The 140,903-nt window shown below is 52.3% G+C and overlaps 1 protein-coding gene across 6 annotated transcripts; it reads left to right on the plus strand.

The window, feature by feature from the left end:
- Positions 1 to 24,536: 24,536 nt before the first annotated feature.
- Positions 24,537 to 109,887, plus strand: Bcl11b (BCL11 transcription factor B). 6 transcript variants are annotated; one of them, XM_076847970.1, is made up of 4 exons: positions 24,537 to 24,594; positions 37,838 to 38,203; positions 62,326 to 62,538; positions 107,840 to 109,887. In XM_076847970.1, exons 1-4 carry the CDS (start codon positions 24,537 to 24,539, stop codon positions 109,885 to 109,887), a joined length of 2,685 nt encoding a protein of 894 aa, XP_076704085.1. The 6 variants fall into 6 exon arrangements, with proteins under 6 accessions (XP_076704085.1, XP_076704087.1, XP_076704086.1 ...); XM_076847972.1 differs by having other exon boundaries at positions 62,326 to 62,526; XM_076847971.1 differs by having other exon boundaries at positions 37,841 to 38,203.
- The last annotated feature ends 31,016 nt before the right edge of the window (positions 109,888 to 140,903 follow it).

The raw sequence follows: 140,903 nt of genomic DNA on the forward strand, positions 1-140,903 counted from the left end.
CTATTATATATCAGTGAAATTCATGGTTACTATCTTTTATTTGCACCATATTTAACCACTGAGCCACATTCTAGCCCTTTTTATTTTTATTTGGACCCAGGGCTTCGCCAAGTTGCTGAAGCTGGCCTGGGAACTTGTGATCCTCCTGCCCCAGCCCTCTGAGTTGCTGGGCTTACAGGAGCGGCACTACTTTTCAGATTGGCTCACAGGATCACAGGAGTTGAAAAGCACCAGGATGGCACTCTGCAAGCTGGAGAGCCAGAGGAGATGGACGCTCAGAACTAAGGACACCTGTGGCATGGCCTTCAGCTGGAGGCTGCAGTCCCAAGAACCTCTGAGGGCCGCTGGTACCAGTCTCAGAGTCCCAAGACCAGAGAACCTGGATGCTGGTGTTCAAGTAAAACAACAAGAGGTAACTTACCCGACTCAAGGAAGAAGAAGAGGGGAGGGTCTTTCTGTTCCATCAGGGTCCCCAGACACATGGAGGGCAGGTCCCTCTCACTCCACATGGCGGTTTCTGGGAACACCCTCCCTGGCACCTGAATACGTCGTTTACCAGTTTTGTAGGCATCCCTGGATGCACTCAAGCTGCCCCCCAACATCAACACTGCCCCTGTGTGGCTCACCTTTACATGGTCCACCTTTCTTCCTTGTTTTGCTTTGAAACTATCCGTGACTTTGTATTCAAAGAGTATTTCTTTCGGATAACACTTAGCTGGGCTTTGCATTTTAATCTTGTCTGATAATCTGGTTTTTTATTTTAGTGTGTAATCTATGTATATTTAACCTGATTATCAATTTGTTATCATTTAGGTCTATCCTTTTGCTGTTCTCTCTACATTTTCTCTTTTTAAAATTATTTTTCTGGGGGCTGGGTTTGTGGCTCAGTGGTAGAGCGCTCACCTAGCACGTGTGAGGCCCTGGGTTCGATCCTCAGCACTACACAAAAGATAATGTTATTATGTCCATTTACAACTAAAAATACTTTTTAAAAATTATTTTTCTATTTCCCTTGTGTTTTCGTCTTAATCACGTTTTGTTGTTTTATGTAAATTCCTCCATTGGCTTGACAGCTTTATCAGCACTGTTTTTAATGGTATTCTAGAAATTACAATATGTATCTTCATCACAGTCTACTTAGAGTTTATACTGAAACACTTCAGATAAAAAGTAGGAAATTTGCAACAATGTTTTTATTTATATGTAACCTCCATATTGATTATGAACCCATAGTACAGTGTTAGAGTCCGTAAACAAGTCTGGATGGCGCCTGGCAAAATGCCAGAGGGAGTGGTTTGTAAAGTAACAAAAGCGAGCCATTAGTGTGGAGATTCCTGATTGGTTGACTGCTGTATCTAGTTTATGCTAATTAAGATAAGCTGTGCAAAATGTATAAATACCTCTGTTATCCCACAATAAACGGGTTCCATTCCTGCTGTATCAATCCACACAAGTAGTTCGTCGCCCCCCGGCAGTACAGTGTGGTTAGTTTTGCTTTAAATAATCATACCCCTTTGCAAAACACTAAGAAAAATATATCCACAATATCCACACATGAGCCGATTCTTAGGCACTTTATTTTTTCCCTATAGATGCAAATTACTAGCTGGTGTCATTCCCTTCAGCCAGCTCTTTAGAATTTCCTGCATTGTAGGACTGAGTATCTCTCTCTTTTCTCACTATTTTGCTTTCATTGTTGAGGACTGTTCTTGCTGGGTATGGGATTCTTGGTTGGCAGTTTGTTCTTTTGAATGTGCTCAATACATTCTGGTCCTCACTGCTATGCCCAGAAGTCGCTGTTCCTTTTACTCCATATCCTGCTCTGTTCTTCTCCACTTTCAAGGATCTCTCCCCATCTCGCTTTCAGCCTTCTGACAACCAGGTGCCGGTGTCTCACTTTCTTTGTGTTTATCCCACTTGGATGTTTTCAGCTTCTTGCTCTGGAACTTAAATTTTTTCATCAAGGTGGAAACTTTTCTCCTGATGTTCTTCAGCCCTTTTCCGTCTGCTCTTGTTCTTGAACTCCAGTTCATCTGTTTGGCTCCTTGATACTTTCCCACACATCTCTGATGTTCAATTTCCTGCAACCTTTTTTCTTTCTGCTTTGGATTGGAGAGTTTCTATTCATTTATTTTCAAAGCCACTGAAGATTTATTTATCTTCAACTTCCTTCAGCCATCTCCAAATTGTTTTTAAACACATCTAGTAAATTTTCCATTTTAAATGAAAAATGAGAAGTTATATACTTTTCAGCAATTGGGTATTCCTTTAGCTTTTGAAAAAATTTCATTTGCTCTGTTGGGGTTTCCTATTTGTTCACTCATTAAGACTACATTTTCATTTAATCTTTTAAAATACTGCATTTCTTTTTATTTCTTTTCAATATTTATGGCAGCTGCTTTGAGCTCTTTGCTAATCCAATATCTGTGCCACTTGGTGAGGAGCTATGTGTAGCTCTTTACCTTGACTGTGTATTAAGTTTTTCTATTTATTTACATGTCTAGTATTTGTTTGAAAACTAGGAAGTGTGAACAATGTGTTGTAGTGATCCTAGATACCGTTATGTTTTCCTAAGTTTTCTGGGGGGTTGGGAGGAAATCTAGGAGACAGTTAATTTTCCAGGACTTAATCTTTAAATACCATCTTTCCCAAGCTGAATATCTCCAGCTTCCAGCTGCTATATTTTTAGCTTGATTCTCTGGGTCTCCCCTGCAATGCAGAGTTAGGGGGACAGGCAGGGATATGGACAGTTTGTACCCACCTTTTGGAATCCACACGTGCTGTGACTTTTTTGTTCCTGTAGTTTCTGTCTTAAATTTCTAGCTGCTCTGTCAATCTTAGGCTCTGACCTCTGGCACCAGTAGGATCTAGTTCTCGGCTGCCGGAGGTGTGCAAGTTGGGGAATGCCCTTAAGAAAAAAATCCGGCAAACTTAGAGTTCCCTCCCATGGCATTCTGTCTTTCAAGGGTGGAACCTCCTCTGGTTTCTGCCTGCTTTTCCACCAGGCTTCCTGGATTCTTTCCGATGTGTGTGCAAATCAGCAACTGGTCAGGAATTTATGAAGAGTTTACGCTCAGATTTTTTTTCTTCCATGTGGGACTTCTTCAGTTCTACCCAGAGTTGCCCCCTCGCTTCCAGGAACACACGCTCCCTCAGGTCCAGCTACTCTGCCCACCTAGAGTGACCTCTTCACGTCTGTGGGAGTGAGGCTTTCCTTCATGGAACTTGTGAGACTGAGAGATCATCTTCTGTCAAGAAAAAAGCCATAATATTGCCATTGTTTTTAATCGCAATGGTCACCTTATGACAAAAGACTCCTTTGGTTTCTATCTCCTTTTGATGGCTGGACAATGCCTTTGAATAATTTTTCCTCTCAAAAATTCTGACCAGATTTTATAATTGCCATCTTTGAGAGCATTTGCATGATCAACTCTGCCATGACGACAAGCCAGACATCGAAATGGCATCATTTCTAAAACTCCATTTTCAGTATTCTGTTGTAAAAAATAAAATGACATTTTTATATTGATTGACTCTCTGGTAATCTTGTTAACGTCACTTACTAATTCTAACACTTTGAGGATTGTTTTGTAGTTTTTTTTACACCTGCCATTCTGTTGTCTGAGAACATGACAGCTAGATGAAATCACTAGATTCAGTCTTTTCCAATTCTGATACCTTTTATTTATTTATTTTTCTTTATTGCCCTGTTTAGGATTTCCAGAACAATGTGGGTATATAAATGGTGGCAGTGGGAACGCTTCTCTTCTTTTCCATATCCCAGGCAGAGCAAAAGGGAGATCGTCACGGCAGGGTTTTTAATAGATACTCTTTACAAGAGTATGAAAAGTCATTTCCATGCTGTTTGCTTCAAAAAATTTTTTTAATTAGGAAGAATGTTGAATTTTATCAAATGTTTTTCTGTATCTGTTGAGATAGTAATTTGCTTTTTCTGCATTTTCTGAGAATGTTGGGAATTAAATTGGTTGTTTTCAAATATTAAAAGAGACTTGTATTCATGAAATTAACCAAATGTGTTCAGAGATCTCGCTTTCTTTTAATAATCACTAGATTCAGTTTGATGATATTTTGCTTAGGATTTTAGCACCTATATTTGTGAGGCAAATTGACCTGCAATTTTACAGTTTAGTAATGTCTTTATCAGAATTTTGACATCCATCAAGGTTGTGCTGGCTTTCTGAAATTAATAAAAAAGTACATCCTCTTTTTTTATTCTCTCAGTTTGTTTAATATTGGCATTGCTTTTTAAAAAGTGTTTGAAAAATTCACTAGGGATACTGTCTGTGCCTGGATATTTCTTTATAATAAGATTTAAAATTACAAAATAATTAAAAATTTGTTTTAATTATATGCTGGTTGGATTTTCTATATCATCTTATGTCCATTTTAGAAAGTACTTTTCTAGGACCTTGAATGTACCTTCTAAATGTTTGAGTATTTTGGAAAATAATTCTTCATTATGTGCTTGTTGGGTCGGTAGTGATGTCCACATTTTACATCTGACATTAGCCATTTCTTTCTCTCTCTGTCTTTTGGTCTCAATTGGTTTTTCTGAAGTTTATCAGTTGGATCATCCTTTTCCAAGGAATAGTTTTTTACCTGTGCCAATTTTCTCTACTCTGTGTTTTCTGCTCACTTCACTTATTTTTGTCCTCTACTGTATTTCCTATTTTTGTCTTTGTGTCCACTTTGTCCCCGCCCCCCACCAACTTAACATGGGTGCTTACCTCATCAAGTTTCAGTCAGTCTTTTTTTGTAATATCTGCTTTTAAGGCTATGAATTTCCCTCTAATCATAACTTTAGCTCTACATCATATCTTTATGTGTAGTATGTTAAGTGTCAAGTCATCCAACGTATTTTCTAATTTCTACTTTTGTTTACTCTCTGACCAATTGGTTATATTGAAGTGTTTGGGCTCATTTCCAAACATTTGGGGATTTTGTTTGGTTTTCTTTTTGTTGTTGATTTCTGACTTAATTCCACCATAGTCCCAGACACATGAGAGAAAAATGTGATACTCATCTTTCTGTGTTTGGCTAATTTTATGTAACATGAAAACCTACAGTTCCATCCATCTTCCTGAAAATGACATGATTTCATTCTTCTTCATGGCCGAATAAAATCATAGATATATTATTTTATCTGTTCATCTGTCAGTAGGCACTAAGGCTGACTCCACGTCATGGCTATGAAGAAACATGGTTATGTAGGTGTCTCTTGGAAGCTGACCTCATTCCTTCAGTTATATACTTAGGAATGGCATAGTTGGATTAGTCAGTAGATTTTTTTTTTTTAGTTTTTTTTTGTTGTTGTTGTTGTTTGTTTTTGAGGAATCTCCTTACTGTTTTCCATCAGGGATACACTATTTTATACTGTGTTCCTTTTTCTCCACATCCTTACCAGCATTTGTAAATTTTTTTGTTTGTTTTCATAGTAACTATTCTGACTCAGGTGAGATGGAATCTCAATGAAGTTTTGATTTGCATTTCTTCCCTGATGACTACAGATGATGAACATTTTTAAATATATTTTTGGGCCGTTTATACTTCTTTTGAGAAGTATCTGTTCAGACCATTTACTTATTTATTGATTGAATTATGTGTTCTCTTGAGTTACTGGAACTTTTTTGAGTTCTTTATATATTGGGGATATTAATCTGTCAGATGAATTGCTGACAAAGATTTTCTCCCTTTTGCAGATTGTCTCTTCATGCTGTTGGTGGTTTCCTGTGCCGTGCAGAAGATTTTAAATATGATACAATCCCATATGTCAATTCTTGCTATTATTTCCTGAGCTCTTGGGGTTCCACTCAGGAAACGGTTGCCTGTGCCAATATCTTGAAGTGCTTCCCCTAGATTTTCCTCTAGTCGTTTTAAATCTTCAGGTCTTAGATCCACTTAGAGTTGATTTCTGGGTGGGGTGGGGATAGCAGTCTAGTTTCAATCTTCTGCAAGTGGTTTTCCAGTCTTCCCAGCACCGTTTGTTCAAGAGGCCGTCTTGTCTCTGTTGCATGTTTTTGGCATCTTTTTGAGAATTCGATGACTGTGGATGCGTGGGTTTACTTCTGGATCTTCTATTCTGCTCCATTGGTTCAGGTGTCCATTTTTATTCCAATACCACATCGTCTTCTTCTTCTTCTTGCTTTTTAAAATGTATCTTTTAGTTGTAGATGGACCTTTATTTTATGTATTTATATGCGGAGCTGAGGATCGAACCCAGGGCCTCACATGTACCAGGCAAGCTCTCCACCACTGAGCCCCAGCCCCAGCCCCCACCTTGTCCTCTTAACTGTGGCTCTGTAGCATATTTTGAAGTCAGGTATTGTGACATCTCCAGCATACTGCTGTTGATCAGTCACTTTGGCTCTTTGGGGGAACAGACATTTTCTATATACTTCAATCTACTTGGACCCCTTTGACTCTTCCCGAGTTCTTTCCATACTTGTGTTATAAATGAGATATTCTTATCATTTCCATTGCCCTGCAGTCTTGTTTAGGGGGAGAAGCACTGAAGGTCTTGTGAGATCATAATGGGAGGCTTGATCACAGTTCTGGGGTTTTGACCAGACTGGGTTCTGTTGGTGCCGGTGGTTCCTCCTGGAGGTGGGGACTGAGGAGGACGTGTTTCTGGTATTCTCCTGGGGCCATTCTCACATCAGTCTCTCCCCTCTTGAGGGGTGTGAATAGACTCATCAGAATCAGAATTGGGTTGGGGTAAGAGCACAACCATGCAATTCCCAGTGACAGGCTGCAAGAAGCTCTAGGGATCTCCTCACTGAGGTTTATCTTCACACATTGACTGTGAGGCTCCAGGCACTGCCCTTCACCTTGGAGATGTCTTTGACTGGAGAGGGCCTGAAAGATCAGGCCCTCAGCTCAACGTTCAATTTTTCCTCCGCTAATTCACTCATTTATTCAAAAAATAAATATTGAGCACAACTGTGCAGATCATTAATTGAACAAATATTGTTAAAATTCTGTGGCAATATCTGCTCCATTGATGGGGACAGGGCAGTGAACAATAGACATGACCTTCTGCTGCTTTGGAGCTTACATTCTGATGGGTGAAGACAGACAATTATCAAAAGACTTACGATGTGCTGTACTGATTCGGCAGTAACTGCTACAGAGAAAGACAGAGCAAAGGAGGGCAGCCAGGGAGGGCGTGGCCATTTTACTCTTTGAGGGGTTCCTTTCTGGACATAATTCCAGAGTAGTTACAGAAAAGTTGCAAGAATGATCAAAATTGCTTTGGTTATTCTGAACTTTTTTTCTAGTTCTGTGAAAATTGTCATTGGTATCTTGATGGAGATTGCATTGAATCTGCAGATCGCTTTTGGCAAAACTGCCCTTTTGACGACATTAATCCTGCCTGTTCAGGAATAGGGGAGCTCTTTCCATCTTCTAGTATCTTCTTCAGTTTCTTTCTTCAGTGTTGTATAATTTTCATTATGTAATTACAACTTCAAAGAGATGAAAGTCCTCTTCGGTTTAGTTTATTTCTAGGTATTTAATATTTTTTTTTTTTGAGGCTATTGTGAATGGAACTGTTTTCCTGATTTCTCTTTAGGTGATTCATTATTGGTGTATATAAAACCTGCTGATTTTTTTCCTGACACTTTGGTATAGGTAATAATTCTCAGGAACACCTCAAATAGTAATAGTGCACGACATTTACTTTCTTCTTCTCTTTCCTGTGCAAACTATTTAAGAGAAAGATGCCTCTTCATCCTTAAATATTTCACTGTGTATAACTTCTTAATTTCTTTTATGTAACCACACTGCAGTGGTGAAAAAAATCAGGAAATTAACACTGGTGCAAAACTATTGTTTAAAATATAGTCCTTATTTAGATTTCACCAACTGGGCCTATAATGTCCTTTGTACTCCAAGAAGGGCCAGGTCATCTGTTGTGCCCACTGGCCCTGCCTCTTCAGGTTCTGTCTCATGACCCCGACAACGCTTAGAGCCCTGTCCAGTTATTGGACAGAATGGGTTTGTTGCTAGCTCCTCATATTCAGGCTGGGCACTCTTAGCAAAGTACTTCAGAAGTGCATCCACACTAGGGTACTGTATCAGAGCATGGGCTGGTAATGCTAGCTTTGATTACTTGGTTAGGTTGCCATCTGCCATGTTTCTCCTTATTCCTTTGAGTAGACGATGGTATTTATAAGCCAAGATCTTCTCTATACATGAGCCCATTGCTACCAGGGTCTCGGTAGACAAATGAAATTTCACATAGACATGTGTATACATAAACGTGACCCGTCTGTCCGCGAGGTCACACGGGCCTGCCTGTTGTCTGACGCACAAACGTGACCCAAGTTTTTTCTTCCATCTCACAGATGAGCAATGTTTATGGTTCCTCTTCATCTCTCAACCTCAAGTTCAGTGGCAGCGATGGACCCCTAGGGAGTTACCACCCAGTGGGTGCTGTGCTGGTCTGCTCTGGCCCCAGAGTGGGCTGCATTGAGACCTGCCACTGGAGGCCTTCTTTCCCCATCCAGAACCTAAGGGAATGCCAATCCCCGGATTCCTCCAACTCTGTGCGCACCGTGGAGTAACATCCGTCCTCACCCACTTGACCATGAGCATCTTCAGAAGCAGATCCCAAGTCCCTGGCAGCAGTGTTGCTGACAGTGTGGAGGGTTCTGGGCTCCCCCCTCTCAGCATCAGGTGGAAATGTACGGTGCACAGGGCACAGCAGGGCAGCTGAGACTCATCAGCATGGCCCTGAGTGTGCCGTGGCAGGAGAGGCCTCCTGCCTGGGATCCCCACACCCATCCGTGGGTGCCCACGTGCAATTGTACGTACTCTTCGCTTCCTGGACACCCACTTCCCCAGGTAAGTCTCTGTGTTCTTGAGGAATGTGTGGCCTCCCTTTAGGGTGGGGGCTGGCTTCTCAGCTGTGGAGCAGGCACTTGGGAACGTAAGTGGCTATGAAGAGGGATGACTGGGGGTGGAGGGCACGGAGAGCCTGTGTGTCCCCTCCCCAGCACATTCTATGCGGAAGCCCAAGCCCCAGTATGATGGTATTAGGGCGGGATTAGGCTAGGGGTGGAGCCCTCGTGAACGGATTAGTGCCTTTATCAGAAGAGAGATGATCTCCCTCCACCATGGAGGTCACAGCCAGAAAGCAGGCGAGCACCCGCCACTGGATCTGCCTGCACCTTGATCTCGGGACAGAAATGGCTGTTTAATATCTGTCCTTTAAACCTCCTAGTTCTTGGAATTCTGTTAGCAGCTTGGACTGAGACCGAAGGAGGGAAGCCCCCGAACGCTCTGCTTCCCTTCTCTGATGATTAAACTGCCCCCTACCTGCATTTTCCCATCACCCTGTGGCATTCGGGTGACTGGGATTCACGAGCCTTTTCCAAGCCTGCGTCAGGCTGACAGGAGACTAAGTTGTGTGGCTTCCCAGCCACGTGTTTCTCTTTTGTTTCTCTTTTGGAGATTGATAAGGGGTCAGCAAAGGGGTCAGGGAAGGGAGCCCGCAACTGTCATGGCCCTGGAGGTCAGGGGCACGAGGTCCCCCACAGTTCAGGCCCTGGCCCTGGGCCTGCACCCCTCCAGCCTCCCCCTGGCCCAGGCTCCCTCCTGAGGTAGGTGGACTGCATTATTTCTTGGTTCTTTCCAGATTAAAAATTCTATGTTCTAAATCCATCCATCAAACACTATTTTGAGGGCTTTGAGGAGAGACCTGGGTGTTTTTACTTTCTCTCACACACCTACCTCACACCTTCCAAAGTTCTCAAGGCTCTCTTGACTGGCACGTCAAGTGGACACCCTCCGGACTTGGCAGGGTGTGTTACTTGTGAGCCTCTCTCCAAGGGGCTAACTGGTCACTTCTGAATCCTGCAAGTTCATTTGCTCCTGACAGCAGACGGCTGGAGAAGGAGGCGTTCTCCTAGGCCAAGATCTCTCTGTGGCCCGAAGGCTTCAGACTTCTTCCACAGGAAGGGGCAAGCGCAGTGCTGGTGGATAAAGAAGTCACACCTTTGATAAACATCAGAGGATGGAAAGAAAAAACCCCAGTCAGCTCAGAGTAAGAATCCTCAGTGCAGGGGCTGGGGATGTGGCTCAAGCCGTAGCGCGCTCGCCTGGCATGGGTGCGGCCCGGGTTCGATCCTCAGCACCACATACAAACAAAGATGTTGTGTCCGCCAAAAACTAAAAAATAAATATTAAAAAACCTCTCTCTCTCTCCCTCCCTCCCTCTCTCTCTCTTTTAAAAAAAAAAGAATCCTCAGTGCAGTCAGGTGACACATCGGGTCCTGTTGTCTGACGCTGAGCCACGGTCCTCTCCCCAGCTGAAGGCTCCTTGGCCCATTCCATCAATGCCCGTTAACTGAGCACACCACGTCTACGTGACAGTGGACAAGCAAGCCCTCCAACACTCAGAGAATGGATACATTTCCCAGCTTCCCTTGCGGTTTGGCTGGGCCATGTGACTAGTGCTAGCCAATAGTCTGTCAGTTCTAGAGCTGGGCGTCACTTCTGGGATGAGACTGTGACTCTCCTGTCTCCTTCCCCTGCTGTGGTGGCCCTGCAAGCCATCAGAGGTGGCTAGCAGAGCAGAAGGACTGCCAATAAGCCTAAGGAAGAAACCTGACCAGTTCGGGCCCTGCCTCTGCTGGAGGGCAGGGGCGTGCCTTGGGTTCCCTCCTGTTTGATAGGTGCCAGTGTCTAAGTGACAGGGCTGGAGTGCTGGAAAAGCAGATGTCTGGTGTCCAGTCTGTGCCCGGCACATGCAGGGGCACAGTCCCTGTCAGCTCTCGTCTGTGAGCCCAGCACCATGACCTGGCTCACAGTCTGTCCGCGAGGTCACACGGGCCTGCCATGTGTGTGCTGGTCAGACTTGCAGAAGGCTGGGCCTGGGCGTGAACCCAGAGCTGCTCCAGAGTGTGAACCCTGCGTTGGCCTCCCCCTCGCTGCACACAGGAGCAAGGTGCAGCCCGCCTCGGCCAGCCGCCTGCGCCCGGGCTTCCTGAAGAGTTTGCACGGGGCTTCTTTCTGGTGTCCCACAAGCAGGAGTGGGATTGGGGTCACGTGTTTGCCTGAATGACTTCTGGAGTGGAGGGGGAGAGGGAAGAGGGCGTCTTCACCCTGATACATCCAAGTGTTTCTCAGTGAAAACGAAAGAGAGGCACCTTTTACCCCGATCCACTTTCCTTCGCCCCTCCTGGCCCTTTCCCACTGCTGTGAAGAGGAGCTAGTTGTTCTCTGCCTTTTGCTTTTTGTCTTTGTTTATGAAGCACAACCACACGCCAGGCCAACACCTCTCTGTAGGTTACAGTCTTATTTTAGGGCCCCCTTCTGCAGAGGCTGAATCTGTGGTTACCAGGGGGTGTGATTTGAGGCCACTATGAATGTCCTTCAGCCCCCAAATATTTCCTCCACGTAAGTATTACTTGAAACCAAATCCTGCCATTATAGCTGGAGCTTGAACTAGGTGCAAAGGGCTGAGCAGTGACAAGAGGCTGCTTGTCGTGGGATGCAGGAGTGGGACATCAGGATGAACCCGCCACAGCCCCCCGCCCCACCCCAGGAAGTCTTCAGTGCAGCCATTATTGCTCTTTTTCAGTTGACAAAGAGCGTCAGCAGTTCCTGTCAAGGTTCTCTTTGCGAATACAAAAAGTGGAAGAAACTCTCCACAGTGTTTGGTGGCTTTCTAGGAAAGTCCTGTGGCCTCTAAGCCCCAGGGGCAGGGGCAGTGTCTGTCCTTCAGCTCAGCTTTGCTGTGTGTCACCCCATGTCCAGCATGCAGTGGGAGCCTGCAATAGTCTTCCAGGGCTGCAATGACAAACTACTGCCACCTGGGTGACAACAGATGTTTATTGTCTGACAGTCCTGGAGGCCAGAGGCCTGGATCAGAGACAGAAGTAAAGAAGCTCCTGCCTCCAGGGAGCGCGGGCCGCAGAGGAGAAGGCTGCGGGTGGGATACTTTGAAACTCCAGAGCAGTGAATGTAGACCTAGAACTCAAAAGAGCAAGATTTAAAAAAACCTGCCTTGAATTTTTGACTTTTATTTTATCCAAGTCTGGACTCCGTGTCTTACTTGTCTCATGGCTCCTGGGAGAATCTGAGCAGGGCCGGACTCTGCACTATCAGGCCGTGTTCTAGGAGACGAGAGCTCCCGACAGCTCAGGGTGGAAGCAGAGGTGTCTCAAGGCTGGCTGTGAAGTTTCCAGGAGGTTCCAGGGGAACATCCTCTGCAGGAAGAATGCAAGCCATCCTGTAGCCTTCCTTGTTCCAGAAGGCTCCGTGGTGAATACATAATTAAGCCCTCTGTAATCACCAGTTTGAATCTGCCTAGGACACTAGGGCTCCCACCCCCTAATTTACCTTATAAATTTATTCTGCTAAAAAAGTCGAAAATGTCAGTCTTCTGCGAAAGCTGCATAAATGAATTATCTCCCCGGATGACAGAAGGTGGGAAGGAGGAGGCAGCTTCCAGAGGACATTCTTCATTGTGAGTGTCTGCAAGTACCCCACACTTAGCTCGTACCCAGCAGAGAGCCCGAGACGGCTTTCCCTGAAGGTGGAGAGCTTGGGAGCCATCAGGTTCTGTTTAGCGTCCCCAGCATGGAAAGGAGGGGCGGCTTTTAAAACCAGCTTGTCTGAGCTTTTTCAGAGAGTTGTGGAGACTTTTGCAGCCTTAGGTGATGGAAACCCCCAAACAGAGAGAAGGAAGGAAACACTGAGGCAGTTGATTAAACAGGGTCCCCTCCAGCCACTGTCCCCACCCCCCACACAGCTCTCCTTGGACTCTCCCATAGCACTCGGCTTCAGAGTGGGCTCCTTGCTCCCCAGATTCCTCTACAAAGAATAGTTTAACAAAACTATTTATGAAAATGTATGACAAATCTGTAATGTCACATTAGGAGGTTTGGGAAATAAAATGCTTTTTAAAAGAACCCCTCTGATCCTGTAACCCTAACACAACAGCAGCCCTCATCTCTGAATGCCTTCTAGTCCTTCGTCCCCTCGTAGGTAGTCTGTTCCCCAACTCCCAGCAATCAGCCAAGTGGCTCATCTGTTACAAATTTTAATTTCTGATTTTTCGGGCAGATTATAAAACCCCCGAGTGTGGACTACAGGAAATTTGGGGGCCAAGAGAAGAAAAGGAGCAGTGAGGATTCCCTCTATTCCCCGTCTCTGAGCTCACACCTGCTGATGTGTGCGAGGTCCTTCTTCCCAGTCCTCCCCTCATGGGCATGGCATTTCTAGTTTGCAGATATATTAGGTCTTTGCATGAGACCTAGCTGGCTCCATCAGTGCATAGTAGGGCACACTCCTACTATGTGCCTGTCCTGAGCAGAGGAGATAAGTCAGGGCCCGAGCAGTCTGCTTTGAGAAGCTCAGAGCCCAGTGACAAATACCCCTCCTTCTGTCAAACTAAGATGTTGCCCCCTCTGGGTATTCCCAAAGGTTATCCTGGTCCCTTGCACCACGTGATTCCCACTATGGTGATCCTAAGAGGGCACCTTTGGGGAGGTGATTGATAATGGGGACTCCATCCTCATGAACGGATTAGCGCCTTATAAAAGAGCTGGAGATCTTTTGGCCCCTCTTTCTTCCGCCATGGGAGAACAGTGTCCGTCGCCTCTGAAGGACTCACCAACAAGGCACCATCTTGCAAGCAGACACTGAACCTGCCAGCCTTGATCTTGGGCTTCCCAGCCTCCAGGACTGTGAGGAGTTACGTTCTTTTCTTTATAAATTACTTAGTTTGGGCAGTTTTAGTTGAGTTTGTTCACAAAGAATGGGGGAGGTGAATTTCTCCTTCTGGGAAAAAGGGTCTGTCATGGGCTGAATGTGAATTTCCTTTTGAACCAAGTGTAGGCCTCCATAATAATATCTACAACTTATTAAATGCCCCCATGTGCCAGGCCCTATGCCAGGGGCTTTCTGATGGACTATCTGAGGCCTGGGACCTGGGATAGGAGGACTCAGGATGCCTAGAAGGCAAACAGTCTGCCTGAGGGCTCCCAGCCTGGCACAGGCGTGGAGGGACTTGAACCCAGTGCCTCTAGGAGGTGCACATCAGGCTGTTGGTGCCCAGCCCCACCTCTCTCACAAGGTCGCAGGAAGGGCAAGCTCAAAGTAAGGAGACAAAGGCATTTGTAGGCTTTGAAACTTTTTGTTGATATTGTCTGTTTCAAAATTTGACCAGCAGAAGTTTCTGTCTAACCCTACTCCCTCCTGCTGTACCTTGAGCCCATTTCTTCTGCCGCACGTCTTTTTATCTTTCCTCCGCCACCCCTTCCCTCTCTGCCACAGTTATTTGCTTTCATAGCCATGGTTCATGTCTTCTTCCATTTTACTGCTTCCGCCCAAAACTCTTCTACTGAGCTGGCTTTCTCTGCTCAACCCAGACCTTGTTCTTCTTTGTCATTTTCTCTTCCTTCCTCCACGTCCTGATCCAGAATTGACCTTTGGCTTTGCCCTTCTAGTTCTGCATCTCGTCAAGTCTCCAGCTGCTGGCTCCTGGCTGGCAGGACAGCTGGAATCGGACCTGGTGAACAGTGTGCCGGTTATTCACAAAGTCAGACCTGGTGGTGATTCTGCTCTGCCTCGAAGAGATTGGCCATGGGCTCCCTGAATAATGGGGAATGAAAGCCTTTCTCGTCCCAGGATTAGGTAAGATAAACTGCCTAACAATGTAATTATTATTGTTGTTACAATTATTTTTGGTGCTGGGGATTGAACCCAGGGCCTTGTGCATGCAAAGCAAGCACTCTAACAGCCCCTAACAATGTAATTTGACCCAGCAGGCCTTGGAGGTCTTGGAAGAATTCTGAACTCTGTGATCAGGACCTCTGCCCACACTCCTTCCTCCCATGGCATCTGGGACACACATCTATCCATGAGTGAGCACCGTTAGGGGGCTGAGTTACAACTGCTACAAACAACTATGTCACTGGCTTTTTGCTTTACCTTGCTGGAGTGATGTGTCAAGTTCAGGTTTGTCTGAACTAGAAACCTGGATACTAACCACTACACAAAATTGCCACTCTGGGCCCTGGCACCCTGTGGTGTGCTTGGCATGAAACAGGCTTCCCATCAACATGTGTTCAAGGAACAAATCACAGCGATGCCTATAACTACGAGAGCACTGTGGGGCGGAGACCAGGTGGTTTACCAAGGCCCCCTGCTTACCAAAGTCAGCCCCGCAGGTGTGCTGAGCCCCAGGGAAGAGGGAGCCCACCCGGCCAGAGATGTGATGTCCTTTCTCCACGCTGCTTGGCACCTGAGCCCTTTCCCCAGAGCTGGAGCCTGCAGGTCTGTGCCCCCGAAGCACGCAGGGGGCCAGGTTTTACAGGGCAGGGAGCAACTCTAGCTCCAGGCATTAGGCAGCCCTCAGGGGTGGTGGGGAGGGGGCTGACCACTGGCCTGACCATCTCTCCTGGCAGACAGGTTTGGGGGGTGGACGTCTCATCCAGGCCCGGCTCCCATTTTTCATTTAGTGGAAAGACTTGATGGACGCAGTGTCGGTGGCGGAGGCTAATTGCACAGAGCCGGGAGCTAATGCAGCCGCTGTAATTCCTGTCACCTTCTAACAACTCAGTAGGAGCTTCCGATGAATAACACGCGGCGTTCAGGGGCTGTGTACATCAGTCGCATGTGTCACTGGCAGAGGTCGGGCAGGGCCCTGGTGCGGCGGGGGAATGCAGTGCCGCCTTGCCAAGTCCTTAATTAAAGGAGGAAATATGTCAGAAGCTACATGACCAGTGTCCAGCCTACAGAGCATTCACAGTGGCAGTGAAAGTTGCAGTTAAAGACTTTGATGGGAATCGACAGCACAGGAGAGTCCCCTCATCTCAGGAGGAGAAAGAACGTGCTTTTCCCGAGGCCTCTGGGGTGAGACCACCATCTGGAGAGGGGCTCCAGCCTGCTCGGTGGTCTTCCTGCAGCCCCCTGGCAGTCCAGGGGCTGGCCAGTGTTTGCCCCTGACTTGGGAACCGTAACCCTCAGAGATCAGGAGGAGCCCGAGAATCAGACAACTCAATAAAGTCACATGAAACATCCGACGGCTTTCATACTTTTTCACTTTCTTTAACTCAATTTATTTTTCATTTTGTGGACAGAGATTTAGTCCGGGTATTAGTTTATGATTTTTACTGAAGGAATTACTCAACACACACACATATAAAAAGGAAATATTATTTTTATCATTTATTTTGTGCCATGTATACCATAGGAGGAAAAAAACGGAGTGAAATCACTTCAGTACCGCTGTGTTTTTCATTACAAAGTTATTACATATAGAAATTACTCCAAATTATCTGAAATGAATGGAAATTATGAGGTTTAAATTCCCCAGGTTACTACAGGCACAGCTCTGGAAATTTATTTTGTCATCTTGCTGAACATAATTGCTACAACAAAATTTCTTCCATTTTACAACTGCGGCATAACTTATTTATACCGGTGTAGCTGTAATTTTACATCAATAAGTTGCATGGGAAGGAATACACAGGTGGTAATTGAAAACAATAATTTGTACCGAGGTCCAGGTGGAACGGTTGGCTCAGAAAAAGGCTCCAGTTCCTGTCGGAACAGCGTTGTGTGTCACTGTGGCCTTTTCTCATCCCCTTAGCCAGCACCGGTAGAACCATCCAAACACCTTCCATCACGGCCCGTGGCTGCCATGGGGACAGCCACGTTTGTCCTCCTTTGCACCGTGGCCCATGCATTCTGATATGGAAACTGAGGACACAGGACTCTGGGGGCGCAGGGGAGGCCCGTGCTGCTTCTGCACCAGCTCCTGCCTTTTTCTTCTTCTCTTGCTTTCCAACTTGCCTCTGGGTTGGGTGCATTTAGGTACCCGGAGCTAATTAAGGTGTTTGATAGATTTCAATTGGAGTATGAGTTCTTGCCAGAAACATCAACGATTCGATTCCCCAAGCACAAAGCAGAGTGTTCAATCCACTAATGCTTTATACATTACTGTGTTCCTTCCCAGCCGGAATGTGTGGTCTGGGTACAATACCGAACCGGTCCCCAAACAGGCGTCCTCACTCTTCAGTTCTCTAATTGTCCCTGTTAAGCAGATACAAATAATGAAACTGCAGATGCCTGTGCTAAATCCCAGCAGCTGAGGAATCCATCGTTTGCATCTGGAGGTCCAAATACAGATTTTTAACAATTGACCATAAATCTGCCCTACTTAGAATCCAGATCATCGGGGTGGTCTGGACACAGGTCAGAGATGGGTTCTTTGCTCCTGTTCAGGGCTCCATTTCATTATGCTTGTGGGAAAGAGCAAGAGAGAGGGAGGCAGAGGGGCTTTGTGGCAAGTTCAAATGGTGAATGTTATTGCCACATCCATATTTTAGAAGCCATTGTTGTTTCAAAGATCCCAAAGGCTTAAAATCACAGTGAAATCATTTTTTTTTTAAAGACCCGGATTAAACTAATATCAGAATGCGCAGCAATCCAGCCTCTCGGTTTTCCCTGGGTGGCATTAATTATCTTTTGTTGTAGCAAATTGTCTGCCTTGTAAATTGAGCCGAAAGAGCATCTTCAAGCCGATGCATGTTTTAATATGTACATAATGGAACAACTTTTAAACTTCCACGTTCTATAGAAATATTATTCCATCTTCAATAATGCGTCCTCAGTTAAAACTGTGGCGTGGAGCATCATCGGTTCGCAGCCTTGGCCCTTCTCTATTAAACAGAAGGGAAGCCACTTCCATGTTTTCTAGGAGACAAGCTACCTTTGTTGAATTCACTCGAAAGCATACGTGGCTGTTTCTAAAACTACAAAACAACAGCTGAGCACTCCCAGAGCCCTTTTGCTTTTCTAGCTCTGGAAGACATATCTGAAACAAGGTGTTGGCTGGTTTTTATTTTTATTTTTTGGTAAGCGCCCCCTTGCAGCACCCTCATTAGCTGCGCCTTTCCGAGAGATGCTAGCCTGACTCATGCTTCTCTCTCCTCTGTTCTTCCAGAAGCCAGTGCTTCCCCCTCACTTCCTAGTGCATCACAGCACAGATAGGAGTTTTCAGAGCTGGGCTTGGGGTGGGGGAAGAGCTCTCCACTGAGTCAGACTTGTCTACAACTCCAGCTTAGCATTTACTGAAACTTCCTCTTTCTCAAACTGCTTAAGGATACAAACTAATTAATCCTCGAAGCCTCATAAAACCCTTGTTAGGAAGGTGATCATTATTGCCCCTCCCCATTTCCTATCACCAGACACCTCATTGTCGTTCCAGTTCCTAGCGACAGCGGCTGACAGCCAGAGTTGGAACTGAAAATTCCCTTCTGAATCCCAGTGCTTTCCCCAGATGAACCTTTTAAACTCCCTTTCTCTTCCTTGTCTATGCTCTAAATAAGGCAGGTTGATGGTCACCAGACCACTGAATTCAAACTCGTGTGTGTGTGTGTGTGTGTGTGTGTGTGTGTGTGTGTATGTGTGTGTGTGTGTGTGTGTGTGTTCCAAAAAGAGCTTTCCCCATCCAGCAAAATGGTCCCCTTTGCACTTTCAGTGAGACAATTTGAAGACACAATGACATGAGGGAATGCAGCAGAGAGACCCTTTTGTACACTACATGCCACATCCACACACCTACACCACAGCCACTCAGATCTCTGTATATGTGAGGGGTAAGGGTGGGATTTGGTGGAGTCTGATCATATACATGAACAATATTTCTCCCAAGTCGACCAACTGGGTGATGCCAGTCCCTACCAAATTTGAATTGATGACTCAACTAGAGAATTAAAATTAGCAAGGCAAGAAAATTCCAAATGAGGTGAGAAAGCTGTAGAAATAGTTCCAGATCCCCTAGTACCGAGCCATTCAATATCATTTCTGATGACAGGGACAGAGCTAGGAACATTCAATGTGGGTGTGAATCTTTTTCATATACGAGGAGCTGGGTAAGTATTTTTTAAGGAAAATAATACATGAATCAGGAGCAGTGAATTTGATTTAACCTCTTGCAGTCTGCAGAGATGGAGAAAGCAGGCAATGGTGCTCCTTGGTTTCCTAGAGCCTGTTCACCCTTCAGGGAGCTAAACAACAGTCAGAAATCTGCTAGTGTTTCAAGACCTGGTATTACTTGTAGAAAAAAAATAAGAGGCAAACCACTCATGTTTTAACTAAAATGATGCTCTTTAATACAGCACATAGAAAGAATCAACCAAACAGTGGTTGAACGGTAAGTTTTGTGGTCCTGCCCCTGCTATCAGGTGACAATACAAAACACCCCTCTCCCAATCCAGCAAAACCTTAATTGAGTGCTTGTGGCATCTAGACATTTGCTGTAATTTTCAGAAATGACATAAAATAATTCTAGAAGAGATGCCAGAGAGCTCAAAAGGCCTCTCTTGCCTCTTTATGCTTTTGGATTTGATAGCTCCTAAATATTCTAGAATCATAAGAAGAGAGATAAGGACCATATTAGGGACCTTATTGATATTCAGATAAATTTGATTTGCTTAGAACCTCCACTGTCATTTGCTTGTAAGTTAGAATAAGTGGATCCACTGATCAGATCAGCACATCACATTTATCCTCATCTTCACAGTCAAGAGTTTAGAGATCCGGAGGAAGAGAAACCAGGAGAGATGGTTTGCTTCTGAATTTGTCACATTCCTGTGAAAATGAAAAGGTTTGTCTTCTCTTTGCACAGATTTTTTTTTTTTTTTTTTAAGCACCCAAATGAAGCCTAAACTAATTTGGTAAGGTGCCCTTCTTGGGTCTTAATGTTGCTACAAAGTTTTCTGACTACATTTAAGAGGGAGGATCTTTGTTAAAAAGAAAACAACAAAAACAAATGAAATGTCAGTTTTCTTTCTGCAGAGATAGGAGGAGTTTCCATTTCTACTGACACTTCTTATCTTGATTCTTTCCAAATTTTTGTAAAGACATAAGATAAAATATAACAGCTCCCAAGGCAAAGATAACATTGTAGAAGCTCTAACAGGGCCCAACCTGCCGCTAAGTGTTGAGAATCATTCAAAGAATTTTAAACAAAAAGCTTGATTTGGGGATCATGGGTCTTCTCAATCTGCCCTCGCTGTATGACTTGTGACAGGCAGCACACCCAGGGCATGGCAACGGCCATACAAGTTAATAAAATTGTGCTATAATTTGGTGAAATGATTTTCGATTTCTGAACTATTCCTCTATAAAGAAACTATTCCCTTATCCCTTTTGAAGGGGCTGAGACCACGGAGGATTATCTGCTGGAATGCACTGGAAAGCTCGGGTGGGGAAAAAGCAGGGAAATATTTGTGAGTTCAAAAAGCTTTCTGACATCTGGTGTGTGTGTGAGTGTGAGTGTGTGTGTGTGTGTGTGTGTGTGTAAAGATGATGTAGAAAATGTGGCATTTATTTCCATCTGATTCCCGTCTGTGAGAAGTCTCAGCTTTGGGCAGAGCACAGTAGGCCTACAGCAGGTGCTGTAGAATTAGTCCGAAGTTTCTTATTAGTTCAGAGCTGGGCTTGGGGTGAGGGAAGAGCTCTCCACTGAGTCAGACTTGTCTACAACTCCAGTTTAGTATTTACCCTGTTTCCTTAATTTTTTAAGGTTAGTGACCTGCACCCTTTTGCGGGGTCTAGTTGGGGCTTACTCTAACAAAGTCTCTGCAAATTAGGGGTGGGGGCTGCAGCGACCTCAGAAGGGTACCGGGTGCCCCCTCACCGGCCTGGGGTCTCGAGGAAGGGGTGGGGCCTGCGCTGCGGGCCCCGCGCGGCCACCCCCTCCCTCCCCGCCCGCCGCCTGCTGTCTGGGCATCAGGAGCGGGAAACATTAGCGTGGGCCAGCTGCCTGAGCCGGGCGGGGTCGAGGGAGAGGTCAAGGTCGGCCGAGAGGCGGCTATTGATCCGGCTTGGAACGCGAGACAGGGAGCGCCGCAAGACTAAAGGGGGAGCTGTGAGACCAGACATTAACAGCTTTCAGCGCTAATGATGCCCGTGCCAGACGGGCAGAGGGAAAAAGAGGAGACTGGAGTGGCGGCGGGGATCGCTGGCTGCCTGCGCCGGGCCGCCTCCCGGGAGAGGAGGAGCAGGAGGAAGAGGAGCAGGAGGAGGAGGAGGAGGGGAAAGTGAAGGCGGAGGGCGAAGGGGCCAGCGCAGGGCTGGGCAGGGCAGGCTCTCCCCGGCTGCCGCGAGGTGGAGCGCGCCGGCGGGTGGCGGCGTGTCCGGCCCTGCGCCTGCCCGCCCGCGCGTCCCTCTTCCCGCCGTCGGGGCAGAGCCGGGCCAATGAGGAAGTGCTCTTTGGGTCAGTCCCGGCCCGCGCCGCCCCCTGCCCGCCACTTCCTGCCGGGGGTGGGGCAGGTGTGCCCCCTCCCCAGTCCCCGCAGCGCGACCGCGCGCGAGTTGGCAGCTGCAGCGGGGACCCCTGAGCTCTCTTGCGCAGCCGGGTGAGGGGCCCTCTTTCCTGAGAGGGCCTTCCCGCAGCTACTGGCCGGGTCCCCTTTCCTTGTAATCAACCGCCGGAGGGTGAGGGTCATGTGTTGGGATTTCGCGCCTGGGGCCGCAGGCGGCGCAGGGCAGCTGGCACGCCGCGGCATTTGGAGTCCAGACCTGTCCCCGTTGCGGTGTGGGTCTTGGGCAAAGTGCTAAACCTCTCTGGGCTTCACATCTCTACTTCTCAGAAAAAGAGGGCTAATTGATCTCTTAAATCCAAGAGCCTGGGCGAATCGAGATGACCACTTTATGAATTTCTTAAGAAGTTTATTAAAGGTGGGTGTGGGCATTAAAAAAATGTGGCCACTTCATTGAAAAGATTTTCTTGGTGGGGCGGGATGGGAAGAGAGGGATGCACTTCTAGACTTTGGACCACGTGGAGGTGTGTGCGGCGGCGGGGGATGGTGGTGGTGGTGTGGTGGGGCAGCTGCGTGCATCCTGCTGGGCCGCGGGAGGAGAGGCAAACCCGCCCCTACCCTGCGTCACCACCCGCTCGGCCTCAGCCTCGTGTCCGCCGACCCTGCAGCCCACAGTCCGCAGAACTGCAAGCCACGACACATTTTATTGTTATTATTTTTGGGGAGGTGGGACGGGAAGAGAGCTTTTTCTGTCCAGACTCACTCGGTGCTGTGCGCTAAGTTGTTGCGGTGGCCCCACCCAAAGCCTTAATGAAGAACAAAAAGCCCAGGTGCCCCCAGAGGAAAAGGCCCCAGGGAGGCGGCGAGCCTGGAGGCATCGCGGCCTTGCCGCAGCTGGGTGGAGGCACCGGGTGGGGTGGGTGCCGCGGTGCTCACCCGCGAAGCCCTGCTGGAGCCAGGCCCCAACCCGCCCAGGCCGCCTACTGGCGAGACCAGAGAAACCCTGAGAAGGTAGAGGGGTCCAGACCTTTGGCACACCCAGCCCCGCAGGCCAGGTCTTCAAATAGGATAAGGTGGCAGCGACGTGGGGAAGGGCGACGGGAGGGGCCGGTGTCCGCGGGGACTGCGGCCTGGCCTTGTCTGAGGGCCACGGACAGGCCCCCACAACTCCTCTCGTCCCCGCCGGCTGGAGGTCAAACGGCTGACAAGGCAGCTGTGTCCTTCCCATTCTGACAGGCGATTTCAAGTCCTATCCTGGGCCGAGGAGCAGGGGGGAGGGGGGGTGACTTCCAGGTTGCAGTGATGGTCAGAGGGGGGGAAGGAGGAAGCTGGGGGGCCTCGTGGAATCACCGGTCTGCAGATATGTGGCCACACCCATTCCAGGGTCAGCAAGTCCAGATACCTCTCCCACGTGGAGCCCCCCCCCCCCTTACCCCCATGCTTCTTGCAGACCCTGGCATTAGGGGTGGGGCGGGTTTGACCTCTAGGAGTTAATGAGGTTAGGGAGGGCAAAGATTTGGGTGAAAACCCCTTCTGCAATGGGACTCAAAAAAAGGTCTCAGATACCTGTACCTACACACCCCACGTGCTTTTGACCGTGGCCTCTTAGTATTCTTTATTTCATCCACTTTATTTTGCCAGTCTGTACACCAGGATTTATATGGAGAGACTTTTTGGAAGTTTATCCTGATCCCCCAATAAAACAAAAGTAAAAGCAACCAAGCTACTTTTCCAGGGAAGCGAAGCGATTGATTACATCTCCTAATTCTCAGGTGGACCCCAGCCTTTTCCCACAGTCCCCCTCCCCCAAGTCCGAAAGAGGTCTTGGGTGGGTGAGGACTCTCATTGATTCAATTTACTAAACTCACACAGCACCCCGCCCCCCTTCTCAGGGGGTCCTGCTCCCGGGAGGGGAAGTGGGTTGAGGAAGATTTTTCTTTTATATAAAAATATGCTGGCCACCACGCAACTCCCCTTCCCCCAGCTCTTGAGCAGCGGGTGCTCCGGGATAAGACCAGCGCACAAAAACGCGGTTTGCACGTGTGGCCGGCTTGGGCTGCGGGTGTGCGCACGGGCGAGTGTGTATGTGTATGTGTGTGCGCGCGCGTGTGTCTCTGTGTGCTTTCTTGTTCTCTTACAGGGTACAATGTTAAAAAGCCACCGCTAGTCGCCCCCAGTGCTCCGACTCTCTGGGTCTTTTTGTCTCTAGTGCAGATTAAACGTCACGTCCGCACTTGAACTTGAATTTTATCCCATTGTACAGAGGCAGCCCCAGCCATAGAGAGACCGAGAGCTCCCAGAGAACCCGGACTCCGCCATCTTCACGTTGCAATCTATAGCTCCCAGTCCGCGCCCGCACCGACCCAGGCGCACTGGGCGAGCCGCCCCTCAGCCCCGCTCCCCCTGGGCCCGCGGCGCCGGGGGAGCGCTGGGGAGCGCTCGCGGGGACTCGGCAGCCCCTCCGGCCGGCGCCAGCCTGCCAGGTGAACTGGGAAGCAGCCGCTCTTGGAGTCCCCCCAGAGCCTCGGAAGGGTCAATCTCCGAGAAAAAAAACAGGCAGCCCGCAGAAAACCCAGAAACAACCGAACCGCGGCAGTTTTACATTGCTTTGGGTTTTTTGAGGGGGCGGGGTAAGGGGGTACGAGACAAGTCCCCAAGTTTTCTTTGCTTTTTCTTTTTCTTCTTCTTCTTTTTTTTTTATTTGTTTGCATTTTTTTTTCTTTCTCCCCTTCTGGTGGAAGTGCGCGTTCCACCTACCAGACCCTGAAAGAAAGTGTCAGGAGCCGGTGCAAAATCCGGTTTAAGTTCAAGAAGACATTTAGAAGTCCAAGAGGCCAAGCAGTTTGAAGAAGTGTAATAGATATTTTTTACTTCGAAAGAATATATATTTTACAGAGACCAGCCGGTCCGCGGCAAGCTACAGTTCTTTTTTTTTTTTACCTCTTTTTCTCATTTTAGATCGAGAGGTCTTTCTTGTTTTATTATTTTCTTTTTCTTTTTGCAAACAAAACAAAAAACATCATAGAAGAAAGAGCAAAATAAAGAAGAAGAGGAGAAAGAGAGGGCAAAGAGGAAGGGAAAAAAAAAAAAAAACCAACCCGGGCAGAGGAGGAGGCGCGGCGGCGCGGCGGCAGCGGCGGCGGCGGCGGCGGCGGCGGCGGCGGCTCAGACCCCCTCCCCGGCCCCCATCAGTGCAGCTCTCCGGGCGATGCCAGAATAGATGCCGGGGCAATGTCCCGCCGCAAACAGGGCAACCCGCAGCACTTGTCCCAGAGGGAGCTCATCACCCGTAAGTGTCTGCGGCGTGCGCGAGAGGGGCCGAAGAATGGGGCTCTGGGCGCCCGGAGCGGGGGACACCGAGCCCGGCGCAGCCAGGCCCGGCCGGGCGCCGGGGCCGCTCGCTGGCTGGCGGAGCAAGTGGTATCTTCCCGCAGCACGGTGGGGGGCGGGGGGCCAAAGGAAAGTTTCTTTGCAGCCGGGGAAGCCGGGGCGCTGCGCAGCCACACGCGCCTCGGGGTCGGGGGCCTGCGGAGCCGGCTCCGGGCCGGGGAGGGGGCGCGCAGGCTGGAGGAGGTGTGTGTGTGCTCGCCGAGCCCGGCTGGACGCTAGCCCCTCCGAGCGGCGTGTGTGGCGGCGGCGGCGCTGGTGGCGGGGTTTGGAGAGGAGGGGGAGGGGGCTGGGGGAGCGGAGGGGGAGGGGGGAGCCGGGAAGTGGGGAAAAGTTGGCGAGCGCGTGGGTCCGCGCTGACGGCGCGGGCGGAGGAGACTGGGGTGCGCTCCGGCCTGGGGGAACCGCTGAGCGAGGGGTGGCCGCCGGCTACCGGTTCTCGGTCGCTGAGCCCAGGCCGGCAGGGCGCCGGCCACGCCGGTCCTAGGATTCCGTAGTCGCCTTTCCCTCCCCTCCGCTGGCTATTTGCAAAAGAATCCAGCTGCGCGGCTGTTTGCCTGGCACCAGCGCCCCCCTCCCCATTTCCCCACCTCCGTCTCCTGGGACGATCTTGCCCGATTTCCCCCACTCCAAAAGGGGAAAAAAATGGTGGTGGGGGTGGGAATTGGGGTTGGTGAAAAATCCCCGCCACGGTGAAAAAAAAAAAAAAAAAAGGTTGTCAGGAGTGGGAAGAGAGGGATGCGCCTGTAAAATAGTAAAATTAAAAAAAAATTAAAAAGGAAGAAGAAAAAAAAGAGGCCTATCAATCTCTTATCCATCTATCTCAGTATCTTTCATCTTCCCTATCTAAATAAACAAGGCAGGTCGCAGCGGAAATCCACCGAATGAAATCGTGTGGATTTCAAGCAAGTGGCGGGGCGTGCAGAGTCAGGCAGCGGGTCAGACACGCAGCAGTTTCCAACGCTCCAGCTGGGTTTATTTAGAAAAGAAAAATCGCGAGCGCGAGCGGCCCAGGTACGGTGTTTCAAGGGGAGCCCTCCCGGGTTCCCGCTCTGATGCACAGGGAAGGTCCGCTCGCATCACTCCCAGCCCGCCGCAGCCCGCCGGGGACTCTTCCTCACCGCGCGCGAACATTTCCCCGCCGTTCCTTTCTGTAGCGGTTCCTGGGTCGCCGTTGCTTTTTTATTTATTTTTTTATTGCAATGGAAATAAAACATCCTCTGGGTGTCATCGAGACCGGAGACGAGTTGTATTCCTGCAGTCCTCCGCTCACCTCGCCAGGCTGGGGCCGGGCTCCGGCTCAGAGCTGGAGAGGGCTGCGCTCTCAGCCGCCGCCGAGGACTGGCTGCCGGGCGGCCGAGAGCCGAATATTTATGTTATATTTTAAAAAATTTAAATAAATAAATAAATATATAAAGGGGTTCTCCCCTCCCCTGAAAACCCAGCATAGGAGCCATCTGCTCGGAGCGATTGCTGTTGCCATCTCTCCTTTGTTACAGCAGATACATTAGTAAGAATTTGTGGATTTATTATTATTATTTTGGGGGGAGGAATAGATATTAATGTGAGCTTCTAGGGAGAGGAATGCCTTTTTGGAGGGAGGGAAGAGGACTTCTCTTATTTTTCGCTATTGTAACATCAAAGAAGAGTCGCTGGTTGCATTTAAAACAAAATGTTTTGCAACCAGATTTGAGCGTGGTTTGATCAAGGTCCTTTTCGCCAGTTGACATTTCGTTCCTTCACGAAGCCGCAGCAGCAATTGCTTATGCTTATTCTACACTCCCCCCCTTTAGATGGGGTGGTTGTTAAAACGTCTATACTTGCAGACGCCTAATTTCTCCAGGAGGCAATTTGCCCCACGGAGCCTCTGTATAATTGCAAGGGTTGTTTTTTGAGGAGGGGGAGTAGGGGGGGGTGGGGAAGGGGGAGATGTTGGGGGTGCATTGCCGAGCTGGCAGCCGAGACAGGAACCAGGAGCCTTTGCAGTTGTGTGTGAGGGGAAAGAGGCAGGTAGGTTTGCCTGCTTTTGCTCTCCACTCTCCTGGCATTCCTGGGACATCAGGAGAAAACCCTGGGCAGGAGGACTGGTGGCAGCTGGGCATGGGGGCGAGGGGTGCCTGGTGCAACATCCTTCCATCTGGGGAAAGCCACTGATGATACTGGAGCTGGGGCAGCGAGGGAAAGAGAAGCAAAGAAGGGTGGTGGGGAGAAAGAGGGGACGGAGATGAGGGCGTGAAGCAATCTGCCTGCCTTCCAGGGGCACAGGGAATCCTGGTTTGTGCAGGGGTTTAAGCAGGGAGAGTGGTCCAACCAGTTCTCAGACAAGGCTACTTATTATCCAAAAGCAGCTGGCTTTTCTGCCTGTCCTGTGTCACCCGGGAGGTGGGAGCTAGCAGGGGAAGGCAAGAATCAGAGGCAGTTGAGGCTGCCTGGCCTGGGGATTTGCCTTTCTCCAGACTGTAGAGGAGCCCTAGACTTCGGGTGCTCTGGAGCTCAGGCTAGCAAAGCAGGTGCCCTCGCAAATCCCACCTGGTGTCACATTTGAGATTTTTAAATATGAAAGAAACCACCTAAAACGTAGCCTGATCAGTTGGGCGGCAGCCTGCAGGCCTGTGGGGCAGCAGCCTTAGGTTCTTTAGGGATGATGCAACTTGGGCTAACTGATGGCCTGGAAAACCAGAAGAGCACACAAATAGCATCCGTGTTCTTGGTCAGGGGTAAGGAGAGGGGCTCCATAATGAGTTAGTTCAGTTTACAGACAGGGCTGGTGGGGAGAAGAGCAAGGTAGGAGAGAGTGAGGGAGACAGCTGGAAATGAAAACCTGGGCTTCTGGTTTGTTTCAAATGTTTGACCTAGATGAATATAGCTTTTAAAACTGGAGGACAGTCACAGCCATTAATAAAAACAAACACAAAACAACACAGTAACAATAGTGAAAGAGGACGCAAGGGGGACGCAGAGCAGCTGACCAGGCAGCGAGAAGGACCCAGAGCCGGCCGTGCTAGACAGGGCCAGGGTGAAGGGAAATGTACTCAAATCCTTGGAGGGGCTGGAGGCTGTCTGAAGAAACTGAATAAACCAAGATGTCCATGATAAATTATGTGACCTCAATTAAGGTGAATTTTCAGCAACCCACCAACAGGTTTCCTCGGAAGATCAATAATTTTCGGTATGAATTCATGATTTTGCAAAACAAACAGAGACCCAGGATTTGACAGGGAAGTTAGGCTAACTGTTTTAATTCCACGGTCGCCTTTTAAATTAGCTTTTGCTCTAACTGTATGTTTTGAAGGTGGCTGTGCTTACAATTACCCTAACTCCCTAGAGGATGGTGTATCTACAATGGTCCACTTATCTTTCGAAACTGGGCCTCTGATAAATTTCATAAGACATGGGCCCTCCTTTTCTTCTGTTGTTATTATTTTTTTCTTTTTTGGTAGTTGGGTGGGATCAGTGAAGTTTGTCTCCCTTCTGCACAGAAGGGAACCCCTTATCATTAGAAGTGTGATATGTCAGCTGCTTCGATTCCACGGGAGAATAAGAACGTGCTCATGCAAGGTGTTATGCCAGGCTGGTTTTATTCATTTGTAATTCACACCTGAGAGAAAACAGTCGTGAGCATATTTTAACAACTCCTAATATTTTTAAAGGGTATTTTTTTCCTACCTGAAGATTTTGTACTTAGGCATATTTCTTTTTTTGGGGGGGTGGGCAGGGAGTGTTGTTATGTGCCTCAGCCTTGATGTTGGTGGTTTTGCTTGGCCTTCAGAATATTTTCTACCCGAAAAGAAAAGATTTCTCCAGTTCTAGGGCAAACACGGTTGTGTCTAGAAGCGGGCCTTAGAAGCATCCAAGGGGGCTGGGATCAGAGGGTAGGGTGAGATGCACTGGTGACCACTGTGTAGATCCAGGGGGTTTTCCCTGATCGAACAGGGGGCCAATTTTGGGTGCATTTGACAGTAATTAGAATGATGTCTCAGGGGAAATGAAGCATGTAAACAGTCCGATTGCGGATCCCGGTTTCCGACTGAGGAGTGAGCATACCAGTTTCCAGGGCCTTATCAGCGGGGAACTCCTGGCTCTGTCTTACAGGCCACACGGCTTGTACCATGCCTTCCCTTCGCCCTGTGCATCTCCTATCCCGATTGCTTTGCATTCTCTGTTGTTTGTTGTGATAAAATACTTTCCAAAATAAACTTTCAGTGGAATTGGCTTTTGGTTCATGGCAAGCCTGAAATACTGAGCTTTGCCTGGCGCCGCTCGGCAGCTAGGGGGAGCTCGGTGCCTGTGTCATGGCTGGTGGCGCCCCTGCTACAATGGCTAGGAATGGGCTTCCATCAGCAGCCGGCAGTTTACGTTGCTGCAAAATGTCTTAAGTGTGAAGTTGTAATATTGATTTTCCTGTAGAGATTTGTGCAGGACAAAATGAGAATATAAGTTTGAGAAATCTATTTTCAAGCCATCGCCATTGATTTACAAGCCTTTCCTTGGCAGATGGAGGTATTTTCTTTTTCTTCTTTTCTTTCTTTCTTGCATTTTTTTTTTTAACAATTAAAATTATTAGTTTTGGATGAGTGTGTTTTCCTGATTTATCTGTGGTCTTGACATTCTGAAAATGACACTCTGTTGTTAAGGCATTTATGATCCAGCTGGGGGTTCGGGAAGAGGGTTTATCATTTTGGGTAAGGCGCACCGTCTCTCTCTGGGTTGCATGTTACAGATCTGGGGACACAGAGAATCGCTGCATTGGGGAGTTTTGTACCTAAAACAGTTTGATGAATGGAAATCCTTTTAGCTCAGAGTTTATAACACTTGAGTTCTCAATTCCACTTATTAGGTGCTCCCCCTGTACTGGAGGAAATAGCACTATTCCCCATAGATATCAGATGCCAACTCAAATAATGTGCTAAACTTTGTTTAGAAGGAGCATGTGCTTGCCAGGGCCCCTGATGGAGACCTTTCACCCCAGGCAATGCCCTTCATGGATGGCATGTAATGAGACCGTCCCCCGCTACAACATGTCATTTAGTGCTGGGGAAGATGCATGCTTTGGTCACGGGATTTTTAGGTCTATGCCGTCTTCTTTACCAAGCTGGACAAATCTGCAGACAGCACAGTCAGCCTGAATCTGATGCTCGAATTCAGTACGTGAGCAGAAGAGGTTGCCCTGTGACAGGAAAGAGTGCTTTATTCTAACCTGAAAGAGAGATAAATTAGGTCAGACAAAAGCCGAGTGCTGTCATCGGCTGGAGAAAGAGGGCCAGCCATTTATCTGATGATTTCTCTACTTCAGTTAATGTTTGAATGGAGCCGGTTGTAAGCATATAGCGACAGCAAGCTCTCTGGACAACTTAGGGAGGAAGAGCCACCGTCACCTCCGGAAGGCTCCGGCCCAGCGGTGGCCTCTGGCCTGCAGAAGACTGTTCAGAAAATTCAGTTTAGAAATCCCCAGTCCTTTGCCTTGGAACCTGGGGAGCTCGCAGGCTGTGGCTGAGCCCTGACCACAGGCACATAAGACAATAAGGAGGGATGGGTCAGGGTCTTGTCCTTTGAGGACTCTCTCCACTCATCTCCAGGGGCTGAAAGGAAGACCCTCTGGCTGCCTGATTGGGCCTCACCTTAAGCTGAAACACTCTAAGGACGTTGGCTTCTGGTGTCACATCTGGGGAGGACAAGGGGAAAATAAATGCTCTCAGGGGACCATGCTCTGCACGGCACGGCACGGCCAAGTTACTGATACTGGCCGAGGGACCCTCTCTGAAGACAGAGCTAGTTGTAGGTACAGTCATGTACATTTTAATGGGACAGAGGTATGGAAGAATGTGTGGGGAGGTACTGACCCAGGGATGAACATCAGTGTCTTCCAGCTGCCGACTGGCTTTGTCACTTTGCAGTTCGGTTTATTTACTCACATGATCCAACCTGGGATCTTGTGTGTTCGGTCTTTTCCCTGCTCCCTGATCCCACAAATCTGCCTTCTGGCCCCAGGGAGCCGAACGTTGGTGATATCGTTCACATTTTTTTCTCCTTGTTCCTCGGGAACAACCGTTTGTTCACCGCCTGCCTCCCTTGAGCAGTAGGTTTTCCCAGGATGTGTATGCAAAGCCCGAGAGCAGGCTATTTGGAGACGCGAGAAAGCCCAGGGACACACTTCTTGTGTCTGTCTTCTTCATGAGCTGGTGGAGGGGGTGAGCAGAGTGGCCTTGCTCTTACTGGTAAAAGTGACACTAGATTGGAGTTTGATAAATAGTGCTAGATTCATGGGGACCTGGGTCCGGCATTTTGACATAGGCAAGTGTTCTGTGTCATTGCTGAAATTCAAGAAATTCATTGTTTTTTTTTTTTTTTTTTTTTTTTCTCTGTGGCAGCTGATAATTTGCCTGGGTGTTGAATTAGCCAGCCCGAGCTATTTTACTGTAATGAAATCCCAGACCACACAAAATTAAGTAACTTCAAAGTAAAAAGAGGGGAAAAAAAAATCCTCTGTTTTTCCATAACTTTTTTATGACCCCCTTCCACTGAACTGCTGAAATACAAATCCATTTGTGAAACATTCTAATGAGTCTTGTAACATGCAAGGCTGACTCAAAAAAGTCCAATGCCAATGTTATTGTGATTAACATGTGCCGCAAATGGATGCACTGTTTAGAATTTTTTTAGAAATGGGGTCATGTTGAAATTTCTACCTTGGAGACGAGATGTTGGAAGCAGCTCTTGCCCTCGTGATGTTGCTGCCGGCCTCTGAGAATCTGGATTCTTCCAGTCCAAGCCTCGTGGTCCAGGGGCCCTTATGGAAGTCCTTTTTACTGCTGGCACCTTTGAAAAAGCATGATGTTAAATAAAACAAATCTCTTCATTTGGCCGCAAAGAATGCTTTTGTGTCACATCCTCATGAGCCCCATTGTGCTCTGAGATTTAAGGAATTTGCAGTTTTGTAGAAGAATGTGTTAAGAAGGTGTTCTGTAGTGGGAAATTGTTTTTTTCTACCCTCCTTTAAGGAAGTGTTTTGCTCAAAACATGGGACACTTCATTCTTTGGTGTTGAGGATTTAATATTTCATTTGTAGCCTTTTAGTAAGGATCTGTGCATATTTGGGATGTGGCTTCCTTATTTGTTTGTTCCTTTTTTTTTTCTGATTTAGAGTTGATGAGACCCAGATTCCTGAGCTCAGTTTTTGGGGTTCTGGACAAGTAAGTGCAGTGGGGAGGGGAGGAGGCTGGACTAAGCCTGTGGAACACCCCTGGGTATTTTGTAAGAACTGTTCTTCATCTGTCCAAAACTAGGCCGGTGTTTCCCAGGACTGTCTGTGTGTGCATGTGTGTGCATGGGTTCTCCCTTGCACCACTTAATGTTCCACTCAAGTTTATTGACAATGTGAGTGAGGTTCTTTTTCCCTGTAGCCAGAACCTCTTCACTGATCAGGAGTTCCTTGTTTCCTGGACTGGGGGCTTGGCCCACACCTTTCCCCACTGGCCATGTGAGCAGGAGCCTGGTCATCCTTCCAGAGGGGGAACCTGACCCAAGTTGGTGACCATGTTTTGCACTGGTTGCCTGCTGTGTATCTTCTTCCCAGATGTCATAATGGTGAAAATTTTACTTCAAGGCCTGTGCTGTGGTTGGCTTAGAGTGAACGGGGTGGTGGCCTTGGTGTGCAGCTGTCCCTCCATGGATGTGGTCATTGGAGGGTCTGGGAAGGTGCAGGGCTTTGACACCCAGAACAGGTTGGACTCTGCAGTTCACTGAGCATGGTCAGGGTGCAGAGGGCTCCTCCACATAATGCTTCCTGCTTCAGACCCTGCCTGGCTGTGCCCCCTGGCTGCTCCCATCCTCCCTTCCTCATGTCCTAACCCTGCGCGGCCCTGTGTGGACATCCTTCCCAGCACATCTCGCTCTGCCTCCATCTCTGCCTCTGCCAGGCTTCATCATCCCCTCAGCTGGGAGAACTTCATGAAATCTCTTGTCCTGCCTTTTGAGCATCATCTGGTCATAGATTATTTTCTACACCAAAAATTGATTCCTGCTCTCTCCCATCCACCCACTTCTTGCCCCTCCCCATGGTTGTTATTTTCCCTTGGATCCAATAAATTAAAAATTGATGGCAGCTCAGAAAGTGTTGTGCTCTGTCGCGTGCGCGCCTTGGTGGCGTTTCAGTGTCGCCTGGAGTCTCAGTCCCTCCCTGAACGTTCACAGCGAAGAGAATAAAAAGATCCCTTTGCAGATTACTGGTAAGCAAGGGCTTGCTAGCAGAGGCTGCGACTTCGTAGGAAGCAGGTGCAAAGTCTCCTCGGTGCAGAGCTCGGGCGACGGATGCTCAACATCTCTTGTAAACACGAGTACACATCACGATGGCGGCTGTGACGTTGGCAGCACACGGGTTTAAGAGCCTGGTGCATCTCTCCTCATGCCCCCCCTCCCACCCCCCATCACCAAAACAATAATTCTGCCTGGATTTCTTCTGTACTGTGGGTTAGCCATTAGAGATTTGGATTTGAATTGACACAAAGTGAAGGGGAACAGGAGCCTATGTGCTGTATATGTAGCAGGGCACCTGTGTGTGTGTGTGTGTGTGTGTGTGTGTGTGTGGTGTGCCCACATGTATGGAGCGGTGCACATGCCCTGTACTCTGGGGACAGCAGGTGACCGACCTCTTGGCTGGAATTCCCCGTAGGGCAGGTACAGGGGTGGTGGTTAGAGATGGACCCGGTCGGGCGGGGCCCCAGGAGCCCAGCATGTGGGGAAAGAACTCGCCAGGTGAGGCCTTGCTGAGCCCTCACTGGGCCCCTGTTAACCTTGTCTCTCCGCTTCTGCCTTCTGCCCCAAATTCCTTCCCAGCAGAGCTGCGACATGGGGAAGTTTGTCTTGGGATCAAGTGCTCCCCCTCCACTTAACAACGATGCCCATTATTATTTGTGAAGCTTGATTTCATTGCTTCTAAACGCGTTTACCAGCTGGGAGGAGGCCTAGCCTTGTAAATAAAATGTGGTTTTGTTGTAAAAGAAAACTCTGTGTGTGTGTGTGTGTGTGTGTGTGTGTGTGCGCGCACACACACACACACATGCATGTGCCTGAGGAAATATATATTTGTTCATACACTTTAGGGCTGAACATTTCAGAAGCCTCCTCAGCCCTCTGATTTCTGACATTTGAGCCAGTTGCCTGCTGTATCCATTCATTTTTCCTCTTAAGGAGTCAAACATGGTTGCCGTCGCTGGCTGATAGTATACAGGGAGCAGAGATATTTTGCAGGGCCGCCTGATACTGGGGAAGTTTCATGAAAGCACCTCTCACCATATCTTTTGCCCTATTTTTTTTAAGGCCCAGCTTTGCTGGATGTGGCTGTAGGAGGACTGGTTTGTGGGGTTTGGGGATTTGAAGGGCTGCTTGTATTCGTCTCTTGTCTTTCCTGGGGCTTTCTCCTCTCTGGTGGCAGTTTGGACCTCCTAGGCGGTGCAGAGTTGGGGTTATGTATAAATCAGGTGTCCATAGGGCAGAGGAGGGGGCTCCTGAGGACGGGGCACCTTCTCACCTGCCTCTTCTCGGGACTTGGCTGAGTGGTTCTTTCTCCTTTTCTTTCTTTCATTGTCGGTACAGTTCTAAGAAGGAACACACGCACCCTGCACCACACACACACACACACACGCACGCACACTCACACACACCCAACAGGCCCAGCCCGGTATCCGCCTGCCAGCGGAAGTGAAACCACAGTCTTTGGGGTGTCGTTGCAGGCCCTGAGCTGCCTTGGCCCACCTGCTTTGACCCAGAAGTAGAGTGGTTTGGGGTTCAGGGGACTCTGCTGCCTGATGCTGAGGGCAACCTTCCTCCAGGTGTCACATGGAGCAGGTCAGAGCTCAGTGCTCTGCAGCCTGGGGGTGGGGAGAGGAATCCCCAGTCTGTGGAGTTGACAGGGTGGACATGCTGAATTCTTGGGAGTTTTATTTTTCAAGGCTGGAAGTTGGAGGGGAAGGAGGGAGGGGTTTTTTTTTGTTTTTTTTTTTTTTGTTTTTTTTGGCCTCATTTCTTTCCCTCCCAACTCCCTCAGAGGCAGTGAGTTGGGTCCAGGTCTGGGTATGGAGACCCAAGTTCAGAGCTGAGCCTGGAGCCCTGGCTAGTCTTGGGCTACCTGAGGGAGGCTGGCAGGGCCTGGCTCCCCAGGCTGGTTGGCTGTGAAGGACTTGACACTGAAATCGGGTCTGTGGCACGGTCAATGACACTAGAGACCTTCAGACTCAATTACTGGGGCTCACAGGGCTTGCTTCACCAGGATAGTGAAAGACAGGGACCACCAGAACACGGAGGGAGCACCAGATGTTACAGAGAGAGAGAGAGAGAGAGAGAGAGAGAGAGAGAGAGAGAGAGAGAAGGAGGGCTGGTACAGAGTCTTGGCCAAGGAGGCCTGGAGACTGAGGGATGCTGGTGGCCAGGCCTGTGTGACCTTTGCTAATTTCAAAATCTATCTGTGTTTCTGTTGAATTAGGAAATGCATCTGTAGCTTAACACTTCCTAGCAGAGAGGAGGTCTCTCGGCTGGCTAGAACGTCTACCCAGGAGGGTGCACATGGCTGTAAATGTTCAGGAAAAAAACAATAAAAAAGTCAGCTGAAGAGTCAATTAGAAGACAGAAAGAGCTCCTGGCGCTTAGCATGGGCGACCAAGTCGGGAATGTGGAGGCCACGTTGTTTTTATCAGTGCTGTGCGGGAGGCAGCGTGCCAGGCTGCTCAGGGGTGGCGTTTAGAAGGGAACCAGGTACCTACCTTGCCCCTGTTCCGTTTGAATTCTCAATTTCATTTTGTCCTTTTTTTTTTCTTTTTTTTCTCTTTTCAGCTCATTTCCTTTGTGCTTCTCTCTCTCTCTTTCTCTCTCTCTCTCTCTTTTTTAACAAAACAATATTTTGACATCCTCCTCCCATTTATTAGCGCTCCTTCTCTAGAAATGGCGCACAATACATCCTTATATTTCTAAAGAACTGTTTTCACAGCCCTCTCCTTTGGCTCTGAAATTATGTATATGTAATTGGTAATTAAAGGTGCGAGCTTTTCAATATAAACAGTATTGCTCAATGTTAGATCATTAAAGGGGAAAGAGGCACCGAATAATTACCTTTTACGTCCTGACAAACCGTTCACAGGCTTCTAGGCTCTCCCTCCAACCACTGTTCAGCGGGAAGCTTGTGATTACATTTGAACCATAGCAAAGCATCTTTTCATAAAATAAATTGGTAAATTAATTATGTAGCATTGTCTCCAAACTCCTTTTTAAGTAAACTCCGATTTCTTTTTAAAGTGTAATTAATGGTCTGCGGGACCGGCTTTGTGAGGACTGTTTCTTTACCTTGTCGGATCTTTTTGTTCGAGGTCTGCAGACGGCAGATGTAGGATTTCCTCATCTGCGGGGTGTTTTTGTGCTGCCACTTTTCTGACGCATTTCTACATTTAATTCATCAAGGGCCCTGTCTGCCCTGCTGTAACCACAGGCAGGATCTCCAGTCGCGATTTCCCTTCTCAGCGATACCTGTTCCTCTCCCTGTCCACGCACAGTTCGGACGTGACTGTCTACGTCACCAGCCCCAGCTTCTGTGCTGAGTTTTCCCCACGGGCTCTCTGGGGCCCTGAGCAAAAGTCTGCGTTCAGAAAGCACAGAGCAGTGATTTCTATGTCGGATGGAAGATGCCACAGAATTTTTTCCTTAAATTATCTGTTCTTTGGCTCTGTCCTTTTGGTAACTTCACTGCCACGGAATGCGTTTCCCTCCCTCCCAGTCCTTCTCCCGGTCCTTCTGTGGTTCTCATTATCCTTCCCTAAATACCATGCGACTGGAGATCTACCTGCCTCCTTGGCCTTAGACCCCGGGCTTCTCTGAAGGTCCTGCCACTTGCCCCGCCTACAACCCCACTGACCTCTGCTCTCAGAACATTCCAGGCCGAGTCTGCTCAGGCCTCAGACTCTGAACCCTGCTGTCACCCACTTCCCCTTATTGAGGGCACTTTTGGCTGTGGACTTCTGCAGTTTCCCCTTGAGAGGGTGCTGAGTTTTGAGGCATCCATTAGCTTCAGAATATTCAGGTACCGTGCTCCTTCCCAGCATCGTCCCTGCGAAAACAACCACCAGAGGAAATATACTGGTGGCTAAAGAAATATGAAAACATTCAGCCCATCGAACACGTGCTTAGGTATTTGCCAAGAAATGCTTTTGGAGTCTGAAGAATTTTTTTTTCTTTTTCTTTTCTATTTCTGAGCATGAAACTAAAACCAACCAACAAAAAGGGGCAGAGAAGAAGGGATGGGCGCGGAGGAGCGCTGAGGGGTGCTGGGGAGCAGGCCAGCCTGCTCCCCTGCGCTGACCGCCTGGCCCCTGCGCCCACCGCCTGGCCCCTGCGCCCTTCTGCAGCAATTCTGTCTCCCTTCTGTGGTTTTTGGAACCTGACACTCACTTGTCGCTTTCTGAGCGTGTGGGCTTCTTTCTCTCACAAGGACCGGCCCTCCACGCCCTTCTGGGTTTCTGTTTCCTAGTTTGGTGGGAGGCCAGGGTTCAGGTAGAGGAATGCGAGGAGGATGGGTATGAATGGGAGAACAGGAACATGAATGGAAGCGTCCCAGGGAAGGGAGGGCTGGCAGGTCTGCCCAAGCAGAGGGACCGGGCTCTGGCTCCCTGCTTCCCAGCCCTGGCTGCCTAACCCGTCACCTGGGGAGCCTCACACAATGCTCATGTTGAGTCCCACTGTGACGGAGCCGGGGTGCGGCTGCCTGGGCATCAGGATATTTCGAAGCTCCCCAGGTGATGCTGAGATACGTGAGGCTTGAGAGACGTCTCCAGTTGGTACTGTTCACCGCCAGGACGGGTGTGACGTGCGTGTGTACATGTGTGTTCAGATGCTGTGTTGGGGAAAAACTGGCAGAAAACACGCCAGGAAGGAGTAAAACCAGCACCACCAATGTGGTACCCTCTGGGAGTTCGGGTGTCTCTCCCGGGGCCTCAGAGTGCCTGGTGGGGGGCTGGCCATCTCTGGTCCTGGGGAGGGCACCGTGAGCCCCAGCAGCCAGCAGCAGAGGGTGTCTGCTTCTTGGAGGGGAAGGTGGGGAAGGAGCGCCGGGTGCCTGTGATCGCCTAAGCCCATCTCTGTCTTCTCTGCCCCTCCCCTGTCTCCAGCAGAGGCTGACCACGTGGAGGCCGCCATCCTCGAGGAAGATGAGGGTCTGGAGATAGAGGAGCCGAGCGGCCTGGGGCTGATGGTGGGTGGCCCCGACCCTGACCTGCTCACCTGTGGCCAGTGTCAGATGAACTTCCCCCTGGGGGACATCCTGGTTTTTATAGAGCACAAGAAGAAGCAGTGTGGCGGTAGCCTGGGTGCCTGCTACGACAAAGGCCTGGACAAGGGCAGCCCGCCTCCCTCGCGTTCCGAGCTCAGGAAGGTGTCGGAGCCGGTAGAGATCGGGATCCAGGTCACGCCCGATGAAGATGACCACTTGCTCTCGCCCACGAAAGGCATCTGCCCCAAGCAGGAGAACATTGCAGGTATGGAACGTGGCATTCACCTGGCTGCTGCTGAGGCCGCCTCCCGGGTCCCACGCCCTTGGTCTGAGAGTGCTGGTGCTGCGGGAGGTCTGGGGGCTTCCAGGATGGCCTCTGGGGCGCCCCCTTTCCAAGGGCCCACCATCTGGGTGACCCTCTGGAGGAGATAGGCCTGAGGCTCAGGGATGCCCTTTGGCCTGGTAGGGCGCTTTGCTTTCGGCGAGGGGACTCAATGGTGGGGCCTAATCCAGAGGTGGCCAGGAACACAGAGTGGAGATCTGGAAGTCTGCGTGGTGCACTGTCTGCTGGTGATCTTGGCTCAGTCCCTGGCTTTGGGGCCGGACAGTCTGGGGTTGGAGTCTGTTCTTTACAACTGGGATCCATCAGTCTGCCCTGCCGTGAAGTGGGCTAGGGGACCCTAGTCTCTGAGGACTCTTGTGAGGACTGAGGAGACGGTGAGCGTGGCCGTGACTGGTAGGCCTCCCTGAGTGGGGGCACAGGTCTCCCCCATCTCTAAGGCTGCTTCTCACGTTGCCTGACCCCAAGGGTAGGTCTGGGGGAAGGGAGCACTGTGTCCCTTCAGGAGGTTGGACATGCCACCTGGCTAACCTGCACAGCGTGTCTAACCACCTTCAGAACAGGTGTGGGGTTTTGCCTGCATCCCCCAGCAAGGTTCCTTTGCAGTGAGTCCTACCTCCTGGCCACATCATGGCATGCTGGTCCCCTGTGGGAGCCACTGCTGTGCGTGCAAACCAGACTGTTCATACTTCTGAGCCCGGGAGGTCTGAGGGAGACGGGGGTCCCTGGCCTGGCCCTGTTCCCTGAGACTGCAGCCTGTCCTGGAGTGCGACAGGAATCAGAGCTCAGGCAGAGAGCAGTTGGAATCCTGCTGATTGACCTGGGGCTGATCACCTCATGAGCCTAAGTTTCCCCATTTGTCAATAAGGCACCATGTCCCCTGCAGTCCTGGGATGAGGGTTTAATGCACGGGGAGTCCCCAAGTCCTTTGCCAGTGCAGCTTTTCTCCTAGGGGTCCCCTCCGGCTCTGCAGCATGCCAGTAGGTGGCCTGCTGGGAAACTGTGTGGCTGGACCCCACCGTATGGGTCCTGGAGGCTGAACAGGGCCCTGGAGGGACTGGAGGTGATAGAGGTGGGTGTGGCAGGGACCTCCTGTGACCCAGGAGGGGTAATTCAGCAAGCCCATCTCTAGCACATGGCAGCTTTGTGACTTGGGGCCTCACTCTGCCCACCTGCACAGTGGTGTCCGTGAAGTCGTTGGAGGTTCCTGCGGCCCGTGCTGGGCAGTGGGTGCCTTTTGGTGGGTGCCCAGCTTGAGATCATATCCTCCTTCCCAGAAGCAAGGGGTGATGCTGCATGGTTGGGACCCAGCCATCAGGAGAGAGGGGTGCCTGGTCCTGTGACTGTGTGCCTGTCACTCAAGGGACAGTTTCCAGCAGTGGATGAACACCTGCTGTCACTGTACACAGATTTTTCAGGGGTGGCCTCTGGTGAGGTTCCCATTTATTCCTCAATGCACAGACCCACAGCTTTTACCCCAAACACCTGAATTCTCATGTCACATTGAGGGTGTTTCCAAGGAGAGTCTTTGGGTCCCCATGGCGAGTTTAAGAAAGTGACTCAACATGATTTTATACCAGGAAAGGCTGATCTCCAAGGCTGCTTTGTCCTTACCCTCGGTCCCTCTTACACCCTGGGTTTTTTTTTTTTTTTTTCCTTTTCCCCTTTTTGGGTAGTAATACTGTAGCAGGCTCCAGTATTTTTATTTTATGTGTGACGAAAGATGTTCTTGGCCTTTCTGTTCGGCAACAGGACGAATGGATTTCTTCATTTTAGAAGAAATGTGTAAAATAATCCCTCAGAAATCTAAAGAGATATGTTTGTTCAAAGCATTTAAAATGTTATTTTAATCAAAGACACACCACAGTCTACACGCTGTGTCAGCGGCGGACGACCATTCCATTTTAACAGCCTATCACGGGCTCCTTTCTAGTTCCCGTTCTTCCCATTTCCCTCCCTACTTTGGTACCAACTTTTCTTTTCGTTCCTTTTTTTTTTTTTTTTTATTTAATAAGAAAGGAAAGATTAAAGAATAAAACTTCAGTGGCTCAAATGTATAAAGTAATTTAATATGGTGGGAGCATTAATTATTTTAGCTTAATTGAATTCTGAGGACTGCAGTCGTTGCAGTTTTTGAAGACAAGCCCTGTTTATTATTTCTCTGTGTAGATTAACAGTAAAGGAAACACAGATAACTTTCAGTTATTTATTGTAAAATAAATGTGTCAATTCATGTGTAAAGCAAGCTGCTCAAAGATAATTGAGTCTTTATATTTTAAGAGGGGAACTAGGAATCATGGGTGCTTCTCTGCCCGGGCTTCCGGAAACCCGCACAGCTGCTGCCCAGGCCCTTGGCACGGCTGGCCTCGCCGGCCCCTCGACTCCTGCCTTCAGGCCACGGCTCCAAGGTCCTTCAGCTGCTTCATGGGCTGCTGTTGTCCCTATGGCCTCGTTGGCCCTGGCCAGTCGCTGGCCAGCGTTGGGACCCTGCCTCTGGCTTTGGTTGCTGGTGTGGCTGAGCCCAAGGCGAGGTGGTCATGAGGGTCCCCCTGTGCTGATCCCATGCCTCTGCTTTCCCCGCCAGGACCCAGGCTTTTCTCTTAGCAGGTGCTTCTAGAAGTGGGGACCCCAGAGATGGATGGGAGGGCTGGCCTAAGTAAGTGGGGTTCCCTCCTGTTCTTCAGTCCCCCGGGTGAGGACTACTGTGGGAACGGGGTCGGTCATCGCATGGGGGTGTGGGCCCTGTATCAGCCTTCTGTCCTTTCCTTCCTTCCTTCTCTCATGATAAATAGGAAGGTGAGGGGAGGCGTTTTGTGGAGCTTCATCTTCCGCGGGACATGCATCCATTCATTCTCTGAGCACCTGTGACCCTTTCCTGTCCTGGGCATCTAGGCTGAGAGGAGAGCCCCTGGGGGAGGGAGAGGATGTCTCTGTGGGGACCGTGGCCCAGTGTGAGCTGGTTGCAGTCCTGTCCTTGACTCGCGTGATGTTGGTCCAAGGCCAGACCTCCAGCATCTGCTGTGGGCAGAGGGGCTTCCTGGCTGTGTGTCTCCAGGCCCACCTCGGGGCGGGTGGGCTCTGACTTTGGCCTGGAGGTGTGCTAACAGCTGCCCACATGTAAGTCGTGGGTGTCCTGAGGTCCCTTCCTATGGCCTCTCCCTGCCCCTGTTGAGGTTCTGCTGGAGCACAGGGTCCATGTGTGGAGGGCAGACGGGAGCTCCCTGGACCCTGGGAGGGGAGACAGAGAGGTTCTAGGTGTGGCAAAGAGCAGAAATCACTGAGCAGTTATCCTGGAGGGTGCTTTGAGGAGGACTGGGGAGAAGGGGACCTGGTATTTGGGGTTTGAATGCCTTGTGCAGCTTGGGAAAGAACGCAGCCCAAGCAGGAGTGTCCCCTGCTCCCGCCAGTCTGCGGCATGTGACTCGACCTCTTAGCCTCAGTTTCCTTGTCTGTGAAGGTACTTAATGATGTTTGGGTGTTTTTGTTTTTTTTTTTTTTGGTGTATGTGTGTTGGGGGTACTGGGGGTTGAAGCCAGGGGTGCTCTACCAATGAGCCACATTCCCAGACCTATTTTTTAAATTATTATTTTGAGGCAGGGTCTCCCTAAGTTGCCCAGGCAGGCTTTGCATTTGTAATTCTCCTGTCTCAGCCTCTCAAGTTGCTGGGGTCACAGTTGTGAGCCGCCACACCCGGTGACGGTTGGGTATGTCTGACGTGTCTGTGCCTGGTACACGTGGACGAAGCCATGTGCACACATGAGCTGCTTCTTGGTGCTTTGCTGTTCCCAGCTCTGACATACTTTGGGGCGTTGGAGTAACCTGCGGAGGTCTCTTTGGAATGGAGCTCCCCGTTGAGAGTTGGGGAAAAAGTCCTTTGGGTCTGAGGATTTCACCATCACAAACGCTGTCAGAGCGAATCGACTGCGGTTCTTGTCTGCTCTCTGTCTTTTGTCACATTATGTCACACAGTGACAGCTCTATGCTGGACTCACCCTGGGGAGGGGCTGGGGCCTGGGCGTCTCCTGGGTTGAGCCCTAGTGTCCTTACCTGCTGGCTGTCCAGGTGAGATGCCTCACTTTTCGGGCCTGTCTCCACACCTACTTTGCAGTGGTAAACCGAGGGCGAGATGGGGCTGGGAAACACCCCACCAGCCTGCAGGGGAGCCAAAGGCAGCTACCAAGACGCTTCTAGAAAGCCGAGCTGAGGAAAGTGTGGACCCCACTTGGCAGCATTCAGGGGGCTTGCTTTTCTCAGTCAAAACGTTTGCATACCGACCTGGGATTTCTAAGCGGTTTCTTCCAGACACTTCCTTAGCATCGCCATTAATAGCACTGGAGTGAGGGGCCTGGTCACTGGTCATTCTGGTTTCCAGGGTATCACCCCTGCCTTAGCCAAGAGAAACTGCAGCGGGGAGGGTACTGGCCGTCACTCATCAGTTTGCTTTCCCCCGTCCCCATAAACCCAGAGCGTAAGTTTTCTGGAGAAGTGCAAAGATAGGCAGCAAGTAACCGGAGGTAGCACATCTCCTGGGCTGGGAGGTGGCAGGCACTCCCTGCTGGGATGTCCTTGCCAGCTTTGTGTCCTCTTCTGGAACCTGGGAGTGGCCAGGGAGGAGCTTGGGGGGTTGTTACAGCAGGCAAGGTACAGAAGGGACTTCAGTTTGGGGCCCAGTGACCAAGACGTATTGGAGAGAAGGGCTTCTGATGAGTCTCAGGATTTACATGCTGCTCTGGGAATATTTGCTTCAGACTTTAAAAAAATAAATAAAATAAATGCGAAAAATTATTAGCTTGGCCAGTGGAAGAAACTAAATAACTTGCTTGTGCTGGAAACTGGAGATAAACCCCACTCACAGGTTGTCTTGAGAAACTTGCATTTGATCTATTTGGAGTTGTTATTTTCCTTCCAAATTAAGATTAGTTAAATCCATGTGCGTTGTGGCATGGATTATCTCTTTTTATTATTGAATCATGACAGCTAATTATTAGTTCTGTCTGCACCGAGGAACGGTGCGCTGTCTGTTGAGGGACATGGCCCTGGGCGCAGGCTGGGGGCTGGGTGCAGGTGCTGGCAGGTTGACCACGCCGCTCAGGCAGGCAGGGGTGATTGGAGGAGCCAGGGGTTCTACTTGGTACTCCTCGCTGTGCTACGTGTGTTTCCTGAGTTATCTCACTGAATTTTCTAACCTTGAAATAGATATTTCTAGCCCTATGTGGAATTTGGGCTTTGAGAGGTTAAGGGACTTGCCCAAAGCCACAGAGCAAAGGGGAGTCAGACCTGGGCTGGCCTGGCTTCCTTGGGTGACTGGAGACAGGAGGCTTTTAGGGGGAGGAGTTTTGCCTGCCTCGTTGGCAGAGCCAGTGGTGACAGGCACTACTCCAGGACCCCATGTGGGGTGGCCCTTGCAGCCCGTCACAGACATGGCCTTGGTGGATACAGCCGAGAGTCCGCAGGTCCCTGGAAACCTTGCCTGAGTCTGAGGCACCGGCATCTCCTTTCCTGTTTGGTGAGGTTTTGGAGAGGCAGGTGGCAGCACAAAAAGCAATAAAATATTAATTCCCACGGGCCTGGGCTGGGTTTTTTTTTTTCATACATGTTTTAGTCTATAGTCATTGTCACACAGCACCCCCCACCCCATAAATACAAACTGCTTTATTTTGTGGAATTTTGGGTTTGCTTGTATGACTTCCAGTTACTCATTCACCTCCCCAAAGCAGAGCCCCTAGAAGGCCGGAGCTCTCTTTCTTATCTCCAGGCTTGCTAGAAGGTCTGATTTGGACAACGTGGGCATAAAATAGGTCCCTGTGGGCTTTGAACTATTTTTAATAATAAAGAGCCATTGGTGGGATCCAAAGGAAGGTTCTGGCCTCCTGATCGGAGCCGGGAGCTTCTTGCTGCCACTCTTCCATCCTTCCCTGAGCGCCAGGCCTGGAGGCAGGCCATCCAATGGGGGGTGGAGTTCCAGGGTCTTCACCTGTAGATGCAGCAAGCAATGCCTGTCCCGCTGGCCCTGCAAGGTGGGGGCAGGGGGCAGAGGCTACTCACAAACTACAAACCAGAGCAGAGGACATCAGCAGGGCCACCTTGACTTTAGCCCTGAGTTGTAGTGAATTTTTTTTTTTTTTTTTAATTTCAAAAAACAAGGACAAAAATACAGGTCACTAGAAGGATGGTTTCTTTCCCCCTTTGGGGGTTTATACATGTGGTTCCACACTCCCAGCAGCGGGTCAGGAAAGAGGGAAGAGAGCGAGGGAAGAGAGCAGAGAAGGACAACTGGGCTCCCGAGGGGAGAACTTAACCAACACTCAGCCTCAGTTATTATTATTGTTAGGGTTTTTATTTGACAATAAATAGTTAGCAGTTGACTTAAATTTTTTATTAGGCACTTGACAGTTCTGTTTTTGTCCTTGTTGCTAATGTTCACGCCTGGCTAATGCATGGCCACTAGCTCTAGAATCTGTTAGGAGTGGGCTATATGTTGGTGATCTGTAAAAAACAGGCAGCCTGGCTGTCACCTTTGTGCCCTTGGGGTCACCTTTTCACTGGGGAAACAGAGATCTTGGATTTTTGGAGCTTAGTATGTGCGATTTGAAGGGCTTTGCAAAGAATAACTGATTTCATCCTCCCTACAACCTCATGACATAGGTGCTAATGTGAACCCCACTTCACAGAAGAGGAAACTGAAGCACAGAGATGTTAAGTCATTTGCCCAAGGTCACACAGTGGTGAGTTAGGGCCCAAGGTGTCAACTCCAGCAGTCAGCTCTTCACTATAGAAACCAGGGCTGCCCGTGGTCACATTTCATCCTGTGTTCCCATCTACTCTACAAAGATGGTGAAGCAGAAATTGTTTCCATTTTGTAAAGGAGGCAGCTGAGTCCAAAGGTGGCTAAGTGCTGTCACAGTCACCCCAGGAGTCGCTGCCTCCATGGTGCCCAGAACCAGGCTCCTGGCTCCCCAGGGTGACGCTGGGTCTTCACTGGGCCATCATTGTCTCCCAGCAGCCCAGGCCTCGGGGGATCCTGTGGTCTTTTAATGCTTCTGGTGCAGGCCTCCTCTGCTCCTAGCTGGGTGAGGAGGAATGACGTCCAGTCTTCTAAGGATGGATCTCCATCATGGTAGCTGGGGCCTGGAGGGTGTGAAAGAACCTGTCCCATACATGCCTGTGGACTCTGTGTGGACCGCCGACTGTGGACTGTGCCTCTTGTGAAGAGCTGCCCCTGACCAGCTGGGTAGCAATAGGCAGGTGGTCTGCCGCACTGTGTTCGGGGAGGGGCAGGCATGGTAGACTCTGGCCTGAGGCCTCATCCTGTGGTTGATAAGCCATGTGGCCTTGAGTGGGCCCTCTCCCCTTCTGGGCCTGAGCGCCTGAGCTGAGAATGTGCTAAGGAACCACCAGTGGCTTCCAACAGCTGCAAGAGCCAGGCTGGGGGGCGGGGGTGGGAGACCACAGCTTCCCACCTAAATCCCCTCCCATCCAGCAACCCTGACGTGACTCCGCTGTCACATGTGGGGTGCAGGAAGTATGTTTTCTCTGAAGAAGCATGGCTGGCAGTGAAAACTCTTAGAAGAAAGACTCCACAGCGTCCTTCTGCCCATGCGGTCAGGTCACCTGGGAGGATTTCTGTACTCCCCGGAGGTTGGAGTTAGCTCAAGGCCCCTCTGGGCCGTGCTGCAGTTGTGTGCTTTGGTTTTGTTTTCATTTTGGTAAAAGGGTCCCCAGAATCATTTAAACCTCAGGCTCTGCAAAACCTGGGCCCACCCTGGCCCAGACGCTGCTAGGCTGAGGCTGGTGACCTGCGGGAGGGCAGGGAGCCGGAGCTCCAGAGGCAGAGCAGAGGCCAGCTGCAGAAGGCCAGCTGCCAGGGGCTTCTTTTATTTTCAAGTGGGTTTCCTGCTGGTCTGCTGGTTCTGGTCTGAGGTCCCTGGGTGCTCAGAAAGGAGTCCATGCTGAGGGTGGCAGGATGTGGAGAGGGGCTGAGGAACAGGGAGCAGGACCACGTGGGGAGCCACAGGTCTGGGAAAGCTTCTGCAGACCACATGGGCAATATGGAAGCTGGGTCCTAGGCACCTTTGGGTGAAAAATAGCACTCCTGGTGTAGAGAGAAGGCAGCTCTTCAGAGGCACCATCTCAGGACAGCCCTCTTCTCCAAGCCAGGGGTGTTTGATCCTGGCTCTTGTCCTTGGGGGAAAGGTAGCTTCCAGGACTTCTGGGCTGTCAGCCTCTGTCAGCCAGAACACAGCCTCAAAGGTGCAGGCATTCAGGTGCGTGGGTCAGCACCCACCCAAGATGACCCCAAAGGTGCAGAGACCTGCAAGCTGACAGCCCCAGGGCCTGGATTGTACCCCAAGTGATGGAGCACAGATAGACATCTGCCCAATCCCACATGGCCGCCAAAGAACCCTACCCTGATGACTTCAGAAGGCAAAGTCAAAGTCCTTGCTCAGGACAGACCATGCCTTCCGAAGGGTACAGCCTCCCAGGGATCCAGGGGTCCTCTCTTGGGGTAGGGGTCAGGGACTGCCTGTCTTGGACTCAGTGTGACCCCAGTGTGGATTTTTCTCCCTGAAGGAGGAAGTAGAACAAACCTTCCAAGACCCCTTCCCACCTCCAGCAACCTAAAAACATTGGGGTTGTAGACCCTCACAACTTGGGTCCTCCCTTGGAGTCTGAGCGGGTTCTTTCCCCCTCCCACTACGAGTTCAAAGCCAGCCAATTAAGAAACCTAAACAGTGCGGTCTTCGCCCTGCATCATTGGCTTGTAAAACTTTCCCTGCAAACGAGGCGACTTTATTCGCTGGGAAAAAGAAGTATGTAATTTTCTTGACCTGGCCTTTGCTTTGGGGAGACGAGGAAAGGCAGAGAAGTCATTTCCATAAACAGACAAGCCCCGAGGCCGCAAACGAGGTCCACACTCCGGTGTCGGGGCACGCGGACCGCAGCGAGGCGGGCTGGAACGCGGAAAGCGGCGAGCGGCGGCGGGGAGGCGGGTCAGCGCGGAGCGCTCTGCCGTAGGGTGCCTGTGGGGGAGTGGTGGCGGTGGGGCTGGGGCCTCAAAGTCCTCCTGATCCTGCGACTGAACCTTTGCTCCCGCTCCCACGAAACCAGGCGCCACCAGTGCAATTTCCCAAGTTCCCCGACGATCGCAACTTGCAAGACTCTGGTCGCCCCCGCCTGCGGCACCCACTTCTTACACCCGGACCCTAGCGCTCCCCATGCCCATGCCAACCCCCGCCACATGCGAGAGCGGTCGGGGCAGCTCCTGCCCTGCAGGCGTGGGACGCTAGGCCCCGCCCTCCCGGAGGCTGCGAGGTTGGGGTCCATTAGCGCCCCTTTTTCACCCAGGCAGAGTACACAATGGCCTTCCAACAGGCGGATGGCTGAGCTCTGGCGGGGGCGTGGAAGTGACCCGCACCTCCCGGACCGCACCACGCGGACAATCGGGCAACTTCGAGACTGTGCCAGGGGCTTTCCCTGCGGCGGTGTTTCTCCTGCGCCTGGCCCGCGTTTCACTGGGGGGGGGGGGTCCCGTGCCTCTGGACACGCCTGGTCCTCTCTCGGTCCCCTCCCTGCCCCTGGCCTCTCCAGCCTGCGCCCAGGGCGCGCTGCTCTATGCCCACAGGCCATCCCCTTCCCGCTCTCCCCGCCTGGGTCTCTCCGCGCACGTTGATTGTGCCTTCCTGGGCGGGAGGGCTGGGGGGCTTCAGGCCCATGCATAATTCGGGGGCTTAATGGGCCAGCTGCCCAAGCGGGGCAGCGAGGGGCGGGCGGAGGCACAGCGAACCCTGCCCGCGTCTGGCCCTGCCGGGAAGGCGCGCTCCTTTCTTCCTCCCATGACAGCTCCCCTCCCCCTCTCGGCCCGGGTCCGAGGAAGGCGCGGGGTGGGCGAGTCGAAGGGCTAACCGTAGGGAGGGGGCGTCCTTAGTGCTTCCGCGTAACTTTTGTTTGGGGGGCTGGGGCGTGCAGCGATCGAAGCCGCCCCGGGACCGGCTCCTGTGGGAGTTGGAATACAGGTTTTCTCGCGGCACTCTGCAGCCCTGCAGTCTGTTTTCCGTGCCCCTTCCCCCTGGCGGCCCCCGTCCAGCCGCAGCCCTGCGAGCACGCCCCTGGCCCGGGGCCAGCCCCCTTCCCGGGCTGCCGGCGGAGATGGATGGAGGCGGAGACCCAAGGTCAAGGGCGGGGAGTCCGGGGGCCTAGGGCCCCTTTGTGCGCGCCGGCCGCCCCTCCTCCATCGGTCGCTCTCTGCTTGCCCCCCCCACCCCACCCCGCTTGCGTGCGCCCCGGAGGGTGACCTTGTCGGGCAAGGCGAATTGCTTTTCTGGACCCCTGGAAACTGCCAGTGGCTCCCTCCCCGAAACCACCAGGCACGAGGGGCGGGCTTCCTCTCCACAGTGACATTTGTCCAGGATCCCGGGGACGCCCGGGGACCTCCTCTCCGCCCGCCGCCATCGCCCGGAAGGGTCGCGCGGCCTTCAGCCCGCCAGGTCCTGAGGCAGGTGAGGCCCAGAAGGAAGGAGCCTCAGAGTTCCCTAGCACGGTTTGTGATCACGCTGGGGAAACAGGCCTTTTCAAAGTGACTTTCTTTGGAAACTTCCCCCACCCCTACCCCGCGAAGAAAAAGAGGGAGCCAGTTTTCATAGAGGGAAATCCTGGGGCTGGGACTTAAAAACACAGAGGGACACACAGTGTTTTCCCAATTGTGTGGGAATGGAACCCTCTCTGGAAGGAGACACCTGGAATTAGCCTCCTGGAATTACAGGGAATTAATGTTAGTTCTTCTCTGCCCTGACTCTCTTATCACTCTCTTATCTGTATGCAAATAGTCACCTTGCTAGGAGCCAGTGAGCAGGTCTTTATTTTTGCTTCTTAAAAATTGGCCTCTGATGGTTGGAAGCACCTACAGACCCTTAAAGACCCACCACCAGCAAGGGTTGGGCCTCCAGTGGATCTCTCAAGGAACAGCTCTTAAGAAAATGCTCAAACATTTTCCCAAAGCTGTTATTCTGGAAATAAAAATGTATGCTGTTTGCCTATGGAAGATGGAAAGTTTGCCTTCCCTGTGACAGTTTTTCCAGCCCAGGGTTGGATCCACGTCTTTATTCTCCATTATTCAGAAATAAGTCTGAACCAGACAGAACACATCTGCTGTAACAGGCAAGAATGTTTTAAGCATAGGTATTGGGATTTGGGTCATGAACAGTGTTCATTGCACCCTCTGAGCTCTCCAGGTACTGGGTAAATAGTGTCTTCCTGGCATTTTGAGTACAAAAAACCCTCCTCCAAATCCCTGATTTAGCTAATCCAAAGTTTGAGCAGCAGGCTCCTCTGGTGGAAGAGTCAGAGGTATCTGTCAATTTATTTGTTGAAAGGCCTGAGGAGAAGGGAACCAATTCAACACTTGGCAACCCAAAGCTGCTGCCAGTCCTGGACAGGAAGATTTTCATATCTGCCTGAACTTGCTCGTTGATTTCTCAGACGTCCATTTATAACAGTTCCAACAAGATAGAATCTGCCTTTGAATATCTGTAAATACGGGTAAAGATCACAATCCAGGCTCATAATGGGCCAAGACGAAAAGGCAGATTCTCCTGTTTGATTAATATTTATGTTACCGGATTCCTTTACAGAAGAAAAGATGAAACACTAATTGTGTGTGTGTTTGAGGGGGCCTCATCCTAGGTCTCTGCAGTTCATTTAGAGAGATGTACATTTTTGGATTTTTGCAGACCAGGTGCGTGTGTGTGGGTAATTGTTCATGTTTTGCTTGAAAGACAGGTATCCTGTGGTTGGCCGACTTAATGGCTATTACCCAGGGAGGAGGCCAATTTATCATCTGTTTTCCTTATTTTGACGACTCAACACTCACAAAAATTAGGTGTGATTTCTCTTTTTAGGTTTGGGTTAAGGCTTTGTGCACAGTGGCAGAAAGTTGTCATTCACAGTCCAGGGTGTTCGCCTTCCTTGGGGGCACACGTCTTGCTGTGTGTCTCTCTGCGCTCTAGGCTGGGTCTGCAGGCACAGGTGGATTTGCCTTGTTTTGTTCAGGAACAGTGTGTGGCAAGGGGATTTGCTTGGCCATGGGGGATTTTGTCAGCTGGATCCAGTTGAAGTTCCACTGGTGGAACTGGGAGCCACAGGGCTGGGAGGAGGCTGCCCTTGCAGCCGTTCTTTCTTGAGCACCTTCAATTTTATTGCTTGGAGAAACCTAGGTTTTCTTAGAGGATTTCCTACGAGTGTGGTTTCCCACAATGGCACCTGAGTCCCAGTTAGACGTTGATAAATATTTGCTGGAACGTCAGGGCCCATCTTAAGGTGAGAGCACCAGAGTGGAGACTCTGGCATGGAACCTTGCACAGCCTCTCAGGTATTTGCTTCCCAAACAGCCCAAGGCAAACCAGTTCCTGTGTTAGTGTCCTTGTCCATAAAATGGGGATGTGCAGTTGTTTGCTTTCCTGTCACCGTCCAGATATGAACACAAACCAGTCTGTGGAGCAAAGCAGTTGCTGATTTCGAAGACATCATAAAAGTAGAGGTTGTTATGGTTCAGTCTGTGGGGGCAGGGTGACTAATTTGCAAAGGGGAAAGGAATCACATAGCTGCTTGTACAGGGTGTCATTTTTAATGCAAGGAAGAAGAATTAGGGGCTTGGGAGAAGGGTTTGGGAGGGAGGACTTAGATGTTCAATTTAGTAACCTAATACGAATAGGAAACACTCCTTCTCTGTCCCCATTCATTTTAGAGGACCTTCCCACTCCCTCTCTCCCCAGCTCCCTATTCCTCCAGAGGACTGTCATGTGATTCAGACTCTTGATAACAGGGGTGTTGCTGTTGTCCTTGACCAGGATACCCCAGAAGAGGTGTTTTTGCTGATATTTGGGCTTTGGGCCCCAGAAGGAGGAGAGCAGGCGCAGTAGAGACTTGGGTGGGGGAGGAATGCATACAGCAGGCAGCCTTTAAGTGCACAGTCGTGCTACATGCAGGTGAGGAAGGAACGCCATGCAGGCTGGGGAGGAAATTCCTGTTTTCTTTTTGCTGCCGCCTCTCTGAGCTAACAGAAATTGGCATTTACATCCACGGAGCACACAGCTGGCTGTCGCGAAATGGTACCTTCACTGGGGAAATGGAAGCCTCCAGTGGCCTGTTGGGGTTCCATTTTACTTTTTGTTGTTTTCCTTTCCAAGAGGCTTGGTTTCTTTTTCCAGCAATCCTGGGTGACCTGAATTGGATTTTTAACAAGGGTAACCTCTGGCAAGGACCCAAACCTCTGGGTTAGTCTTGCTCTTTAGGAATACAGATGCTGTCTTTGCACACTTGCCCCCCGCCACAGGGCCCTGACCCTGGGCTTGGGTTTTGGGGTCGGGGTGGGTGAGCATGCCCTCTCCCTTCCCCGTGGGGTCCTCGATGGAGCCCTTGTTCCGGCATCTGAGCCCGAGTGGGGTGGATACCCGAGTCTGTTGTCGCAGGCTTGCGGCCAGGAGGGTGTCTGGTGCTTCTTAATTGAATACAGATTTGAGTAAATTCCACGTGGGCAGGCGAGGGTGGCCAGGGAGGCGGTGATGCTCCTGTCTCCCTGTGGCTGGACGGGGAAGCAGCTCATAACCTCCCAATCCCAGGAGCCTCCCGGCCGTCCATCTGGCCCACACGTTGTGCAGAAAGGTAGGGAGGCTGCCGAGGAGTTCCAGGACTCCCGTGTAGACGTTGTTTGTGTGAACGGGTTCTTCCATCTTTTGTTAGTGACAGCCCGTTAATTAACCAGCAGACTCCTGCCACCCGCCTTCCTTTGACACATGCATATATTTTGGGGTAGAAGATTCTTGGTCTCCCAAAACTCTGATCCGAACCTTTCAGGAAGTCTCCCTACAGTGCTGCCGCCTCTTCCCTCCCGCTTGTCCTCCCTGCTCCCCCTTCCTGTCCCCTCCTACCCACCCTTCCCTTAAACCCAAGTGGGCTTGTAGCTGACTGGGGGGCGGGCACGTTAAACACAGCTAAATAAATCATGTTTACGCTTGGCGTTCTCGGTAGTGAAAAATCTGTTGGCCGTTTCTACTTCCTTATTTCTCAGCATTTGCTTCCTACCTGTTTTTGAGCACATGCCCAGAAATAGTAGTTTTGTCAAATGAGGGGATAATGCCAGCCAGCCTTTCTTGCTGCCAAGGAAGCTGCTGGATTTTGCAAAACAGAGTGACGTTTTTTTAGTGACACTGATTTTTTTTTCCCCAAAGAAATTAGGATGTAGAATAAGGGTATTAAAATGCACTTAGGGAAGAGGGGGAAAGCTACCTAGTCACCTCTGCCGCTCAGGGGCTTGTAGAGACCAGGGATAGAGAAGAAAGGTCTCCGTTCTGTGTGTACTTGGCTGCTGGAGGCGGAGAGGCTGCTCTGGGCCCGGAGAGCTGAGTCAGGGTTCCTTTATTTCAGCCCCAAGACTTCATTTTCTGTGCCATTTTGGTGATGTTATGCAAGGATCCTTTTTTTTTTTTTTTTCCTGTTTGGTTTTGTGTCTGTTTAGTTTCTGAGGCCCCTGAGCAGTACTTGCTGCATTCTTCCACTGAGGTTACAGTTGGGAATTTCGCCCTGATCTGGGATGGGAGCTTGTGGCGGGGAGATCCTGGCTGCTCTGTCACTGTTTATGCCTGAGATCAGCGATGACGGTGACCCCCCTTCCTCTGAGCTCCTTCCACGACATTTTTTGGGGGGGGGGCATCTAGAAATCATTTTTGTGATGGGATGCTGTTGGCGGGGCAGAGGACTTCCTGGGTAATTACAGCCAAATATAGACTTGAAGATTTAAAAAAAAAATGTATTTTTTTAAAAAATAATTTCAAAAACAAGTAAGTGAAAAATAAACACTGGGAATCCTGTCGCGAGGTGAGCTGTGCAGGCTTCTGTCTCAGGTCCAGCCCTTAGCTCGGTTTCAAAGACAGCTAAGGAAAAAAAAATACAACAAAATCAAAGTCGGCGGGCCATGATTTCCCCAATTTCTAATGGGAATACTCTGCAATAGAAATGATATTTCCATTGAGGACTGCGCTGCCGGTTTCTTTAATTACATTAAATAGCGGTATAAACCTCAGCAGAACGTAAACCCCTGTTACAGCCGCGTGGCGAGCAAGGCTGGATTGAATCGTAAGGAGCAATGTTACAGTGTTAATGTGCTAACAATCTTTATTAAATTAATCCCGCGAAGTGTTAATTTTTACAAATTTTGTTGTGCACACACTGCACGTCACCTCTGGTGTGTTAGGAGATGAAAATGGATTTCACGTCAAAAAATAAGTAAGAAGGGGCGGCTGTCAGGCTGCGCCCTTAGAAGGAAATTTGTGATTTTTTTTTTTTTTTTGCCGTCAAATGCTACCGTACTGAAAAGAAGGCTCATAATATGTATGTTAAATGCCATCTACATACAGAAAACTCAGTTAAAGGAACTACTTGGTTGAAAGTAATTACAGGCCTGTACAATTTTTTAGTCAGTGACATTTCAGACTTGGCTTAGAAACAGAAAGAGACCATAGAAAGATTTTGTGCTTACGTGATGCAGGGCGTCAGGGCCTCGGTATTCTACGTGTCCATTAGGAAAAGGTAAAAGGAAATGAAAGGGGGAAAAAAAGACTCAATCGTCAACAAAATCCAGGGAGAGCTAGATTTTTTTTTTTTAAGTGGTCGTGGAGATCAGTTGCTTCTGACTAATAAATACAAGAAAGAACAACATGTGCATTTAGCCTAGCAGCTCCCTATGTTTACAATTTGGTTTCTTTTCTTTTTTCCCCCCAACTTTCTATTGACCAAGTTCCTTTCTATGCTATCTAAAAACAAGAAGCCCCTCTGGCCTCTTCCTGCCCAGGTAGGATTTTATGGCCCCTCTTTTTAAAAGGGCCAGTGGCGCTTGCATTCCTCAAGCCCAGGGCTGCTCTGCACCTGCACCCTCAGCAGCCCTCTGCCCTGGCTGCCCGGGTCACTCGGCAGCCTCCTTGCCCGGCACTCTGTTTCCTTTACATTCTTTTTATTGGCTATACTGTGATATTTTCATTCTTAATTCCCCGGGATTCTCACAGACCCGACTTCCTTCCCCCTTCTATTTATTCTCTTGCCTCCTTCGTGCGGTGCTTGAGCTAAAGCCAGTATTGGAGTTTGTGGGACCTTGGAACCACAATGACTTCCGGAGCACACCCGTTCTAAGGCATGTTTCATGAAGGACCCGATTCTTAACAGAGTCAGGCTCGTGTTTCCACGTTATTCCCATCAGGCACAGGGGCTGCTGGTGGGAAAGCAAAAGGTGTCCTCAGATGAAAACTCACGGTTGGCATCAAATCTGAAGATTCATTTCCTGGTTTATTTCCCTCGTGTGACGTGTGACTTCTGTCTTCACTGTGGATTTTTCTTCTAGCTCTAAATAAGGGAAACATCTGAGAGATGCCTGGCAAGTTTGTCACTGGAGTCTGGTCTCTAAGCTCCATTTGAGAAAGTGGTGTGGGGGCCTGACATCAAGTCCCAAATTCTTCATCTTAGAATGCAAAAGATGCAGCAGCGTTTAAGTTCAGTGTGTAGACTGCATCTTCATCCAGCCGTGCTTCTTGCAGATACTTGTAGTACACTGTTGGTTACTCTGGACACATGCGGAGGTAAAATTCACGAAGGCTTTTGGATGAGTTTTATTTGAGGGATTGAGGGTAGGAGCTGCTAAAGATTGAATGAAGCAGCTACTCAGCTTCTGACCAGAAGGCCTAAATCAGGGGAAGAAGGGGAAATTCCTCTGCTAGATACTGGGTAGATTCAGAGAACCTATACACCCCAGTTTTGTCCTTGGCCCCTACAGACTCCAGGTGATGCCTGCAGACACTTCCCCATGTCCATGTTGCTGATATAGGTGTGTTTGTTGTGTGCACATATATGTGTAATCTCTCTTTATACTATAGATGTGCATGCACACATTTTTCTAACTTGGCAAACATATGGTCTCACCCTCTGTTGTCCCCGGGCCTACCAATTCCAGGATCTTGGGCCCAGGTTGGTGGACCCTGCCTGCCATGGTCACCCCAGAGGAGTCCTGTTCTTTTTTCCATGTGTATCCTAAAGCGGTGCTACACAGGCCTCAGCATGGTTGGAGTTTATTTGCATTCCAGCTGCTCAGAGAGCTCCAGGGGGAAACCCCTGGAGAGATGTGAAGGAAAGGAGTCCAAGCTGCAAATTTCCTCCCTGCAGATTCCGGTTTAGGGGTTGGAAGGTGAGCCCCAAATAGCTGGTCACCTCCTCTGCCTCACCCTGAGTGGTTGGTTCTGCGTAGGTGGTCTGGGGGCACCCTTCCTACCCTGCAACCCCTGGAATTTCCTCTGCTCTCTCCCTTGGGGGGCTCTTTTGGAAGGGCCATGGCGATAGAGCTTTACCAATTCTAGCCTCAGGGTGCAGAAAGGGTCTCTGCTGCCCCAGAGGATTTCAGCAGCTTGCATCTTGAGGAAATTGGGGTTGGCAGCCATTAAAGCAGGTGCTTCTGGACCCGGGAAAGGGGCGTGGCTGATTCTAATTGCAAGAAGCAGCTGCCCTGGCTGATGGTTCCTTTTCCAAACCCTGGCGGAAGGAAGAAAACAGGTTTTGGTAGTGTTTTGGGGGGCATGGTCTGTCCTTTGCCTCTCCTGTCTCCTTCCTTGGATGCTCTAAATGGGCAGCATGTTGGGGAGAGGAAATAGTTGAAGTGGTGATTCACCATGACAGATTTCAGCAGTACTGGAGGAGGGAGGAGCTACGAGGAGGCAACCTTGCTTCCTGTCCAAGAGACCTGCTTCTTGCCTCTTCTGGGTGGCCAGATCTTCTCATGGCAGGTGTCCACACAGGGCTGTGGATGGTTGGTGGTGTCTCAGAGTGGTCGTTTGAGAAGTGGTGGGAGAGATGGCCTCAAGTTCAGAGTTGAAGAGATGTGTGTTCCTGGAGGCCATGACCTGCTGCCCTGCACTGGCAGTGGCCCTCTCTGAGTCCAGCTGGGCTGACTGGGCTGATGTTGTTGTTATTGTTTTTTACAATGAAATGAAATCAAGTTCCAGTGTTTGCTGGTTCCTGCACTTTGGGGTAATCCCACTTAAGGAGCAGAGAAATTTACTTGGTTGTATGCCCCCACCCCCAGACTCCTGTAGGTCTGAAATTGAGCAACAAAGAAAGTTCCTTAGAATTATTCTCTATTCCTGCTGTTTGGGCTCCTCTTCCACCCTTCAACCACCCCCGCCCCCTGCAAAAGAAAGGGAGAAAGACATAATGATGGGAAGGTCGGGTCTTGTCGGGTGAGACCCTGTGCCTGTCTCATTTAAGGTGGCACTCCACTTCTTTCGAATAGGAAATTGCCAAAATGGATGTCATCGGCTGCTAATTAGATGTATTTTAACTGCAGGATCATTTTACCAGCTAATACTGTTATTATGTGCTTCAGTGTGAACCCATGGTGGAGCTGTTACAATATGAGCACGAGGCCTTAGCAGACAGCTAATGGAGGCTGCAGGGTCTGTGGAGGCACTTCCCCTTGGTGATGGCTAGTGACAGTCTATTTTTGGACCTAAAGATGCCTGGGTCTGGCCCTGTGCTGAAGGTCTGAGTCCTTTTAACCTCTCAAGATGAGCCAGGCTTTACTGATGTCCACTTTCTTTCTGTGCTTAGAGCAGGGCCTGAGTCTGAGGAGGCCCTGAGATTCCAGATTGTGGACACCAGCGGTCACACACAGCTCTGTAGACTTAACTGCCCTCCCCCCCTGCCCCCTAGTCTTTGGGCCTCTGGACCTGGCTAGGGGCACCAAATGACCACAGGTTATGTCATGGCTGTGCCAATCTAGGCTGAGCCCCCGGAACACAGTACCAAAGTAGGCAGACCTGCATCTCGACATGGGTTACAAACTGAGCTGGTTTCACCTCCATCTTTTCTCTCTAGCAAACCGGAAAAAGAATCCTAATTTCCCTTCGGGGTGGGAGGAGGCGGGCTAGGATTGGGATAATGATTCTTAAATATGAGCAGTGTATTTGACTTCATGTTATTTCTCCCTCCCCCCTTAATACACAGCATTTTTATCATCTTTAAGACAAAGTAGCTGGCAAAATATTTAAGTGATCAGGAAGAAATGTTTTTATTTGCCCGAGTGTGAATTGGGTTATCTGCCTATCTTGTTTATGAAATTTGGGGCTGCCTTTCCAGCACAGTATGTTCGCCTCTCAAATCTTTCCCGGCTCCCATTTCCATATTTCTGCGTGCTTGTTCTTTGTTAATCACTTGGCAAGCGCTTATTTGAATATTAAAAATTTCTTTAATCATCAAAGGCAGGAGCACAGTCTCATGAATATTCATATTTTCCCCCCTCCTCAGACTGGATTCTAGTTCATTACCCTGCAGTAAAAGCCAAACAGCCATCAATCGCCCTCATTACAGGCTCTGGCGTTTTGATTGGCTGCCTGCTGCCCAGAGCTTTTTTTTTTTTTTTTTTTTTTTTAAATTTTCTCCTTCTCCTATGAGCTGTCTTGTACCTGCCAACAACCACACCAAAAAAAAAAAAAAAAAAAAAAAAAAAAAAGATCAACACAACAATGCAAGAATAAATTTTTCTGGTTGAAAAACAACTTTGCAAACTTGTCATACAGTCCTGTGGCTTGCTGCGCCTTAGCGGCCACCAGTGCCTCCACCCTTCCCTCTTACCACCCCCCCACCCCCCAAAAAAAAACCTAGGGAAAAAAGGGGGAGGGAAGAGAGAAAAAATTAAATAAATAAATAAAAAGGGAGAAACTTGAGCCTCAGAGATGAATATTTGTCAAGAGAGTTGACGTAAGTTTCATTTGCATAATGACTTTGTACTTCTGCATTAATAAAATTTGCATATGAAGCCATGTTAATTACTCCTGATCATGCTTTTTGCATTCATGCATAGTAATTTTCTCCGACTTGTGAGAATTAATGTCTTGGCATGGGGGGAGGGGGCGCGGGGACTGTCAGGTTCCCTTGCCAGTGTCCCTCGCTCACATGCCTGGCTCCCTGTCTGTCTCCTTCGCTGATCTATGACTCATTTCTGCACTATCAGTAGGAGTTCTCGCCTTAAAAAAATGTATCCGTTGAAAGGCACCAGTAGGGAGAAAAATAGACCTCTCCCGCGCAGTGTATTCCGGGCCACCTCTCTGGCTAGGGACGCGGCATCTGCAGTCCTGCCATCCCGGAGCGGCTGCTGCCAGGGGACGCGGCGCTGGGCTGGGCTGGCTCCCCTCTCGGCGGAGTGGGGCGTTTCCAGGCGTTTTGTGGCTGCACGCTCAAGGTGGGCGTGTCGCCGCTAGTGCGCATGTGTGAGGCTTGGAGCGGAGCATCTGCAGGGCCCTGGGAGGGAGGAGGGCTGCAGACCCCCTCGGAATGCTTCAGGCCGGGAAGGCATTGAAATGAGCTCGCGCCCGATGATGCTGGAGCTTCGGAAGCATTTTAGGGAGACTTTTTGGGGTATCTTTTTGTACCAGATACAGAGAACCGGGTGGCAGGTTCTGGCCTTCCTAAGCCCAGTGCGTCTGGGCTCCTTCTTCAGTCTTTCCCAGCCTCAGTTTCCTCTTTTGTGAGAGTGGGATATGCTACTCCATAGGAAGGCTCTGGGCTTGCTTGAGATAACTCAGGTATTAATCGTTTATTTATTTTTCCTTAATTAAAGTGAACTTCCATGATTAAAAATCAAGCCAGCCATGATTTTATTTATAAGTCCCCTGGATCCAACCTAAAACTGAGATGGTGGCTTGGCATCCCTAGGTGCATGGGGGTCTGTTCAGATTCCAAACGGAACCCATGGACTGCAAAAGAAATCATTTTACATTTTTGTTTACTCTCGTAATGCTGGGGATGGACTCCAGGGCTTCCAGGTTGCTGGGCAGGCCCACTATCCCTGAGCCACACCTCCAGCCCCTGAAAGCTTTCTTTTTAAAACGGTGACTTGCAGGCTTTGTAGGCTCCCTCCACCAGGCAGCTCCAGTGCTGTGAGAAGCACCCTTGGGAGTAGGGAAAGTTCCAAAATGGAAAACTAGAAAGGGATCTGATCATTTAGTGGTCACTAAGACGGTGACTAAGTTTACCAGATGTCTAACTTTGGTTCATGTTGTCCTGACCCTTTCAAAATGAGGAAGCTGAGGCTCGGAGAAAGTAATCACCTTAGGTCACATGGCCAGGGGATAGCAGAGGAAGGATGTGAGCCCAGGCTCTCTCCTGGCCCACCCCCAAGGCCGCTGCCTCTGGGCTTCCTGGCTTGCTGCTCTCAGGTGCTCTTTACCCACGACTCCAGATTTCCTGGCTGCACTTTTAAAGGCAAACACCCCTCCCCGTGGAAGGGCAGGGCTGGGAGGTGGCCTGGGACAGGTATTGAGGCCTAGAGACAATGTCCTCACCTTTGATTTTTTTTTAAGATTCACTAAATGTAGAATTCACCATTTCGTCTGTCAGTGGTTTTGATTATATTTACAGTGTGTGCAGCCGTTACCACTGTCTGATTGCAGATAATCTAATTTATACTCCTACACAGAAACCCTGCACCCATTAGCTCCCAGCCCCTGGCAACCTGGACTTTCCGTCTCCATTCATTTGCCTGTTCTGGATGTTTCCTATCCATGGAATCATATGATGGATGGCTTCTTGCATCACTTAACTTGTGCTATAGCTGCAGAGGGGGCTTCTTGAATCCCACCTTTGGGGAGAGCTGCAGTCTAAGCTGCCCCCAGGGACATCCTCCTGCATGGCAGAGGGTAGCCTAAGAGTCCCAGAGGCCCTCACTCTGCAGCCCGCTCTTTTGCTTCTTCTGAGCCACTCCTGAAGCAGGGGACTTCAGTGTGGTCAGCATTCCTAAGGAGGCCCTGGGGTGCAGCCCCAACCCCGTGCAGAGCATTGTGTTATGGTATGTGACCTGCGCTGACAGACTCTGGTCTAGCCCACTGCTGCCCTTTCCTTCCTGCTCCTTGGCTCTTCTGCTCGTCAGGGGAAAGGAGTCAGGTGTGTGTTATCTGGGACAGCTGACTCCAGGCTGCGAGGTGCTGCACAGCTGGGGTCAGTGCTGCTGGCTGTGTTGCCATCTTGCCCAGAGCCCAGGAGCCAGAGTCTGGACTTGGCTCTTTACAGCTATTGATGGCTGGATTGAGGTCAAGGACTCTTAGGCTTCCCTGCCCTTCCCTTGCTCTCAGGATACCAGGTGTCCTGGTCCCTCCACCCCACCTGCAGCCATAGAGGGAAACAGAAGATATAGCTGGACTCATGGTCCAGAGCTCCCCAAGCCTCAGGCCCCACTTATCCCCACTTGCTGAACAGGTGGTTAGGGTATACTCAGCACAAAGCCACTATCAGGGCCACAGAGGGTCCAGAGCCCACCATGGTCTGAGGGAGGTTCCATGTAGGTCTTTGAGGCCTGTAGTGGACAGGGTCAGATGTACAATGTCCAGTTCCAGGCTGGGGGTTCAGGGCTGTCCAGGGCAGACTTCCGGAAGGAGGCAGGTGACACTGGCCTCAGATGCAGACCTTTTTCGGTGCCTACACTAAGTCTGGGGCTTGACTGTCAGCCTCTGGGGTTGGATCTGCTCAGGGGTTCCTTGGCCACGCCCTTCTGGGGCTGTGGCCAGTTCTGAGACAGCCCCGTGCTTGGGCTAGCCTAGTGCAAAGTCTTCATGGGCCTGGACAGTGTTGGTACTAGCTTTGTTTGTGGCCTCTTGGCAGGACATATTCAGAGTTCCCAAGCTTCAAGCTGGGGTTCTTCTCACATGCCACGATGACCCTTATCCTGGATTCACATTTTAGAGAAACAGAGCATGTCAAAAAAGAGCTCTGGTTTTAGAGCCAGGCAGCAGGGTTTGATGGGGTCAGTTGCTGGATCTGCAGTTTTCTGAGTCATGGCCTCAGTTTCCTGGTCTGTGCAATGGGTGTCCTAGGTCCATGCCCACCGTGGCATATTAGGAGGCTCAGTCACATGAAGACAGACAGGTTCCTGGTTTGCAGTGGGTGGCTGAGCCCAGTGGCTCTTCCTGGGATGGGGGAGTCACACATGGTGGCTGTGGAGTGGGCCAGTTCCCCTCATGCAGACCTGTGCTGGGAGGTGAGGTGCTGTAGCCTCTCTGGCGAGCCGACTGGGCTCAGCTGCCCATCATCTCGTTGATGTTTTCTTTTTCTCTCTCTGATGCTTCCCTGCTCAATTATTTACCCAGGGAATTTGGGCTTCTTCACTTGTGGTTTTGGCAAGGGCTTCACACAAATGTTTTGCCCTGGTGGTCTCTTAGCCATGTAAGATAAACGGCCAAATCAAACGCAGGCCTTGCCGGCAGCCCAGGCGAGCTGTAGGGCTGGGCGGAGGCGAGGCGGGCCCTGGCCTGGCCCTCCTAGTTGCTGTCAGACACTGGGGGTGGCGAGTGGGGGAAGCAGGGACTCCCAAGCCAGGGCTGAGACATGAAGAGGGGTCTGGGCCGTGCCAGGTTTTCCTGGGGGTGGAGGGAGGGGGGGAATCGAAGCCTCTGAAAGCAACCCGGGCTTGGGTGCTGCTTGCGGGGGACTGGAGAGAGGCCTCAGCTAGTAGTTAGCTAGGCGGGTCGCTCACCAGTGCCCAGCCCCTTGGAGGTGGACTTGAGGAGCCCAGGCCTGTCCCAAGAGCCCATCGCGGTGTCAGACGGTGGCGGCTCCGAGCTTCCCAGTTCTTCCCGGGGTAGCCCAGATCTGGGGGAAGAAATCCCCAATTGGAGCCTGCTCCAGTTTGCTACAGAAGACCCTTCCTGGAAGGGTCTTTCCTGGGAGTGGGGCCCTGACAGTCCCTATGTGCCTTAGCCCCCTACACAAGGCCCCCAGAAGTGGGGTGTCAGTCCCTAGACCTGGCAGCTGTGGATATAGGACTCTCTCCAGTGCCCCCTGCCCACTTCCCTGACCCCCTCTCCCCTGCCTGTGCCCTGGTCACCCTCCCTGCAGGGCCTGGCACCCCTGGGGCCTCCGGCCCTTGAAGGCTGGCTGCAGCCCTGTACCCCGGGCCCCCTCCCATGCCCTAAGCCCCTTGTGCAGTCCAGGGCCCGACTGACCAGTCTTTTCTATTGTTTTTTCTCCAGGGCCGTGCAGGCCTGCCCAGCTGCCAGCGATGGCCCCCATAGCTGCCTCCTCCCACCCTCACACATCCGTGATCACTCCACCTCTGCGCGCCCTGGGCGCTCTCCCGCCCTGCTTCCCGCTGCCCTGCTGCAGCGCACGCCCGGTCTCGGGCGACGGGACTCAGGGTGAGGGTCAGACGGAGGCTCCCTTTGGATGCCAGTGTCAGTTGTCAGGTAACGAGGCCGCCGCGATGGGGGGGTGGGCTCCCGGGGATGGCGGGGTGTGCCCGGGCAGAGCAGGGGACCTAAGGTGGGACCCAGGGAGGAAGAGCAACCCTCACCCAAAAGGCATTTTTGGGGTGCTCTGGGAAGCTGGTGAAGGATGTCCACAGAACTGTAAACCCGTGACTGGTCCCCATGGGTCAGGAGGTCCCTCCACCCCTGTCGCCCCCACTCCCAGAATGCATTGCCCAGCCTCCAAATTTCATCTCTTTGGGCTGTTTAGCTAAAGCTTAATTGGATAACGCTTAACATCTGAGGTTTTCTTCTGCCCCTGCCTCTGCTCCCCCGCCCCCCTGCCGCCCGACGAGGCTGGGAGATTCCTTGGTTGTCTGTGTGCATCGCCGGAGCCATCCGAAATGCTGAGTTTCTCTTTGGGACAATGTGTTGCCCATTAACTTAGAGGGGAAAAAAAAGTTGCTCAAAAGGAGCCTTTTAAAAAGCTGTGGCCATGGGAGGGAGTGAAACATTCTGGGGGGGCGGGTGTGGGCAGGGACAGGGGCCTGGCTCTGGGCGGACCTCAGACCTTCACATCTGTGCTTGCCCCCACTCCCCCTGCTCCCCTGGGAGGCCATGTGGCTGCCCATAACGCAGACGGGCAGGCAGGTCAGCAAGGCGACGCTCGGCCTCCGCCTCCTCCCTACTCTCTCCCCAAAGAGAACCCAAAGTCCTGTGGCCTGGGTTCCCCAGGAGCTCGCGGGCGGAGGGCGCTTACTGCAGCTCTAATAGGCCTGGTGTGCAGTGCGTAGTGGCTGCGTGAGCCAGGATGCTGACACAGACTCACGTGGACATGGCTGTGGCCTGGTTTCCGTGGCAGGGGCTAGGAAAGGAGAGGGTGGCTGCAGAGCTGGGGCAGATTCAATTTGTTCCTGCCCCGTCACCAGGCACACTGCAGGCTTTCTCTTGACTCAAGATGTCAAAGGAAGACTTTGTATTGAGCAGGTTTTGCTTTTCATTGATTGATGCTGTCCCAAGGGACAGTCCTTGGTGGAGCATGAGCTTTGCAAATGGCCCCTGCTAGCCTCTGCTCTAGGGCAGGAACTCCTGGCCTTCCTGCTGGTGGGGTGGCCCGCAGCCTTCAGTGCCACCCTGCTATGACGGGTGATGACATCATAGGATCTGGCTTCCAGGGGGAAGTTCTGGTTTTTTACTGGGCTTGTGCCTTAAATGCTCAAACATCAGAATCACCCGGGAAGGAGTTGGAACTACTTGTAAAGAAGCTGGCTGCCTGTCTGGGGCCGCCTGCTCCCCAGGGTGGTTGGGGCTCCTGTACTGGCTTGGTTGTCGATTGCTCTGTGAGTCTGGGGAGGACCTTTTTGCCCAGCGAGGGTTGTCTGCTCTGTTTGGGTGGCTGCCCCACTCTCATGGCTTCCTGTAATTAGTGCAGCAGCCCTGCAGCCTTGCAGCCACTGGGGGGGCCACGCTATCAAAGATCAGCCTGAGTGTTTACGACCGGACTCGGTCAAGTTCTGCATGTAGAAACACGATCCCCTCGCCAGAGGTGCACCCGAGTTTGCTTAACCCTCTGTTGGCTCTGGCCCTCCTTAGAAGCAGCCAGAGTGGAGGAGAGTTAGCTACGGGACCAGGCACCTCCCTGACAGGGTGGGCTCTCCTGGCAGCTTTGTGGAGTGCCAGGCAGGAGCCACTGCAGTCCAGTTGTGCAGATGGGAGTGGAGGTGGGGGCAAAGTCTGGGAGGGCATGTGGCTGGGCCAAGGCTGCAGGACTGGGATTTGTCTCTGGGAGGCCTCCTGAGCAGGCCACCTCTCTTCCCAGGGAGCCTCCTCTGTGCAGTGGAGGATGAGCAAGGTTTGCCCTGCCTGACTCCCTGTGAACTCTGCCATCATCTGTCCCCACGTACTCTACTGGGCTCCTGATGAGGGCCATGCCTAGTGTGGGCACTGCCTGACACCCGGCATTTGCGTGAGTTCTTAAACGCAGTCCTCACAGCAGGCTCACACTTTACTCCCCCACTTTATGGATGAGCCTTGGAGACACCGTGGTGGTGTCACGGCTCACATGCACCCGCTCATTCTTCAGCCAAAAGCCATTTCTTGGGCACCTGCTTTTAGGCACCCTGCAAACAGAGTGTGGGCTCCTGCCCACCTGCAGCTTGCATTCTGCTGCGGGGAAGAAGGTATGGGGTGAGAAGGAAGGTGGGAGATCAGGCAGTGAGGAAGTCGCCCTTGTCCAGCACCGGCCTTGTCAGTGGCCTGGGCGCATCTCTGGATTTTAGGGCTTCAGAAGTTCCAGGGCTCTGGCCTGCGAGCAATGCCATGCTTGGGGAGAAGAGTGGGCAAAGGTGAGGCACTGTTCCTGGGGTTGGGACCACAGTGGTGAGCTCCCGGGCCTTTCGGGAGCCACTCCTGAGGGGCCTGCTCTTGCTTCCCACCCTCTGCTCCACACTCAGTGCTTTTCTTGTTCTTCCTTTGGTCCCTGCTTATTAGCCTGCACTAGAGTGGACTGTCATATTTGCTGATCAATTTCAATACCTGAAAATATCCCATTCCAGTGGTTCTTGTCCCTTTGTGGTTTCTGTCCCTGTCACTGGGCTGTATGTTTAAGTGTTTTTAGTGCCTGTTTAATTAGTAGCTGGAATGGAGTCGTTCAATTCCCAGTAATGGTTAGGAGGAATCAGTCCACTGTACCAATGGAGCGGTGCTGCCATTCTCACTTTGTTTTGTCCCTTTTGGATGAGGATGCGTTGAACCCATCTCTTGAAGTTAGTAGGGCAAGCCCCTGTGCAAATGTATCACATACAGGTTAACTGTGTGCTGTAAATGCACTCTCGGTTATTTATAGAAGATGTGAGTCTGTGGGGGGGAAGCATACAGGTGTGGTTCACCTCCATCCCAGGGTCCCAGAAGCTCAGTCCCCCACCCTGGGCCTCCTACGGTGGTCACAGTGGGGAGCAGGGACTCTGGGCCCGTTTCCTGTGGACTCTGCTGTTGTAATGTGGGGCTCTGAGCTGAGGCCCTGCTGGGGCTCAAAACCTTCCCTGAGAAATTCCAAGTGAAGGCTGTGGGGTGCCTGTGGTCCGGTCTGGTCAGTGGACTTGAAGATGTCATTGCTCCTCTTTGAGCCTTGTTTTTTTTTTTTTTTAAATACACCCCCCCCGCCCCAACACACACACACGCACTCATATATACATTCACATAGACATTTTCATGTTGTTCTCCGAAGCAGATCACTGGGGGCTGCATGGGGCTTGGTGGGGGCTCCAGGATGGATATGGGGGCAGAGGGTGGGAAGTAAGAGCAAGCCCCTCAGAAGTGGCGGACTCAGGAGGCTACTGAAGATTGCTGGGCTTCCCCTTCCCCCCAGTGCTTCTCTGTTCTGAGGTTTCTGTGATTGGAAGGTGGTCATCAGAGCGTATCAGATTTCTGGGGGGTGCAGTGTGAACTGGGTGGCCTCAGATGGGCCATGGCCCTTCTCCTTTCCTCCATTTCCCCATCTGTAAATTGGGGGGTAATATTAGCTCCTGGGGTTGATCCTAGGATTGCCTGGGGTCACATAGGCCAGGTGCTGAGTGTGAGAACAGTGCCTTGTGCTGAGCGGACCCACAGGAGCAGAAGGGCTTCCTACTTGGCAGTGCTGGGTGCCTGGCACTGTGGAGGTCCTCTCAAGCTGCGTGCCTGGCATCACACTTAAAGGTATTGAGCGCCTTGGCTGCCGCAGATCATGCACCAGCCTTAGGAGGCGAAAAAGGAACGTAGACACTTCATTGCATATTTAAAGGCTGCAAATGGTCATCAGCCACAGTGATTAATACATGCGCTTGGAGAAGTTCAAGGTCTCATGCAAGAACACACAGGATCCCGGCTCGGGGAAGTGGAAGTGTTTGGATTTAATAGAGGGAGTCAGTTGCAGTCATTAGTATATGCTGAAATCACAGGGCAATCTTGTAAAGTTAAATTCAATTTACTTTTCTACTGAAATTGTGCTTGCTGTGTTATTTAAGTAGTCTGGGGTTTCTTGGCATGGGTTAAAGGGACAATAAAGATAAAAGAATACCTGTAAGTAAATAGTAGGGTTGAACAGTAGAATCTATCGTTCTCTCCTCCTTCAATTATATCCCAGCGTTCCTTCTGTGTCGGTTTTATAACCGGAGCCGTCCAATGGGAGGCCGTGGATTAGACCACCCTCGCTGCAAAGGCCTGATGCAATTAATACAGTCTGTCTGGAAAGTGGCCTTATTTCTGGAAGTTTTATGTTAATGATATGGTCTGCGCTTTGCACATTTCATACCAGAACAAGAAGCAAGCTGGAGTTGCTTTCTGAACTGGGTTTGATTAACAGCGGAGGATCCATGTGCAGCCCAGCAGCGTTGCGGACAGACGGCCACCTCCCCGAGCCCCCGCTAATGCTCAGCAGGGCTGCAGTGGGCACTAGGGCCTCCTCTGGGACTCTGGAGGGAGGGGTGAGTATGGGGTGAAGAAGAGAAGGGAGGCTGTGGATGGACCTCCTTCCGGTTAGTGCCCTGGGACTGGCTCCCTTGCACAGTAGCCGTCTTTAGTCTTTAGGGTCGTCCAGGTCCCAGGGTCAGTGGGGTTGGCTTCTGGTAGATAAAGCGCTCTCCGGGACGCCTACGTTGCCCAAGGGGCTGCCGCTCCCAGCACTCAGGACCCAGCATTCACCGCGTCCCCCGAGAGTCCTTCCTGCCAGTTCCTGGATTCCGCGCTGGCGTGTGTCCTCTTGGGATGCTCTGCTGCGAGGTCTTCCTCCACCGCCTGCCTGGCAACCAGGCGCCACCCTCGGCCACTAGAGGAAGTGCCTGGGGCGCCACGGAGAGCTGCAGGAAGCCCATTCTCTGGGGCCTTGTAGGTGGCCGAAGGTGACAAGGGGCTTTAGTGGACTCCTGAAAAGTCCCCCGTCCAGTGTAGCTGGAAAATCACATCTCCAGGGGCCAAAGGGGCCAGGAGTGGGGCCAGCCGAAGGACTCCTACAGGGGTGACCATCCTTAGATAAAAGGTCCTAGCCACGCCGGAGGAGACCCACTGTCGCAGCCTGACACAGACCGTCTCAGTCCCCGCGCCGGCCCTTACGACGTTCTGCAGGCAGAGCTAAATCAAAGAATTCTGTTCAAATCCGTACAAGATGTTGCTGTTTTTCTGCTCTGACGGGAGAGGCATTTGGAAGTGCAGTTTCTTTCTATCTTTCTTCCTTTTTTTTTTTTTATAGCTGTCTTAAAAAGGAGTTTGGCTGTTTAGCACAGCTGGTGCTCATTACATTATGCACTGGCAATAAAATAGCATGTGTAATTAATTTTTAATGCAGCGCTGGATGCAGTGCTTTCAAGCAGTTAGTGGATGTGAAGAAGCAGCACTGGCCCGACTCAAGAGACCTCGGAGCAAGGCGGTCGCTGCTCCCTTGCGGGGGATTTGAAAGTGGTGGAGGAGCCTGGGCGCTGCTCTCCATGTGTAGCAGACTGGCCAGAAGCGGCTTTGCCCTGGGTGACCCGAGGCCGCAGTCTTCAACCATCCCACATCAGGCGAGGTCGCCCCATGCAGGCCCTTCATTGGATAGATGGGGGAAGCTGAGGCACACAGGGGGACACATGCCACAAGATGTGGGTGGTCAGGCTGACTCAGGCCTAGGTCCCTCAGGCGCCACCCACCAGGCAACACTGCCCCTTTTGAGTTCACACTGAAAACCACAAAGGACATCTGTCACTAGGGGAAGCTGTGGAAAAACTGCTCCTTACCTCCTCACCACGAGGCTCCGCGTGAAGCCTGCGACTGGACGTGGCAGGTGGACATGTTATAGTGAGAAGCCCCACGTGTGGCCCCTGGGGCTCAGCTTTGCTGTCTGGCGTGGGAAGGTCCTCTCTGCGTCTGGTGTGTGTGCCTTGGTTGCTGGCTGCCATGTCCTCAGGGCTCAGTGGCATGAGTGTCATGCCAGGGTTGTCATGCACCTGTGTTAGGGGGAGCGCTCCAGGGAGTGGGAAGCTCCAGAGGTGGGCCCGTCCTTGGTCTCGGTTCTCAGAATGAATGGGGGTGAGTGTGGGACGCGAGCCAGCCACTTGCTGTCTCTAAACCCCAGTTTTCTCACCTGCAGAACGGGGACACCCGAAGTATCTGCTCGTCATCCCTGTGTTAGGAGGTCCCCTGAATAGAAACCATGTGGTTGTGGCCTCAGCTGTTGCCAGGGTGAAGGAGTGGGAGAGGGCAAGCAGTGTTGAGAAGCAGGGCCACACTGTGACCTCGGGGACCTGCCCCCTGATGACAAGTCTGCCAACTGAGTCCCTTGCCTGCACTTTCTTAGTAGGGGAGGAAGGGCCACTATTACCTGTATTCCTAGGGCTTGCTGCTGTTTCCTAAAGAACCTACTATGTGTCCTTATTGCCTGGACACCGTATCCCGTTCTCATCTTGCCCCTAAGAAGAGAGAGCCCCCTACTTTGCCCAGGAGGACACTGGGCTCAGAGAGGCCAAACAACCTACTTGAGGTTGCAGAGCACACAAAGGGTAGAACTGAGACTCCAACTCAGGTCTGCTTTGCCTCAGTGTGCTCCTGGCTGTCCCTTCCCACTTCCTGGGGGCTGCATTGGCCACTTGGACATGGACAATGGAGATGGAACAGGCCAGAGGGAAACCAGATCACACCAGAACATCCTGGGCAGATCCAAGGTTCCTTCATTTCACTGGTCATGCCTGTGCCTGACCCCTGGCTAGAAGTGGGGGATGCAGAAGTGAGAGAGAGGGGGTCTTTGCCAGGCCCTTGCCCTGGAGGGGCCCACAGTGGGGAGAGCGCCTCTCTGGAGCCTTGTTGTGCCGTGATGTGAGACATGTGCTCCCTGGTGCCTTTCTCTATCTAAAAAGAATAAACAAATGGACCAAGTTCATGGGAGGGAGTGGGGAGGTTCCAGGAGACAGCTGTGTTTTACTCCTCTGAAAGGTGAGCTGGGGCAGGGGGAGTGGCTTCTGGTCCAGTGTGGTCAGTGACAGACGTCCTGGTCCAGGGTGTCTTACTGGAAGGCTCCCTCTGGCCCCAGTCACCTCCATCTCTGCCTGGCTGGACTTATGGGGAAACAGAGTCACGGACCCTGAGACCACCAGGAGGAACTTTGGACTCAGAGGTGAAGCCTGGAACTGCATCAAAGTGCCCTCAAAGTGGGCTTCTGGGATTGGAGTGGGAGTCAGGGCCTTGGCCCCAGGTCCTACCCAGCCTGCATGGGCTGGCTCAGCACCCTTCCTCCAGGGTGCATGGGGGCTGGGGCCTGTGGGTGCCTGGGCTGTACTGATGGGTGTCCAGGGAGACCCTGCAAAGGATGTGTCTGCATCTGTGAGAGAAAGAAAGGCCCTCAGCCCCACCCTCTACAGAGAACCCACCTCCCTGTCGTAGTAGAATCGACTTCTCTGCACCTGAGAGGAGCCAGGTGTATGTCCTGAAGAGGCTTGAGGTGTTCTTTGCGTGTTTTTGGTGAGGGGAACAGTATGTCCTTGACTTTGCAAACCCCGAGGGCAGGGTAGGGGTGGAGGGGCTGTGTGCTGTACACATTTCACAATCCAATCCAAATAGTTTTAACCATGAAATAGAGTTCATCCAAACATAATCTAGGTAGGCCAATGTCCTCCACAAAGCAGCAGGAAGAAACCGTGGTGGGCAGGGGCCCCTCTGTGAGGGGGCTCCGAAGACCCCCTTAGGCCTCAGGAGGATCATAGCCTGACCCTCCCCGCGGCCACCTATGTGGACTTTATTTAATAATGGCTGAGAATGGGTGGCGGTGACCTCAGTGTGGGGTCAGAGGCAGGTGAAGCGTCAGCCTTGATTTTCTTTCCCATCTAGGTCCTTCTTGCACTTGGCAATGGGGCTACCAGGTTGTAGCCAGGCCATTTCTGCAAGCCCACTCTGTGCCGAGCCCTGGGCAGCGGCCTTCTGAGCTCTGAACCTAGGTTTCCTCTTTTCGGGGGCAGCCTCTTCTGTACTCCACAGGTGAGGAGGCTGATGTCCCCAGGGGTCCCTGCTTGCTCGGTGAAGTGCGGCTGGTAGGCAGCAGAGCTGGGGTTGCCGCCTGGGGCACTTTGGGCCTGGGGCCTGCTGCCCCTCCCGCTGGACTTCACCTGGCAGGTATGAGTCGGGGCCGCCGAGGGAGAGGTTTGAGCCAGTGAGTCATGGAGCTGCCAAGGGCCCGCCGGCCGCACCTTAGGTAGTACAAACGCCTGCATTTTATGGTTTCAACAGAGGGTCAGAGGACACAGGACTTCTCCACAGAGGTTAATGCAAAAAGGGAGTCGCTCTTTGCAGGAACAGGGGCAGTTGGAATCTTTCCATAAAACTGGACATTTAAAATTATTGCCTTTGTTAATAAGAGGGATAACTGGCAGGCAAGGTCTGCCCCTCCCCACCTCCCGGGGTACCTCTCTGCTCTGGGTGCTGTGTTTAGCCAGTTCTTTCTGACTCGGGTTGTTTTGCTCTGAATTTCTCCTGTGTTATTAACCAGCTCATTGACTCTCGATTCACCCATGAACGGAACCAGTGATGGAGGACCCACTATGTGCCATAGGCTAGATACTGCCCAGTGTCTCCCTTGAGTCTGATACTAGCATGGCATTGTGGGATTGGGGCTTTTTAAAAGATACAGAGGACTTACAGTTCTCACCATCTTCAGGGTGCAGTTGAGTGGCCTTAGGTACACTGCATTTGTCACCCAACTGTCACTATCGTCTGTCCCAAACAGAACTCTGTCCCCCTTAAGCTCCAGCTCTGCCCTTGCATTTCCATGTTACTTCCTGCTTCCTGAAAGTGACTGTTCCAGGGACCTCACAAGAGTGGACTCCCTTGGCCTTTGTCCTTATTGGCTGGCGCATTGCACCCACCCTCGTGTCCCCAAGGGTCAGCCGCGTGGCAGCAGGTGACAGGATTTCCTTCCTATGTAGGGTTGAATCCTGTCCCTGGGCGGATGGACCATGTTTTCTCCTCTATTTGCCCGTCAGGGAGCGCTTGGGCCATCGCTGCTTCTTGAGTACAGTGGACGATGCTCCCCTGGGTGTCCGAATGTCTCTCTGAGGCATTTCAGATCTTTTGGGCCAATCTTCATCATTATGATTGCTGGATCTCATGGGGATGGGTTCTCCTTTTTGAGGACTAGTCAAACTGTTCCCACATGGCTGTGCCATTCTACACCCCCACCCCTAGTGCACAGGGTTCTGGTTGCTGGACTTTAGCCCTGAGGACACTGTCTCTCAAGGCTGTGGGCAACAGCTGGACCAAGCTTCGTGGTAATAAGCCTGAGAGTGTGGACTGGCACCCGGGCCCCTCTGGCCCGGACTTGGCGCCTGCAGCTCCTGCCCTGGGCTGCCTCCTTCACTGTTTTGAGCGTAGCACCCCAGTTTCACGTACTGTTCCCCATGACAGCCTCGTCTCCCAGGACAAGGTTTTAGCAGTCAGCTAAACCTTGACCTAACTTGAGAGTTTGGGGAAGAAAATTCTGCGAATGGGCGAGTTCCCTTCTGCCTGGTCCTCAGGGCAAGGATCTGACAGAGTGGCTTAGCAGAGAGAGAGCCCTGTATTTAGAAGCAGTGACCCTGGGGGCTGGGAAGGCTCTCCAGGTGTCCCAAGGCACGCTCTGCCCCTCTTTGAGCCTCCTGGGAGGGGGTCCCTGTCTCAGTGGAACCCTCTATGCGCGAGGACTGGAGAGTGGGGTTCCCACGTGTGGCCCTGGGTCCTTCGTAGATGGGAGAAGGTAGTTATGAGGCTGATGATTTGGGCTCTGATTTTTGTCGCCCTCTATGAGGGGCCCAGGCAGAGGCCTGCCTGTAGCAAATGAGCACAAACCAGGTGGCTTTTACCTACAAAGTCTGTTCTCTCACAGTAGAGGAGCCACAGGTTCAAGATCTCCTGGGAGGGTCCTTCTGGCTTCGTCCAGCATCTGGTGGCTGCAGGTGTCCTTGGCTGGTGTCCACAATGCCCCATCCCTGCCTCCCTGGTCACCTGGCACCCTCTGCAGGGTTGTCTTCTCTTCTGGACGATGACGTGAACGGGGACCCCCCTAGATCATCCAGGGGGGTTTGATCTTTAGCCTAATTAGAGCTGCAAAGGCCCCTTTTCCAGCAAGCTCACATCACAGGTCCCCTGCTCAGGTACGTGTGCACATATCATTTCAGGGGCCACCAACCAGCCCTGTACGTGCCCTTGCTGGCTCAAAGACCCCGCAGGCCAGGAACCCCAGTTTGGTCTCCTCTGGACCTCCTGCGGTCTGGGACAGGTTCAGGACTGGGACAGGTTCAGGCACCCCCCAGGTGTCTCCTGCATGGAACCCAGAATCAGTCTCTGACGAGGCGGCCACATGTGCCTTTTTGCTCAGGAACTTCGTGATTCTCAGATACCTGGCACCTCTGGCCAGCCCTCAAGCGCCATAGTCACAGAAGGCTGTGTGGTCACATCTGGCCCCCCAGCCCTGTCCCTGTGCCAAATGGGAGTGCAGTTACAAACAAGAGGGGGATGGTTTAAAAAAAATGATTGTTATGAGAAAAATTAGCAGAGTTGAATAGAAGCTAAAAATAGCTAGACCCATACTTGCCTATAATCTATTTTTTTTTTTTTTTTTTAAGAAAACACAATTATTTTTGTAAACCAGCTCTGAGAAGCCGGGGGGTATTTATAGCCTGCATCTTCTAAGATGTTCGTTATGCCTCATCTCAGGAAGAGCAGCCTGGAGCCCACCGGTGCGTGGTGATGTCACCATGTTGGGTGACAGAGCTTGCCCGAGGCCTGCAGAGTAGGAGTGGCTAGTAGCAGGGCCCAAGGTTAGGGAGCCCAGTCTTTGGTCCCAGTTTGCCGAGTGTCTGTGTGATGAGACCATTCATGAGTGGCCTGACTGTGGCCTTCGTGGATGCTGGTGGCCTGGGATGTCCTGGTCATGCCTGGGCAGGTAGCTGGTAACGTTGGAGAATGGCAGCAGGCTCATCTCTGGGCAGGGGGTGGAGGGTTCCCTGGGGTGAGTCTGACCTGACCACCCCAGGATGATCTGGGGCTGAGCAGAGCTGCAGGAAATAGCCAGGATTGGGGGGGCGGGGGGCGTCCCATGCTCGTCCAGGGAAACGTTGCCTCCTGTGATCTTCTCCCTGGCTTTTCCCATTGCCTCTGCCAGAGTCCTCAGGCCTGGCACCGACTCCAAAATAAAAGTGTTCATCTGTGCATGTGTGCATTTGTGGGGGGGGGAGGCGGGTGCTTGTGTGTGTGTGTGTGTGTGCATGTCTGTGTGTATTTATGGTGGTGTGTGTGTATGAATGTGTATGCATATGTGCATTTATGCTGGTGTGTGTGCATGTCTGTGCATGTATGTACATGGACATGTATTTATGATGTGTGTATTTATGCTGGTGTGTGTGCGTGTGTGGGTCTGTGCATGTATGTGTGTGGACACGTATTGTGTGTATGTATATGTCTGTGTATATTTATGCTGGTGTGTGTATATTTATGCTGCTGTGTGTGTATTTATGTTGGTGTGTGTGTGTACTGATGCTGGAGTATGTGTGTGTTCGCGTGTGTACCCTGCGAAGAGTGTTGAGGGGAACCCTCAGCACCTTGCGGGTCCCTCCCACCACTGCCTGCTGCAGGGTGTCCCCAGTCTGGTGACTTTTCTGGGATTGTGGCCTGCCCTTATTTTTGCACTGAGGCCTGCGGAAGCCTTTGGGGGCAGGTCTCTCTCTGGAGAGGAATCCCCTTCTGGAGGGGACTGAGCCCCCACTGCACCCCAGTCTCAGGGAGCCCAGTCTTGCAGATTGTGGCCGGTCCAGCATGTGGCCAGCCCAGGAGGGTGTGTGAGGACCATGGATGTGGGTGGCTGGTCCCCTCCCCGCTGTGATGTTGATGTGCCCTCTGGCCTCAGGCAGGTAGCCTGGGCTTGGGAGCCTCAGTTTCCTCATCTGTGAAGTGAGGACAGTGCCAGCGAGTGGGATGGTCAGCAATGACAGAGGGCCACGTGGCTGCTGCTGAGGGCTTCATCTGGATGTCCTCACCTCCATTCTGTGGGGAAGGCGGCGCTGTCAGGGGACGGGGGTGGCGGGTTCCAGAGCCCTCCCTGTTAGCTGGGACCGTCCTGGGCAGCAGCTGGTCTCTGGACGGCGGCAGCCTTACTGTTACGCTTTTGTTGTTGTTGCCATCTTCCCCCTCTGGCCCTTGCCGTCAGGTGGGGGGTACTGCAGCCTGCCCACGGCCCCGCCCTCTGTTGCCGCCTCTGACAGCCCTGGCTCCTGGGGGCCCTCTCTGTCCTTCCCGCGCAGCTCTCACCTCCCTCGCCTCCTCTCCTGTTTGGGGCTTGTATCCTGAGGTCTCAGAGGGTCTTTCTCCTGTAATTGAGATAATGAACACAGTTTTTCCAGGATGGCTGCACTAAAAGTCAAGTGCAAAGTGGTGGTTTTCATTTGTCGTTCCTCTCTGCCCCTCTGCCTCCTCTCTCTTACTATACATCTCTTTACGAAGGGATTGGCTGAGAGCAAACAGCTAATAACCTATGGATTTATGGAGCCGGGCGAGCCGGCTTAATAAGCTTTGATACCTGGAATCCGCGTCCTGTCTCTTTAAGTTGAAACTCCGACTTGCCTTGGTATTTTACAGTGCCTGGTTTCATTTACGCCGGAGCCAGACTTACTATGTGAGAGTCGTCCGCTTGCTGGAATTAGTCTTAAGCTTGCTTCTGTGGCGTTGCCAAATTCCATGTTTGTGTTTTATTTAGAATTCTTTTCACGGCCAGCCGATTCTGTGCCGACACACACAGGCTCTGTTGCGCCCCACGGAGAAAATAAGCAAGCTTGCGTTTCCTTTGGCAGAGGCCGCGGCCACAATAGACTGCGGTCTCTGAAACATTTTTTAAAAGCTATTTTAACCCATAACAGATGCATAAAGTCGGCTCAGGCATGCCAGTTTTCTTAGTTTTAATTAAAAAATAATTACAGTCTAATGGGATGTTAGTGACACATTTGGATGAATGGTGGGTGACATTATCTGCAACTTATAAATTAGTGCCTCTCCCTTGGCCGGGGCAGGGGTGGGGGAGAATGAGGGAGGGGGAATTGGGATATTTGTTCTTAATTGCAGGGTGGGGGCTGGGGGGTGGTTGGGGCTGGGCTGGGGACAGAGGGTCTGATCGGAGGCCTTGGTGAATGGTCCCCGGTGCTCAGAAGAGATTTCCCGCTGTGGCTCCAGAAGACAGGTATCTCGAGCATCCTCTATCCCTGGGTGATCCACGGAAACTCCCTCACAGAGCGCTTCAGGCATGTGATGGGGTTCCCTGGGTCCTGCAGGCTCCAGCCAGCACTTGATGCTTGGCACCCATGATCCCTCCCTGCTTTAGGGGGGCTGGAAGCTCAATACCTGGGACCTGCTGGGGGCCTGTGTCAATAAGAGCAAGAGGCAGAAAAATAGCATCTTGCCAGGTCCTGGGCTTGCAGGAAGCCTGGTCCCAGGGTTTAGTTTTTATGTGAAACTCCCATTCATTGGAGCCCTGAGTGGGAAGACGGGGGCTGAAGGCCCTGGGAGGCAGAGCCTCTGCAGGGTGAGCTAGGAACAGGCGGTGGGGTGGGGTGGGACATGGGGGAGCGTCTGTGACATTTTATCTCCTTGGTAGGTAACCCAGGCAGGTAAAGTTATCTCCATCAATTAGGCAGCTGATCAGTGGCGACTCCTGAGCCCAGGTTCCACCTGCCTCTGCTGGGTCTGGGGAACAGGCCTTGGCAAGAGGGAGGACCTAACGTCCTGGGGCTCAGTCTCCTGGGCCCTGTTCCCTCTCCAGCCAGCCCTGCTGGGGAGAGGAGCACTGGAGGGTCTCTCTTCAACTGGCACCAGGAGCTGTGTCATCTGGGGCCTTCTGGGATCAGGAGAAAGTGCCCCCCTAGGCCTGGTGTGGGTGTGTGCCTGGTGGGGTGCAGCCCAAGTGTGCCCCAGAGAGGACATGAGGCTGTGTCAGGCCGGCACGCCGAGCAAGGACCTGTCCAGCTGACTTCAGAGCCCATACTTCCCCTCTGGAATCCTGCAGTCTGTCCCAGCTGATGGCGGACACACCCTGTGGCTCATGGCCCAGCTTGGGAGACCAGGCACTGGTTGGGGGAGCCTTTATTTTTACTTTTGGGGTGGTGGCTCTTACTGCTGTCCGTGGAGTAAAATGAACATTTCTTAGACAATGTTTCCCTGTGCCCAGATTCCTCACAAGTGAAAATTAAGTTCTTCTATTAAAAACATGAGTCATACCAGCCCAGATGAGAGTTGTTTTGGCGTTCCTCGAATTTTCGGAAGGGAAACATCGCATTCATGTTAATCCTTTCAATTATACCTCCTTTCTGAATAATCCACAGGGCGCTCGGTATCGCCGCCCTCTGCCATCGACTGCAGTCAGGGCTCTGTGCAGGGCACCCGAGAGGGGCAAGTTTAGGGCCGCCTTTCCTCTGCTGATGCACACCCGGGCGGCCTTTCTGTTTAGTGCTTCAGGCACTGTGCTTGGGGTTCCTCCGATTCCCTCTGCATGGTCCCGGGTACCTAATTGCTGCAAATGATTAATGTCTGGTTGAAAAGCTTTGGTGTCTGGCTGCTCATGTGAATTCTAAGCAGATAGATGAGGGCAGGTCCTCTGCTCTGAGCTTGGCCTTGCTACAGAATCTGGGGTCCCTTCTCTCCTAGTGCGTTTCCTGTGCAGGTGGAGGTGGAGACCGGCTCATGTCTGCTCCCCCAGTGAACTGGTCTGCAGATTGGTGGTATTATAATGATCAAAGGGACCTCGGCAGGGAGGTGTCCCTGGGGTCTGGGGATGGACTCAGAGACTTCCTGCTTTGGGGAAAAGCAGGTGGAGGAGGTTGGGGAACCACATGGGCCTGGGATCTGCCTCCCTCAGCTTTGTCTCTGACCTTCGCCCCCACAGGGCTTGGTCCATGGGAATCTGGTCCACGTCCTGCCCAGATTCAGGTCCCAGGGGTGGAGATGTCCTCTGGGAAGTCTTCACTGATCCTGGGGCTGAGGTCAGTGCCACCTCTGCCCTGCCACACGGGTCCCTGCACTTCTCCATCGTGACAGCAGGCAGTGGTTCGTCTGGGTCTTGATTTGTTCCCATATGTCCAGGATGAGGCCTGACCCTCAGGAGGCTGTGCCTGAGCCTGGGTGAAAGCAGAAGCCCAGGGTGGCAGAGACCTGGGCAGGTGTACTCTGGGGCCTGTTTCCTGCACTGCTGGCTGCCTGCTTGCTCAGGCCTAGGGGAAACTGCAGGTTTACACATTTTAGAAACAGGTCTTGAGCTGTGCAGGGGGCAGCTGTTGGACCAGCCCTGAATTGCATCTCTCTGGCCCTGGGTGCCCGATTTGACTTTGGAGATATGGGGTTCCTTTTGCTTTTGCTTCTCCTCGTTGAGCAGGTCTCTGCAGCCCACCTGCTGCTCCGGTGAACTGGGTGGGATGGTGGGTCCTGGGGTCGGAGGCATCTCTGGGGACACAGACGATCGTGGGAGGATGAGGGTGAGTGGAAGTCAGCTGCTGGGGTGGGGGAAGTCTTCCGCCTTGGAATGGGATCCCGAGTGTGGTTTCTGAGTTTGGAACTAACGTTTCTCTTTTGGGATGTGTGGGGGAGTGGGGATGGGCAGGAGTTCAAGTTCATTTACTTGTATTAAGTTGAAGTTTCCTCTTTTTATGAGTAAGAAGAAAAAGCCTGTGAAGATGATGAGAAACACAGGCTGGAAAAGCCATTTGTTTACTCATTAAATTTCCCATAAAATAAAGAAAGAATTAGAAAGGACCCCGCGGTGGGGGCTGAGGAGAGCCGGGTGTTTCCCTCGGGGTGGGAAATGGGCCAGTGGGTCAAGGCCGGGCACTTGTATCAGAGAGGACAAGCGCAGCCCCAGGAAGTAGAGGTTGGTGGCCTAGGTGGCCAGAGGAGGGGTGTGTGTGTATACACGTGCACCCTTGCAGGCATGTGTATGTAAGCATGTGGAGTGCACATGTGTGTGTAAGCACGTGCAGAAATGTGGTCACAGGCATATGCATGTAGGCACTCATCTGTGCCTGCCTGTGAGTATGCATGTGTACACAGGAGTGTGTCTGGCTGCATGTACTGAGTGTGCAAACTGTGTTCACATGTATGTCCATCCATGGGAGGTGTGTAGGTGCACATGTGTATATCAAGGGCACCCCCACCCACCTAGGCAGGTTCTCCAACCAGCTGCTGTGACACTCTGAGAAGAGGACAGAGCAGCAAAGGGCACGGTGAGGGAGCGGGGCAGGAGCAACTCCCTGGTGGGACTGGGCACAGTGGGGTCGGCTGCAGCTGGCGCGGTTCCTGGGGTGGGAGCAGGCCTCTGCTGCCCTCAGAGCCTCCGGAGGCAGAGCTGGGGGCAGAGAGCCTGATGTGGTGTGAGAGAGGCCTGGGCTTGACCAGCCTTGCCCTGCTTGGCTGGGAGACTGACTTGACATCCGTCTTCCAGCCTCAGTTGCTCCACGGAGATATGATGTTTCCTAGAGGTGAGTGCGGGCCTCGGCAAGGTGGGCTGTTATGGCCCTTGTTATTGTGATGATGACCACTGCAGCGGGGGAAGGGTCTTGTCCACATGACCCGGGTCTGCAGCACCTGGTGCCCTGTATCTGATGCCCAGGTACAGAGGCCCTGGATTCCCGAGGGGTGGAGTGTCAAAGCCCTCCTCCTGTTAGGACAGTGCCAGCTGCTCTGTGGGGCTGCAGTGTTTGCCTGGACCAGGCCTGGGGACATCCCTGTCCCCCAGTGGGGAGCCCCAGCCCTAAGTTGGCTTCCCTGTTTTTCGAGGCTCTCTTTCCACAGTGGCTGTCCGCACCTGCAGGGAGACTCTTGGCTTGGCCAGGCCTCAGGCGTTGGTTCCTCAGTCCTCCGGCTGGAGTTGCTTGGGCTCTTTTGGGAGCCTCTTCAGACCCAGAGCAAAGGGCTGGAGCCAGAGCGCACACAGGGCTTTCTCCCTGGGGAGGGCCTGCGGGTGAACCGCCTGCGTGCAGGGTGGCTGGGAAGCTGCGGCCTCCTGTCTGCTGGGGCTGGTGGAGCCCAGGGATTCAGGGGTTTGGCCATCTTTTGGGACAGCTCTCCAGCCTTGCTGTCTTCTATAGCCCTGTTCCTACTCTGTTCGTTTCTCCTGGAGGATTAGGCTGTGGGGCCGTGCGAGGGCATGAGCAGGCAGGACAGCAGGCGCGCACAGACACACACACACACACACACACACACACACACACATACACACACACACACCTCCCCCCCCCGGCCTGCGGTGGCATCACTTGATGGTCACACATCTTCTCCTCCTGGGCCCTGCCTGGTTGCTTCAGGGTGCTAGGCAGGCGCCCTGCCAGTGTATCATGCTTGCCCAGGAGTTGAAACTACATTTCTGTCCTTTCCTGAGAGGGGCTGATGGGAGGGGACATGACCTGGTTCATTTCTTGGCCCTTAAGGAGAGCCCTGGGCATTCCAGGGTCTTTGCTGGCCATGTAGCCTGACGCCTCTGCTTAGGTCTGCAGATGGAGAGATGGTGGCTTCTTCGTTGAGGGCATGGAGTGCCAGGCTTGGCCTGCCTCCCAGGTGCCGTGCAGTTCTGTGGCTCTGCACCCTGGGTGCAGAGGGGAGAGGACTTGGTCTGAAGTCTCAGAGACACAGGGAGGACAGTGGGCCTGGCCATCCTCCTCCAGGGCTCTCCCTGTTACCTGACTGTACCCTTTGGGGTGCTTTCTATCCTGTTTCCCACTAGGTTGTTCTTGGCTACTTGGAGTTGTGGGCTCTGGCCATCCAGGCTGAGGGTCCCCCTGTCCAAGGCCAGGCTCCCTGGACACCAAGGCCTGGTCCTTTTGGACGTGATGCCGAGACCGTGGCTCAGCTTCCCTTCTGGGGGCCTCAGGTGTCACCCGCAATGCTGTTGCATGCACAGCCCTCGGCGGGGTTGGCCCTGGCACTGACCTGGTCCCAGCCGTGGCTTGTTCTATCACATGGCCTCCGTGGTCTCCATGGGTTTCCACCCCAGGGCCGTGGCCTGCTCTCCGATCGCCCAAGAATTCCCCGCTGATGTCAGCAGAGGCTGTGTGTTTTGATCAACAAGAAGCAGAGTTTGGGGACCCAGCAGGAGCCAGACATGGGCGAGGTGGGAGCCCCCTGCGCTGCCACCGAGGGGTCCCCTTTTACCTCCTGAATCTGGGTCTGGGATCTCTGAGGTGGGATGGCCCCCATGTCACCGATCAAGAAACTGAGCCTGAGAAGGGCCAGGCCCTCCCAGAGGACCATGGGCTGCGCAGTGGGACTGTGACTGGCTCCCAGACTCCAGCCCTCCCTCTCCTGGGCCTGCTTTGCCGCCAGGCGCTTCTCTGCGGGGGTTGGAACCTGCTCTGCCTTCGTGCGCTGCCTCCCCACGCATGTCTGGCTCTGGTGGAGCTGCTGCCCCCACTCCTGGGGCTCCGGGTTCCCATGTCCATGTGGCCCTGGCCCCATGTGGGGGGGCGATGTGGCTGTCTGCACGGCCCCCTCTAGACCCCACGTGCTGAGCAGGGTGTGTGGCTCTTGACCTCTGTGTCTCTGATACCACATGTTCCTGGGCCGCTGAAGCCTGAGAGTGCCCGCTGGTGGGTGAGTGGCTGACCAGAGTGTGAACTCTGTGGGGTCCTGGGCTAGCAATGCTTCCAACACGGGCCCTGCCCCCAGCCTCCCTGGACAGGGTGGAGGCAGCTGGGGATGTCGCCGCCCAGGTGAGCCTTCTGAACCAGAATCATGAAGTTCTAAGCCGAATGAATCCCCAGAACCCCTTTCCTCTTACTAAACATGCCTCTGGCCAGGCACACCTGTAATCCTGGCAGCTCAGGAGGCTGGGGCAGGAGGATCAAAAGTCTGAGGCCAGCTATAGCAACTTGATGAGGCCCCAAGCAACTTTGATCCTGTCTTAAAATAAAACGGGCTGGGGATGGGGCTCAGTGTTAAAGCGCCCCTGGGTTCCATCCCCAGTACCAACAAAGCAAAGCAAAACTCGGCTCTGCTCTGGCCTGGCTTGGGTTGGTGTCCCCGTCTGTGGCAAGAAGAAATGGCTCTTTATCACCCTGGTGCTGCGGGGGCTTGGAGAGAGCTGGGTGTCCACGTGAAGGCCTGCTGAGGGCCTGGGTCATGCTGCCTGGCAAACTCCAGCTCAGGCTGCTTCCTGAGGACAGGCCTCTGGAATTGAGGGCCCGGACGGATGCCAGGCCCAAGGGAGACTCAGTCCCGACTGTACCACAGGGTGACAAGGAACTAGGTCGGTCTGCTCCTGCTCCCAAAGGGGGGTTCTCGGGGTCCTGGGAAAGTCAGCTCCTCCCTGGGCCTTCGTAGCCTCTGGACCTTCTAGAGGGCAGTGCTGCCCAGTGGTGTCCTGCTGGCCCAGCAGGCTGCAGGGATGCTGCCGCGCGCTAACGCCTGCTCTGGGCGGGCCTGGAGCCCTGGCTGCCGCGTCCTGCAGGAGAGCCGCCAGGCCTGCTGTGCTTCCAGGTCACCCAGGGGGAGGGTCACCTCCGGGTCTCTGGGCACACTGTCCCCTGTTCATCTGTCTGTGGGTCCCTCCTGCCCACCAGAAGCAGGAAGGGGTTAGAAGTGACCTGAGTGGGCAGAGCCCCCCCAGCCCAGTATGGGGGTCCCGTTCGGGGGACCCAGCGGGAGTGGTGTAGACAGGAAAGGAAGCCGTGAGGGCCCTTGGCCAGGGAGGCGCTGAGAATGGGTCTACAAAGGCTTGTCCCCGTGCAGAGGGACCCCTGAGCTGTCCCCTTGTTGCTCTCCTGCTCTTGGTCTCTTTATTATTTGTCCCACAGCTGCCTCCATAATGAAAGGAATCCCAAGCATTAAGTCAAACAGTAGGAGAAGGTTTCAAATAATGGTGGAGGAACAGAGGCCACCAGTCCAGGGGTGGGACAGGTTGTCCCAGTAATCCCTACTGCAGCAGGGCATAGCATTTAGTTCTGAGCTTCCTGGCAGCCTTGGCAAAAAGAGAAGTAGTGTGAGTTCTGAGGAGCTTGTAAGAGTGACAGTTCAGGTTAGAAATAGTTTTGGATCCACCTCAAGCCAGGGAGACTTCACACACACACACACACCCCTTTTTTAAAAGAAAAGGCAGTGCTGTTATCTAAAGCAAAGGAGCGGAGAATAAATACTTCGGCTGTGTGGACTAAATGTTCTCTCTTGCCACCTCTCATGGGCAGTTAAAGAGTGGACATGGCCGCTGTTTCAGTACGACTGTATTTGCCAAAACAACCCACCAGTCCATGGCCTGGTGTTTGTGCCCCTGCCCCAGTAAAGAACAGTGAACAGTAGCCTGACACATGACCTTCCCCAATAGACACTAGTGACCAGCACGTTGACGGATGACTTCATTACCAGACAAGCACTCGAGAGGCCTCCCCATACTGACCCTGATGGAACTGAGTCAACCAAGGGCCTGGCTGTCTTGTTCTGCTTCCTTGGACCTCACTCTGCTCTGTCCCTGGAGAGAAGGATCTGGGGGTCAAGGAGGCTGCTGGCCCTGGCAGGACCAGGTGAACCGTGCCTGCTCAGGTGTTCCCTTCCCTGGAGGATGGAGGGGGCCCTGGCTCCCTCTGTAGGACCTCTTGTGCAGGGCTGCCCTTCAGGGTCAACATTTGTTTCTTTGGAGAGACTTGTCGGGAGACCTAGGGGTGGCATTGGGACTGGCTGGGACGTGGCTTTGCCGTGGTTGAGAGCTGCAGACTCCTGTTTCCTTTGTGTAGATGGAGGCAACGCATGGGGACAGGGAATTCTGCTCCTGCCACTCGCAGCGTGTTTCCTTCTTCCTGACGTCATGCAGTGAAGGCTGTGGGGGGCGAGGGTGGCAGGCAGCTCCTTGGCAAAGTCCAGCTGCTTCTCAGCCCAGCCCAGGTCTGCTTGGAGTTCCTCTAGTGCCCAGGCGGGGCTGCACCCCCTGGAGGGCTTGGGGTGCACTGACAGAGGCCCCGGCTGTAGGATCAGCTCCTGCTCTCCCCTGCTCTCACCTCTCCCTGGTCAGAGGTGGGAGGCAGCTGGGAGAGCCCTGGAGCCCCCCCAGGCCCTGGAACATGGAGGGACCCTGAATGAGCTCTCCGCGGGTCCTGCTGGCCGGGCTCAGTGTCCCACCTGCTCATTTTTAGGGTCTGAGACCCTCCACCCCATCATGAAGAAATGGCCAAGGACAGAAGTTCTGTTGCTGCCAGTTTGGAAATTCTCTCTCGCCCGCCTGGGAGGGGTCCTACAGCTCCTCCGAAGCCCTGTTTCATTTCAACATCCTGACCCCGACCCTGACCCTGCTGTCAAAGACCCAACACCACTGAGCACTGTCCTTTCACCCTGCCTACAAAAGGAGTTAGTGGGGGTGCGCCCTGACTTTCTGGTAGGGGACCAGGGCCTCGCCTGCCTGTCCTGTCCAAGAACCCTTCATGATGGTGACATGGGGCCCAAGGGGCTCTTTTGCTTTGTCCATGAGGCTGCTTGTAGGGAAGTTCACAGGTTTCTTTGGGGTTTTTTTTCACATTTCTGCATAAGGGGAGCCCATTCCAGCAGCCTTCGGAGCCCCAAGGACAGAATGGGGATGTGGGGCTTGGCTGTGTCTGACCTTTGCCTCGGCTTCTCACCCCAGGAGTGAGGCACCTTCACTCCACACCCCTGGAGGGTCTGAGGTCCCCGGGCAGCTGCCGTGCGGGTCCTGTCCTCAGTGCCGCGCCAGGTGGCTGGGCCTTGGGATGGACACCCCAGTCCTGAGACCAGCCCAGGCCAGACCCCGACTGGACGGGGTCCCAGAAGCTGTGCCCCGGGGTTGGGCAGAGCCTGTGCAGTCAGGGCAGGCAGTGGCCAGAAGACCTCAGGGAGGGGACCCTTCCCTCGGCAGTGGCCGGGAGAGGGAGGGACAGGACCTTCCCCAGACGCTGAGGCCTTGTGAGGCCCACCAGCCCCCAGGCCGGGGGCCTGCCAGGGGTCAGTTGGGCTCTGAGAGGAGAAGGGGCTGCTTCCTTCGGTGTCCCCAGAGTGCCCTGCTCTCTGTGGGCTGCAGTGACCCTGCCGTGACCCAGAGCCTCAGTGCCTGCACACAGGAGCAGGCCACCAAGACCCCCTCTCCTTATTTTCATCCTTACGGATGGAGCAGTGCCTTCTCCTCCCTTCGCGCTCTCTGAACCCAACTCAAGAAGGCTGCTTCACATTCAGTTCCGGTCAGCGGCGTCTGTGTTGTCTGTCATGGACATGCAGGTCAGCCCCTGCCCAGCAGGGCTCCGTGAGGAGTGAGGTGTCCCCTCAGAGCCCGCCTTGGCTTCGCACTTTCCCCTTGTGCCCTCGATGGCACCTGAGCCCGGGAGATGCTGTGTTCAGTGCTGGCTCTGGGCCCACTGAGGCTGCGGGGAGGAGAGAGGCCCAGGTGGACTAGAGTGGCCGCTGCCTTCTTGCTGCGCCGGAAGCTCCTTCTGGGCCCCAGTCCCAGCCTCCTGCAGGAAGTGGGAGGTAGGGGAGATAATGAGTGGCAGGACCCTGCCTTGGAAAAGACCGCCGCCATCTATTCTGCCGAGCTGGGGGAGGAGGTGGATGTGCTGAGGGACTGGGCAGCTCTGCTGGAGCTGGGTCTTGGAGGCTGCCCCTTTCCCCGAGCACTTGCGCTGTGAGGCCCTGGCTCTTGGTGGAGGTTGGCTCTAGGCGTCTGTCCAGCCTGCCCTGCTCCCTGCCCAGAGCCCAGGCCAACAACAGGGAAGGGCTCTCCCGGGCACTCAGCAGGGCACAGCAGGGCACAGCAGGCTCGTCCCGCCCGCTCCAGACCCGCCTTGCTGCCGGCTCCTGAGCTGCGTGAGCAAGCCCAGGCCAGGGGTCTGGCCGTCACACCACGAGTGCCGTTGGACTTGGGCTTTCATGGCCAAGAGGTGGCCTCTGTCCCTCCCCGGGGCTTTGGAGTAGTGTGGGCCTGGAAGGGACTGTCCCTTTCCCCCCCAGTCTCGTCGCCCTGTGCCCGTCCTGGGCTTCAGAAGGACAGTTGTCCTGTGAGCTCAGCCAGGCCTGCGCCGTGGCCGTCAGTGGGTTGCCACATCGCCACCTTCTCGGATGGGCGCCGGCGGCTCAGCCTGCTGAGGGGACAGTGCCCACTGCTCCTGGGTGGACATGCCTGGGCGGAGGCCAGCTCCCACCTCATGCAGAAGTTCCACAAGTCACAGGGCCGTGAAGGAGCTAGTACGTGTGACTGGGCTGTCCTCCTTCCTGCCTGGAGGACCTTGTGTCTGAGGACCTGTGCCCACACTACTCTAGGCCCCAGGGGACACAGTCCATAGGTGCAGCTTGGAGGACGCAGGGTAGGACAGGGAGCTGTGCGCTGACCCCGGGCGGTCCCAGGAGGTGTGAGGGAACACCCGGAGAGGCAGGACACACACCAGCAGGCCCCTGGACGGGAGGCCACAGACAGAGGGGACACCCCAGCAGGGGGTGTGAGGGGGGAGGCCGAGGTGGCTGCTAGCAGCCAATCAAGGTGAACGCAGGGTCAGGACTGGGGCTGGAGGAGGTCTGCTGTCCCCAGGGAGCAATTTGGAAGTGAGAGCTCTGGAGGAGGGGGGCCTCCAGCTGTGTGACCCTGGATCTGTCACTTAACCTCTCTGAGCCTTAGGTTCCTCATCCACAGGGATGAGGATGGCAACGATGGCCTGCCCCAGGTGGCTGCCAGACCTGTCTAGATGTGAGCATGCTTATATGTGGGGGCTGCTGTCCCTCCCTGCCTTCACACAGTGTTTGTTCCCTGTGTGTGACACCTTATCAGCTACTGACCACCGGTGAGCAGAGAGGGGTGTCCCTCCGGGGTTCTTGACCTTGACTTTGCCTGTGGGCAGAACTCCTGGCTGCTACTGCTTTACGCCTGGAGACTGCTTGTGTGGGCCGCTGCCCCTTCCTGGGGAACTGGCTTCCCCGTGGCCCGAAGCCGCTCTTGGTTCAGTGCTGGAGGCCTGCAAAGTTGGGATGGTGTGTGTCCATTGTGACCTGCCCCAGTGCTGGCTGCTCCCCTCTGGGCTGGTCTGGCCGGGTTCCCTTCCCTGCACGGCAGAGTTTGGTCCTAGAGGAAGGGACGGGAGCCCGGCTTCTCTGGCCCAGTGGCCCCTGAAGGCTGCTTCACATTCAGTTCCGGTCAGCAAATATTGACCGAGGACTGCTGTGTGCCTGGCCGAGGGGAGGCCCCCGGGTCCTGGAGGGGAGCCATGTGCTGGCTGTGCCCTCTGCGAGTCCTTGTCCACGACCTGTTGGTTCTGACCTGTTCAGGGTTGGCCCCAGCAGCTGCGCCGTGACAGCCTCCCACCCAGGCCAGGGACATGTGGCTGCGGAGGGCTGTGGGGGACTGTGGGGCAGGTATTAGGACAGGCGTCTGCAGGGCTGGCTCTGAACCTGGCCTGAGGGTGGGCCATGCGAATGCAGACACCCTGCCTCATGGCTTGGTGCCCCTGGGCCTGGCAGAGGTTGCCCCTTTGGGGGACAGATGCCTGGGTCCTGGGAAGAAGTCCTGTCCTGGATGTAAGGCTTCCGGATGTCGGTCCCCAACCAGCAGGACCCTTGCCCACAAGGCTGTCAGGGCTGCCCACATCCCTGGCCCTGGCTTCCAGGTCCTGGCCTGTCACTCTTGGCAGTGACTCAGCTGTGGGCCTTGTGAGTGGCGATGACGAGGACAGGCGATTTCAGGTGGGTCCCCCTGCTGCCTTCCGGGTGGCATCTGCTGTCCTTAGGGCTGAGCTGACCTAGGCAGGGCAGTGGGCTCTGCCCCACCGCGAACCCTGCAGCAGCCTGGACCTCCAGACTCTCGCGGGTGGCGGCCTCAGGGTGTCACCGCTCACCAGTGTTGTGATGATTATTATTTTGGTCTTTTTTCCAAAAAAAGGCGAGAGTGCCTGTTGACGGCAGTGGGTGCCGTTCCCAGCCGAGGGCTGGCGAAGTCAGGGGGAGCTCTTCCACCAGAAATCCGCGCTCAGAGCTGGGGTTTGGGGAAACAGAACTGGCAGGGTTTTTCCCTTCCTTCCCAGGCACTCCGTATTATTAAGACACTCTGTCTTATAAGGGATGCTGGATAATTAATCCTGTGGCGAGGCAGCAGCAACAAGCATTCGAATATATTTAAATAATGAGGAAGTTCTTTAATGTGGACCTGTGAAATAATCGTGGGCTGGTGGCACGAGAAAGAGACGATCTGTATTTATTGAAATGGACTTTTCCCCTTCGGAAGATGGGGTTTTCTTTTGTGTGTACACACACACACACACACACCCAGACACACACAGCACCAGCCAGAACCCTGCTTAAGTCCTCTCTCCCTTTCCAGTGGAAAAGAATCAATTATGCCTTGTGGTCGATTTCCAAAAACCACTTTTGATTGTGTGATTTCGTTTCACTGGAGAGCGCTCCCGTCAGCCCCTGAGCGACCAGACGGGGGGAAAGGCCCTCACCAAATATCTGGGCGAGACTCTCAGCCACTGAGAATATTGACAGCAATCAGAAATTCCGCGGCTGTTGAAACTTCGCCTCTAATTGAACTGGGAAAGGTAAACCTAGATTCAGGGCTCTGCACGCTATAATTGCAATAATTTAATTTAGCTATTTAACCTGTAATTCAGTGGTATTTATTAAGGAGCATGGGAGAAAATGAGGCCATTAGGAGCCAGAGATGAATACATTGAAATGAAAATGAACACTTCTAACTGCCAGTTGACCTTCGGTTTGTAGCAGTTTTTATTAGGCTGGTCACGGTAATTACCAGGACGTGAATCAGGGAGGAAAAGTGAATAATTCAGTAATGAACATTTTTATTCATTATCTCACATTTTCAGGAAGCAGACAAGTATCGCAAAAGTATCAGCGATGCTCTGTTTGTTTTTTAAAAGATGATGGTTTGTGGACAGTGGCCCCGTGCGAAGCATCATTCGGTGGCTTGGGGGGCAGAGTGAGGTAGGCTGGCATGTCATCAGGGCCGGCGTGCTTTTGGGGTGCGCCCATCACAGCCATCCTGGGAGGAACGAGGAGAGTCGGCACCCGCCGGCCCCAGCCGGGCAAGGTTTTCCCCAAACGATGGGTGCATGGAAAGTTTTCTTGATGTGCTGGCCATGGGTGGGGGAAGGAGGTGTCCTCAGGATGTTAGGGGTAGCCCCAAACTGGCCCCAAGGTGACTGTGAACCAACGCAGTGTTGGGAGGGCTGGGGATATGGCTGGGAACATGAGGCGAGAGCTTTTGTATACTTTGACCCAGGAATTCTACTCCCAGGATGCCAGGAACACTAACCAGGGAGATGCGTAAAAACATGCACTCACCGCATTGTCTTTAGAAGAGTGGAAAACTGGACGCTAGTAGATTCTGGCAGGAAGAGAATGTGGAATGGACCATGTGCAGGACGTGGGAGGGAACATTACACAGCAGGGAAAAAGAATGATGTAGCAGCTTTTCTAGAGATGGGGGAAGTGTCAGCAGAGAATAGAACCAATCAAACCGTGTGAGGTCTGAGTGGACCTGTCTGAATCCAGAGGAGAGGGATCAAAAGGGAACCTCAACACTTTAACAGACGTTACATTGGTCGTTTGCTTCTTCCTCTGTATCCTCATCTGTATCTGTTTCTGCAAGAAGGAAGTGATGCTTGAAAATCAGAAAGTGCAGGGACATTGACCTTTGGAGGTGACTTTTGCCAACAGGAGGGTGGTTTCCAGGGGGGCGCGCTGCACTGCACCGGCAGCCTCTGCCAAGCCTGCATTTCATCAGCTCCTTCTTCCTCTTCCCAGAAAACCCTTCAGCCTTAGAGGTAACAGGGGGATACGCTCTAAAGACACCCGTGTCAGCGGGCTGTGATGGATGGCTTCTCAGCGCTGCTAAGCGCCTCTGTGCATTGGGAGGTATCTTCTGCTTATTGGTATTATTTCCATACCCTGCTGGGAGCTCCACATGGGGAGTCTGCCTCCTCTCCTGGGCCCAGGGTACATGGCCAGGCGTGGGGACACTTGCTGAGGATGGGCCCCCCACGCCCACTGTTGAACTGATGGCCCTGGTCTCTGAGCCTCCTCCACTCTGGCTGTCCGCCCGTCTCTGCTGCTGGTCATTTCCATTCAGATAGAGACGTTAGGAATAATCATATTCTATTCATGCAGCCAGGGAGAGCGGGAGTGGGGCGTGTATCTTGGTGTTGTCAGAAGGACCTCATTAGATACGCAGATAATTCTCCCCCTGCCCCCCAGCAAGGTCTTCATTTCCTCCCTGGAGAGGCCCTTGCCACCCTCGGACACCCAGACGGGCTGGAGGCTTGTCTTCTGGGGAAAAAAAAAATTGCTCTTTCCAATTTTCAATTTTCCAACTTCACTCATTTCTTTAGGAAGTGCACTGTGAATATTGGAGAGAAAGAAAGAAAAGGACAGTTCCGCCCTGATTTCAGAGCGTGGGACCCTGCTTTGCATAGTGAGTTCAGCGGATGAGCAAGAGAGGGGCGACCAGGGGTCTTTGGGCTCCAGGGTGGTTCCTGGCGCAGCTGGGCCCCTGTCCAGGTGTCCTTCTGCCCCAGGGACCTCTCATCTGACCACTTCCTTGCTTGCAACCTGCCACCACCTGCTGTATCCCATGACTGTGCCCTAAAACTAGGTGCTTATCAGCAAAAAACTCCTGAGAAGGGCACGGGCTAGGGCACAGGAGGACCGGCCTTTGGCTTCTGGTTCTGGTTTTGGGCCTTGGTTCCTTCAACCTGTAAATTCCTGAGCTTCTGCAGGCAAAGCCCCGGGTCCTCAGGCCAGCTTCCCAGGACAAGCCCTCCCACCGACCCGTCCGGGCCAGCCTTGGTTCTGTTAAGGTTCTCCCCATTAGGGAGGAGCTAAGCAACCTTGGGTGGGGAGACACCTGGGAGGTGCCCAAATGAGAGCCTGGTCTTGAGGCCTCTCCTGTGGCCTTAGAGACCATCACCACCCACGGGGCTCCTGCTTATTTGAAGGCAACGCCAGACCCCTGTTCATCTCCCTGTCCTGGACGGCAGGCACGCCCTCTGACCAGGCCCACGTCTCCTGGAGCGCAGCTGGCCTCCCTGGGGCTTGAGGGCACCATCAGGAAAGCTGAACTGCTGCCCAGCGAGAGCCCCTGTGGGAAGGCCAGGGCCTGGACCTCTCCTTCCCTGGGAGCTCGTTGGGGGCCACGCTTGGCCACGGTGGTTGTTGAGAGGGTGTGGAGTGGTCTCCCTGCAGAACGGCTGGCCCGCTTGGTGCAGTGGGAAGGGAGAAGACAGGACATGGGGGCCTCGGTGCTGGGGATCAGGCCACCTCCCCTCCCCCCAGTTTTTAGGGTGCAGAGGAGGGTATGGCGGCCGGCGACCCCCAGGCGCAGGATGCCACGGATCTCGCCGGCTCCTGCAGAGGAACTTTGGGGCCTTTCCTCCCCTGGTTGCCTGGTTACAAGATGGTCTGTCACGTGTTCCCCGAGAAGGGGGTTTGGCTGGGGCGATGCAGGCGCGGGTGGGGGCGCCGGGAGATAGTGTCTGCTGTTGGGAAAGCAGCGAGTACATTCGATCATATCAAATCCCCATTTATATTGCACCGGACAGCCTCACTGCCCAGCTGCCCTCGAAGCCTCGGACCGCTGGGGCTTTTTTGATGCATGAATGAAGACTGGGAAGTGGGCCAGGACTTGGCTCCTGGGCTTCTTCATCATTTATTAGCTTCTAGTTTTAATTGTTTCGCGACTTCTTTCCAGATATTTATCTAGGAAGAATTGTCAGTTCTTGCTGCGCCCCACAGACGCGAGGGGCAGGCGCCGAGTGCAGAATTTTAACGGCTCTTCTGGGCAGCAGGCAGGAGGGCTGTCTCAGGAGACTCCGGCAGGCGTTGGTTGAGCACCTACTAAGTGTCAGATGGTGGTTTGAGGTGACGGCATGCAGGGATGAATGGTGAATTTGAGGGCTTCTGTACTACAGGCCTTGGGCTGCATGGGAGCTCTGTGGCCTCAGGCAGATCGCTCTACCTCTCTGAGTCTTGGACCCTGTATCTTGGATCCAGGGTGGACAAGCTTTTAGGGGGTTACGGGATACACTGAGACACTTGGCAGGTGTGCACTGAGGGTGCATTGTTTTGTGGGTGACCCGCACAAAGGGTCCTGGTTGTGGGGTGTGGGTTGGAGTAGGGTAAGGGCAGAATACTGCAGTGCCGTTTGGCTTAGGTTCTAGTCTCTGTGAGGCAGGAGTCCTGGGGAGCCCCAGAGAGGAGGCCTGGGGAGTAGTGGGGTGCCACTGGTGTCCTTCCTTTCCTCTAGAGGATCCCGGGGTCAGAGTGGCCCACAGTGGTGCTCAGCTGGTTTTCCTGGAGCACAGCTTGGTTTTGCTTCAGGGGATTTTTCGTCCTCCCGTCACCTGAGTGCAACTGGAGTCTGAAGACCCGAGTCCTTGACCTGTGTGACCTTTCTTGCATTGGGTGGCCTCTGCTTCCCCTTTGTACACTCTTGGGAGAGGGCTCTGGATCACGAGGCTCCCTGGTGGAGAGCCGGGGCCTGCTGGGCCTGACTTTACTGGTGGCCTTTTGTTCCATGATTTGGGTGACTTCAGGCAATGACGCTCCGGGGCCCTGGCTCCTCCCACGGGAGCCGCAGTGCGATGGACTTGCTGTGGGGATGTGACAGGTGCCCGTCTGCAGGGCTGCCAGCTCCGGTGGGGTTGTCATTGTGGCGGGCAGTCTGTGCCCTGGTGAGGAAGGCGGCTCTTGAGCCTGTCTCCAGGCCCGAGGCCTAGCTCCTCCCCGTCTGTAGGACCAGCCACCTGCACCCTGGAATCTCTTTTCTCCCCAGCAGGACAGGAATTTCACATGGAGGGATGGGTTCAGAGGCGCTGAGCACCTTGCCTGGGGTCGCCCAGCTAATAACTGCAGACACCCTTTGGGGCACGTGGGGCAACACTGGACGGGCCTCTGAATGACCCAGAGGGCAGAAGCTGGGAAGGGGCAGGGTGCTTGCCGTGCCCACCAGGCCTTCTGGCACTGCCAACCCTGTGGATGTTGGTCTGGGAGCCCAGTTCTTTGGCCGACTGTCCTAACAGATCTGTCTGGGGTCAGGATTTCTGTGCTGCTCAGCCCTGCAGAGGGCAGATGGTCCCGGACAGTGCCCTGCCGCCCCCTGGGCTTCTGGATTCCACTTCCCCCTCCTGTGGCGGGGAGAACCATGGTGAGGATCCGCCCTTCCCTGGTGGCACGTGCACCTTGGGAAGTGGCTGCACTTCAGGTTGCTGCGGGGGTTGTGTGTGTGTGTGTGGGGGGGGGGTGGGTGGAGGTGGGGGGTGTTGATTGGCAGGAACCGTCCAAACCCCAGCGCTTGGATTCCAGCTGACCAGCATCGAGGCCAAGGAAACAGCTGGATCTCCTGGGGTCGAAGGAAGGCTGGGGATGACTCAGGCAGGAGGTGGTGGCTACCAGATCTCCATGTGTCTGCTGGCTTTTGGGCAGGAGATTAAACACCCATTTTGACCTGGGAGGTTGGAGAGGCAGATCTCTTCTGAAATTTGGCCCCAAATGGATTAAAACAAGACGATGATGACCATCCACGAAGCAGTGGTGCTGTCGAATGCCCCTCGTGGCCTGGACTCGGTCCTGACCGCTGTGTCTTCACCCACGTTTCATCTTAGGCTTTTAGAAGGGAAACATTTTTCTAGAAAAGAGTGGGGTGAGCGTGGGGAGGTCAGCGCTCTGCAGCCGGAATCTGAGTTCTCCAGCACGTTGCGCCTGCGATGGTTATTGTTCCCCAGAAAAGCACGTCCCTTTTCTTCCTCGCTTTTAACATTCTGCCCTTGGCATCTGCTCCAGGCATTGTGGACGAGCGAGTCTGCGTCCTGACAATGGGTTAAAGCAAGCACTTATTGAAAAGCATTCTCTACTTAATTACATTTCCTTCTTCTGGAAGCTATTTTAATTTTTTTTTTTATAATCACATGTTAATTGTGTATTAGCGGGGCCTTTCTGATTAGTTGAAAACATAATGAAACCTTTGTAAACAACACAGAGAGAGGAAAGAAAGGCGAATGTGTGAAACAGAGACAGTGGTGAGGAGCCAGTTCTCAGAGGCCGAAATAACTACATTGCTCCGTGCCAGGGAGGGGCGGAAACGGTACCTGGAAGTCCCCTGGGTGAATAACGACTCCCCGGGGCAGGGCCGAGTGGCCCTGCTGATCAGCAATGAAGCTGGGTTTGCTCACCAGTGGTCCTGAGATGGGACCCTTGCAGTCCCACCCACTCATTCGCTCACTCACTCACTCATGTCCTTGGACCGCTGAATAACTTCCTCTATCCAGCACTGACCAGTCTCTCCATGCATGGTCTGGAGTCTTCTCAAGACAGGTATTATCCCATTTGTGGATAAAGACACTGGAGGTCATCACGCATTCAAGTTTAGCCAAGTTTGGGGAGCTGAATGGATCTACCCCAGCCCCAGCCCCAGCCCAGTGGGGTTCTGAGGCCGCTGTGTCCCTTCCCATCTCACTTTCACAGGGATCCCAGACACCTGGTACCAGTCAGGCCCACAAGACCGGGGAAGGAGCCAGCCGGGCTGGGCCTGTGTGTGTAGCAGAGTGGGCGAAAGGTGGCATGCTGCTGTCCCCAGAACATGCCGGCTTTGTTTCATTTTCTGCTCTTAACGAGAGCCACGTTTCTTAGAGCCCCAGCCCTGGTTTCCAGGCCCTATTGTGGTGAGCGGCCCCAGGGCCCTGCTCTGTTCCCCATTTAAAGGGCTGGGCTTACAGGGGTTTTGCAGTTCCCAGGCTGTTATTAGGGAAGCGTGGCTGGGGCGCTTAAAATGAAAGTGCTACTGTGTGGAGAGCCAGGTTCACCGCGCGCACTCCAAGGAGACGCTGCCAAGACGGTATCATGAGCAGCCGCCAAGCAAAACACGCGCTCCGTCCAGAGCAGCCGGCTCCCTTCTGCAAATAGGGGAAAAATTGACTTTCTGATTTGGAGTGTTTCTACAACTAGGAAGACTCACTCCAGCGATTGTTCTAAAAATATTCCAGAGGCAGCACGTTCTCCGAGGCCTCGGGACGCTCAGCAACCCTTAATTGTGCTTTTTATGTAATCTCCCTGGATGGTGTGTGCTTTGTGTTTTTTCCAGTCGCTTAAGTCTGCATGGTCATCCCCGCCGCGCCCCACCCCACCCCACTCACAGTGTGGCTGTGGCCTCTGAGAGTGGCGCACGCAGCAGAAATGGGGTGTTTATCTCTTTGACTTCAGGAAGTGTGTTTGGGTTTGGTGTCCTGCAGCCACGTTGCGAGCTGAATCTAGGGCAGCCCTGACATCTCTGGCCTTCACACCCAGGGGATCTGGGTGGCAGTGGGCCGGGGCAGGGGTGCCCACCGATGGACTGGTCTGCTCCCTTCGCCTGTTTGGCTCCCCTTCTTTGCAACACTCCCTCCCTGGTAGCCCCCGAGCCCAGAGTCCTGGGCCACTCTGGAATGCAGAGGACCTCTGCCCCATGAGTGCCTGGGTGCCACAGTGCCTCCATTGGCCAAAGCGGGGGCGTGGGCCCAGCTGGCCCCCTCAGTGTTCACCTCCCTCTCCCCTCTCCTCCTCCTCCTCTCTCCTCCCATTCCCCCCACTCCCCAGTCTTGCTTTCTCTTTCATTCTCTTTGCTGGGCTCAAGGGCAGTGTCCACAAGGAGGCCAGGATTGAAGGGGAACGCCTAGCCCAGGCAGCTCACCCCCTGGGCTGGGGACACTTGGGGCTGTGGGGGGTGTCCTGCTCATTGGGCAATGTTAAGCAGCTCTCTGGCCTCTACCCAGTACGTGCTAGGAGCCCCCCAGTTGTGACAATCAAAACTGTCTCCAGACATCAATCAGAGTCCCTTAGAGGGTTCCACCGAGACCCCGTGGTCTGGGGTGTTCCATCGTTATGTGTAGGAAAGAGCAATAACAGCAAGACCTGGAATTTGAGAATGAAGTCCACCCTCAAATTTGACCTCCAAAGCATGTTTTAAGAGGACGTTACAGGATGTCCCTGTTGTGAGGGTGACCTCCATGTGACCTGTGTGACATGCTGTCCCTGGGGGGGCGGGTGACTGTACCTTCAGATAATCCAGTACTTTTCCTCTAACACGTCCCCCATGCTGGGCTCCTGGGGCAGCTCTGCCGGACTGGTTTTGGCTGGTTATGGTGATGGACACTTCTGAGGAGTTGGCCAGGAGACTGTCTGGGTCAGGGCCACCCTCCCCTCTTTCCTTCCTTCTTCCTGCTTCCTTCCTTCCTTGGAGACTGACTGATTGATTGACTGATTGATTGATTGATTGCTCAGTGTCGGGCGTTGGACCCAGCCTGTCCCCAGGCAAGCGCCTCTTCAGTGACACGTGCTGGGACCATTTACAGGCATCGTGTTGCATCGTGTTGTGTGGTCGATGTTGACTCATTCCGGGGGCACCTAGGAAGGGCGGGTGCCAGAGGTCACTGCACCCGTCTGTCGACCCATCTTGGAGACCTGCGACGGGGTGGTCAGCAGGTTGTGCCCAGCTTCCTTGGAACACCACGTGACTGACTGTGAGTGATTCCCGGGCTCAGCCCAAACCCAGGCCTCTGCTGGCCGCGCTCCGCCAGCTGGCCAGCCACGCCAGGCTCCAGGACTGCAGACGTTTGGAATTCATGGGGCTCCCCCTCCCTGGGCTGCCGGCCTTCAGGTTCTCTGGAGCAGCCCTGACAGCGACCCCACGCCACGCCTCCTTTGTCAGCAGCTGGGCACCCACGGCCCGTGCTCATTCCCTCCTGCCCTCTAGTGCCACCCGTGAGACCCAGTGCTGGGAGGACCCACTGTCTCAGCTGCTATGGGCTCCAAGCCAGAGCTGGGGCCATGGTGGGGTCTAACCACTGGACTGCCCAGCCTCGGAGCTGGCTGGTGGTGCTTGCAGGGGCTCTGTGAGCGGGCCTGGCTGCCATCGCTGGCTGCTCCGTGTCACCCCCCACCCCCACCATGAGGTGCCACACACACATGCTACATTTTTGCGTGGACCTGTGTTCAGCCTCCTCCGCACCCTCCATGGTGCTGTTGGCACACCTCCGAGTCCTGATTCTGGAACCGTGCATCCGGGCACCCGGAATCTTGCACAGCAGCAGGCTGTGCCTGGCGAGGATGACCACAGCCCGGCTGCCGGCAGCGGGCTGGAGGAAGCTTGGCACCGTGGCAGAGGCAAAGTGCCGCAGAAGTGCCGCAGGTTTTTCATATGGAAATGTGAAATAATGGGGTGATTAAATAGAGCTGTATATTAAAGTACATCTGACATTAGAATTACCATAATGTGCTGTAGCCTTAGGCTGAGTACTTTATTTGCCATCTGCGTCGGCCCCAAATCCCCCGGGGAAGCGCTAAAATATTCTGAATAAACTCAGCTCGAGTTCTTATTGAGAGTAAAATACCATTTGTGGCACGTCGTATTGATTCGTCTTAATTGTGGTGCAGAAAAGAACATTCACTGGCTGATGACTTTTGTGCTTGGTGACAAGCTGGCCGGAGTCACTCTAACACTGTGGTTGGTTAACCTGGGCAGACGGGCCGCCGAGGCCGGGCAGGCACCTGGGCTCCAGGCTGAAGCTGCAGCGCCACCCCCTGCCCCTGCCCAGGGCCGGCGCAGGCACAGCTGGGGCTCCCTGCCAGCCCCCTGCTCTCCTGGAGGGACTTGAGGGTGGAGGGAGGGCGCCCCTTTGGGGGCAAGGAAATTCATGCCCTACCCTGCAGGCGCCTCCCCGTGTCTGGCTTGGTCATCTCCCCAGCAGGAGCATGGGCCAGCTGTGGAAAGAGGGCCGTTGCCCCAGCCTCTGGCTGGACAGATGCACTGTGCATGCTCAAGGAAACAAAAAGAGACGTGGGGGAGAGAGAGAGAGAGAGAGAGGGAGAGAGAGATAGAGATAGAGATAGAGAGAGAGAGAGAGAGAGAGAGAGAGAGAGAGAGAGAGAGGGGGAGGTGGGGAGAGATGCCACCAGGCAAAGCCAAGCTTGACTGGTCACTGCAGGGTGGCCATGGGACCTGGTGATGCTCCCTGAAGCCCTCTGGGGGAAGGTGCTCGCAGGATGCTTTAGAGATTCGAGCCGTCAGGCGTAAACACCTGGTGGAGCAAACAGCGCTCCCCCCATTCGTGAGGTCCAGTTTTTACCCTATAATTGCCTATCATTATACACAATTTAAATATTCAAACATCCTGCACAAACCCTGGGCTAGCGTGTTTTTATTACAAATTCAGAACAAGGGAATAACCTTTAACTTCAGAGACAAATGAGACAAATTTACAAGTGCATATCTGCTGTTTTCTTGTGCTTTATCAATCCCTGCGGACCGGAACACTTTTGCTATAACACCACTCCGAACAATATACATATATTACTACTTGTTTGTAGTGAGTCGGTAATGAGTCCCCTCTGCATTCGCTAACCTATATAACTCGGCGTCGAGGCTCTCCATAACGTCAATTATCTCCTCACAGCTAAACGTACACTCCATTAAAACGAGATTTACTGCCCCGGCCGTACTTCTTGGGGTGGAAAGTGGAGATTTTTGTGGATTTAAGGAAAGGAGGGCTGCAGGCCGGCCTGCAAAGGAAGTGGTAGATTACGGAGAAGGGGGACTTCCTGTGTGGCCTGGGAGGAGGCTGAGCGCCCACGTGAGGCCAAGAAACACGTGTGCAAGCGCGTTCGAGGTGCCCGCTCCCCCCCCCCCTCCCTGCTCATTCATCTCCTAATTCTCCCCTTTTTGTCCATTCAGTGATCAGGGTGGTTTGCTGCATGCTTCTTGGTTGCATTTGGGGGCCATTCCTGTCCCCAGAGTTCTAGAAACATCTCTGAACATTCCATGTAGGGCGGGGTGGGTGGGGGAGCCAAACCACCCAATGAGTTCATCTGCCAATCCCCCAAGCCCCTGGGAGAGTGTCGGCCCCTTGCAGGAAAGCAGATTTCAGGGGAATGCCACCTCTTTCGCTGAAGACGGATACTTCTTCCGGTGAATGTCAGCCCCTTGTGCAGGGGGAGGAGGTGCTCTGAAGACTTGAGAGATGGGCTGGAGCTCTCTCTGAGTGCTTCAGCTGAGTAACCACATGTGAGGCCGCCCTGGGCACCCGGACCTGCCCACTGCTCTTCCATCTCACTGACAAACACTGCCGTTTTTCTCCCTATGCTGAGATGCCCCACGGTCAGCAATTTCGCTTTGTTTTGGGGTTGGGTGTCTATTTCCTGAGCCTGAAACTGCACACCTGGTCTGACCACAGAATTGAGCGGTTGAAATAAAGACTGTTTTGGGAAACCTGGGGTGCACGGGGACTGCAGCTGTGGTTCAGTTTGAATACTTCTCTGTTCCACGAAGCGCCTGGACCACGCTGTTCCTGAAGGTGGTGGATTCACAGTCCTCTGGTGTTCAGATGAGAAGCTTGCTGGAATTGTTGAACTCCTGCTTGAGAGGACGATAGAAAAGCCACTGCCTAGGATCATGGTCTTCACAGACTGTGTCCTAAGTTTCATTGGTTTCTGTCGCAGGGCTTCACTGTTTGCGCAGAGTGGGTCTGGTTGGAAGCAGAGTTCTGAAGGGTTCACCAGCATTCTTCTGTTGTGCTGAGATTTTGTGAGACTCAGGGAGGTCTTGAAGGTGGGCTTGAACATCTTTTTTTTTTTTTTTTTTTCATTTTTAATGCGGAAGTTTTCACTGGGATGGAATTTACAGCTATTGGAATTTTTTTTCCCTGTATCCAGCCAAGTTTCTTAACACGACTCCAGACCCTCAGACTGATTCCAGGGCCTCTCTTTGAATCTAGGCTCCTCCTCCAGGCCTCTGTGTGCTGTTTTATGCCCTTTCCCTTCCTTCCCTGCACGGTGGACTTGTTCCTGCTGAACTGGGCTCAGGGTCCCCCCCTTGGGGCATCTGTTCCTCCAGGATGTTGGTCTCTCCCTGGGTCCATTGCGTATTGCACCCCTGGTTTGTGACCAAGTGGCTTCAACCCTTCCTGGATACATGTGCCCCAAATCCTGAGCTTCTGTACTAGGCTTCGGGCTGCATGAGGGCAGCCCTGAGTTTCTGGGGCCCGCTGCACAGAGGGTCCTAGCATCTTCAGAGGGAGGGAGGGAAAGAGCTGCACATGAGTAAAAGATGCTGGGAATTTGCTGTCACCATTTATTTCCATAGTGGTACCTTGATCGCAAGAGGAAGTGTGGCCTTGAGCTGTCCTCATGCTCCTCTCCAAGTAAGAACCCTGGGAGCAGGACGCACCTGCACATGTAGCCTACATTAGGACCGTGAGCTTGGGGGTCGAGGACAGCCCTGCACTGAGACCCTGTGGTGGCCTGGCCAGCACTGGAGGGAAGCCCTTCAGAACTGCATGATGGAGCAGCTGCTGTGTCCCCTGTCTTTGTCTCAACCTTTGTGCAGCAGGGTGTCCTGCAGTTGTGGGCTCAGGCAGCCTCCACCTTGGGGCCTCTCCTTCCTCTTAGGTGTGCATAGCTTGGACATCAACTCTGTGTCATTGCCTGCTGCCTCCTCCCTGGGTGCCCTGAAGTCCTGCTGCAGCTCTGGTTCTATCTTGGGGTTCTGTGTCCCGTCCACTGCTTAGCCTGACCCCCACCTGTGGCCTCCTGGAGGGGAGGCGAGCAGGACTTGCTTGCTTCAGGCACACCTGGGCATACCTGGCGATGCCAGGCTCTTGGTTGGAGGCTGTGGAGGCTGTTAGTTGAGGGCTTTTCTTCCAGCCTCAGTTAACTCCAGGCAGGTGAAGCCACGCAGGTCAACCCTGCCAAGCAGGTCCTGTCCAGGCAAATGGGCGTCGCCAAGCACTGTGGGGCTGACCGCAGCTCCTCGTGCGTAAGACCTCTTCCTTCTCAGCCCTTGGTCCTGTGGCTGGGCTCCCTGTCTCGCTCTCCTGACCCTGGGGCTGGGCCTCCCTGTCCTATTCTCCAGATCTGTAGCTGGGCCCCTGTCCCACTGTCTTGATCCTGTGGCTGGGCCTCCCTGTCCTATAGCTGGGCCTCCCTGTCCTGCTCTCTCTGGTGTCCATGGGTGCAGGTGGAACGATTGGGCATGGCTGAGCTGGGCTCCTCTCAAGGCCAGTGACAGCAGAGTTGTCAGTTCCTGTGCGAGGGGGCAGCCAGCTGCGTGTCCAGATGTAGTACTGGCCCCAGGTCCGTCTGGCTGGGTATGAGTGCTGTTCTGCCACTTAAGCCATGACACCCTGTGCCCCTTGCCTTGTCTCTGATGAGACTTCATTTCCTTTTCTTGGAAAGTGTGGATTCGCACTCCCTGGAGTGCCCCCTGACGCTCAGGCCATTTCAAAAGCCCAGTGCTGCCTTGTGATCCGAATGAAGGGGGTCTGGACACAGCGCTCTGGGAATAGACAGGGGTGTGTGCTTGAGCTGGATCTGGAAGGAGGTTTTGCAGGTAGAGAATAGAAGACAGGTATTTCAGGCAGCAGGAACTGGCAAGGGCTTGGAGGGATGAAAATGGACAGCCCAAAGAGAGGGGCCTCAGAGAGGGCGTGGCCAGGGTGTGGTGGGTGGAGGCCGCAGGATGGCATCTGGGCAGCGGGGCTGCGTCAGCTCTGGGGCTCAGGGAGCTGGCTGGCTCCTCTGCAGGGGTAGTGGCAGAGGTGGTCAGTGTCACTTGGGATCCTGGTGTGCTCCTGTGGTTGGAATGCAGCTGCCAGAGGCTGCGTGGTGCTAGGCAGGTCCCGTGCCTTGGTCCCCAGGAAGAGGGGCCGTTTGCTGAGAGGACTGAACTGAGCCGTGCCTAGGGCTGACCTGGTGTGGAGGGCAGGGCTGACTGTGGACTCGGGGTTTGCCGTGCCTGGGCGGGTGCCCTTGTCCTGGTGGTGACGCCTTCAATGACAATGACCACGGAAAACACACCGAACACAAAGTGCAGGTGTTTCCTGCATCTCCCTGTGTGGCCTCCTGCGCACCCAGGGTCCACTGCCTGGGGACCCCATTTCAAGTTCTTCACCAGGATGATTCCGCATCCCACAACAAATAAGCCCCGGTGTTGCCTTCACCGTACAGACGGGGACCCTGAAGCTCCTTCAGTCCAGCCATGTGGCCAAAGTGTCCTGGCTTCAAAGTGAATCTGGAGGGAACGTGGGGTCCCGCTGGCAAATCCGAGGAGCACACCAAGCTCAGGACTCTCATTACTATAGGCCAGCTATGAAGCACTTGGGCCTCAGTCACCACACTGGGGAGGGACCAGCTCAGTCCTGTCCTCCAGGAGCTTGGAATCCAGCCAGAAGATGAATTTTAGATGAATAATCCAAGGCCAATAATGTCTTCTTGAGTTTCCTTTGTTTCTTTTATAAATGGCGACAATGTGTGTAGTTCTTGGGATTGTGAATGAGGGGACAAGCAGGTCAGAAGCCCAGCATAGTACAGGCTCCAAGCCCCCAATCCAGCCGAGCCCTTGAATCTCTCCTCTCTGCACACTGAGCTTCCCCTAGTACCACCCCAAATTTCCATTAAATGACTGAGCTAGTTATTAGGTGCTCCCTGTCTGCCTTGGACTGCAAGGTGCATCCCCAGCCAGGCACCTCACACACACAAGCAGACTCGGCTCCCGCTTGTCCCGTGAGAGAATGACAGGCAGGTGTAGTCACTGAGCTCAGCAGGACACAGTGCTACTGAGTGTACTGGCCTTTTGTCTGTTGTGATCAATGGGCTTAGGTGTGCTGGTGTCCACAAACAGTAGAGAGGCTCAGGCACACTTGATCTGGTGATGGCTGTCTGGAGCATGGGGATCCAGAGGATTCCAGGCCTGGAGGGAGAGTGCGGGGATGGATTGGTGATGTCTGCCACAGGCACTGGCTTTGGGGAGTGGGTCTGTTCTCTCATTGGGGAGCAGGTACCCTCAGTCCTAGGCCCACAGTTACTGCCACCACAGCACCAGCACCCTCTCGGGACCACTTGTGAAAGATTTTTTTTCTTCTAAAATAGCTGCAACTATTACTTTCCCATGAGTTAGTCAGCATGATTTCATGAGTTATTGTAGTTCTAACTCCCAAAGAGCACGTCTTGACACTTTGGTTAGCACTTGAGCTGGAATGAGAGGTGCAACACCAAGGCATACAGTTTCCCTTGCCCCGATCCCTCTGCTCTGGGGGCTCCGAGTCTGCACAGAGAGAACTCTGGACCCGCCTTTTATCTCAACAGTGTAACAGCAGGAGCTCCTCTGGCCAGGAGTGTGGCCTTGGTTGGACGCCTCATCTCTTCCAGCCCTCAGCTTCAGAAGCCTATGGGGTGAGGTCCTCTGTGTGCTCAGCTAGGGGACAGCTCAGGGAGTGGATTTATTGTACTCATCACTGCAGCTCCACCTTCTGCTGAGGAGGACTGAGATTGGACGGGACGCATTCAGGGTGAGCAGCGGTGCCTGTCGATTCTATGGATGACCATGCCCAGGAATAGTGCAAACGTGGAGCTTCCTAGACTCCAAGGCACTCAGTCCATGTTTTCTTTCTGACATCATGAAAAGAGAGATGGTTTTCATTTTTGTTTGCTTTTTGTGGAGCTGGGGATTGAACTCTGGGCCTCCTGCATCAGCCTGTGCTCTCCCTCTGAGCCACACCTTTCATGAGCAGCCGTAGATTCTAGAGGACGATTAAGCACTCAGCTTGCAAAACCAGCCTTGTCTTTGGTCCTGTATCCTGGTCATCCTGAAGGCCAGAGAGGGAAGAAAGCTGCCTCTGGACCGTCTGGGGCCTGGCTTCTTGGCCCTAGACTCAGCCACCTCAGTATCTTATGACCCTCTCCCCTGTCTGTCCCCCAAGTGGCATGTGGCACCCAGTGGGCTTTCTGGCTCTGAGAAATGACTCCACTTCTTCTCTCTGGGGTCAAGGCCTGTGGTGGACTTGACTGGGGTCCATCCAAGCCTCCGTGTCCTCGTGCCAGCAGGGCCAGGTCCTTGCCTGGCCTCCCTCTGAGATGGTGGTGAGCAGTGATGAGCTAATGTGGTGGAAAGGCCCAATCAGGTGCAGAATGCTCTGCAGCCTGTAGAGGGGCCACAAGGCCCAGAACCGATCCTCTCCAGCAGCCTGGGTCACTGGATCTCTCGCAGGGCAAATGCCCTTCCATTTGGTATCAGTTGGCCTTGAGGGCCAGCGCTCTCAATTATGGCCTATTCATTGAATAATAATTCAATTAAAGGTATGCTTTTTATGGAACACCCTGATGCCTTTATTGGTCTTACTAGAGTAGCTGGCATCATGAGGAGGAACCATTATTTCAATGCACATAAAACAGAGCCTGGGAGCTGAGGGAGAGCAGCATTCCAATGCAGGAGTCCAGTTGCCTGTTGGTTCCCAACGTCACCATAAAAAATCACGTTTCCTCAGCGTTTGCAAGTTTCTACTTCCCGGGAACCTCTACTACATGAGACAGGCTGCATTAAAATTCCTCCAGGGTTTTATTACTGCCAGAGCCGCACTGAAACCATCCCTGAACCACGCACCACCAGGCACAGGATGGAAAACAAAACCCCATCGAGTGAACCCCTCCCCACACCTGCTGCGTGGCGACGCGTGATTTACAGGGACAGCATCTCATTCATGCCCCAGCCCTCTAGCGAGGCAGGTGTGTGATTTGTGTTCTACTGATGAGGAAATCAAGGCTCAGAGGGGTTAGGTGACTTGCTTGGCAGCACCTGTCTGGGAAGAGGGCAGAGGTATTAAGCAAACGCTGCTGTCCAGGGCTCTGGTAACCAAGAGGTCACGGGGAGGGTTTTGCATTTGAGAGAGATGCCAAGGGGGATAACTTTAGAGTTAGTAGAACCAAGAAGATCCAGTGTGGGCTTCTGCCAGAGGGCACTAGAAAGGTCCGAGAGATGAGGGCGGAAGGAAGCCAGCAGACGAAGAGCTGGGCCCTGAGTTCTGAATTGCCCTGTGCCCTTCCACGCAGCTGCTATTTCCAGGTCTGTAGGCCAGGTTCGATGTTTCTGGGTAAACCACTTCTAGACAGTCTAGGCCTTGACCTGTCTCTGTTGGAGCCGTGGTGGGAGTGGGTCCTGTCTGGGACACCAGCAAAGAACTCGCCTTGAGCTACAGTTCTGCCTCCAACTCCCTCAGGTGGCCTGAGCTCAAGGAGGGGTTGGTGCAGGACGTGTTTGGTCTCAGGAAGGGGAATGGGCAGGCCCAGAGTCGGAATCAGCCTGTTATCTAAGGGTCTACCGCTGCATTTGTGCTTTTTTTCTTTCTTTCTTTCTTTTTTTTTTAAGAAAATTGAGTTTTTGAATACATTTTGAAAACATTCCGAGTGGCTCTTCAAAGACTTTCTGGTATTCTGGCCTTAGAAGTGAGAGTCCCGTGTTCAGGACCACTTATGGCAGGAGATAACCAGGAAGTCGTTTTATTAAAAAAAGAATGAGGGTGTCAAAGGAGGTGTCTATGGAGGGCCTCGAGAGCTGGGAGAACCTCAGACGGTCAGGTGCTGTCAGATCCCAGGGAGGCCACTGCCTGTGGTCAGCCTTGCTGTTCCCCTAGGGGGTCTTCCAATCAGAGTGGGTCAGGGGGCTCTGGTAAGAAAGAACTGACCCTGGCGTGACAGATGGCCTGAGATCCCACTTGTAAACAGAGCTCTTTGCTACCTCACGGTGACTTATGGACAGGTAGATTCCTCCTGAAGCTGGAGTTTTAGAAGTGTCCATTTTTTTTAAACAAGAAGTGGAAACATCTGAGCTTTTTAGAACATGCAGCTACATGTTTCTCAGCAGTTGCCATTTTGAGTTTTAAAAAAACGTCATCGGCCATTTCGGCCTCCAGGCAGTCTTCATCACCCTGCCTAGGACCTCTGCATTTTCCTCTGAAATTCCCCACTAGCCACAGAACTTTCTAGGAAAAGTGTAGCCACCAGACCAAGAAACAGGAAGTGCTTTGGAGCTACCGAAGGAAGCGGAGATGATGGAGAAGAGATGTGGGGAGGGAGGTCCAGATGAAACCCAGGCAGAACCACAGTGGCCGGGGGCCATCAGCCCTTGGGTTAGATTGGACGAAGCTGGGGAAGGGTCCTGACACACCTTTTAATTTGAAGATCTGTGACCTCGGTGGACGTGGCACTTCATTTGTGTTATGAGCTCCTGGGTCTGAAAAGGACTTTTCATTTATCTTCTCATTTATTGCTTACTTAGAAGGGTCCCCTAAGTATGGTTTCTGTCTGTCTGTCTCATGAGCTGTCTGAGGTATGATGTCCACTTCCCAAGAAACTGAGGACAGGAGACGTGCCCCGGAGAAGCCGATGCCCCCTCTGCTAGTGGCCTGGGGGTGTCTGTGGCCCGACAATGCCCTCTTCCAGGTGGGGGACATTCCCTTAGGGGGTGTGATAGGGACAGAGTCACTCAGACATTCTGGGAGAGGGAAAAGGCCCCAACACCCTGGAGAAGAAAATAGCCTTGGAAGTTCTCCCTGAGCTATTTTAAAGGCGAGGCGAGGCTGAGCCTCAGAATTCTGTCCTGCCCCTCCCTGCCTCTGGTCTTCTCTCCACCAAACAGACACAAAGTGAGAGTGCACTGTGGCATAATCCCCGAGTACAGCAGGCACGTAAAAGCATGTCCCGGTTTCCAGTGCCAGGTGTCCCATCGGGTTGGTTCTGCAGTCTGGGGAGTCTGTGCCCAGCCCGTTGGGCAGCTTCTGCAACACTGCCCGTGTCGGGTGTGTGGGGAGGTCCTCGACCCTTGGATGTTGGCAAGGCTAATTTGTGAGAGAGGCACACTCAAGACCGAATCCCTCTGGTGGAATTCAGAGCCATGTGCCTTGTGCCTTTTAAAGATGGTTTCTGCAGGATAGTTAAGGCAGCTACAAGCTCTGCTAAGGCTGCTCCCTCCAGGAACATAATTAGTGGGCGTAAAACAAAAACACGCTCTGCGCGGGATTTCAGAGTCCTTAAGTCGAGGGGTGGAGCAGATTGCTTTGTCTATCCGCCCCCCCCCCCCCCCCCCCCCCCCCCCCCCCCGTGTGGCCTTCCTGATGTGGGCGCGATGACAACGAGCATGTTTGGCCTCACCAGCGTGCCTGACTTTAAAATCTGCGTGAGATTTTCCAGGTTCAGGAAAGTTTGAATAAAACAAAAGGAGCTTTTCAAGACTGCAGTGGCGATGTCTTGTACCTGGTCTGGGATGGGATTCCTGTTCTTTTTTCCTTCCCGGCTGGTGCATCTGATGATGGAAGATGGCCTGTCCGCGCCTGTCTCACTTGTGTAAAGCGTTAACAGGGGCTCCGGTCGGCAGAGCATCCAGATTCAGCAGAGGTTGAGGAGGCCGGCTGTGAGAAGGTTCCAGATGAAAGGTTCAGCCTCCATTTTGTGACTGCCTCAATGATGGACAAAGACGGTGACATTTTGGCTCAGTGCCACCAGAGTCCACTGACAGTTTGCCACCCATATCACTGGAGCCAGTTCTGACAAATCAACCTGTACTGCGGTTCATCCTGATGGCCTGTCAGGCATGGCGTGGCCTTTCATTCCTTAGTATTCTGGTACTCCTCGAGGTCAGTGTCCCGAAGGGGCCCGTGGAAGCTGAATTCCACCCCACATCTGGGGCCTGGCCTGTGCGTGAGGACACTAGGCAGGGACAGCTATTGGGTCTCTGCAGCACTTTATCTAGGCTGTTTCAACTGCACAGTGCTTTCTGCAGGGACACTGGTGTGGGAAACACAGGGATTTCCTAGGGCTAAATGGCAAACGTTGCAAAGGTATCACAACCATCTCTCCTCAAGAAAAAAAAAAAAAATTCTTTGCAAGACAATAGTTTGTTTCTGTAGAATTACCTTGAATCAAATATTGTCTGAATCAGTGTTTCCCATGGTGAGGTGGAGAGGTGATTTTGCTCTGCAGGGGACAAATGGTGTGTCTGGAGATATTTTGGGTCTCCACTCAGAAGGAGGGGTGCTCCCTACAATACCAAGACTGCCCTGCCCCCACCCCAACAAAGAATCATTGGGGTCTAATGTCAATAGGGTTTGGGTTAAGAAACCCCCGTCTAGATTGCCTTATATAGTTGAGCTTTGGCCTAGCTGTTTTTCCCAGTCCACTCTTTGCTGATTCCATTAAAATAAGGCTTTCTTCTGGGCACACTCTCATCTGGTCTCTGAGATAAGGAGAAAAGCACCCTGAGGACAGGCAAAAGCCAGGCCTACAGAGTGGAAGGAACTTGTTGAGATCCAGTTACCAGGGCGCCCTGTGCCCAGATCTGACTTCTTCAGTGCCCAGCCAGGTGGGAAGAGCAAAGCCAGGCCTGCCCAGAAGTGGCCCTGCAGACTCCGGTGGGAGCACAGGGCTCTTGGTCTGCTGAGTGCCTCCAGGTTAGTGGCCCCTTGGTGCCCATGCCACCTGCCACTTCTCATGCTCTCTCTGCTTTTCTGTCCGTGTGTCTCCCCAGGTAAAGATGAGCCTTCCAGCTACATTTGCACAACATGCAAGCAGCCCTTCAACAGCGCGTGGTTCCTGCTGCAGCATGCGCAGAACACGCATGGCTTCCGGATCTACCTGGAGCCCGGGCCGGCCAGCAGCTCGCTCACGCCCCGGCTCACCATCCCGCCGCCGCTGGGGCCCGAGGCTGTGGCACAGTCCCCACTCATGAATTTCCTGGGCGACAGCAGCCCCTTCAACCTGCTGCGCATGACGGGCCCCATCTTGCGGGACCACCCTGGCTTTGGTGAGGGCCGCCTGCCAGGTACGCCACCGCTCTTCAGCCCGCCGCCACGCCACCACCTGGACCCGCACCGCCTCAGTGCCGAGGAGATGGGGCTCGTTGCCCAGCACCCCAGTGCCTTTGACCGAGTCATGCGCCTGAACCCCATGGCCATCGACTCACCTGCCATGGACTTCTCGCGGCGGCTTCGCGAGCTGGCAGGCAACAGTTCCACGCCGCCACCCGTGTCGCCAGGCCGCGGCAACCCTATGCACCGGCTCCTGAACCCTTTCCAGCCCAGCCCCAAGTCCCCTTTCCTGAGCACGCCGCCGCTGCCCGCCATGCCCCCTGGCAGCACCCCACCGCCACAGCCCCCGGCCAAGAGCAAGTCATGCGAATTCTGTGGCAAGACCTTCAAGTTCCAGAGCAATCTCATCGTGCACCGGCGCAGCCACACGGGCGAGAAGCCCTACAAGTGTCAGCTGTGCGACCACGCGTGCTCGCAGGCGAGCAAGCTCAAGCGCCACATGAAGACGCACATGCACAAGGCCGGCTCGCTGGCTGGTCGCTCCGACGACGGACTCTCGGCCGCCAGCTCCCCGGAGCCTGGCACCAGCGAGCTGGCCGGCGAGGGCCTCAAGGCGTCCGACGGCGACTTCCGCCACCACGAGAGCGACCCGTCACTGGGCCACGAGCCCGAGGAGGAGGACGAGGAAGAGGAGGAGGAAGAGGAGGAGCTGCTGCTGGAGAACGAGAGCCGACCGGAGTCGAGCTTCAGCATGGACTCGGAGCTGAGCCGCAACCGCGAGAACGGTGGCGGTGTGGCCGGGGTGCCGGGCGCGGGGGGCGGCGTGGGCGGCGCGGCCAAGGCTCTGGCCGACGAGAAGGCGCTGGTGCTGGGCAAGGTCATGGAGAACGTGGGCCTGGGCGCGCTGCCCCAGTACAGCGAGCTGCTGGCCGACAAGCAGAAGCGTGGCGCCTTCCTGAAGCGTACGGCCGCTGGTGACACGGGCGACGAAGACGACGCGGGAGGCTGCGGCGATGCGGGTGCGGGCGGCGCGGTGAACGGGCGGGGCGGTGGCTTCGCGCCCGGCGCTGAGCCTTTCCCCGGCCTCTTTCCCCGCAAGCCGGCACCGCTGCCCAGCCCCGGGCTCAACAGCGCGGCCAAGCGCATCAAGGTGGAGAAGGACCTGGAGCTGCCCCCCGCCGCGCTCATCCCGTCGGAGAACGTGTACTCGCAGTGGCTCGTGGGCTATGCGGCGTCGCGGCACTTCATGAAGGACCCATTCCTGGGCTTCACGGACGCGCGCCAGTCGCCCTTCGCCACGTCCTCCGAGCACTCGTCCGAGAACGGCAGCCTGCGCTTCTCCACGCCCCCCGGGGACCTGCTGGACGGCGGCCTGTCGGGCCGCAGTGGCACCGCCAGCGGGGGCAGCACACCGCATCTGGGTGGCCCGGGCCCTGGGCGGCCCAGCTCCAAGGAGGGCCGCCGCAGCGACACGTGTGAGTACTGCGGCAAGGTGTTCAAGAACTGCAGCAACCTGACGGTGCACCGGCGGAGCCACACCGGCGAGCGGCCTTACAAGTGCGAGCTGTGCAACTACGCGTGCGCGCAGAGCAGCAAGCTCACGCGCCACATGAAGACGCACGGGCAGATCGGCAAGGAGGTGTACCGCTGCGACATCTGCCAGATGCCCTTCAGCGTCTACAGCACCCTGGAGAAACACATGAAAAAGTGGCACGGCGAGCACTTGCTGACTAACGACGTCAAAATCGAGCAGGCCGAGAGGAGCTAAGCGCTCGGGCCGGGCGCCCCTCACCTGTACAGTGGAACCCTTGCCAACCGCCAGAATGCCGACCTGACTTGCCTCCGCGTCACCGCCCCTTAGCGCCCCGTGTGTCCCCGGGGAGGCGGCACCCCAACCTAACCTGTGTCTGCGAAGTCCTATGGAAACCTGAGGGTTGATTAAGGAAGTGAAAAATTGTGGAGCCTTTTAACTGTGCAATAATTTCTGTATTTATTGGGTTTTGTAATTTTTTTGGCATGTGCAGGTACTTTTTATTATTATTATTCCTTCTGTTTAAATTCCTTTAAAAGATTTTGTTGGGTATTCATCCCTTCTTCATTTTTTGAACCCTATAGTGGTCTGAGCAATGACTCGTCAGCAATGTAGAGGGGAAGCATATCTTTTAAATTATAATTTGTGGGGGGGGGGCGCTGCTTTTTTGAAATTTAAGCTAAGCATGTGTAATTTCTTGTGAAGAAGCCAACACTTAAATGACTTTTAAAGTTGTTTACTTTTTTATCCCCCCCCCTTCTTTTTTTTTGGTCCTGAAATAAAAAGTGGCATGCATTTTTAGGCTTTTTATTTTATTTTATTTTATTTTTCGGGGGGGGAGGGATGTACAGCGGATAACAATCTTTAAAATTGTAGCACTTTGTTTCAGAATTGGAATGGAGATGGAGCACTGATGATGTCCTGAGTCCCAGAGGCCTTTTCTGTGTTGATGTCAATTTTCACCTGGTATAGGGAAAACTTTTAGTGGGGTGGTGGGGGAGACACCCCCAAAGTACCACTAGAAAAACCGATTTCGAGGGCTACCCTGGGAAGAGGCCCCGAGCATTCTGAGGTTGTGCATTACCAACAGAGAGCACCCTTTTCTTGGAATGTGGGTGTGCCCTGGGATGCCATCTCTGCCCTTTGCTGTAGTTTTGGCTGGAAAAAGTGGGCTGAGGCTATTTTTTTATGGGGTAGACAGTGGTGGTCTACAGTGACACAGAAAGGAAGGAACCAGCGGAGTTCTTTCAGGCTTCTTCTGACTTGACGACTTCTCCTTTTCTCACCCCCATTCTATAAATCCCAAGCGCATGTTGCTACCCGTGATTACTGATCTTTTCTCAAGCAGACAGACGCCTTGATGGTGAATTGAGGAAGTTAGTGCCCACTTATTCAGTGCACTCTGATGACATTGTAGGGACAGGGGGAACATCTTACAGATTTCTGTTCCCTCTCCCTGGAGAAGCAGAGGAAGAGCTCCATCCGAAGGTGCCCAGCGCTACTTCCCAGTTGTTTTTTTCTCGGATTAGGTTGGAAGGTACTAACATTGGACTGTTGATATTAGACATTTGAATTCTGTTGACCCGCACTTTAAAGCTTTTGTTTGCATTTAAATTAAATGGCTTCTAAACAAGAAATTGCAGCATATTTTCTTTGGCCCAGAGGTGGGTTAAACTGTAAGGGACAGCTGAGATTGAGTGTCGGTGTTGCTAAGCGTGGCATTCACAATACTGGCACTATAAAGAACAAAATAAAATAATAATTTATTGGACAGTTTTTCTACTGCCATTCAATTTGATGTGAGTGCCTTGAAAACTGATCTTCCTATTTGAGTCTCTTGAGACAAATGCAAAACTTTTTTTTTTTTTTTAAATGAAAAGACTTTTTAAAAAAGTAAAACAAGAAAAGTACATTCTTTAGAAACAAAGCCACATTTACTTTAAATTAAAAATAAAATCCTGGTTGAAGATACAGGACATGAAAATGCCATAAGACCCAATGAAGTGAGAAAAAACCCCAGCACAACCTTGGCCATCCATTAGCTCGGTTATCCTCAGCCCCTTTTGTTTTTGGGACAACGCTGCTTAGATGTGGAGTAGAGGTGACTTACTGCTGAATTAAAACTCAAGTGACACAAGTTGATATCGTTGAATGAAAAAACGACAAAACAATTCAGGAACAATGGCTAATTTTTTTCTAAAGTTAAATTTAGTGCACTCTGTCTTAAAAATACGTTTACAGTATTGGATACATACAAGGGTAAAAAAAAAAAATTGTGTGTATGTGTGTTGGAGCGATCATTTTTTTTCAAAGTTTGCTTAATAGGCTATACAAAAATGCCACAATGGCTACGTGTATATTGTTTTCTTTTGGTGACGGGGTTTTAGTATATATTATATATATTAAAATTTCTTGATTACTGTAAAAGTGGACCAGTATTTGTAATAATCGAGAATGCCTGGGCATTTTACAAAACAAGAAAAAAAAAAAAACTTTTTTCTTTTCCTTGAAAATGTTGCAGTAAAATTTAAATGGTGGGTCTATAAATTTGTTCTTGTCACAGTAACTGTAAAGTCGGAGTTTTAGTAAATTTTTTTCTGCCTTGGGTGTTGAATTTTTATTTCAAAAAAAAATGTATAGAAACTTGTATTTGGGGATTAAAAGGGGATTGCTACACCATGTAGAAAAAGTATGTAGAAAAAAAAAAGTGCTTAATATTGTCATTGCTTTGCAGAAAAAAAAAAAAATCACATTTCTGACCTGTACTTATTTTTCTCTCCCCACCTCCCTCTGGAATGGATATATTGGTTGGTTCATATGATGTAGGCACTTGCTGTATTTTTACTGGAGCTTGTAATTTTTTAACTGTAAGCTTGTCCTTTTAAAGGGATTTAATGTACCTTTTTGTTAGTGAATTTGGAAATAAAAAGAAAAAAAAAACAAAAACAAACAGGCTGCCATAATATATTTTTTTAATTTGGCAGGATAAAATATTGCAAAAAAAAATTTGTATGTTAAGTCCTATTGTACAGGAGAAGAAGGGTTGTTTGACAACCTTTGAGAAAAAGAATCAAAAGGAAGTAGTTAAATGCTTTGGGTCACAGATCATTTTAGTTGTATATATTTTTGTCAGAATTGGCCTGCACAGAGAACTGTGGCTTCGGGCTTCCATGTGGATGCCCGCCCTGACATCAAGGCGCCTTGGTGTGGCCGCGGCAGGCCGGATGGGAAATGCTTTATTTGTGTTGAGTGGAAAAATCAGTTTTGTCACGATGTGGGTGACGTTCCACCCAGTCCTCCCTTCTCCAGGAGGCCGTTTTGCAAGGTGGCAGCTGCAGAGAGGAGCCAGCAGGGTGGCCTTCCTTCTCTGCTGTCGCTGCATGGCGCTCCCCACCACCTGGCCAGCTCTCGAGAGCAGAGAGAATCGCAGACCGAGCTGCTTTAGTCCTTGAGAAAACAGGAGGCAGACAGAACGTGTAGCAGCAGGACCTGTGTCCGTGGGGTCCCGCTGGAGGGGCCCCGCAGGTGGGACTGAGGAAGGGAACCCTCGCACCAGGACCTTCCGTTCCACCGAGTGGTGGCCAGTTTTTCTCCCCTGCTTTGCTGCTTCTGTCTCCAACCTACATCTGTCCTTTTCCGGATGCCGAGGGCCTGGGATGAATGAATTCGGTGCCTTTCGTATCTCTCCCTCTGCGTTTCCCCACCCTCTAGCCTCTGTTGGTCCCTTACCTGTTCATTTCCTGTTGATTGAATTTCTTTTCTTTCTCCTTCTCTGTCCCTTCCACTCCTCTTCTTTCTTTCTTTTCTTCTTTTTCTTCTCTCTCTCTCTCTCCTTTTTTCTTTCTTTTTTTTTTTTTTTGTAAAGCCAAGTAGCTTTAAGATAATAATAAAATGGTGGTTTTTTGGATGAGGGAATAAAACATTTTTAACAAATACCTATATCAGGAAGCCATTTTTTATTTCAGGAAATGTAAGAAACCATTATTGCAGGTTATAAAAAGATAACCAAGCATCCTTCTGGGCAAATCTTTACCAAATGCAGAAATCTTTCTTCTGGGAGCTTTCTGTTTGCGCTGTCCCCCCACCCCCCGCCCCCCCCCTTGCCATTTACCTTTGCAAGGTTAAAAGAGGGGGAGGGAGAGGGCCATAAAGCTGAGATTTCAGTTTCCTACCTGCTTGAGCCAAAACCCAGAGCTGCCCTTCCCTCCCACAGCCCTCCTAGCTGCCGGGAGCTGCACCGTGGTTCTCCTGTGGCTCTCAAAGCTAGCCAGCGCTCACCAGCTCAACCAAGTCACCAGAATGCCAGGACTAAGCCATCATAAAGCACAAGGGTTGTGTCTCTGCCGACCGCAGAGATAAGAGAGCTTTGCTTCTCTTTGGTGGTTAAGCAGGTGACCCAGTGAGAGGCCTCCAGCCTGGGTGACCCAGCCGACCTCAGGCCGGGTTCCACACTGCCACAACTTTGCCCAAAGTTGCCCCCAATCGGAACCTGCCACTTGCCATTGGAGGGTCTTTCATGGGGAGAGGAGACTGAATTACTCTAAGCAAAATGTGAAAAGCAAGGACATCAGCCCTTCATCCCGGTCCGTCAGCTGAAGGTTTTGTTGAACACAGGCAAATCCGTGATTTTGGTGCTCTTTGTACCTCAGCCCTGCAAAGCAAAGTTACATTGATTTCAGTCGTTTGCATTTGTACCGGCAAGGCGAAATATTTTTATTACCTTTTCTATTACTTATTGTATGAGCTTTTGTGTTTACTTGGAGGTTTTGTCTTTTACTACAAGTTTGGAACTATTTATTATTGCTTGGTATTTGTGCTCTGTTTAAAAAACGGGCACTCTTTTTTTTTTTTTTAATTATGGATAAAATGTTGAGATGACAGGAGGTCATTTCAATATGGCTTAGTAAAATATTTATTGTTCCTTTTATTCTCTGTACAAGATTTTGGGCCTCTTTTTCCCTTAATGTCACAATGTTGAGTTCAGCATGTGTCTGCCATTTCATTTGTACGCTTGTTCAAAACCAAGTTTGTTCTGGTTTCAAGTTATAAAAATAAATTGGACATTTAACTTGATCTCCAAACCTTGTCCTTTTCTGTGTCTTTTAAAGGTGGGGAGTGGACAGCTTATTTCCAAGGGTGAACCGAAGGTCCTTCTCCATTTTCCTGCTCACCCAAACCCTGATGCCAATATCCTGGAGGGGAGGCAAAAACGGCCCTGAGGGACCAACAATTCTCTGCCCTGGGGAAGCGGTGTGGTTCAGAACAGCGTGCCTGAGTGTGCACAGGAATCTCCTAGAGCTTAAAAAAAAAAAAAAAAAAAAAATTCTCCATGCTGGGGTGGCGCTGGAACTAGTTCCATCAGAATTGCTAGAGGTGGGACCCAGCACCCACAGTTTTGGGTAACTCTCTGATACAGTCAAGTTTGAGAACAAGTGGTTTGAACGAAAAAGTGGTCTAAAACCTGGCTGGGAATTGCCACTCAAGTCAAGCTTAATTCGGCCAACCCTTCCTGAACACCGAGGGAGCCACCCAGGAATCAGAAACCAGAGGAGGAGGCCCGCCCCCCAGGGCCCCAATGGCTGTGTGCGCTTGGGCAGGGCCACTTGGTTTTCCTGTTTATAAAATGAAGTCTCTGAGCATCTGTGAGTTTTAACAAAACCGCACGGGAGGACTCCCTTCCCTTCCCTGTTCTGGTTGTTCATACGGTTGTGGCAACTCTTTTGGGAGTAATCAGGTGGGTGTTGCAGAATGAGGGTTTTAACTTGGCCTTCCCAGTGCAGCCAACAAGATGGGGAGGAAGAAAGCGGGGTCTGCAGGGTTCCAGCCCCGTGGACAGGAAGGGACCTTCCATCTTCCCCATGGGAGTGAGAGCCAGAGCCCTGTAAAATGAAGGGTGAAGGTGCAGGAAGGAGCCATTCTGCCTTTGGGCAGATGGACCCTGATAACGTTGTCTGACACAGAATAACAAGATTTGATGGGAAGGCAGAAGCTTCCCAGTCTAGCTTACTCATGGGAGGAGAGTGCATCTCAAATTCCATGTGGTTATTGGTTGTGACTTCTGCCACACTGCAGTGAACTTTGCATTGTTCAGTCATGGTTTGGGACAGCCCTATGGACAGCTGGGCAGCTCACAATGAGCTCTAGATCCAGTAGTTACAACCAAACAATGATTTTGTCTGCTTTTGAGTTAACACTGGGAGTAGAACTTTGTCTCTCTGTCTCTCTTTTTCTTTTTGGTACTGGGATGGAACCCTGAGCCTTGCACAAGCTAGGAAGTGCTCCACCACGGAGCTACACCCCATCTCTACTCACCACTGAGAACTTTAGGTCAATATGATGGTGATATGTGATGGGTCTCATGTAACTTTTCAGCCAGGGAGGATGAAAATTCTTTCTGTGTGCAGGTGAAGCCCACACCAATTGCCTGCCCTGCACAGTCTTCAGTTTTATAGGATTCTGATTATAGATCATCCAAGATGGTTGGAAGAAATCAAAAAAAGCTGTACTTGGAAGTCAATTAACTCCCAAAGCAAAGACTGCTGGATGTCAGAACTGGGCACACAAGGAGGTCTCTGACTCTGACCTCCTCTGACACACACAAGTTTGTTCATTAATAAACATTTATTGAAGGCTGTGTTGCACACCCTGATGGGAAGATAGGGGCAAATGAGACTCCTCCTACCCTGCCTTCCAGGAGTTGACCTTTCAGGTGGCAGGATGGGATCGTCTCTGGTTCCTTCACTCTCCTGGAGTTCCTCCTGAGTCCCCCAATTTCCAGACCTGCAATGCAGTCCCTGCCCTGGAATAACTCCCACTTAGCTGGGGAGAGACAATCTAGGCTCAGTCTGTTTCAGGGGAGCATGGAGTGCAGCAGGGGGCTGGAGGAAATGTCCCTGCCCTTCATTTCAGAGGGGGAAATGTCCCTCTGCACCCTGCCACAGCCCACTCTGTCTCCCTCTAATATAGTTTATTCCTCAAAGACCATGATGAAAATGAAATTGCAAATTTCTGCAATCTTTTATAATAGGATGCTTAAAAACTAGAAAGTGTCCAGTCACATCCCAGGATGTGAGCCCAGAGGTCCTGTCTGGAGAATGTGAGTGTCACTTACCTGTTCAGATCCAAAGGCATGATAGTGATGCTGACTTTCACCCAAAGGCCAGACAATACAAGCCTCTTTTGGCTTAAAGTGCACTTCAGGAGCCACTCACAAGGACTGACATCTCAGCAAAGCCAGAAGCACTGGGGCAGGAGCCAGGGTGCCTCCCCTGCTCTTTTCCTAGCCCTTCTTCTTCCTCCTTTCCACCAAGACTGAACTCAGCACCTACCATCTCCCGTGGGGCAGCACAGGTAACTCTGCAGCACCAATGGTTTGGTGAGTGGAAGGAGGAAGTCAAAGGGAGCCAGCAGGTGACAGCCACACTCCCGGCTACCTCCAGCTCTCTCCTGCCCCAGCCCTTTTGCCTTTGTCTGAAGATATAATTGAGGGATCAGTTTTCTTACCTGTATCATGTTTCAACCACATTTCCCTCTTCCCTTTGGAAAGCTCTGGATAGTGTGTATCAGGGCCCAAATGATATTCTGAATGTTTGATCTGGTGATGTCATTCTTGAAAGTCACACTAGGGATACTGATTAGCGATTCCTAGAGAGAGGAAAGCCGGGCACCTGTAGATGATCACTTCCGCATTTCATTGCAGACTTTATTAATTATGGGCGTCCTTCCTTGTTCTACAAGGCTTTGAGCAGGCCAAGAGGAAGCATGATAAAATATAAATAAGCAGCAAAACATCAGAACCAGAAAGATTAAAAGATAAAGTAACCTGTGTACACCCAGGTAAAAACTGAGCCAAGAGAAGAAGGCTGTACATTTCTGGACTCGAATCATGTGTCTGAACCTATGCTTCCTGGTAGCCAAAGAGAAAGAAGGAAACAGACACAAAGATACACTGCGTATTACTCAGGCAGCGAATGACATGGGTGATGTCATTAGGAGCAGCCTTGTGTTCAGCCATAGAAGATTGCATGAAGAAGAACTTGTCTGTCATAGAATATTTCCATCTATCTAGGGGAAGGGGTTGGAGACTCTGGTAGCAACAGGAAAACTGTAAGTGGGATAATGTGAACCTTTAGAAAGATAGAAAATGTTGTCTTCTGTGATTCTCAGTGACCCAGGCCACTGTGTGGATACGGATGTGTACCAGGTGCAGGCGGCCAGGGAAAAGGCTTGCCATAGAGGTGATACCCCCACCATGTTCAGATTTGTAGGAAGTCAGTCCTGCTGCCTTTGCAACTGAGACTGGTGGAGTGGGTGGTGAGTTGGGCAGGCTCTTGGTGTCTCGCCTGTCTTTGCCATCTCTCAGAACCATTGCTCCACCTAAAATGACTTTCCAGGATTCCTTAAGCCCCTGGGCAGAATCACCCCGGACAGTGTGGAAGTGCCTTCCTCTTTCCATCACCTGGCTCTCATGGCAGGAGAAGCAAGAGTGTCATTTTTGCTTAATCTTTGAAATAATTTCTCTTCTATAAAATCATCCTGAGGAAGCTAAAATCTGGCCAAAGATTTAGCCACAAAGATGTTTACCTCAGAATAGAGAAAATGCCCCATGTTAGGGATTGGATGAGCAAGTCATGGGCCGCCATTCAATGGAACCTCAGGCCGTTCCTAAAAATGACGTTGTTGGGACCATTTAAATGGCACTGGAGATGTTCCTGATGGAGTGTTAGGTGTTAAAGTGAGCACGTGGCAGTCTGTCCTGTGCTTGGGATCTGGTGACGATGCATGAACTGAGAAGCAAGCTGGGAGGAAAGGCACAGGGAGGCAGCGGTGGCCGTCTCCGGATGACCTGGTAGCAGGACCCCTCTGGCTGCAGGTGGAGGACAGATGGCCTCCATGCAGGTCAAGCTGGGCCTCCAAGGCGAGGACAGCAGCCTGCACTGAAGCATAAAGAGGTGGAGGTGGTGAGAGGGCTGTGATTCAGGCTCTCCTTGGGGACCTGCATAGGGTATCGGCATGAAGGAGAGGGCATCAAGGGCCACCACGATGAGCAACAGGAGGAGTGACCAGGTCCCCACCTGGGGAAGACTGGAGTGAGGAGGGTGAGGAGAGGGGAGGGGGAGGGGATGGAGGGCTCGCTCCAGCCCAGGAAGCTAGAGGTGCCGACCGGTTGAACGCTGACTGTCACAAACTGTGGGATCTCAATTCAGTTATGCAACCCGGCAGTCCCTCAATTTCCTGGTCCGTCAAAATGGGCCCAGTAGTGTGCCCACCTCATGGGGACATGGTGAGGATTCTGTTAACTGTGACTTGCAAGGGCACTTGGTATCCAGTGAAGCAGAGACCTGGAGAGCTCTGAACATCTGTGACTGGGCTAAGAGTCTGTCCCCTTCCCCAGCGAGGACAGGGCTCTGGTCAGAGTGTGACTTGTGTTTGTCAGCCAAGAGAGCCGCCACGGGAACATCCGGTTCTGTCTGAACTTCAAGTTTCCTTCTGATTCCCAGGCAGAACACCGGACGGCTGCACGGGGGGGCACCTGACCTCTGGTCCACCCACATGAGCATCGAGGATGGGATTATGATGTCACATTTCATCTGCCAGTGACGGTCACTCCCAGCCCTGGTTACAAATGGGTCATGCTTACATAGCAGTTGTCTCCAACAAGGGGACAAAGAAGAATAGCGCTGAAGCCATCAGGCTGCTCTTGCTGTCATCCGTGTCCCTTGTGTCTTGCCTGCGAGGCTCTTGATTCCTCCGTGTGGGGTTTCTGGTCCAGAGCTCATCTTGGTGGGTGTCTCCCGGGTTCCTCGGAGCTTCAGACCTTCTCCTGCCTGTGCCTGTGGGCTCGGGGGGCCTGCGGTTGGACTGTGGGGTCCCCACGCTCCTGGTCAGGGACAGGGAGGTGGTGCCTCCCACGGCTTTCTGGGAGATTTTCTTGTCCTGGTTTTGATGACGGACTAGCTCTTCAAAGTCCAGGCTCTGTGCAGGGGGTCGGTTCCATCTGGTGTCCAAGAAGACATGGACCGACGCCCCCAGAAGTCTCCTCCTAGTTCCATTTCTGGGTCTGAAACGTGAGCTGCGGGAGCCACTTCTTACCTCTCCGGCGTCATTTTTACCACTCCCAGGGCTTCTCCTTTTGTGTATGGTGAGCACACACAGGTGTACTGTTATGCACACACCCACATGTGTTTTTATGTGTGAGTGCATACAGAGACACACATATAATTATATAATATATAGGTATCTCATATACATATATGTTTATGTAAATAAAATAAGATGACAAATGTTTGGGGCATTTCATCCATCTGGATGTCCTATCAGTGATTTCTAGGACTTAACATTGGGAAATAAAGAGTCCCTCAATGAGTCAGTATGTTCCATTTAAAAATATATATATAACTTGTTGTAATTTCCATTTTTGCCACAACTGTCAGGAAGCTCAGTGTTAAGTTTAATGTTCAATCAGAGCAGCCATATTGGCTTGAGATATTTGAAAAATGATTCCTGCTATAACTGTTTTGTTGATCTTATTATATACATAATTTTATCACAACCTTCTGAAGGCTGAAGACACTAGTGTACAGAACTATCACCAAAGTGATAATTCTCTGCATTTCTCAAAGTGATCCCAGGACACTGCCCACGCGGTTCTCCTCCAGATTGCTGCTGCATGTGTTGTCTGAACCTCTGGCTGGGACCTCTCACCACTGCCTTGTGATTACCCGGGCATAGCTAAATGGAAGGTCTTTTCTTTTCTTTCTTTCTTTTTTTAATCATGTGTGTTGTTCTTGGTATTTTCGAGAACGGAGAAACTCTTGTGGAGCAGGAGGATCATGGAACTCAGAGCCGGACAGGCTTAGTCTGAGCAGGACACTCACTCTGCCTCTCGCCGGCTGAATGCCTGGGGTCTGTCACCTCAGGCTCAGTTTTCCTACCAGCATTTGGGGCAGGGGGATCTCTGCCACAGAGCAGCTGGAGGGCAGGCAACGGGCAGGTGGAAGGTGCCCGGCAAAGGTCCATTTACCCTCCCTGTTGCTTCTAGAAGGCCCCTGAGCACCCCACTCCAACGCTTCTGCCTCCCCAGCCTCTCCCCTGCCACGAGTGACCGCCGGTGTTGGGCTCACTCCTCCTGCCCCACCCCGTGTGCGCCTGGGGGATCTGCCTGGCACAGTCATGGGGGTGCCCACTTGGCACAGCCCTGAGTGCCTGCAGGAGGTGGCCAGCTCTGGAGATGGCTGCTGGTCTTCCTGGTCTGACCCTGGCTCTCCGGAGGGGGAGAAGAACTGGCCGCTCAGGCAGCGGGAGGGGCAGCTGTGGTGCAGTGAGTGAGACGTAGATCTTCAGCCTCCCGGGTCCCAGCTCTGCCCATGCCCTGGGGACCTGGGAAGTTCTGTCCCCTTCTCTGTAAATTGGGTGGGTGGACAAGCCATCTCCACAGCATGGTTAGCAGGACTGATGGAGACTTAATGCCCACGGAGAGGCAGCGAAGAGCTTATGTCCCTGCACATACATCAGAAAAATGATGCCTATATTAAATAAGTGGACTATTTCCAGTCCACCTCATGGGGCATGAGGCACCCCTGGATGAGCCCTGTAGGCTCCGTCCCGTGCTGGCCCCATTCCCTGGGAATGTCTGACCCTTCCATTCGCGCCCCATGGCCCCTGGTGATTTCCCATCACCTGGGATGGGTGGTCTTCCCCCCCCAAGGACACTGCTCCTTTTAGCACACAGGTCTTGGAGGACTTGCGAAGGGGGAGGTGTCCTGTGGCGCCTGGTGGAAGGACCGCTACCCGCTGGGTGGCAGAGTCCTGGAGAACCAGCTGCTCTCTCCTCTCCGGAGGGCGGGAAGGGAGTTGGCACCAGGAAACAAGCGCCCAAGGGCTGGCCCAGGACTGTGCAGGAGGCGTGGCCCCCTCCTGCTGAGAGCCCACCCTCTCTGAGACCCCTTAGATGCTAGAATCCTGGGGTTCATCTTCAACCTAGCCCCCTCCTCTATTCTGGGTTCCTTCAAGAGCTTCTTTTGTGGAACCCTGGATGACCCAGGGTAGGATCCTATTCAGGATCCTCCGATCCGCGTGACCACTCCATGTCTCAGTTTCAGTGAAGTGGGAATAATAGTAATAGTACCTACTACTTAAACTGTTGAGATAACTAAATAAGATAGGGTAGGTCAAGTGCTGAGCATATGCACATAGCCAGCACTCAATCAGCAACAGGTGTTAGTCAGGGTATTTCATGCTCGCTGTTGTAACAAACAATCTCCAGGTCCCAATGGCTTGACCCGATAAAGGTTGGTTTCTGGCTAATGTTGCAGTCCCATATGGAGAAGAGCGAGCCGCTTCCTACGTGGCTGCTCAGGGATTCCAGTTCTTTCCTTCTTGTTTTGTTGCATCTTCCAGAGTCCTGTGGACTACCAACATGGTAGCTGCAGCAATAATTTATGTTTAAATTAATTAAAATTCAAAAAAATTAATAATTCAGTCCCTCTCTTGCTCCTGCCAGTTTCCAGTGCCTCATAGCCACACGTGGCCACTGGCTGTCATACTGTACAGCATAGACGAGAAGATTTCCTGTCATCCGGAAAGTTCTATTGGATGGTGCTGATCAAGGGTCTTTGCCTGATCCTCTGAATGGAGCCATTTGTGACTGAAGGGAAGGAGTCCTCATGGGTCAAGCCTGGGGCTGGTGAATGTCACTTCTGTCCTGGTCTCCCTGGCCAGGAGGCAGTGACATAGCCCTGTCCTGACTCCAGGAGGCTGTGGAGTGCGTCAGCACCACATTCATGTCCTTCACCACTGGATTCAATGTGTCCAGTCCCTTCCATTCCATCTGTGACCCCAGCCATCCTCCCTTTCTCACCCCACGTGGTCCTGGAGGAGAGAGAGAGCACCAAGGATGCTTGGAGTCCTCTCAGAAGACCACAAAACCCACTTTCCAGAATTTCTGGCTCATTTCCCCTCATATCTCATTGGCCTGAACAGTGACTATTCCTGAACTAATTCTTACCCAGAAGAACCCCATGTGCCAAGCGGCCACGGCTGCTGCCCGAGGTGGGCAGGAGTCAGAGAGGATGGGAGCAAACCACAAAGCCCTGCACGAGGCCCTGCTTGGTGCCTGGCGTCCTGCAGGGCTCTGGAGGACAGGGCCTGGTCTTAGCCTGGTCTCTGCCTGCAGGGATTTCAGAGTGTCCTTACCTGTAAATAGTTGGGTCTGAGCACAAGGCCCTGGGGTTGCTTGCTGAACTGGGTAGAATCTGCCAGCACCATGCCATGCACAGAGCCATATGACCCTTGCCGGTTAATGTCGAGATGCTCAGACTTTTGTGCTTTTTAGATTATGGTCATGTCAGACAGCATCCGCAGGAGCAAGAAGGAGTCTGCTCTGCCATGCCTATTTCTCTTTTCTTTTTCATCCTGAGCTCCCCGGTCCCTCTTCCTCTGCTTCCTGTCTAGCCACCCTGGCTTCTCCTCTCCTCCCTCAGCTGGGTCTTAGTGTTCAGGTACCTTTCCCATTCCCTCCCTAATGAATGCAGAGTGCTTTATTTATTTATTTTGTCAGAGGCGCCCAAGCATTTAGCAGTTACCAATGATCAACAGTACATTTTGCAAACAAGTAATAAATTTTAACAGCAATTTGTCTATGAATTGTGACCTTTTGATGATGTATTTGATTTTTCCCGAGAAGTTGAACTTCTTTGTCATCCAAGTTTGATTCATATTTTAATTTTTTTAAAAGCAAATGGTCTGTATAACACATTGCAACATTGAGCTGATTGCAAATGCTATTTTGGTTACAGTCAATATCTTTAATTTATGCTGTTGGAGATACACAGGGAGCCCCCGGCCCACTTTGCCAACAGCTGCAAATCCACACATCTCTGCCCCTGACATTTTATACTCTGTAGTTTTCTTAATGTTGTATGGATTTTTTTAAAAAGAAAGAATAATTTATGCCAGTGCCTTTTAATGATGCACCTTTAACCAAAGATAAAACGCGTCCTTGCTTCCCTCGATCCCACCCTTTTGGCCTGGGTGCCGCAGATCATTTTCCTACGGAAAAGGCTGTCGACTCTTTGAATCCCCCAACTGGTGCATTACTTTGTGTTAATTACCTCAGGACGGGAGAGTGGCTCAGAAGCAATCATCTTTGTTTGTTAACACACCCTAGCTGCAGCACCACTCCCCATAAATAAAACATAACTGAGATTACAATGTCATGTTCTCCGGGACTCCAGACCCTGGTAACTGCTCTAGCAGAATGCACAAAACACCCCCTGGCAGCCCAGGTCCCTCTGCTGTGTATGCTCAGGATGGCTTCTCGTCCTCAGCCACTTGGTGCCCACCAGCCCCTGGCTGCCTCTGGGATCCCCAGGTGTTGCAAGGTCTGGAAGGCTGGTGGCCACTAACTTTCCTTGGAAGGGTTAGGCTTGTGAATATGCAGAGGTATCTTCAGCCACTTAGAAGGGGTCTAACAGAGTGCAAAGTCACGGTCTGGGATTTAGTTTCCATGAATTGGAGAAGCGTCCGTGGGACCCTCAGACAGAATCCCACATTTATTCATTTATGCCAGTCATTTGTTCCACATGTCTGTGTGTGCATGCATACACATGGGAGACGGCTGATAAAAATACATTTAATAAATTACAACAATACAAATAGTAAGATTAAGGCAAACACCAGTTTGAAACACGAAGAGAGATGAAACCACCCAAGGAATAGGATTCTAAAGCTTGATTGGCAGGTTTGGCTCTGAGCTTCCTAGCTGTTGATGGAAAAATGGATAAAAGGATGATGGTCATCAGGATCATCCTGGTCATCAGCATCTACTCCTCAGTAGATGCCATGTGTTCCTGGCATATTAGTCTGAAAGCAGTTTCTCTGATGGGTCCTCAGCTGCATTGTGCTCCTCAGTGTGGTCCAGGGCCCACTGGTGGGAGCTCCTGCGGAGCCACAGACTGAGGCACAGTACCCACCGAGAGCCCAGTTCCTGCACCAAATGGCCACAATCCTATTTATCTTCGCCATGTATAACTTCTGTCTGCTTTGCAGTGACTCAGTTACGAAGATCACCTAGTCCAGTCCTCAAGAATTAAGCCCAATGCAACTCTAGAATTTGTAAAGGACTCTATTTATTTTATTTTCAATTTTTTTTTTAAAAAATTCATTTGTTGTTTTTTAGGTATATATGACAGTAGAGTATATTTTGACATATTATACATACATGGAGTGCAACCCATTCCAATTAGGATCCCATTTTTGTGGCTGTACATGATGTGGAGTCACACCGAGGACCCTATTTTAGCATTCCATTGAGAAGTCTGAATTCCTGGTAATATTGTTAAATTCCTGGTGATCCTCCTTGGCAAAAAAACTCTTCACCAAGTATGTAGGCAAAGAATTGAAATGTCCTTCATTTTCAGTAATCACACTTCGTTTTTACTAAATTATCGATGTGATCTTGAATGCATGTGATATTAAATTGTTTCTAATGTTACATTGGAACATAGATTGGTAGAAGAGCTTGTAGGTTTTAATTTTGTTAATTTTTTTTTCTCAGTAATTTGCTTTGGAAAATGAAGATCATTTGCTCCACCTAAGTGGACCTCGTAGAAAAGAGTTGAGAATCATTTATAGGAGCAACCACAAAAAGTTTACCTACAAACTTTTATCACAGCAGTTTACCTACAAAAACACATTCACAAAAAGAATGTAATAATCCTAAATGCACAGGCATCTGAAAATAACTTCAATCCCCATGCAACAAAAACAGATAAAATTAAAAAGAAATAGATGGAGTCACACTTTCAGTTGGAGATTTCAATATTCCTTTCTTGATACTAGGTGAAGCAAATACAGAAAATAGTAAGGATGCAGAAGACATCACTATCAACCAACATTAGCAAATTCATTTGACTGAATTGCTATTTATAGGACTCAATCAATGAAGTCAAAATAAGCATTCTTTTTAAGAAAACAAGGAACATTTACCAAGATGGGCCATATTTGAGTTTATAAATTGTCTTAATAAATTTAAGTAACTGGAAACCAATGAATATGTTTTTGTGTGTGTGTGTGTGTGTGTCTTTATATATATATATTGGGGGGGTCACAGTTGAGCTGAACTAGAAGTCAATAAAAAAGATATCCGAAAAATTCTCAAAAAAAAATTGGAAAGTAAATATCATACTTTTTGATGATTCATAGGTCAAAGACCAAATCATAAGGAAAATTAAATAATTTGAAGTGAATGAGATTATCAACTAAATATATCAAAATTTGTGGGACGTAGATAAAACAGTGCTTACAGAAAAATTTGTAGCACTAAATCCTTATATAGAAAAGAGATTCTCAAGTCAATGATCTTATCTTTAAATTAAAAAAAAACTAGAAAAAGTAGAGAAAATGAAACAAAAAATAATTGGATATGAGGAACAAAAAAAGCAAAACCAGAAAACATTAAAATAGAAAAACAATTTTCTACTTTCTAAATAATTTTGTAAACCAATTTTCTCTATTAGAAAATTAATACAACTAAAACCTTGTACATTGAAAATATTGATAAAATTCAAGGTCTTTAGCTGAACTGACTGGCTTATATATACAGGAACATGGGTGAATCTCAATTGCATTATATTAAATAAAAGGAGCTAAAAAAGAAGCTAAGGACTTTATCTTCATTATCCTGTTTATGCAAAATTCTGTAAAAGGCAAAGCTGTGGTTGCCGCAGTCTGGCTGCAGCAAAATAACCGGGGGGTGACAAGCAACTTGTGTACATTGATACAGCAGGAGTGGGATCCGTTTATTGTAGGACAGGAGGGGTATATATACATTACACACAGCTTATCTTAATTCACATAAACTAAATACAGCAGTCAACCAATAAGGAATCTCCACACTTAATGGCTCACTGGTGTTACTTCACAAACCACTCCCTCTGGCAAAATGCCAGGCACCATCTTGACTTGTTTTCAGACCCTAACATGTGGTGATAGAAAGCAGACTAGTGGCTAGGAGGGCTGGATGTTGAAGGAGCAGATTGATATCAACAGGGCAGCAGAGAACTTCTTGGGGTGATGGAAGTGCCATAGGTGGTGAATTTTGTGGTAGTCACAGGACTGTACACACTTTTCAAAACTAGCCACACTGTATGCTTTAAATGGGTGAATTTTACTGCATATAAATGATATTTCTCTAAAGTTGAATGATTAAAAAAAATAGAATGCCTAAACTGGATTTCTTATGTTCCCAAGAAAGAAGGAAAGATGGAGAGCTGGGGAGAAATACGTCACTCTGCAATATTCCAGAAAATTTTAATCATCTTAGAATTAATATACCAAATATTTTGATTAAGTTGTTAAATGTGAGAACTTTGAGCCAGACGAGAAATTCCCAGCATTTTTACAGTCCCCCTGCCCCATGTCCACTGCATAACATAGTCTCTGTCCACCTCCCCAGCACTTCCTTTCTCCCCTTCTCTGCTCTTGCTGAGCACAGACCACCCGGCCCAGCTCTGCAGCAGCCCACTTCTCAGGAGTTTCAGACCTGGGTTCCAAGGCCGGAAGAGGTCCTTCCTGGCTCACTTCCTCAAAGATCCAAGGAGATTTCCCTAGGTTTTCCTCTTGTACCTCTTCCCATTCCAACTCCTTCTAAGTCCATCTACCTATTCTACACTTAGTTGACCCCTGGAGAGCCTGCCCCCTGGGTTCTGAATCATGCCAGGCTGTCTGGGATGCAAGGGTGAGCTCAAGTTAGAGGCGCGCGTGGCTTCCCATGTTGGCCCCTTCTCCTGAGTCAGGCCACCCTTAAGGGTCAGGTGTGGGCCAGGGCTGACTCTGCATCTCCAAGAACCAGCAATGGGGTCTGGCACAGGCTCAGTGCTCAGAAATGAGGACTGAATCCCTGGGGAAGATGGAGGGCTGTGTTGCCCTTTCCTGGCCACCGGGAATGGATGGGTGGACACAGAGCCAAGAGGCAGGGTAGGGGCCCTATTGCTGTTGTTGACTATTTTGGACTGTCGTGAATGGCCTTGGCTCTCTTCTGGATTTTAGCCTTTCCCTGTCAAGGGCACCCAGCACCTTCCCTGGGTCACCAGAATTAAACACACACACACACACACACACACACACACACTTGCACACTCCCATACACACTTAGAACAAAGGGTGGGGGCGAGGCACCAAAGTCTAATGACTAGTTACCCCAGGACAAGTCAAGGTTCACGGCTCTGGGGTGAGCAACTGGAAGCAGGGGCCTATCAGAGACAGAGGGGGCGGCCGAAGCAAGGCCTGTGGGGCTCTGGGGGCCCTGGAGGCTCCTCTAGACCTGCTTCCCACGTTACAGGCAAGGAGACAGGCCCGGGAGACAGGGACATGGAGTTCTGGTTGAGGAGGCCGGCTCTGCAGGAACACACCGTCCCACGAGGCACAGTCCCACACTGTCCTTCTTCATGGCCCATGTACATCCCCGGGGGTCCCTCCCTCTTTCCCTTTCTTGACTGACTGCCCTTCTTTGCTCCTTCCCTGAAGGTCTCTCAGAATCCCCGAGACCCCCATCTCACCAAGACCAGTGGCATTTTCTGTGACTGTATGTCATGAACTCTCAGCAGCTTTGGGGTGTAGGGCCACACCCCCTTGGAAAGCCACTTCCCTTGGCTTCTGGTAGCTTCCTCCCAACTCTACCTCCCAGATGTCTGGCCATCATTCTAGCTGCTTGGAGCACGTCTCTGCCGAGCTGCCTGCCCTGCACTGCAGTAGCACGATGGGGGGCACCCGCTTCTCTTCTGGCTCAGGGAAAGGCAGGACCCCAGCTTTGACTTCCTGCGCTCTCTTCTCCCCAGTTCCGTTCTTGGAGTTCTTGCTGAGAGCGGCAAAGAAAGCGCGGAGTTTGGGGGTTAGCCAGTCCCGGCCCGAATCCCGGCTCTGCCCTTTCCCACCTTTCTTATCTCCTGTCGGCCTCCTCCCCTCGGTTTCCTCCTCTGTGAGAAGGTTTGATGGATGTCACAAGACTTCGCCCAGAGACCCAGGCAAAGTGCCAGGTCCACGGGAGGCGCTCTGCAGACCCCCATGTTGTTTTTTGAGGAGATGGATCAAGGTGGCAGCTTACAGATCTGGGTCCTGGCTGGGAAGAGATGACACCTGTCAAAGGAGGGACTGCAGAGACCTCCGGGAAGGACATTATGAAGTTGAATGAAACCCGCAGGGGCTGGTGGGGTGCCTCAGGGCCACCCCGTGCTGAGCAGTCTTCTTCCCAGGCCTGAATCCCAAGCTGGGGGGCTCCTGGGATCGGGGGGGACTGGCAGATGGGCAGGGGGGCCTGACTGGAGCTGAGGCCTTCCACAAAGGACAAATGGGCCAGGGGAGGCTCTTACATGTGCCCTTCTTTTGCTTGGAATGCAGCTCTGCGCCTCCGCCAATCCCTACCTAGCACTCTCCCTGGAGGTTGCTCGGCCCTCAGCCTCCATGGGGACCCCTCCCACACAAGGAGCACACTGCCGACCTGCACCCTCGGGAACCCACACTGAATTATTTATACATATGCATATATATATGTGTGTGTGTGTGTGTGTGTGTGTGTGTGTGTGTGTTTTGAAATGCGCTTTGTGATCTCAAACACAAATATACATATTTATATTTAAATATACATCTATTTACACACCTATTTATATTTGAGATCACAAAGCACACTAAAAAATTGTATTCAACATGGAACCCAAACAGCTAATATAGATGAAAGTGTGACTTCTCATAGACGTTTGTTTTGTAAGTTGGCCTCACAGCATGAGTGTGAGTGGGAGCGAAAGGGACCCTGCCAGTGTCCACTACCTGCTTGGCAGGCTTGAGACTAGCTGGAGCTGCCCTTGCCACCTTGGGCAAGGACTTGGCTGGCAGCAGCTAATGGGGGAATGAGAAGAACCTGGCTAATTTTTGCTGAGGATGTTCAAGTGGGGTTCTTGGCAAAGCTAATGATGGCAGAATTCTTGAAGGATGGGTGGGGTGACGTCAGGAGAAGACGGGCTGGGGAGGTGGGGCAGAGGGAGGTGGGGCAGAGGGAGGTGGCTTGCAGAGTTCAGGACCTGGCCCCTTCAGACACCTGCTGGAGCTTGTGTTTGTGTGAGGTGGAGCTTGGACCCTGAGATGGCCTTGGATCAAGGAGGAGCCAACAGCCTCCTGGGAAACTTGCCAAAGCTCTTGTTAGGGAGCCACCGTGGTGTGGAGCTCAGAGGCTCCAGGAAAAGGGTCTGTGTTGCTGTATCACAGTGTGAGCAAGAATTCCTCAGGAATCCCCATGGGACTCCCAGACGGTCCCTTCAAGGACTCCAGCGCCAGGTCCTGGGGGCAGGTTGTTAAGCCTTTCTCCACAGGGTGCTGTGATGTTCGGGGAAGGCGGGGGCGTTTTTTGCAGGTCCTGGGGCTCTGGGTCTGCCACCTCCTGAGAACTGGAGAAGGCAGGATGGCACAAGGCAGCGCTGGAGGGAAGAACAGGACCTCTGCGCTGAGTTAATCACCGCCTTGTAATGTGGCAGAATAGGGCCCCGAGGTCCAATTCTACCCTGTAACATTTGGACATTTTATGGAAGGTACTGTGGTTTACGACAATGCACAAAACAGGTAATTGTTTAGCAAAATGTGCATGTCAGAACGCGGTGACCTCTGCAGCCTCCTTCCACTCCTGGTGTCTTCTTATGGTAATGAGGTGCACTTCTGCTCTGTTCTTCCTGAACTCTTTTCCTCCGCCCAAGAATAACTGGTAAAATGGATGGGCGGGGAGGTTTTGCTTTTTGTATGCTGGGAAAATGTTCAATCAGGTCTTCAGAGAAATTTCCAAAGTTTGGGGAAAATGCAATGAGCACGGTGAGACCATCTAGAAAGATCTCCAGGGCATGGTGCAAGAGACCCCACATGGCCACCACCTCAAGGGTGGGGTGTGCATGGAGCTCTGAGAAAGCAGGGGAGTGGGGTTGGGAGAGCAGCCTCTGACCCCAGCTCCGTGTGTGTGCCAATCACTTTATTTTTACTGTAATTTGCATCTAAAGGAGTGCAATAAACAGTACAAAAGATAAGAATAATGGTGAGTGAGGTAAGCAGGGGAAGGTAAGGAAAGAGAGAGGTTAGTATGCTGCCTGTTCTTTTGTGCTTTCTAGAAATTCAGCTCGAAGTTTTCTAACCAATAAAGCAAAGACAGAAAACCAATCCGTCCCCCATTTCCAGTGTCCTCAAGATCCAAATCTAAATTCAGAAATGTTGCTCAAGAGCCCATCACTAAAATGCTACCTCAGAAAAAGCCTGAGCTCTTGGGACAAAGATCGAGTTCGAATCCCGGCGGTGACACTTTCTCACAGGGCAGCTGTAAACAGGTCCCTCCCTTTTCTGAATCTCTGTGCCTCCATCTTTAAGATGAAGGTACTAGGTTTTGCTCTTTTCAAGCTGTTCTAGGTCAAGTTGCCTGGCCTAGGACTTTGTGAACTCAGCTTCCCCTAAATCAACAGTCATAGATTCCCTTCCACAGGCCAAGCACCATAGTAGGTAATGGAGGTAGGTAAAGGCCATCTCTGTCTTCCCTGGCCTCACACTGTAGTGTGAGTCCCTAGCTGAGGAGGCCAGTGTCTGACTTGGTTATCAAGAGGTAAGAGGTGAATGCTTTGGCTTGGTTGAACAAGTGGTGGGAATGGAGGACTAGGAGGTGAGGGCTGGGGGTGGGTGGAGGAGACCCAGGGGAACCTGCAGGTCTCCTTCATGGTACTGGGTGGAAAACAGTCCAACTCTTCCCCAGGGAAGGTTAATGATGTTACACAGGAAGTACCACAGGAAGCTGCTGTGAAATGGAGGTCCTGTTTGACCTCCAACCAGGAAGTGATTTCCCTATCTCAATAGCCTAGATGGGTCTCTTCTATCCCTATGGTCAGCAAGGCACCAAGGGCACAGAGGAAGATAAGACTTAGGGGTCAGGAATCTTCAGGTTAGTGAGGGCAAACTGCAGATCCTGAGAACAAGGCCACAGCTGGAAGCTTATTAGAAATGCAGATTCTTGACCTCCTCATAGTCTGTGCTGATGTCCAGGAATCTGTATTTCAGTGACCTCTCTGGGAGGTCTGGCACATACTAAAGTGGGTATAGAGCCCGTGAGGCGGGGGTGGGGGGTGGGTGGGGAATTAAGTCACCCCAGAAACCAACTGAAGTCAGGAAGCTGAAGGTGGCCTCAAACCAACATCCATCCTGTATTTAGAGATAATGTCCCTGAACTGCTGGCATGTGGGCCAGCCAGACCCAAAGACGAAGGACAGAGGGTCAGGAAAGAGGCCTAGGTGGGGTCAGAGAGTGGTGATCACCTGGCCACCTGCCTGAGGGTGTCCTTGAGTTTCCTGGGGACCTGAAGCTTGGGGATGGTGGCCTCTCCCCAGGAGCTGGAGACAGCAGGGAGCTGCTGGGAGGTCCCTTTCAGGTCCCCGTGCATTTCCTAGGACTGGTCAAGGGCGTTGCCATGAGTGTTTGAACAACTCTTTCCCCAGATATATGCAGATAACTGATGGCGAGAGAAAACAGAATTATTCTAAAAGTCTACTCATTTGTGTATTTCCTTAATCCCTGAAGTAGAGGGATTATTGGGTGGGGCTTTGTGAGATTTTTGACATCATAAAGGGGTCCTTATCCTCTGCGGGATTGAGACCCAGTGAGCCCAGCTTCCTGGTGAATGCAGTGATGAGGGGCTAGCCCAACAGCTGGGCACCGGGATGCTCACACACCTTTGTGACATCAACATCAAGACCCTCTGTGGCATATTAGTTAGGAGTTGCTTGATGACAGTGACAGAACTCCACTCAAATGGTTTTGAGCTAAAGGGGAATTATGGTTTCTAGCCGCCTTGAGATACAGCTGGATCCAGGGGCTCAAGCCATGCTGTGAAGCGCTGCCCCACCCCTTGCATTTTGTGGTTCTGTGGCCTCGTCGAGGCTTCATCTAGCAGGTGAGACGACGCCGGCTTTCTCAGAAATGTCCTTCAAGCTCGGCAGACTTTGTGGAAGCCTCTGATTGACCTTACCTGGTTCACGGGCCATCTCTGATCAAGCTGCTAGGTCCAGGGGGTAGTATTCTGATTGGCCTCATCAGGGATTGGGGGACAGGCTCCATGACCATCCTGCCAGTGCTGTGTGGAGTTGGAGTGTCCTCCAAGTCACCCAAAGGACGGGGCAGGGAAAGAGGGTGATGTGGACAGCCCCTAGCCAACCCTGCTTACTGGGAGGATTTGTGTGAAGCCCACGGAGGTCAGAGGTCAGATTCAGAGGTGCCAAGTGTGTGTTCAGCTGAGGGAGATGCCGGGCAGGATGCACACACACCTGGTGAGACCTCTGCCACGAAGTGGCACCATATGGGTACACACAGTCACACTCCAGAAGGCTTCCCGGGGAGGTGTGTTGTGGCGCTGTGTGCAGCCCATTGGGAAACTGGGCAGGGGCAGGTGCTTCAGTCTCTAGGGGCACAGCCAGGGCCAGAGGCATGTTACATTGGTCACTGAGGTCCCAGGTGAAGAGCAGGGCCTCGGGTTCAGCCTGCCCACTCGGGTGGAGAGATGTCAGGGGAGCCCCCCTGGACACATGGGCTGGAATGCGGTGGCTGAGCAGGAGTCAGATTTGTCAGGGCTGCAGTTGGACAGTGGCCCCAAGATCCAGAGGCCAGGTCCCACTGCTGGCACTCTGCCCAGGTCCTCGGACTTCACTTCTCAGCCACTCTCAGGCACCGCCAGCCCCTGCGTTAACCATTCCTCCATGCATCCTTCAAGGTGGCCACCAAGAGGGCAGAGACTCAATGCTCAGCCTTGGCCCCAGGAGCCCAGGTGAGGGCAACCTCTCCCTGCAGGCAGCCACCCCAGCCAGGCTCATCAGGAGGCCCCCTGCTTCTCAGGAGGGTGGCCCCCAAGTGCATCCCACCCTCTAGGGACCACACAGGGAATCCACACCCGCAGCCCAGCCCTGGGCTGCAGGCCAGTGTGGGAGCCCACAGTCTCCCCTGCAGGGCTTATCTTCCCCAGCTGCAGAGCAGAGAAGGGGCCTGGGTAGGACCCCGAGTCCCTGGGTGGGAAATTATGCCATTTTCTCTCTGCCTAATCAAAAGCACAGCTCTTTGGAAGGGAGGAGAATGCAATTTCGTGATTGGTTTCAATTAAAGATTTGCTACTATTTGATTAAGATGTATTATTGATTTGGGATTGTTCCAAGCAAGCCCAGGCTCACTTCCTGAGGGGGAGGGGCTTGGGGATTGATTGGCGCCAGGCAGGCTGGGAGCCCTGTGGCCAGCTTCACCCTGCCTGGCTTTCTTTCACAGACTCAGTATGACCATGCCACTGCTCTGGCCAGAGCCCTGTCACTGGTTGGAAAAGGGCCCTTCCTGATCTGAGGCAGGGGAGACCTCCACTCTGCCCGCCCTCGCCTCCCTGTCCCCGGCTGCCCTTGCTGGACCCCAGCAGTTCTCTGTGCCCCCACGTCCTGTCCCTTCCTGGGTTCCGTTCCTCCTGACCTGTGTGTGGAACACCCTCCTCTCCTTGATTTATTCCTGCTCATCCCATCTTCTCTGTGCGCTGCCCCTGAGGCTCCCCCATCCATACGATATGGCCTCTGCTCTCCAAGGCCAGGTTGCAGGCCAGGTCTATGGAATGTCAGGGAGTGGGCAGGGGACATGGCCAGAGCATGAAGGTGCCTTTCTCCAGCCCGGGGCCCTGTGGCAGGGGAGCAAGGACTGCCTGGGGTGTGAGGACCTGGGTCCCAGCTGATGGGACACCCACTAGCTCTGAGTAGATCCCTGAGGTCAGCCTGTCCTCTGCATGTGGACCTTCTGGGCTCTTCAGGGCCACTTTTATCTGGTATGGAGCTTTGGGTTGTTTTGACATCCATCTCCTCAGCGGGAGCTATTTCTTCTGGGGCTCCTCTGTGCTCCCCCAAGGATCCCAGGGCTATGTCCATCCCAGCGTTTCTCATTCAGCACCCCACCCCAACCTTAACTAGTACTCCCATACAAGTGACACCCGAGTCCAGACCCTGCCACCCAGGGGCCCCTAGGTTTGGGAAATTGTCCCAGTGATGTATGTTTGGAGCAGCAGGCTGTGGGGGCTTGGGAAGGTCAGAAGGAGGTCCCTGGAGGGGCATCACTCTGAATCTCTGGAAGGACGAGGAGGTGTCCCTGGGTAGATAAAGGACGGCAGTCCTGGGCAGCTCTGCAGAGGTGCAGGGAGAAGGCCTGGCGGGCTCAGGCTTCTTGTTGTCAGGCCTGTGGGGCGCACGTGCCAAGAGTGTGGTGGGGACAAGCTGGGCAGGGGAGCCACACGCATGCCCTGCCCCAGGTTGCCGGACTGGCCTCCCTGATCATGGCAGGGGACCGTCCACCCAGGGCTCATGCTCCTCTCCCACTGCGTGGTGATGGACTGCGGGAGGTCATTTGCAGAAGAACTGCATTTCCTAGAAGGTGCAGCCAGGTGCAGAGGTGTGAGCCACTGTCTCCCGTGGCAATGATGGAAGGAAGCTCGGGATCCTCGGAGCCCACGTCCCTCTGCTCCTTTCTTGCCCACTATCTGAAGCAGAGTCTGAGACCCAGGGGCTGGCGCTGCCACAAGCCACAAGGAAGTGGAATCCTGGCATTGGCACCTGCGGGGAAGGGCAGCCGCGGTGCTGGCCTCGGTGGGGAAGTTCTGCCACTCTCAGCCTCTGACACTGTGGTTTTATCTGTAATGGCAGCTGGCACTGCCCAGGGGAGGAGAAGGTAAATCAGGGGCAGGAAAATCTTTTAAGAGGTTGTTGGGAGGGAGGAACAATGAGACCCAGGCTGAGCGGAAGGGGAGAGGGATGGGTGTGGCCTGGGCCATGTTCAGGGTGAGCCCAAGGCCACTTGGTTGTGACTCCTGGCTGGTCATGTACTGAAACAGGAGAGAGGCCATTGAGGGTGAGTGCGGTTGGGTGTTGAGGCGACAAGTTTGGTCCTGGCCACACTGAATCTCTAAGGCGCTTCAGATTGTCCCATGGATGCAAGGAGTCACACCTGAGCATGGGGGGTGGGTTGTTTGCCCAAGTCTCAGTACAGTGGTAGAGGACTGCTGTGGACTTGGTCTGAGGGGTCGTGGAGGCCTTGGAGGGCATCGAGCCTGGGCCAGTGCTGTGACGGTACTTGCGTGTGGCCAAGTTCCTTCTGGAAGCCGGAGGCTGAGTGAGGGCTGAGACGGGCGGACCCTGCTGCCATGCCAGGAAGGAGATGGTGATGTTGATGAGAACATGAGGAAGGAGCACCCTGAGAACTGGCTCTGCTGCGGGGGGAGGGTGGGAAGGCCCCTGGGACGGGGCCTGGTGCCCACAGACCCCTGGCTTTTATTCACGGAGTTAGTTTTGGCCTTTGGTGCCGGGGGTGGTGCTCAGGGCGTCCCCCAGGCTCAGCCTGTGCTCCACCCCGGGGCTCACCCAGCCCTGGCGCCGGGCTTCCCCCCTGGGAGGAGGCCTTTCTGCAGAGACCACTGGGATATGCTGCAAGTGCTTGTTCAGATGGGCTCTTGGGCGCCCAGGGAGCGCAGCCCTGTAGCTGTCATACTAAAAGCCATCTGTTCCCCCTCTGAATCATGCAAGTCCGCGCCTCACCTGGCGGAGCAACACGCTGGTGTTTTGTTGCTCTGATGGTCACTACTCTCCCGTGACCGATGGGGGCTGTATTTTCTGAACTAAAAAGCTGCTCTACTGCCCTTGGCCCACTGGACACGCTGCCTGAGTGCAGCCGGGTCTGCAGCTTTGCAGCCTGTTGACTCGCCTGGCGCCTGTTGACCCAGCCTCCTGTGGACTGGGGCCCCTCACTGAGTCCCCTCAGCTTCTGCCCTGGGCACAGGGGCACTGCAGGTCAAGGCTGAGTGTGGCTGCAGCTCTCTGACTCTCTCACTGCTCTCCTGACCCCTCTAACACCCTGCAGCTCCCGGGTAAGAAGGGGTCCTGTGGTGTCACCAGTGGGGCCACAGCCCTCGCCTCCACACCCATGCTAGGCTTCTTTGTCCCGCAACTACCCATCATCCATCATGGGCTGGCACTCCGCTCACAGAGCCCCACCCTAGGAGCTCACAGGCCACATTTGGCTGGAGGAGAGAGGTTCCAGGCAGTTTCTGTTTGGATGCAGGAGTTCTGCATAGGTCGGCTGGGGGGATCTTGGAGGTGGAGCCCCAAGGCGCAGCAGGCCCTTGTGCCCGTGTGCTCTCACCTGTCAGTGGAGGCCGTCATCCCTGCTCCCACGGGTTACCAGCCAGGGCCTCCCCTTGCACTCTCTCCTTATACCATCCCTCTGAAGCTCATGCCCTGAGCTGTCACTCTAGGCTCTGGAGGTGACGGTGATATACCATCCCTCTGAAGCTCATGCCCTGAGCTGTCACTCTAGGTTCTGGAGGTGACGGTGACTGGTCCTTTGTCCTCTATCTGCATCACTGTAGCAGGCTCTGGCTACTCCTGGGCTTCTCCCGGAGCCTCTCCTCACAGAGCTGCGGTCTAACATTGATTTCTATGCTTCCATTAGCATTTGACACCCACCCTGACTGACAGCACTGCCTGCACAGTTTTAATCACCACTGAATACCCAGCATACGGCACGGTGCCTTAAATAGCCCCGATGACTGGGAGACAAACCAGCACACCTCGGCCTCCTCCTCGGACTCAGATCCAGCTTCTGTTTTGAGCCTTTTGGGGACAGAGCTCTTGAGGCTTTGACTAAGGCCCTCTATGGAAATGGGCCTGGGGGTAATCACACACAGGGCCCCTCGCCCCTTCTGAAGCCCCCACGGGTCCCAGATGACTGGCTGTGTTTGGCCCAGGTCGACAGCCTCCTGGCCTTAAGGCCTGGTGAGCTTCCGAGCAGCCAGGAGGAACCCGGCCTTGCCCTGCCGAGCAGCTGGACAGGAGAAGGCGAGGAGAGAGAGCAGGGAGGCGAGGCCATGGGCAGGGGAGGCCAGACAGCGCAGGACGGAAGCTGCGTTCAGCGTGCCGAGGGGAGAGCCACCCCGAGGCTTTCTAGGAAGACCTGGGCCATGGCTTTGCCTGGGGCTGAAGGACTGCGTCTTGCCAATCTGGACTTTGCTTATTCCTGGGCTTTGCCCTGGGTCTGAGTTTTTGTGAGGACCCCTCTGTGGGCTGAATTCAGAAGGCAGAGTCTCCAGTCTCTACAGTGGAGTGGAGTTTCTGATGTCACATAGTCACACTGCTTTTGAGTAGCCACAGAAGCGTGGCCCACAAATGGGATGGGACCTGTGCAGGGTGGACAGTGTCTGGGAGGACGTTCTCTGAGCAGGAGCATTCAGCTTTCGGATGGAGCTGGTGTCCTGGAGGTCATTCAGCTGGGCTCTCTAAGGGGTGGGCCCACCTGGCTTTGCCCCATATGGTGTGAATGGTGACTGAGTCAGGTGGGACCCACCAACTCCACGTACATGTGGACAGTAGCATTGGGTGGGCTCTTCATCTAGGAATTTAGCAAGAATGGCCCAAAAGTGGGCAGACTGTGCCCAGACCTACACTCTCAGAATGCCCCGCAGGACATTCTGTCTGTGCCTGCTGGGGAGCTGGCATGACCTGCACAAACGGCCCCAGGCCCACCAGGGTGGACCTGTGTTGCTCTGGCTTCAGCTGCTGGTCTGGTCTGCACTTGGATATTGGCCTTGTGCCCCTCACTGAGTCCCCTCAGCTTTTTCCCTGTGCACAGGTCGAGGCCACAGTGCTGAGCGTGGCTGTAGCTCTCTGCCTCTCTCACCTGAAGTTCTCCTTTCTGATGTGATCATGACAGTGGCATATGAACCCTCCCTAGACCAAGGGAATAGGCATCTATTTGACTTTCTGCTGGGACTTCCGGTTGGAAATGCATCCCCCAGTGAGTACAGACATGCTACTTCCTGTGTGACATCCTAAAATGTCCCCCAAGGAGCAGAAGCCCAGGAGTAGCTGAGGGCCTATGCTGTTTCGTGGCCCTGTGTCCAACTCTGTGGGAACTGCCAAATACTCTGCCAACTATGCCCACATGTGAGTGATTTGAGCAATTATAACTGGCCTTGGAGACGGCATAGTTGGAGTGCATCTTAGGTGTGTCCTGGGGCAAGGAAAGTTTCTGGGTGGGAAGCTGCAGGACACCTGGGGAGACAGATATGCCAGAGACGCGTGGATGTGCTGGCCCTGGGTGGGAGTGGTGTGGCTGACAGCCGAGTGTCCTTCCTTGGCGGGATCATGTGGCGCCTTGCCCGGCTCTTCCTGGGAAGTGATGTCCTGGTTTGACTGTGGGTCTCCCTCCCCATGCCCTCCGGCTTCCTTCCAAGAAGTCTGTTTTGTAACAGTTGGCCCTGGCTCTCCTGTTCTCGCCTGGAGAGGAGAGTGTCACCCTTGAAACAGGGCCTCATAAACCTGCAGCAGAGACAGGACATGTTTTTAACTGGAGTGCAGAGCGCAGAGGGCGGGCGGGGAAGCGGCGCCCGTGACAGGGAGATCCGCTTTCCCTGGAGAGAAGTCAGTTCATCGGAGACAGAGAAAATATGCCGAGGGGAAGGAATTCTTCAACTCAGCTGCCACCTCTGCTGATGGCCAAGGCCATCTCCCTTGTTCTTAGTGTGAACACACTCTGTGGCAGCAATGTGACACGTCCCTTCTCCCTCCCCAGAGCTCCTCCTGCAAATGGAGCCCTGATCATGTCAGATGCTCCCAAATAAGGTACCACCTTGGGGGGCAACAGGGGGCAGCCACAGTGCCCAGTGTGGATTCACTCTGAAGGTCTCTCCCGAAAAACATGCCCTTGTCCCCAGTCCCCCACCCCACCAGACCAAGGCCCCCCGCTCTGGCTCTTGATTACAAAGAGTGGCTTAGGACGGTCATCACTGACTGCCAAGGAAGGAGAACTTGGAAGCTGGGGTGGGGATGTGGCTGTGTCTTCCTCTGTCACCCAGAGTGGAGGGAGGGCCGTGACCGCGAGACCCGTGGGAGGAGGTTGAAGAGCTGACACACGGAGAGGCGCTGGGAGCCCGCCTGTGGTGGGAGAGAGCTGTCTGGGTCACGGCCTTATTACGATCATTTTATCTTATTTTTCTTGGGAAAAGACAAAAGCAGGGGTGGGGAATGCCTTGAACTGGAGGAAAAGAGGTGGCCTACCCCCAGGGGGCATGCTTCCCTGCCTCTGTTTCTCCATCTTTAATGGGAACCCGCCCAGAGCCCCCGGGCCTCACGGGTTTGCTATCAGGATAAAAGAGAAACAAATCGGAACAGGAGCCGCCGTCTCAGGCAGTGGGTCTCTAATATTGGTCCCCGTCAGAGTCAGAGTTCTCTGTGCCGCTTATAAGGCCCTGATTCTGAAGCCCAGGGCATATTTTTAAATTTTTCTTTATCACAGAATCATGCTGATGTGGCTGGACCAGATGTGCATGGGCCTGGGTGGACTTTGACATGGACATCTTGATTCCTCAGAGGGGAAGTGAGGCCCAGAGAGAGGAACTTAATCTAAGGGACCCTGAGGCAGGCAGAGGTGGGTCCAGGATTAGGACTGTCGCCGGATTCTGGTCTGTCTTCAAGGCCATAGCTATTCACACATCTTGCACATCGCCAGGGACTTGTCTAGACAAAGGTCAAGGAGCCTCATGTCCGCTGAGCCCTTGTGCTGGGTCAGCCCTGCGCTGGGCCCTCCACAGACGGCTTTTCTCCACAGAGCTGTGAGAAAGGGCTTGGAGGAAAAAAGCAAGGTCCAGAAGAACAAGTGACTTACACAGGCCCGCAAGCTCGGAGCTGGGCTCAGGACCTGTCTTCTTGACCCCGACTCCCCGGGTCAGACGGCAGAGAGGGAGGGAGGGAGGAACAGCAGTCTAGGCATCTTTCCTGACTGGCACTGGCACCCAGCGGAGCTGCCCATGCTCTGCCATCACGTACCTCCCTAGCCCCTTGCTCCGATGTTCTGCTGGTTCCCAGGGAATGAGCCCATCCTCTGCTGCCGACCCCACCGAGCAGGGACTTTGTGGTGGGGATGTCCTGGCAGCGAGAGACACTGCTCATGGATGTCACAGCCCATAGCCTTCCATACTGGCGGGGGTTCCCGGGCCGCATGAAAGCCCAGACTCAAGACTGGGCGGTGGGGCTGGCTGCTCCTGACGCTGCCCGTGCCCTCTGTCCTCCCTGGCCCAGACCTGCCACCTGAGCTGCCTCGAGAACCACGACCCTCCAGAACACAGCTTTCTGTAGAAACCTTTCCTGGGAACACTGCCTTCCCAGCGTCCCCCACGGGCAGCCCTGCAG

The sequence above is a fragment of the Callospermophilus lateralis genome, chromosome 3 (assembly GCF_048772815.1).
Source record: "Callospermophilus lateralis isolate mCalLat2 chromosome 3, mCalLat2.hap1, whole genome shotgun sequence".
NCBI classification, from domain to species: domain Eukaryota; kingdom Metazoa; phylum Chordata; class Mammalia; order Rodentia; family Sciuridae; genus Callospermophilus; species Callospermophilus lateralis.

Excerpts from the sequence above, each read along its gene's own strand:
- Bcl11b (XM_076847970.1), top strand. The coding sequence starts at position 24,537 with ATGTCCCGCCGCAAACAGGGCAACCCGCAGCACTTGTCCCAGAGGGAG. Across the intron at positions 24,595-37,837 it reads CCAGAGGGAGCTCATCACCC|CAGAGGCTGACCACGTGGAG; the intron begins GTAAGTGTCTGC and ends CCCTGTCTCCAG. Across the intron at positions 62,539-107,839 it reads ATGCCAGTGTCAGTTGTCAG|GTAAAGATGAGCCTTCCAGC; the intron begins GTAACGAGGCCG and ends GTGTCTCCCCAG.